The sequence below is a fragment of the Chaetodon auriga genome, chromosome 1 (genome assembly GCF_051107435.1).
Source record: "Chaetodon auriga isolate fChaAug3 chromosome 1, fChaAug3.hap1, whole genome shotgun sequence".
NCBI classification, from domain to species: domain Eukaryota; kingdom Metazoa; phylum Chordata; class Actinopteri; order Chaetodontiformes; family Chaetodontidae; genus Chaetodon; species Chaetodon auriga.
In genome coordinates, this window is record NC_135074.1 from 8,316,872 (window position 1) to 8,442,326 (window position 125,455).

At 42.2% G+C, this 125,455-nt stretch overlaps 1 protein-coding gene across 6 annotated transcripts; it reads right to left on the reverse strand.

The window, feature by feature from the left end:
• Positions 1 to 15,031: 15,031 nt before the first annotated feature.
• LOC143327462 (A-kinase anchor protein 13) lies at positions 15,032 to 120,644 on the reverse strand. Of its 6 annotated transcripts, none has more exons than XM_076741854.1 (40): positions 120,227 to 120,644; positions 102,597 to 102,640; positions 95,588 to 95,741; positions 92,878 to 93,041; positions 92,144 to 92,315; positions 84,272 to 84,455; positions 82,576 to 82,771; positions 80,143 to 82,312; positions 77,899 to 77,984; positions 65,003 to 65,057; positions 55,901 to 56,046; positions 53,035 to 53,399; positions 51,348 to 51,395; positions 48,814 to 48,991; positions 48,256 to 48,358; positions 47,281 to 47,406; positions 45,210 to 45,252; positions 44,988 to 45,099; positions 42,433 to 42,592; positions 40,356 to 40,423; positions 40,174 to 40,240; positions 38,995 to 39,145; positions 38,627 to 38,739; positions 38,111 to 38,257; positions 37,391 to 37,647; positions 36,561 to 36,686; positions 36,032 to 36,149; positions 32,463 to 32,711; positions 32,272 to 32,348; positions 30,624 to 30,805; positions 29,524 to 29,606; positions 29,213 to 29,401; positions 26,283 to 26,429; positions 24,605 to 24,678; positions 23,708 to 23,752; positions 22,275 to 22,325; positions 21,760 to 22,032; positions 20,593 to 20,772; positions 19,825 to 20,119; positions 15,032 to 17,988 (listed from the first exon to the last, which is right to left on the reverse strand). In XM_076741854.1, exons 2-40 carry the CDS (start codon positions 102,627 to 102,629, stop codon positions 17,936 to 17,938), a joined length of 7,440 nt encoding a protein of 2,479 aa, XP_076597969.1. In that variant the 5' UTR covers positions 102,630 to 102,640; positions 120,227 to 120,644; the 3' UTR covers positions 15,032 to 17,935. The 6 variants fall into 6 exon arrangements, with proteins under 6 accessions (XP_076597969.1, XP_076598056.1, XP_076598140.1 ...); XM_076741941.1 differs by lacking the exon at positions 120,227 to 120,644 and adding an exon at positions 114,819 to 114,952; XM_076742025.1 differs by lacking the exon at positions 51,348 to 51,395.
• Positions 120,645 to 125,455: the final 4,811 nt, after the last annotated feature.

Consider the following 125,455-nt stretch of genomic DNA (forward strand, 5'->3'; position numbering starts at 1 on the left):
ACAGGCATGCCAGACACAGACTTGTTGTGCTAAAGCGATGCAGTTTGTAGGGAAACAGCGGCAGCAGAACTGGCATATGGTTGAACTGGGCAGAGCATATGTCCCCAGTATTCATGCTCGAGTCTATCTCCACAAACATGACAGACCCAGGCCAACATCCCCGGGCAAAGAGTCTGCTCCTTGTGTCTTTCAGACAACTCCCAAGTGTTAAGCGTGTGCAATGCATCAGAGTGACAATACTGCAGAGCAAAAATGCTCGAAATTTAAAGCTTCCTGTGAATTACAGTGCATTACACCTAAAGTGTAACATGGAATGAAAGTCATGAGCACTGCATTGTGCACATGTCCTACATTACTCACTAGAGTAGCTGGTGTTACTGCAGGGCTGCTTTATTCTGCTGACAACATCTCCTGTGATCTAAATATACAGTTGGCCTATAGGGAATATATTTGAACTGCCTTTGAAATCTACAGGATACGTTGATCTTTAAAGGCAGAGTTAAAGAGCAATTTCTGGAAAGTGTTCACTCATGAGGGATGGGCCCATATCGCTCATCTGTTCTCCACCGATGACTGAGAGCGTTTAAAACCCTGTGAAGATATATTACAAAGCTGTAGTTACAGTATATTAGCTATAATATATTTATATTAGGAAGGTGTGCTTGTGTTTATGTCTTCACAACTAAGACTGAAGGAAAGGCTGGGCCCGTGATGGATTTTTCATTCTGCAACTTATCTGCATGCAAGATGTCTTTTATCAATTATAAAAGACCAAAAGAGCAGTAGCACAAAAATTTAAACATCTTGATAATTTTTAATTAGAGAGAAGAAAATCAAAATAGGAGACAGAAATATGTGATGTGATTAAACTTGATCTTAATGAGCCTCCAGAGGTCATTGGGAAGTTGTAGCAGCAATAGTCACAGAATATAGAATATCCAAAGAAATCATGTAAAAATTCTGTTAATTAATGAAACACTATCTCAACACTATGAGGTAAAAAGAAAAGAAAAGATTTTTTCTTTATAAGAAACATATATGAAGTTAGTCATCTCTGCATTCAAAGCATGCACTCAAGCTCAAACTGCATGTAATAGTCATATTAACTGCTATAGAAGGTCATACATACTGTTTGCACAGGGCTGCTAAGTCCTGCAGTAAAGCTGTCCAGTGAAGGCCAAAGACATTGGCTGTGTGTGTGTTTAGGAAGCTCAAACATGCAGAAATGTAAGGCCAATGCAGGTTAATTTAGTGTGTTGTTGGTTTTCATTTATATTGTATGTATGGCCACACTGCGTCCACTCTCACCCATTCATCACCGGACCTTCACACTGACTGCAAACTAGATAATCTAATGTTGAAAAAAAGATTCTGATGTTACGTAAAGCAAAGCAAAAACAGACTAGCTACCGCTGTTTTTGCAAATAGTCGGTGTATATCTGAGTGTGTGTGTGTGTGTGTGTGTGTGTGTGTGTGTGTGTGTGTGTGTTTGTACAGTATATACTGTAGACACTGACAATCTTAATAAATCACAATAATGTACTTTGTCTCCAAAAAGTTTGAGAAAAAGAAAATAAGCATACAGCTGAGTCAAGCTGTAGTCCCTCTTGTTTTATGGCAGTCAGATATATTGCAGACAGTATTTTCTCAAAAGAGGCCAGGATGTTTTTTCTCGTTAATTCTGTCATCATTTCTGACTTCATTTTTCTATTTATGACATGGAAAGACTCTCTTAATGAGGTGAGTTTTTGCCACATCTGTCCACATGTAACCCTGACTGTAATAAAGGGGGAGACACCAGTTTGCTTTGACATCTTGCTGCTCTCTGTTGTCTTCTGTGAGATCACTCTCTAGGCTCTTAATACAAGTGATAAGCAGATACAGCATATTCAGCTCTGATAATATTCTTTTTGCTCGATGAATAAATAAATTTGACTCATATTCTTGTTTAATTGGTTTACCAGAACAAAATTGTGTTCAGCAGCAGTGTTTTGAAGATTAAAAGAAAATCAATAATTAATGCACATTTACAAAAGTGTGTCTTGAGAGGAGATTTAAAAGTGGATGCTGATCTGGCTAACCTAATTTCTTGAGGCAGTTCATTGCACAGCTGCAGTTGTTGTCTCCTGAGGCTCAGTCGCCCCATACTCAGTCTAAACCTTGGAACCACATTTATGGTCCTGCCTGAGGAAGGCACAGTTTGCCAAGGCTCATGGAGAGGTAACAATCAGAAATAGACACAGGAGCCAGGACCCAGCATGCGTTATGTGTAAAATCTATTCTAAAACACGTCGGTGGCCGGTGTAAGAATGGCAATTGTAGTGCACAATGGTCCTTTAAAACTGAAGTTGTTTCCTAACAGTAGCACTTGTTCCTGTGAAACCAACAAAGCGACCAGGATGTAACACCACCTCCTCCCTGGCTGAAAGAGGAGAGCTGCCTCTCCTCTGTATGTTCGTTCCAGTCAGCAGGTTCACATGGATGCCATCCAACTTCCCCGCAGTCTGCAGGGGAACAGAAGGTCTCTGCAGTAATCTGTTGCCATTTCCTTTACAATCCAACAATTAACTTCACCCGGTGACAAAACAAAGATTTTTCTCAATGTAATCTAATTAGGAAGTGATTCGTTTTGCTAAAAACACCCGCACAGGCCCCCATGGGGATTCAAATGATATGTAACTGAAGTTTAATGGGTCTCAGTGGCAATAACACAAAGCAATGAATATTAATATTTTTAAAAGACAATGGCGCTCTGTGCAGGTTTCAAATCCTTCGCGTTGCCACAGTGTAACATACCAAAGGCTGAGAAAAGGCATCTGCTAGCAGCAGTGTGACCTGCTGAGCGGGAGCACAAGCACACAAGTTTATTCAGACTCCGTGTCACAGTTCAGCCAGACTCAATGCAAAAACAGATGGTGCACTTAGGAGTAGAGGCGACACAGAGAGACACAGCTAAGCCACTGCAGCAGCCCTGCTCTCAGATTCTTTTTTAGAAGCGACTGTAATTATTCAGGGAGAGTCAGCTGAGCTCCATGCTGTTTGTCAGCATTGCTGTGCTTCACGCTCATACTCTTCCACACATTCACGCTGGTAGATGCCCAGATCAACCCCTGGTGGCTGCTGTCAGCCAAAGAGCAGCCTGGAGAAACAGGCCATGATGTGCCTTGCTCAGGAGCTGGGATAATTAGTGAGGGGGAGGCAGAGTGCTTACTTCCCAAGATTAAAAAGTTTCTATCTGGGATTCACACCAGTTACCTAGCTACAAATCTCCCTCTCTGATCTCTAGATTAGTGATTCCCAACCAGGTGTACCAGCCCAGGGGGTGCATCTGCAGTTGCCATGGGGCATCTTATGATTGTAGAGTTGCTCAACTAATATGACAAAATAGAAATTACTGTTTGATTTTGAAAATAAATTTACATAATGAGTTAGCTGTGACACCTGTGGCCACTGAGAGTGCTTGAAAGGCAGTCAGCAAGCGAGATGAACAGAAGCCTGGACCGCTGGGATAAATGGGTGAAATACACTAGATAATAAACACTTCTTATTGTTACATACATATAATGGATGTTTGAATAGTTATCTCACAATAATGCAGAAATTGCTAAAATATACAGATAGCTAAAAAATAATGGAAAATGATAGCATAAGGTGATGGATAAATTGTTGAAATAGCTCACTAAACATGAGGGATAAATGGTTTAAAGGAGAGCTAAAAGCAACGCATGAACAGTTGAAATAGTTAAAAGAATAGAAGAAATGGTTGAAATACAGTGTATAGCTTAAAGTAATGGATAAATGTTTTAAAAGTGACCAAACTGGACTAAATATTGACAATTAAATTATATGAATCAACAGAAATCTATGTTTAAATCATTAATAGTGTTAAGTAACATCCATATATGACAAATTGAACAAAGGCATTCGGAAGGTGTTACGTGCCATTGATGAAGGGGTGAGAAAGGAGACAAACGAGGTTGGGAAGCACCGGTTGCTCTGTTCCGCCCAAAATGTACATAAACTCAGGACCACAACCAATTGAATATTGAACTGTGGTAGAAAGGTTGCCATGAAGTTTCGAAGGAATTTTGAAAAAAGACATTTTATTCCACATCACCACCACCTCCTGCCAGGCAGCACCACCTTCCATGAACTGAACTCAGTTAAACTCAGTTACTGACCCATTTCCCTAGCAATGAGCTCGTGGAAGTATATGACAAATGCAAGTTCATGTCTGCATGTGCCCAGAGGACTGTGGCTTCAAGGAACGCTCCAGCATCAAAACTCTAAGGTAAGCGTAATCGCATGCAAATTTCTTACTCTGCAGCGAGCTCAAAGACACAGAGAGAAGAAGAAAGGGAGAGACAGACTTCTGAGTGCTGAAATCCCTTTATTTTTCTATAATATACGACAGTGACTTCAGTCACAACTACAGGCTAATCGTGACTGCTTAAACAGTCGGTTAAATCAAACACTCAGCATGCATACTGATTACCAAGACAATAAGTTGCACCAATGGAATGCCTCCTTGTAGAGTAAGAAGCAGGCTTCAAAGAGAATCTATTAGCAGATGAAGTGGTAACGATTTTAGGACACAAGTCCATTAAAAGCCATTTTCTCTAAAGAGTGGAAGAGAAAGCTCATGGGTCTATGGAGTCCAGTTCTGCTCCTATCAGCTCCAGTGTGGAAAAACAAGAGCACTGGGCCACTGGGACATTCCTGCGAGCATTATCAGCCCTCCTTAACTATTCTAAACTGACATCAATTGCTGCGCCGGCTCGATCCCAGCGGACCTTGTTAGCTCCATTTAATGGCAAAATGAGCCAACTTCTAAGTCCTGCTCTGGTACTGGGAGCTGCGAGTCCTGGCTGCACTGTTGTATTAGGTGGTGAATGTAAAAAGATATCACACTAATTACTGAAGGGACACAGGTTTGGAAGGCTAAACATTCGTACATTTGTTAGCACATGGAGCCAGTTTGTCTTGGCAGTCATAGAAAGCCATTTCCATAAAGACGCTATAACTACTGCACTAAAAACAAATGGATGGCATCTGGCATCATTTGGGCATGTATTAGCCATGATCATGACCATGGTGCTTTTTTTACATGGGCTGTCTAAATGGCATGACCTCTGACCCCTGACCTCTCAATCAGCTTGGCAGTCAAGGAGCTGAGACTAATTGTGTTGGTGCATTTCTTATACAATGCTAGTGTATGCTATTGTTATTATTACTATTTACTGAAATATCACATACACTATTAGTAGTAGTAGTAGTAGTACAATATTATAGTATTCTAATATTCTTGTTACTTGTTAATATAGAATGTTGCACAACAGATATATTTCTATATAGACGGTTGCTATTTACTGTAGCATAATACACATAGTGTACGTATTTACATTTAAATATTTCATATTGTTTATTATTTACGGTTGATTTGTTTTACTTGTTCTTCAGTGGGAGTGACCGTTTCCCAGTATTCTGATTCTGATTTCTACACTGCACTGTAGAGGTCCAGCTTTTTGCATTATTCCTACAGTCTGTATTTTATAAGATGTTTGAATGAGATTATGGTGCTGTAACAAAACATCTCATCCCCAACAGTTAGCGTGTTGCAAAACTATTCTTGTAGTGGGTAAAAAAACAGGAAACCAGCCTGGACTTTCTGTGAACACTTCTTTGTAATCCTTTAAGAAAGCCGATGCAAATTTTAATGAACAGAAGCCGCTGTGGCCACAAGCCTTTCTGTGCCAGGAAGCCTTTCTAACACATGGTTAATGTTGTGAAACAGCCGTAATTCAGGGTTTAGGCCCAAAAACCTGCTTGGTTAGGTTTAGGAAAAGATTGTTGATGGTGTCTTACGGGACACAAAGCCCGGTCTCCTGAGGGAAAGCATTGCTCCTCATACTACCTCACCTTGCTGTGCTCTTCTAATATCGCTGTCGATGGGTTTACAATGGAGTTAGTTGGTGGCCTGTGGGTCCCATACAGATGCTAAAGGTTACCCTCTGCGTGACAAAGGGCCGGTATGTGGCGCTCTATATTAATTCTGTTTTTTACATTTATAAATTTTTAAAACGATTGAGTTAATATTATATTCAATCTATAAATACCGTCTTTGAGTCAGCACCAATAGGCAAAATGGTTCACTCCACCTGGGGTTTTCTGGCCCAGCTGTGACAATGATGGGCAGCGTGCCTTGTGCCAAAACAAGCTGGACATATGTTAACTAACGTGCATGTCTAGAGGGGTGCCAAGAAACTATAAAGTATCTTACAAGAGATGAATGCATGCCCGGCTCAGTGTGCCATGGGAAAACAACTATTTTGCAGGTAATGTGTCCGTCTGGGATTCCATTACGATCCTGATGATTTTCCTGTCAATATTTAACATATTGTCTTAATACAACAGCAGGCAGCCGGGATATGTTCCTGTTTCTAAATGTGCTGAACCACCATGAGTAACAGGTTCACATGTGATCTGTTTCACAATAGCTTTCAGGACCCTGAGCTCTACACAGCTATTACCATCCACCCCTGCTATTAAAGGGAGACAAAGTTGGAGATGGTTGAGAATATAATGAAGATCTAAGGTAGAGAACTCACTGCTGCCCTTTGAGAGGCTGGCTGACATTTCCTCCATCTTGCCAATCTGATCAGCATAAATGTCTACGAGGTGGGGGGGCTTGGGCGTTTTTGTCGGCTTTAGTTTGAAGGATGCAAGCCTCCCTGCAACCAGACCCTTTTTTTAAAGTTTGATCGGGCAGTTTGTCTTCACGAAGTATGTGTGTGAACTTTATGGGGGGAAAAGACTATTTATCCTAAACCTCTGATATTACAGTTATTTTGCACAGTGGGCATTTAAGGCAATCAGAGTATCAGCCTCTCTTAACTCTATCCTCCCTTAGCAACTGCTGCTGATGTGCCTTAAGCAAGACACACAACCACCAGATGCACCGGTGCAACGTTGCAATGATTGCTTTAACACTGACTGTCCTACTTTTATTGTTAACGCCTCTGAATATTTAATTTAATCACCACTGAATACTTCATGTTCTTTAAAAACCGTCAGTTCCATTCAGGCTCAGTTGCTTATCCTTGGTGTAATCTTGGTGTTCAGGTCTGAATTTCGTATCCTCAATTTTAGTCTAAATTTGATCAGGACAATAAGAGGAACACTTTTTTTCTTTTTTTACTTGAGCTGGGTTTTTACATTTCTCTTATGATGATTAGTAGTATTATATATTGGAAGCCTGAATTTTCCCTCTGTATTTGTGAAATATGTAGGTGCTGTATATTCAGTCGTGATTAAACTTCAACGTTAATGTTATTCAAGAGTGATTACGTTTCATATAAGATTCAAATCTTCATGGCCATCATTTTCTCAGTGTTTTCCCCATAAAGCATATAAATCCACATGTATTGTGACTGTTGTCTGCGTCTCGGTAAACTTGGATGGCAAAAAAGAGCAGTGAAGGTTTCATTTCCTCTCCTCCGTGTCTGGTGAAACCTGTGGAGAGTCGAGGTGACACAGGCAAACATGTTGATCACTGCTCAATAAGCGGCGCTGAGGTCATCAAGACCTTCCTTAAATGAGACAGGCTGAGCGTTACCCTGGCAACAGGCTACACCGCCGAGCAAACAGGAGATCCCCAGACAATCTGAACATGTATGCATCTGTGTGTCTGCACATTTTTCTGTTTACATGTGTGGCTGAGAGACTTGGTGTTTATATCTGAGTTCAGCCTACTTTATGAGTGCGCCTGCTAAATGTCTGGGGGTAGAGGTGGTCCCCATGAGTCTGTGACAGTGCTCTAGTTTACCATCTTAGATCTCCAACTGCTGAATCACTGCTAGATTTGTTCCCCCTTTTTTGATTACACAAGTTGAAAGTGACAGCAAACAGAGGGAGATTTCTTTAAGGTCTTAGCTGGATATGAGCAGCTATATGTAATCCACATTAAACCACCAGGGAAAAGTAAATGCATAATCACAAAGGCTCACGGGTCAGTATTAAACTGCATATTATCCACGAAAAGAAGCCGAATCAAAGCACCCTTTATTACTGATAATGGAAGTCTGTCCATCACACACTGTCCTTAAGTGAATCTGTGATTTAATGAGGTGTAATAACATGTACCATGGAGTCGACTTAATATGTGCATTTATAGGAGCTAGTGAAGACATGCTGAAGTCCTATTTGCTCAAGACTAATGCCGCCTGGACACGTTGGACACATTCATAGTAATTGTGGAGATTAGCAGTGACTTCATTTTTCAATCATATGTGCCACGTGTGTAATTTGTCACGTCAAAAAACAGCACATACAAGCTTTGATAGCGTAATATATTTCCATATAAATTGAACTCGCACTGTTTTCTGCTTGCTTTTCTGCCTGGTCTCTTCTTCAAATAGCTGATTTCTGTGTTTCTCCTGTCATGAAATATTGAGACTGTGGTGAATTTTGGAAAAGAAACTTTTACAAGTGCTTTTGACAAAATTCAAGTTGACTGTGTCCGAAAGTAACCTTTTCAAACACCATGAAAGCCCGATTCTGGATTTATTTGTACTGGGTTGTCAGTAATTTGAAACACACATGAATGCATGCATGTGTGGGATTTTTCACCCTCACCTCCATAACAGTTACAGCCCCAGTAGCTTCTGTTTTGTTGTTGTTATTAACTTGCTTGCCCTCCCATAATGGAGGAGAGAGTTCACATTGTTTCCTGTTACTGCTTTTCATCAGCTAAACACACAGTGTGACAACTGGAGAGAAAAGGAGTTTGGTCAGTGGACTCAATGGACTGAATACAATGAAGGAAAAAGTTAATGTGAACATTACAAGAACAAAGACCCCACAAGTTCTTCAAACAGGCTGTTGCAATGTCATGTTATGGGTGATGCAAGTGGTATGCTTGTTTGTGTTCAATAATTAAATTACTGCTAATACCAGTAAATAATACTAATACTAAAAATAATAAGCCCGCTGACGAAGGTCACATAGTTTTCCCACAGCATATCATTGTCTGTTACAGAGGCAGTGGCTAAAATGCCATGGGGAACGGCTTTCATTATGATGGAGGAGGGGAAGTGTTTTATTAACCATCTCCCTAAGTAATTCTGTCCCAGTGGGGTTTAAGAATCTCAAGACACGCACTAAACTGCACTGAACACAAAGGACAGCTGAGGCTGATGGGAAAGGATTGGAGAAATGAACATTCTGATATGACGATGGTGCCAGACGATCGTCAAAGCCAGAGGAGCGCGTGCTCTGAGCACCGTGGAGATCTATACCAAATATCACGCACACCCCTCCAAACAGTCTGCCCCACCCCGCGCCATGCTGCTAGCATAGCATAACACTGTAATTTCATTAGCTCAGATGTTGGTGCAGTCACTTTGATTGACATCTGCGAGCAGTGACCAAGTTTCCTTAAAACACTGATAACAGAATTATAGACTGAGAAGAAGCACATTCAAGCCTGTTGTAATGTGAGTCCTTGTATTCTGGTTTGTGTGAGTGCGGCCAGCTGGCGTTTGACTTCAGTGTGGTCTTTAGGTGTGGTGGCTTCCCGAACACTGCGTGAGCCTTCTCAGCACTGAAAAAGTGTGTGTGTGTGTGTGTGTGTGTGTGTGTGTGTGTATTTGTGTGTGCATTAAGGCAGGGTCATTGAGGAGTAATAGGATTGCTCGGCCCCGCTCCCTCTCTCGACACCCTGGCAAAGACAGGCCTCCTAAATCATCCTCACATCTCTGAGCAAGATGGAGGACCTGGCATCGTCTCTTCCCGCCCTCCATCCCCGCTGCAGCCATAAGCGATCTCCCCACTGTGGTACAGATACTGCTCACAGCCGTGATTTCCCTCAAACCTCCTGGAGGACTGGAATAATATCTACTCAGCATTCTGTAAATATCCACTGGGAGAATGTTCTCCAGTTCATCGCGGCTCTGCCACAGTTACTTTATATGGGATCGGCTGCTGATCCTCAACTACTGCTCTTTGTTCTTGAACTTTTCATCTTATGACTCCTAAAAAGGAAGCAATGTGTGAGACGAAGCAGCCTACTCAGCGACTATTATTCATTATTCATGTTCGGTACACTCTTATTCCAATTCAGGGTCATGAAGGAGTTGAAGCCACTGACACCCGATGTGTACACATGACACCGTTTTGCAGGTGAAAACTGAGAAAATGGGGCTTTATGTTCAGACTTTTTCAGGATATTAAGCTAGTCCATCAGAGTTTGTCCACTTTAAACTGGCAATAGAAAGTTTCTGCTTTAACGTGTCATTATGAAGTAAATGTTGATTGCACAGTGTAATGGCTAAAGAATAATGACACCATCTGTGTTTAGATTAGTTCCCTATAAGCCACTGTGCAATTTTGTCTGCGCTGGGTACGATCTCCTGGGAAAATGAAGGCTGACTCTGTTTCTGTCAGCTTTCATGTCTCCATTATAGACTAAATGAATGAATGAACTCACACTTTTTCTCCTCATATTTTCTTCTGCTGCCCCTCCACTTCGACACCTCCTGCTGTAGTTACTTGTTTGCATGATACATTATGATAAATTAGAGCAGGGGGAATGGGTGACCTTCACCATAAAAAACAGGCAAGAATGACAAAATCTTCTATGATTTGACATATAGATTCAAAGACTTTGGAGGCCTGATTTTTAAAATGACTAAATAAGCTGTGCGGCTCTACACAAGCTTCAACGCTGCTGCCACTTTTCTCAATCTCATCTGCTCCCCCCAAACATTTAAGGGTCATAAATTCACAGAAAAAGACTAAATTCACAATGCAAATTAATTTAGAGAACATAGATAACAACGCCGCAGACGCATTGCACAATACACAAGAAGCAGCGGGAGTGCAGGTGAGGCTGTGCTGACATCACAAAGCGCTGTCTGCTCCATTAGCCGTTATTATTATCATCATCATCTCGTTGTTACAATCGTCATCAGGCTATTCGCTTGTCTTATCTGCTTCACACAGATCTGCAACTGCAACTGCCTGATCATCCTCATCATCATCATCATCATCCCCTGATTGGTCTGAAATGGTCATATGGAAGAGGGAACAAATCTTTCAATTAAGTCTATGTACATCTCCATGAAGGAAGCATAGCCTATCACTTTAAATCTCACCTAAGATAAGCTATCTCTCATGCTGTCAGCCTCCCGTCTGATGGCAGGGCTCGGGCTTCCTGTCATTTTTTAATGAACGATGAAATTCTCCTCTGCGTCTTGATCTGAATGATCTGAATTCAAACTGAATTCGGTGTTTTGCCAGCTATAACTTGTGTGAATGGTGTTAAAAGAGCCACACAGTTCTGTGTCATTTCATGATGTGTATTTTTTTTTTTTTTTTTGCTGACCTCAACCAATAATAGTCCACAGAAAACTCTTCCACCACTTTTTTCACTTGCTACTACCACAGTGACAAAAATAGAGATGGATTTTCTTTTCCCTTTCCTTTTATTCCAGCAACAAAAACTGTTGGCATGTCATCAACCCGGCACAGTGTGTTTGCAGGTTTTCACATCTGTGTGTCTGTGCTCCCAAACAGGAGCTGGTGTCACAGCTCAGAGGCCCTGTCCCAGACCATGGAAATAATGACCAAGTGTTTATACGTGACTGTTCGACCTCAGATAAATAAGAAAAAGGTCCCTGGACACCATGAAGCAAGATCACAATAACTTGCCACAGGATGCCTCAAAATCGAAGCCTGATTATTGAAGTCCGACCCTCCGCAGTGAGAGCTGATGAAAAGGACAAACAGCTTGGACCAGGCCAGAGTGACGCTGGAGGGGACAAGTTGTTTCTGGTATATGCCACTGTACTCTAACACAGACCTGTACATAACTGCCAAATAACTTTCAGTATAAAGCAAACGTGAGTTAGTATCAATGTAGTGTCATCAGAACGATATTATCAGGAAAATACCATATATTTACTGTAATACAAGATTCTAAGATCCTAAAGAGTGGAAACTATCGACATTTACTAAAGTACTGCACTGACATACAATGTTGTACTATACTTGAGTATTTTTCCCTTCATGTATTTCATACTTGAACTATATTTCAGAGAGAAATACTCCACATTTTACCAGCTATTCTGTTATTATGAAGATTAAGATTTACCATAAAAAACATAATCATAATCTGTAAAAGATTCTCATTGTTTTAGATTAACACCCAACAGTATATAAAGCAGGCTTCTCCAAACTATTCCACAAAGGGCCGAGTGGCTGAAAGTTTTCTTTCCAACCAAGCAGCAGCACACCAGACTTGACTCATTTCATCAGCTGATCTCAGTCTTCAGAGAGCTGATTGGTCAGACTTCGTGCTCTTGATTGGTTGGAGGAAAAACCTGCAGCCACACGGCCCTTTGTGGAATAGTTTGGAGATGCCTGATATAAAGTAAAGAGAACTAGCCCCACCCCCTCCAGATGTACTATTTAAATGCTGCTCAACCTTAAAGGCACCAGTCAAAATAAAACAATGTAAGATACATTCAAGGGCCATTGTGCAGAATAAGCACTTTGACTTTGGAAACTTTAAGTATATTTAGTTAAAAAAAAAATCTGCATTTTCACTTAACGCTTGAGATAGTTCTTTTAGTTTCAGTTCAGTACTCATCAGCATGGTTTCCAGATGCAGCAGGCAGCTGTGTTCAGTGAAAAGAGTAATGTACTCCACTTCAGAGCCACATGTTTCCCTCAGAGGTTGGTGGGGACCAAAATCAAGTTAAAAGGAGAGTAAATACTGGACTTACATCCATCAAGTGGACAGACATACAGATTCCAAATGAATGATAATATATACTATATATATTACATCTACTCATTGTCGAAACAGGCAACTGCTAACACCAAAGCATAGAACTTAAAATCTGTAATGATACTGATCAGTGTTGTGTTTACTGCTTTCTACTGCACATTGTGACATTTCTCCTTTCATTAAAGGGAGCTGAGTACTTCTCCCTCTGCTGATTAATGTTAAGGAAAGTTATATGAATGGGTCCTAACCACCTTTTCACCTACAGTCCACAGTATGTCACACTGTGTACAAGTACACTGAGAACAATTTAAAACCTGCAGTCAGATTCCTCATGTATGTGTACACAAACAGCACTGAGCAAAGAGCTGATTCTGATTGATTAATGTCCACTCAATGTGCCTGACCTTCTCATGCGCTCTACCCTGTGAGTGGAACGAGCTGCAGAGAGACCACCCCTCTGAAAAATGGCAGGCTTTGCGATATAAATGAGTGTGTTGGATAACGCCTTGATGATCGGCTTTGGGACTGCTTCAGGATCAGCTCAGTTCAAAGCTGCCTTAAAACAATCAGTCAGTCAGTCATGATATGACAATAATTAGTACAACAATGTCAAATTTATCTTATCTACGACAGATAATGAATCATTCTGAGTGTATGAATTCTCAACTGTTTGTCATTACTCATTCAAGCTTTACAGACGTCTTTGCCAGCGTCTCTTTTCTTCATCTGAGATGTGACGAGATCTTTACGTTGGAATTATTGTGTAGTTCTCATTTTAGTTGCTTCCTCTCTGTCTTCAGTCTTCACTTTGTTTGCAACAGCGGTCCCCATGTCCCTGTCTATTCCCATCAACACGACAGCCAGAGGCGGATGAGACTATCTGGCTCTCTGCCCTTGTATCTCACCAACAAACTTAATGCTACACAACTTTGAGTCGGTGGGAATAATCTAAAAAGAGACAGGATAACTTCTGCTGTGTTTTGCTCCAGTAAACAAAATTTAACGCATCAAGCTGCTGACTTTCTGTTTGGTCTTATCAGCTGATGTTTTGTCTCTGGGGGTTTATATGTTGAATGAGCAGGATGGAGAAATAGTTAGAAAGGGGGCTGTAAAGAGATGCCATGGTTGAATCGATGAGTTAGAGCTGAGGAGAAACAAGGAGAGATGGCATGGTGATGAACCTGCCGTGACGTACGAGATTGTGCAGTTAAGAAAGAAAATGTTGAGAAATGCTCACAGTTGAGTTTTCCGGAGGCAAAACACTGCAGGGTTGAGCAGGCAGGACGCTGTCTGCAGCATGGAGAGATTAAAGCAGCTGGTTCTTTATTTATCAGGAGGTGGGAACGCTGCTGTGTGCAAGAACTGCTGTCAGTTCATCAAGATCCTTGTCAGCTTTTCCTCTGGCGGCGGTGCTCAAGCGGCAGTGCTACAACTAATGCAAACAGGAAATCAAACCATTAACAGAATTTAGTGATGGCAATTAAACGGCCTTTAAAACAAAAGCAGTGGGTTAATGAGGATAACGGGTTTTATTCTAATAGAAGGTGCTTTGTCGCTGTAGTTAAGACTAGAAGACAGGTCAGAGCAGAGGATAGAGGGAGGAACCCAAATAAAATTCCTCTGTTCAAGGTTGGATTACAACAAGTGGGCAACGGTCTGGGGCCCCCAGACCCAAATTCACTGTGGAGCAATTGCTTCACAGTAATTTTACTATCACTGTTCCTTAAGAGGGCCTTAATATGGGTGCTGCTCTGTTACTGGCTCTTGTCGTCCGATCTTGAAGATGTCGAATTCAAGTTTGAAGATCTTAACGTGTTAATTCAATGCTGTAAAACAATGAAACATGTACAGCTGCATCTATTAATTATTAATGAGTCTGCTGATCATTTTCTCAATTAATCTTTGGTCTATAAGATGTGCGGAAGCAGCTGAATCCAGGGAATGTCAGACATTGGCTGCTTGAAAAATGGCTTGAATGGATAATCAGTTATCAGCGTGGCTGCAGTTTATTTATCTGCACACTTTTACGACAGAAACATGAAAACTTCCAGGGAGGAGGAATACTTTTTACACACACTGTAGTTTGTGATAAATCAAATTATTACCCAGCGAACAGGGCGCCATGTAACATTCCAGCATTTGAATACTGTACACAATGTCTTAATCACAGTTTTGCTGTATTTAATATTTCTGCAGGAGAGAAACAGCAAGAAACAAACAACCAACACTCCAAATGTCCATTATGATTTTTTTTATTATGAGAGAAATGTGACTTTACATCACCACAAGGGTGAGAATTAAACATAAATAAAACATTCTTACAAAATGTTGCAATAAATCACTGACAAAACAATTTTTTACATTTGATTTGTTTCATACAGAAATCATATTTACACATTCGCCTTTGCCCTTTGTTTTTTTTTTTTACATTGTTGGGAATGAAACAGTTCTGTACCACTTTTATAGTACAAACATTTCCTTTGTTTCAAAGCAGAGGTATAAAAGCTCTCTTCTCTCTCCTGAGAAGACGCAGGGTTCTACTCTAGTGCATTTTATCATTAAGATTTAAGGCTACGCAGGGTTCACCTGATGGACACACCCGTCTCATGGACAGGCCCATCATCATCAGGGACGGGGTTCATTCTCCTGACTCGCGTCTGCTGATTGTCCCTTACAGAGAGAGGTTTGTGGTTCTGCCTGGTCGCTCCCTCCAACCATTAGACCATCTTTTTTCATATTAAAGCTGCTGCTGACTGGTTTCACTGAATAACCAATTACAATCTCTGACAACTTATTTGTTTCTGCAGTCAATTACAAATGCTGTGGGGAAAATATCACAGAGTGTGAGAGCCCACGCTCATCACATTATCTCTGTACGGCAATGGGCTGCTGAGAAAAATATGTCAATTTCTCACAGCAGGGAGAATATATGAAAACCAAAAAAAAGAAAAAGTCATACTTTCGGGTTGTTGTTGTTGAGTGAGAGAGAGAACTAATTTAGTCATAGGTGCAGTGCTCCCTAGTGGTCAAAACACACCTAAAGCGACAGATTGGGGGAAGGGGGAGCACATTCCTCTGTTTCTTTGACAGGATTACACCAAAACCATAAACAAAAGACATGAAGCAACTAATTGGCTGGCCCTGTAAGCCTCTTAGAAGACACACTATAATAAACCAGCCTGGACATGAAGTCAAATCCTCATCACAGACGGCAAGTTAACAAACAAGCACTTAAAGACGAGACAGAAGAGGCGGCAAGAAAGCAGTTCCGCGGCGCTGCTCTGCAATTCACATACATTTTTTTTTTTTTTTTTTTTTAACTTCTGTTTTCACCTCCTACCTGTCCAGCAGGTAGTTGTGTGGCCCACAGCCCGGGCTCAGCGGGGCTTAAACACAGGCTTAAAACTTAAGACAGGTCAGACAGGTAACGCTGAAAACATGACATAAAAGCTACCGGCCCGTCTCTCCTTTGAACATGAACAAAATGGAACCGCGGTATCTTTTACGTGTTTCATCTCACTTTGGATCGTTTTTGCTTTTCATGAGCATCAGTGCCCTTGATTAAAACGTTGCACTGAATACAAAGATCTCACTGATTGATATTTCCCACTGAAAAAAAAAAAATGCATTAGCGTATTTGGACCAAAGTGCTTACAACACTGATGAGTGTTGATTCATTTGAAATGATCAGACTCAGGTGGAACCCGCTGTGCAGGTTTAGTCATTAAACGTCCAAACAGGGACACATAACATCTCTTGGTTTTTTTTAATTAATGTCCTATCTCATTTTCTCTAACCAGCTGCTTTGTCCCTAAATTAACTGCCTCCATTTCCTAAAACCATCAGCAGTGTAAAGCTACTGAGTCTATTATCACGGCTGAAAGAGGGAGGTTGAAAGAGGAAGTTGAACTCTTTAGACAGAAACCATTAGTATACTACCTGCAGAGGTACATGCAATTAAAAAACGAAGGAAAGCCCCGCTCATCGTCACTCAGATGAAAGATAAGGGTTGAATAAAAGCCCATTGACAGGCAGATAAAGCGAGGATCAAGCTAATATCCATCCAAGGCTCTAAAACACACGAAAGGATATGAATTGAGCCATTAGACACAGAGAGATATGTCTCAATCCCTTCATTACTGTTGAGTCTGGAAGAATAGACAGACACGCACATCTGAAGAGCTTCACTCCAAAGTGGAGATAGCCATACTTCAAATACATTAAAAACCTGACTGATGGCATATAGTCCTTACACAGGATAACTGAAGGTGCTGTGCCGACTCCATTTTGTTCACATCTGCTTTTCAAGTAGTGAGTAAAGGAAAGTTAGGAGGCGTTTAGTCTTTCACTGTGGGTCCATATTGTACATTTTGGAATGAAACACTGGAGCAAACACTGCACAGATTTCCCTCTGTGCTTTCAGTCTTCTATTAATTATCAATGAGGATAATTAGGAGTGACGAGCTTCCAGTGCCGCATGCTGCTTGTTGACATTCATATCTGTTTCCAAGTGGAATTTGGGTACATCTGTGCCCTTGTATGTGTGGGTTCAGTCACGTAGAAAAGGCTTCTGGAAACGAACATAGCAGCCTGTTGGTGTGGAACTTAATGACAGGACGGACTGCTGAACAGGGGGCTGGTTGGGGCCACAGCAAACACGCAAACAGAAAGGCAGTGAAGCCTGTCACGTACTTGGCGGAGCTTGAGAGGCAATCTACAGTCAAATGCTTTCAATCTAGCACAAATGCATCATTCTTCAAAATGAAGACATGAATCCTCTGTCCTGTGACCGTGGTGTCTTTCGAAAAGGAGGGTTAAGGATCCCCAGAAACATTCTGCTATCCCACGTTGCCTGTTCTTTTGTCCATACCATAACAGAATCCCTAAAATATTGTATAAGAAAATAAATTTCCTGTCTTTTTCTTGCATGTAATGTTAAACAGCTCTACACTATGATACAGAAAATTAGCTAAAACTCTTTTCAAGGTCATTTTAAAGGTGCCAAAAAGCCTGGCAGTAAACTGCAGTGTTATGCATGTAGATGAACGTATTACTACTTGGCAGTAACATGTTCCTCCAGATGTCAAAACGGCTGTGATTGGTTGATGATGATGATGAGGAGGAGGAGGAGGAGAGCCACTTCTCTTAGCAGAAGAAGATTTCTCCATCCAGAGGAGGCTCTGGGAGGTGCTGGGGGTCTGGAGGGAGGAGAAGAGAGGAGTCAGTGTCACCGTCACCACAGAGGAAGCTCCCTATCAGAGGATTTCTCTTGCTGATCTGTTGTAACGTTTATTCTCCAGGGAGGTTTAGCGAGCAGCGTCAGCCTGCTTCACACTGATCAAACACAGGAGCTCAGTGCACCGAGCCATCACAGAGTTCCATTCAAGAAGTGACAGAAGCTGCTGCAGCGAGCAGCTTCCTGCGCTGTATGTTAGCTCACATCACAGTCACCCATTCACACATACAAATGCATTTCTACTCTTATGTGTATCAGTGCTTCTCATGTATGCATTCTATACTGTGTTAACTAAACCTAAACTAAACCTTTTCCACAACAAAAACAGAGAGCTTTCATTCTCATAAACGCAAACCCAGGATCGCAAAACCAACGTAAGGGTGTTTAAGCTCAGGCTAATAGAGTATGCATGGCCGCTGAATAATTCACTTATCTGGCTAATTTAATAATGCAAAGACAAAATCTAAGCTGCGTCCCAAAGTGACAACAGCACATGAATACTCAAACCGGCTCAAAAATGCTTGACTTTTGTGTACGATGCTGATGAGCACCCACAATGCACTGCACTGAACAAACAGCTGAGCTTGTGTCATTTCCTGTTAGTGTGTTTATTGCTTCATTACATCCATAAGCAGTTACATTATAAATATTAGTATATAGCACATGCACTAAGCATGTATTTGGGACACGGCGGTCGAGACGGAGCATGAACCGGGTGGTGCTAGGACCCAGCAGAGTCTACAGCACAGTACAGTGAGTGACCTGGGGGGAAAACGTACATCACAGTGGACTGTGGCAGCATTCACTACAAGATGAAGGAGACACAGAAGATGAAGAGGAAGTGTGATGCAAGCTGAGACTTGCAAGGTAAAATTTCCTTAAAATACATCACCAGACTGAACAGCCACGACAAGCTGAACAGACTACAATGAGTACTTACTGTATTATGAAAGGGCGGGTGATGAGGGTCAGTGTCAAACAGGAAGAAATATCTATATCTACTTTTCACACATTAACAGTGTCTCATGTTTCATACCGGTGGTTTACTGAAAGTGTAGGACTGATTTTAAAGGTTTTCTTATTGGCAGTTTAGCTGAAATATAATGGAAAAAACAGAAAACTTCTTAAGGGTTTCTTGCCCACTGTTGCAGGGATCTGTGCTTCGAGGTTAATCCACATGGAAAACAAAGATGTGTGTGAAGGAGGATGCTTGTGCTCATAAACTGCTCTACTATCATCTTTGAATTATTATGTAAATGTGCTACTCAGAATGTATTCTAGGTTGTTACAGTCTGAAGAATAGAATGAATGAATATATACAGTATTTCTCAGAAAAAAGCAGACACAGCTACTGTCTTCATATTATGTTGCCACTCATCGAAGTCACAGGCAGCACCTATTTGTTTTGGCTGGTTATTTGAAAAACGTCCACTGAGAACACCCCTGGTCATACCTGATCCCATCTCTACAGTAGGTTAGTCTACCCAGCATGCACTGCATGAAACACAGTGGGAAACTGTGGAATTTTGTGCTCAAACATGGGTTAAATTTGTCGTTCTGAAAACACTGGAGGACTTGGTGTATTAATTCTTCTAACAATCTTTTTCAGCCACATGTCTGTCCCGTGACGTCCTCCCTCCACACATGCACCCATCACTTCTCCTTCTTTGAAAACTAAATGTCAGGTGTCTAATCTGAAGTGTCCTTGACAAAAACACTCCAACTCCAACCTGCTGACTCACTGAATGATTAAGCTAAATGTGAATGCACCCGCTCCCTCCTGTGCACCGGTGTCTACCTGCTGACTGTGTGCTCCCTCCTTTGCCCTTCTTCTTCTTCTTCTCCTTCTCCTTCCCCTCTTTGTTCCTGTTCTTGGCCAGCTGCAGCAGGCTCTTTGAGATCTGGCTGGCGTCACCGCTCTTGAGGTTGGGGTTGGTGGAGGATGAGGTAAAGGGATTGAGGCCTTTCCCTTTGGGTTTAGACCTCTGGGGCTGCAGCCTCGGCAGGGAGGAGGAGAGCTCCAGCGGGTCCAGCTCCAGAGACTGGGAGCTGCCGGGGAACTGGGATTCATCTGACGTTGTGGAGGGAGTCCTCTGAAAGTAAAGGATGGAGATAAGAAGGATGCACAGCTGTTATCTACATCTGTGAATATGTATGAAAGGTGCATTTTTAATGTTTTTGCAAGCTTATGGTGAATAAAAGATGAGCATAAATGTTTCCAGAAAGAGCTTAATTGTGGAAAATGAAAAAAAGGTTTATCTCTATATACAGGTTTTGGCAGAAAAAAGCCTGGAAATACAGCTTTGGACTGCAATGCAGCACTGTTTGCTTGTTAATATGTTGCCAAGAGCATTTTTTGATTTCACTTTCAAGAGGACCCAGGTTCAATTAAGCCTCCAATGCAAACACCAACCCTGCTGAAGTGTCATTGAGCAAAACACAGACTCCGTCCCAGTTCATTAAGGGTTCCCCTGTAGCCGAGGGGCAACGGGAGGTAATTTTCCTGCAGGGAGCCACAGATCACCTTATCAGTGTTGTAAGGGTTTTTTAAAGAGGCCCTGCTCACCTCAGCCACACGGACCTCCTCCAACTTGTCAAGCTGCCGCTGCACAGCCTCCTTGTCCCGCTCCAGCTTCCTCTGGGCGTCTCTCAACCTCTCCAGGTCTTTCTGGTACTCCTCCTTCCTACGCTGCAGCTCCTGCTTCTCCTCCTCCAGCTCCTTGTGCTGCTTCAGGACCTCATCCTCCTGCAGTGGGTGGGAAGTGCATTGATGGACTTATTGACGTGCAGATTGATATTACACATATGCAGGTCTTCAGGTTCTTCGCTGAATGACTGAAAACTATTTGCTGTGAAATAATATACTATTATCTTACATAGGAAACTATATTTAAAAACCCTCTGAATAAAAGTAACAAGTGTCATGCATCATCATCATGCATTAAACCTGAAATGTCCCTCTCATGCTCATGGATGAATAAACTAGTTAATACTGGATAACACTGACTTCGTTGGTAGTAGGTTTGTCGATTTTTTCTAGGTAACACAAGCTTCCTGCTGTATGTCAGGAACAGAAGAGTAAGAAAAAGAAACCTGACAGTCTTGAGCTCACCATTGTGGTTGAAACTATTTTGTGTCTATAAAAGACGTTGATCACTGTGAACATTTTGAAAGCAGATAAAATGAAATTAACTGCTTTCTTTTGCCTCTTTTCCACTTCTTTGTTTTGAGTTTTCAGCTCATTTCAATTTCAAAACGTCAGTTGTCGGGGTGCCTAGAAGGCCTCTAACCCTTGCTGTTTAGCCTTTCACAAGTCATCAGTAAAGTCTGAAGTAAAGCACTGAGTCAGCTGGCTTAGTACGCTAGCTCCAAGCTAAACTTTAGCCATTAAGCTAAACCTTTCTTCCGCTCCTGCAATGTCTTTGCATCCTCCTCAGGTTTAATTTTACCCTACAGCTTTGATCTCAGTGAAGCTAAACTTTAAGAATGGCATTTTTAAGGTTTTTTAGTCAGTGGTGTGTTTTTGAAGGCAGTCACAATCACTGCTGGAAACCCTGAATGTCTCGCACAATACTACATTGTAATTTACCAGGTAAAATACAGTGCAAGGCAAATTACTACAGTATGAAAGCATCCCACTGTTAAAAAATTGGCAGGGGCTACACGAAGAATTACAGCTGCCCAGAAGCCTGTAATAATATAGAGAAGTGAGTAGAAAATGATGCATAGTTACCTGCACACGCATCAGCCCCTCCCTTTCAGTCAGCTGCTGTTCCCTCAGCTCCCACTCTTTCTCCCTTCTCCTCTTCTCCTCAGCATGAGCTGCCTGCTGTCTCTGCAGGGATGCTAGCTCCTGCCGCTGCTTCTCCAGGCTGCGCTGCTTCTCCTGTTCAATCAGTGAGCTGGGCCGTGAGGTCGGCCGCGATAAAGACGTGCAGGAGGAGGAGCGCTCGCTCAGGGCCTGCCGCTGGTCCTCGATGAAACTGTCCTGCTGAACCACCACCGCCTGGGAGCAGAGCAGCACGACGGATAGATTAGTTCTGACACATCACACCTGCTATTGTCTCGGAGATATTCTTTTGTCCATCTCAGCGGCTTAATGTTGACATTGCACCTTGAAAGCATCTCAAATCACATTTTTCCACTCATCGTTTCACACGAGTAGAAATGTTTTCAAACACAAAACAACAGCAAAAGCATCATATTAGTTCTGATGTGGAGCACATGTGAACTCAGTATGGCTCTTACCTGCAGAGTGCTGAGCAGGAGATGCAGATTGGACACACTGTGGAGGACCTGCTGTTGGAAAAGAGAGATCACTGAGCATCTTGTGAACTCAAACATCCTGATCTGTTCTTGCTCTGTTGCGTGGGGAAAACTGTCTGTTTGATGCCATCTTGCTTACTGCTCCACTTGACTTCCCTTATTAAAATTCAGCATGGATGCTAGCGGAGCTTCATTTTAAATGTTGACTTTTTCTTTCAATAAATGCTAGCGCTGGATTGCATGCAATATGCATTCACCAGTGGAATAAGCAAGTGTTAAAGCGACTTCAGTTTAGTGATGAGACCTTTTCTCCATTCAAACACTAATATAAAGAGACAAGGGCACTGAGCTTTCAACTGTAACCAGCATTTAATAAGATACAAAGGGCTCCAATTAATGTTCACTGCAGAAAACAGCATTTCTAACATAGAACATCTGCAGAAAAAGTATAAATACAGCATGATGTCCACAGTAATCTGTATAACAAATGATGAGTGGTGGGGGTTGAACAACCAGGCTGTACAATACCAGCAGCTCTTGCAGGTAAAAAAATGTTAGACTTGCACCTTGAATTTTCTTTTGATTATTTAAGTGGAACTATTACTGACCTGTTTAAATTAATGCAGAAGAATCTGATTTATAGAAAGTGTTACCAAGCACTTCATTCAGTGTACTGAATGAAGGTTGTTGAGAACTTGGAAACCTTTTCCGTATTAACTGCATTTTAATTTGTGGAGCTGAATGGATCCCACAAAGACCTCTCGTGAAATATCTTTACAACTTTTGGATAGAACACCATGACACTTGATAAATGTATCCACAGTGCCCAGAGGATGAATCCTACTGACTTTGGTGGTTCTGACTGTTCCTCCAGCCAATGGTAGCATGCTAACACGCTGAACTAAGATGGTTAATGGGGTAAAATGTTTACCACATTTTACCTGTCAAACATCAAAATGTTAGCGTCACTGTGACCAAGTTAGCAAGCTAAAGTTAGCATTTAGCTCAAACTACTGCTGCACAGCTTCACAGAGCTGCTACCACGACTGTAGACTTTCAGTCTGTTCACTAGCTGTTATATTAAAGTGGGATTTAAACTTGCATAATTCATTTTCACCTTATTTTTCATTTAAACTTCTTAAAGCTTACTCTTATAAGCATGATTTCAAGAAGTGACTACTTGCTTTTACATTCAACTGTGTTTTAAATAAGTGTGATTTAAATAATGCTAAGAACATCTAATACAACTAAAACAAACATCTATAGTACAACAACTACGATTACTGCTGTGGCTGTTACTGCTGTTCCAGCTTATACATTGATTGATACATTGACGGTGATGGTAACGCAGAGAGTTGACAGTTTCCATGTAAGCAGCGGCTCTAATTGAGTTGGAGACAGGAAGTCAGTGTTACCTCACTGTTCCTCTTCAGCAGCAGCAATACGTTGGCGTTTCCTCCCTGCATGGAAACAAAAACACACACTAAGTACTGTAAAGTCAGAACACTAATGCACTCACATACACTCCTCCTCTAGTGTGTCTCATTGTGTGTGTACAGTATGCGCCTCTGAGCAGGCATACACCACAGCATATATGGCTGTGTGAATGTGATTATAGTGTGGGCGTGCTGTAAAAATCTAATTGTATCTGGCCATGATTATGTAAACTGATTCAGTAATAGAGCAGTCTTGCAGCTGTATTTCAATGACTTAAACATCTCTAAAAATGCATTATTCATTTACAAAGATTACCATAAACTCAGGTAATAGAAAATGTATTTAGTTTTACGTCGGCATCGTATCTTTAATGATAATTCTGCAAACACTCCCTTCTCTTCCTGCTGAGCTCCTCTGTGTCCAGGATGAATCAACTACTGCTCGAATGGTCGGGTGTCAAGTTGGTTCACAGGCTACAATGGCTTTGTTAAACGGCTTACTGTAGCAGCTTGGCTCCACTAAAACATTCAAGAAACAATTATGTGCAGTCCAGCTGCTGGATATGTGCAGGATATAAGACTACAAAGGCTAGAATCCAGTGCAGGGCCACAATAGCAACACCTGAAGGCGGCCCATTCGTTTTTATCCACTATTGAATTCTTATACAACTGATGGTCGCCATTAGCAACGGAACCCGGCAGGAAGAGTCAAGAGGCTAATTCACTGGAGAGAGAGGCAGCTAAATTCATCTTAATGGTGTTGTTAATGTTGGAGGACAAATGCACCCCCACACATGGCCTCAGGTTCTCATTGAGGCGTGGGGGCGTAGCGGCTTCAGAGTCAAGAATACAGTAATTGGCTGCTGAGATTCTGACCTTCTTTAAAACACTGTCGGACTCTGTCCTGCGCAGATCTCCTGCCGCGTCCTCGCTCTCGTCTCTGTCTCCACCTGACACAAAGGGAAACCACAGGAGACAAGAATGAGCCAGGTAGCCAATAATACACATTCAGGTCCATTGTAAGAGAATATGAGAACAGAGGCACAACGATATGGAACATTTATCATCCTTTAGCGCTGTCACACAGAGAAAACATCTCTTCAAAATAACCTCAAAGCTTCTTTTTTTTTTATTTAAGACATGATAATAAGAGTTAGGTTAATAAAGGCCCTTTTCTGTTCTGCACTTCCTGATAAGGCTGAGAGTCTGTTAACAGGTGTCCACTTAAGTTCACAGGTGTTCAAGAAAATGTGCGCAATGAACAGTGATCAGCATCAAAAGTAATAAAACAGGCTCTATATGAATATCTCAAAGCATATGAGAGGCAGGAAGATTTTGGCTTATTTAATGTTTAAATTACTGCTTGAGGGCAACAAATGTTCAGTCACATAGTGACGATTAAAAGTCTGCAAATGTCCAAAACAATCCAAATATATTCAGTTTAAGATCACATTAGACAAAATCAGCAAAATTCCACATTGGAGAAGCTTATTTGATTAAAAAAAAAAGAAGAAGATGAATCCAGTATGAAAACAGTTGATGATTAAGTCAATTGACTGACTTATGGACAAATCTTTTCAGTTCTATTTAAATGTATGAATCTCGACCAGCTCTTTTTTTATTTTTATATTTTTTTTTATCCCTGCAACAACCGACAGCGCGTCATCAGCTGCTTCACATCCTCTTCAACTTCAGAGTCTGCAGGATTTCAAATGGTTGAATGAATCAGTGGAATAAAAAAAGATTTTTAGTGAGGAAAGTTTTGGACTGATTTTGTTGATAAATCTCAAAATCTAATATGGAAATTATGCATAACATGTTTGTATTCATGTCATATTTTGACGGCTTGAATCTTGTTTGCCTTTGCCTTTCTCCTCCTCTCACACAAATCTCTCCAGCCCTGCTGAGCCATCCTTTAACTGTTTAACCAAATCTAAACTACTCCCAGCATGTGACTCAGTTGAGTCCACACATCTCCAGCATTCGTTCATATAATGTTGCGATTGTTCAACACAATGCCTCTGACGTTATTGAACAAAATACACTTTAAAACATCACAGCGATAGAAACACTCCGTCGTGCCATTTCTCCACATCAGTTCTCCAGGTGCTGCCACTGATGTACCAGTCTGGACCTCCTGTGGCTCAGTATCTGCCACAGTGAGCACAGTCCCACTCTGAGCTTGCAAGCCATCAGTTCAGAGGCATGGCCCCAGACCGCGTCCCCCTCAGGAAGCATCAGCTCTTCTGTCCAAGTCCCCGTCTAAAATGTTCTATCGAAGTGCACTGAACAGGGGCATTGTGGGAAGTGCTGGGTGCGGCGCTTGCTCTTATGTGACCACTGAAAATCAGACTTGGTGTGAATAGTGAAACATTTTACTTTTTTCTTTCAGCAGTGTCACTGCACATTTGCAGTCCAGTCACTGAGTCGATGCAGTTATCCGCACCAGCAGGTCCAGGTTCAGCGCCTCTGACTGTTGCTGGCTTCAAATATGGCCACTCGGCCAGTGTGCACAAACTCTCCATAGAAAACGAGCATGCTGCAGCAGACTTACTCTTACTGCTGTGCATCTGATGACTGTCGAAGCCTCCGAAGGTCTCGGCTCGACGGGGCAAGCACACCGGCCCCGCGCCTCCTCCCTCCTGGACGTTAGCCATCGCCCCGCCTAGGCTGCCATTCACCAGCGCCTGTAACGTCTCCACTGTCACACACACACACACACACACACACACACACAGGCGAACATCAATGTGCAGGTCAGTAAGTGAATTATCCTGGCTAACTGTGTTACAGCTCAGCTCTGCACTCATGAATCGTAGCAGGCACTTCTGCTTTCAACCTGGTATTGGCTCCTGTTGCTAAGCAACTATTGACAACCGGTTTGAACCACAGAGCTCTTTTACTAAAAGTTTAAATATCTTTACCATCTGAAGTTATATAAACCGTGGAAAGACACAGAGCATTGGTATCCACATGTTTACAGAGCATGCGTCACTGTGACCTTTGCACAGAGAACAAGGAGAAACAAAGCCGTTGCTGGTGGACGTGAGAGCAAAACATGGTAACCTCAGCAGAAGAAACGACATTACCGCTGCCAATTCATATATCAAATAAGGACAATTATTGCCTCAGGCTTTGGAAGGGGGAGGTAAAAAATACACTGTAGTAGTATAGAAGGACCTTTCCTGTTCCTTTTAAAAGTGGAAACCATTACAGGAGCCCTCCTTCACACATTTTTCCTGCATGAGAGCAGCAAACAATTCTTAGCAGAATGTCACTTACACAACCTGTAACCTGCACAAAAATTCCTGGGATCTTGTGACTAACTATACCTTTTCGTGGAACACTCAGTAGGACAGCAGTACTTAGAAATCATTAAGAGCGAGCTGCATCTGCACATAGCGTCTACATATCTTCCAGCTCTGACCACGACAGTCACTCAGCTCTTTCTATTACTTAGAATTCAAATACACAGGCCACAAGACAGCTCTCGGTACATCAAACATACCAAAAAATAGTGCTTAATAATTACACAATATTGCGCTGCAAATGACGACAAGTGGTATTGATATTTTTTCTGCATCTTTTTTGAGTCAATTCTATTTTTTCTGCATTTTTTCTCAGACCAGTCACGGATGACTAAAAATCTTATTTTTTCTCTTCTTGTCAGTTATCTATTCTAGTAAATCTGTTCAATCTTTCCTAATCTGAAAATAAACTTAAACAAATCAAATTGGCCTGAAAATGGTTTCATGATTCAAAAAGACACAATGGCCTCAGAATACTGTGTGACGCACTCAGGCTTGAAATACTTGTTTTATGGACATTTGTGCAGCAGTTTTATTTTTCAGTCTACCCCAAAATTTCCAGAGCTGCTTGTTTAAAGCTAAAGTCAACTTACTGTGCAGAGAATGTGTTGAGCTTCTCTGTCTTCCTCCACATTTCATTCTGTCTCTGTCACAGTATACAGTATCTCTCTCAGTTCACACTGCTTTCTTCTCATTCACATTTGATGAGCAGGGCTGCTCGAGCAGCATACAGAGCCAGAATAAAATCCTAAAACACACTCTGACTCCTTTAATGTCTCCCATACACTCTCTTTACATCATCCCCAAAACACAATCACTCTCTCCCTCAAAGTTCTGCTCTCATGAGCTCAGTTTAGATCCAACTACTGAACCAATGACCTTCTAAGTATGTCAGAGGTGAGTTGTTAGGTGTGTCCTCATTGGATGGACAAAGAGGTTTGATTAAAATACAAATGCCAAAAATGGATTAATCATTTTCAAACTGACTGCATATTCCTAGATTTTAACTTCTATTTAGGGTGGAGGGGAACTGGTCATCTAGCCCTCCAGATGGAGCTTTTCCACATGCAAACTAAGAAATAGATGGAATAATAATAAGCCCTTTTCACAGGAGACATTCTGATTGTACGACCGTGAAATTCACAAGTGTAATAAATAAATAACAGCTCTCTTAAGAAGCGCTTTCATATGACGGTGACATCACGCACCAATCCTTGGGCGGATACCTACAGCGTCTCTGCTGTGGGGGAATACAGATACAGATTGAGTTTAATTGATGGAAATATGGCAGAGGATGGAGAGGAATTGATTCCAAGGGAGTCTGGATTTATAGTCTTTTTCTACAGAGGTCTAAGACATTTCCCTCCTTTGAGTTTGTTTGTTTTCGCTGCCATATTGGTTTTGGACAGTGAGAGCAGAGAGCACAGCTTATTGTTTAATTAGCAGATGAACCTAACATTTTAGCCTGCCCTTACCTATGACTGACAGTTTTATTGATCACCGATAGTACTGACTTGGAATGAAGTTGGTTCAGTGTAAAAGATAAATAAATAAAAAGCTTGGATGTAGTAAACTACTTCTGCCATGTTGCTGTAGCTCAGCTTGCTGCACTCCTCCGGGGGTAACTTCAGTGCAGTGAAGCTTCATTTAATATAGAGTGAGTGGTAGCTCACTACACTTTCCAAGTAGCGTACCCAACACTGCTTGCTACTGTGCATGTTGACTTACTGGCATTGCATTCAAGGACACTTAAAATGGGACTGAATCATTGTTAATGCCACAAGTTTCAAGTGAGCACCTCTCTTACAATGACAAGTCAAAATGGATCTTGTTTTTTTATTGTTGGTGGTTTAGCGTAATGCACATGTAATGGATAATAAATGGGGGGTACAGCATGTGTGACATTTGAAGGAGTTGACAGAAATCATATTACATGTTTGTTAATTGATGAAACCTCATGTGTTCATGTGACATACATATGACTATATGGAAGTTTCCATTTTCAGCTGTGATAATTCATCATCAACAAGTAGACGGAGAGTGAGATAAAGCACTGTTTCCCTCTCTCTCTTCCTCTATTCAATTTACTTCATTCTGCTTGACTGTTAAAAATTCCCAGTGTTCAATGCATCCACAGCACATTACATACACTCTAAACGCTCTTTGTTTATCTTACCTTCCTGCAGGGCATCCTTCATGACCGACGCCCCCCTGGGTGGCTCCAGGCTGCAGGCTGACCTGAAGAAAGGTTCGACCTGCCGGCAGACCTCCTCGCCTGGATTCAAGCCCTCCCACATCCCCCTGAAGAGCTGCACCTTCTCCTCCAGCAGAGACATGATCTCCGTGTCCTTCTGCTTCAACAGATCTGACCAGCAGAGACAGACAGACAGAAAGAGAGCCAGCCCGTGAGGAGAACACTTTGTGGTATATGTAGCCAACTTATCCCTGTTTTCATTCACACAAACACTCCAAATGTTTTTCTCTCACCTCTCATCTCCTTGGCTTTAGTCTCCAGTTGTCTCTTGTCATCTTCCGTCTCACTGGGAATCCCTTCATCCTCATCCTTCTCCCTGTCCAACCAAGCAAAAAGAAGAAAACAAACACGATGCGTTACAGCTAATAAATTACACACGATTAAACTACAAACCATCATCTGCAGCATTTCAAAATCGACATCACAAACAACACCTATCTCTAAACCTACAAGTCGGGATAAAGCAATTCAACTGATTAATCACTGAGTTTACTGGCAGAAATTTTGATACTTGAATAATTTATTTAAATCATTTATCAAGCAAAAACACCTCTACTTCACTGTTGTCTGACATTTTATAGACTAAACTTCTCTTTAAATAAGCATTAATGAAAATAATCAGCTATCTACAACCCATCAGTATGTATAACAGCACAGGACAACACTTCACTAGGCAGGGATTAGACAACCCTGAGAGAATGTATATGATGTTTTTGGTGGAAAATAGAGACAGAACATCAGTAGAAAACTGTTTTTGTTTATATCTCCTCCATTCCTGCCAATAGCCTGATCTCAATTTAGTATTTTGACAGAAGTCATACAGGGAGAGAAAGAGAGACAGACAGAGTACTAAATCTCTCTCTTGCCCGCTGGCTGCAGTCAAATAATCCTCCGCTTATAGTGAGCTGCCCTTGAAGGCAATCCAGCATTAGACTGTCCCTGAGTACATCCCATCCCCAGGTAGAGTAGTGCTAATCCTCCTGACAGCAAAGTGCTCTGTTGCAGCTTACCATTTATTACTATCTAGCGAACTGGGCTGGGTCTAACTCCTGGGTCACAACACAGACATGCCATAGCTGAACCCTCAGAGGCCATTCCTCAATGTAAAGCACTTTGAGGGTTTGGGTTGAAGTAGAGGTTTGGGTTGAAGTAAATGGGGCAGGCTAGAACAGGGGCTGAGTTTGGGATTATATGGTGACGTAAAGCTTGGAGTTAGAAATGTCAAAACTGTTCTTCTGGCTAAAAAAGGCTTTAAATCATGAAGTATTAGCATATTGCTCTAAATATTTTGGGTAAAAACACCTAAATTAACACAAAAATAAATCCCACTTACATGGATTGCATAGCTTCCTGGATAAGCTGCATCCAGGTGTTGCGCTCATCCTTGGAGCTGGCCAGGACCTCCATCATCTCTGGCTTCTCGATGCCTGCCGTGATGAGGAAGAGGCCGCGTTCTTCGTTAGCGACCTCCCTGACAATCAGCTTCTGGAGGGAGATGACCGTGGAGCGCTGGTCCTACAGGGAGAGGAGGACGGGAGGGGGGGGGGGGGGGATTGATGGAAGCAACAAGGGAGGAGAATGAAAAACAAGATGACAGTGGGAGGGTCGAGGGGGACAGGGGAGGAGGGGAGGCACATGTTGAGGATGGGGAAAGGATGGTAAAGGCAGGAGGGAGGGTGGGTCAAAGCGTGGGGGAGTGAATCGGAGTAGAACAGGAAGAGGAGGGGGATAATTATGAAAGGAGGGAAGAAGGGACAAGGAAAGAAGCAAGTGCAGTGAAGACAGAGGGACAGAGAGAAAGAGGGTCAGTTAGCAAAAAGAAGCATTATAGGAGGAGCGAGACGTGGAAAAAAGGAGAAAAATGCCAACAAAATGAGATTGAGATTCTGGTTAATGTCATCCACATAACAGTCAGCTGACTTGTAGAGCCTCAACAGACCTTAAATCTTAAAGGCTGCCAACACTGTAAAGCACAGTTTAGTGCGCTAACACCACAAACCGCTGTTTCATTTCTGCTCTATCCAGTAAAACTCTGAAATTATAACCACATCCCAACGTTTTTCCTGCAATCTCTTGTCTGAGGTTTCAAGGATAGGTTCTAGTCTGTCTTTCGACTGTGACTATGCTGTTTAAAACAAAAAAAAAAAAAAAAAAAAGATCAAGTAAAATCAAGTGGGTACTGTTCAAAGAGTCCTTTTGTAAAATATTCCATCTTTGTCTTAATGACCTTCCACTGCAGCTCAGCAATGGAGACACTGACTTTGGAAACAAAAACACGGAATTCACACTAAAAAGACTAACTCTGCATGATACCCATTGATTTGGCTCTAACTCCTGGAACCTCATACTAGCCACATGTAGCTTCACAGGAATACTTTCTATCTTCCGTCCAGGTGACCTCATTGCTACTGGCTGCCTGTGCTGTTGGTCATCCTCAGAGCTGAAGCTTCTTCTACCCAAAGCTCAAGCTGGTTCACATGGCTGTGATTAATTAGGCACCACATGTTATTCCTCTTTTCAGTGTCAACAGCCTCAACTCAAACATGCCAAGCTTTTTTTTTTTTTTTTTTTTTAATGATGGATGTGATTATTATGCCACAGGTCTGCCTCTGCTTTAACTCCCCCTACTGTGTGTGTGCGTGCAACCATATGTCCTGTAAACATGGAAAAAAAAAAAAAAACAACTCAAACCTATATGATTTATCACAGTTGGGTTAGGTGCCGAGGGCCAGAGCAGCTTTATGAGGTGCAGCTAGCTAGCTAGCTAGAGCCAGGCAATATTACACAATGGGAAAACTAAGCAGGTCAGCTAATGCTAACAACAAAAACAGTGGGATAGGAAAATATGACAACCACATATCTGACTGTGCTCATAGGATCTTTATTACTGGAGGGATGGAGGGAAATAGGAGGAAGGAGGAGAGGGAGGGGAGAGATAAAGAGACAGAAAGAGAGAGTGAGAGAGAGAGACAGAATCCTACCAGCATGGCGAAGACATATTTCTGGTCTTTCTCTTGGAGGAAGACGAAGACATCTGATAGCAGCAGAGCATGGACATCTGGAGAGCAGCCAGAAGAAAAGTAGTTGTGGTTGGATGAGTTAAAAGAAAAAAATATTTCCAAACAATGTTGACATATTTACAGAGGGGAAGAGAGAATTTGTGGCTCCTCACCCTTTAGTCTCCCCTGGCTGTTCTTCAGCTGCAGCACTCCGTCGTGGATCAACCTCCTCCTCAGCAGATCTTCCCTGGCGAAAATCTGACCACTCTTCATCATCATGATGGATTTGCTGTCCATGCGGCAGTGAAAGTCCTTCAGACGCCGTCTTTTCTCGTGTTCGTTCACCTTGCTGTCAACCACTGCGATCACCTCTTTCACGAGCCGAACAGAATCCGTCAGGTCGTCATAGTCTTCCTCGCCCTCTGTGTTCGACATGTGAAGAGAGGTTAGACTGGCAACAGAGAAGCAGCCTGGCATTAAGACAAGTGTCAGGTTGGATTCCAAGCAGACCATAAAACTTCATCCCAGATTACCTGATTACTGATGGGCTAGCAACTAAAAGTCAGTCAATTTGTTTCACTTTATAGAACGAAAAGCAAAGATTTGAAAGGTTTCATTTCTATTCCGGTTTTATTTCCATTTCCAACCAACAGGAGCACAAATGCAGACAAAAGCCATTATCGGTGTTGCAAGTCCATTTGGTAATTTAATGGCTCCAAACTAGCATACTTGACCCAGATGGGTAGAGTGGCGCAGCTGAGGAGGTGTTTATGCACAACAGAAGGTGCAATGAAATGTTGGTGCCCGTTCTGGCCTTTAACTGTGCCTGCATTTCCACCCTCTCTCTCTGAGAAACCTCTTAATGCAAACACCACTGCAGAGAGGAATGAAAAGCCTTTTCATGGTTTTAGTTGGTGGAGCAGGACGCACAAACATCTTGAAAATCACTTAAACTTCTTTCATATGTGTTGAGGACATAATCTTTTCTCCTACCTGTGTGATTTGAAATGCACACTGGCTGAGCAGACTGAGCTGTTCCAAGATTGCACATGTGGTCCACAACATTGCAAATACTTGTTTCGACACTCCTCCTTCTTGAGAGAGGTACAGCAGTTCCTTGTGTACTTTCCTCCAGCGAGATTACTGTATCTCAAACTATATACTGTTCTACCCATTTCACTTATGTTATCTATGGTTACCTAGCATATGGTACTGATTTCAGTTTCTGGCACCTTTAAGTGTGTTATGGTAGTCAGAGAGCAAGATGTCAGAATAGATGAAAAGAAAAAGGAAACTTATTCTAAAAACTCTAAACCTGACCTACAGTACTGTTGCTAATCAGCATATTGGAGCTGTGGCGTTCTTGCTCTGAGTTTCTCACTTACTGAATGTTACATATTGCTCTTCTTTCAAATCTACTTCACCTGGACTGTGGGGGTGTGGTCTGATCAAGTCGTATTGACTTGCAGTGGCAACATAAGCAAACAACCCCACATTCATCAGATTTTGATTCAAATGTTGATGAACTGTGACTGAAATACATCATATCTGTCAAACAGAGGCCCGCCCACTTCAAATTAGCAGGATGAGCACAAAGAAAACAGCAGACTGAATATCTCAAGTGAAATAATTCAACTTTTCAAACTTTGGCACAAACTGTGCGTTTATGCAGGACCCCACTGTTCAGCAGAAGAAGCTGATTGATAATAAGTATTTAGCATCTTTAGAGCATAAATCAACATTTTGAGAAATATGTTTATTCGTTTCTTGTCAAGATTACATTAATAGGTCAATCCACACTCTTGTGTCTGTGTGGTTAAATTAGGCTTTGTGCAGTAGGTGGTTAGTTGAGCAAAGAGGGGGAACCTGCTCGTCAGTCTCCATCCAAAGGTAACAAACACCTCTCATGTTTATTAATTAACACGTTATTTCTTGTTTTATCCATACAAAAAGAGCAAAAATGACAAGTTGTCATTTTCTGGGGGTTTCTGTGTGTTTCCCCTTAACTTCAGTCTGTGTGCTGAGCAATGCTAACTGTAGCTTCATATTTAGCTAACAAATGAGAAGAGTGAGACCACTCTCGTACCCCACTCTCTGCAAAAAAATGAAAGTGTGTTTCACAAAGTGCAGAACTATTCCTTTACATTTGTGTCCATGAAGTTTCAATTTCTGTAGCTGCTCTTTTCTCAGTCTGCTGAGCGCCTGTCACTGCTCATGCTAACTATGTGGCTCATCAGGTTATCCAGAATAAAGTGAATTTAAAGGCTTTTATTAATGGAACAGCAGACTAAAATCACCTGTGGCCTGTAGGTCTGCACACAGAGAAAAGCCCCACAGCCAGCAGGTCCCTGATATCCATCTTGTGTATTTGGCACGTTGGTGTTGGACTGAAAATGTAATATTTTTCCCTTAAGTGGAATGTTTTCCTCCTGTGGCTGTTGTATTTCAGTGTACCTGAGCACCAAAATACTACCTCCAACTTCTAAGTGTTATTTCCACTCAGTATATACTATCAAAGTTGGCAGGAGAGAGTCTTCTTAAAGCACCTTGGGGATTAAGTCAGAGCTCCCCCATCCCACATGGAACTATAAACAGGCTTTGGGGAAGGATTAGAGAGAATGTACACAGTGGGAGGCCAGCTGACGAGAGCTGCTTTAAATCAGATATAAATATGGTGTGAAATATTTCAGCTCCTCAAAGTATGATTGATCTATTATCCTAAAACACCCATTCAACATATGATTCCATTTTATCAAAATATGTGAAACCATGTGTGAGAAAATAAGAGGAACCGATGAGCTGCTATGAGACAAAGCTAGATTTTAGAACATTTGGGTAAATGTGTCGAATCTCGTGATCAAACTGATGTGACAAATATTAACACAGCTCAGGAGTTTTTCTTGTCATAGTAAAACAGAGTTGTTCAAATGTGGACACTATTTGATTTTGTTTTTCGAAAATGTATTTATGGATTTGACAAACACTTCACTGCTGTGCAAAAATATGCATCTCTACAGGTCTTAAAACTTCACTTTCTTAAAAGAGAAGCACCTTGTTGAAGTGTTTTCATGTGGTTTGAACTGCAAGTCAACTTGATTCTCTATTGATCTATAAGCCATCAACATTTTCTTGATACTAATGCAAAGATTGGCCTTATTCTGTCTTGTTTTCTGTCACTTGTTTATGGCAAATCTTTAGAACCAAGAATAATTAACACACCCCACTAGCAGAAAGTTTCAAGCTGAAGAGAAAACTCTAACTTTGGAGTGAAGGTAAGATTTTCCTTCAGTGCTGTCAAACCCATTGCTTTAAAAATCACTCTTTTGCTCTATGTTGAGGGTAAGAAGTACTGTGTTCTGATTACTGCTTTGTTGTGAATATTTTATGCAAGGTGATGACAGTGTGAAAAGCAGATAAACTGAGTGATTTAATAGAGATTCATTAAAGGCTTGAATGCCACCAGAAGAGACTTCAAAGTGCAAAACAAATACAGAATCAAAGAAGCAATTAGAAACTACCAAACCATCTCCCTACATATGCCTTGTATAATGCATCTGAGTATGTTTTAAATCAACATGGTATTACAGTATATTTTACTCTTCTACTTACCTATTGACTGTCTGCTGCTTCGTTAGCCTGGTACAACAGTCTGTTCTTCCACTTTGACCAGATCAATTCATACTATTATACACACACAGTAACAGCATGGGTGACCGTGAGAAGAGGGCGACATGAAGCTAACCTTTAGTGTGCTGCAGCATCCTCTGAATCAGGACCGGGTACTTTGTTATCCTCTGGGTTACCAGTAAGATGCATTCTGGGATACCAAGCCTCCGCACAATACTGCTACTCATCTTTTTCTGGAAGAGAAAACAGCAAGTACTTCAGTAAAATGTGCCCACACAACAGGTGGCTTGAAACGAGACAAGGTTTCAAAGAACCACTGGGAAACCTGAACGTTCATTTGATTTAAACAATATAGTAATAACACTCAAGAAGGTGTTTGCTGTGATTATGGATATGAGAGTTACACAGACACAGAAGACGATACACAGAAGCGCTTCAAAGACCAAACGAGAAAAAAGCAGTCTCTGGTGTAATATGGCTTTTATACAAATGTTTCCAATACATGCGTTCAAAAGACTAAAAAAACATGAAAGGAAGGCAGAACAAGGTGGCTGACACAATAATATACACTGTACAATCATGTGTGGAAAACCAGGCAACCAGACAGATGACAAACATATGAGGGGCTGAAATATGAGTCTTACTTTGATAAAGGCCTTGAAGCGTTTGTCTTTGCTCAGGAGGTCCTTGTAGAAGTTTACGGCTTCATTGTGGCGGCTGCAGAACTTTCCGTAAACCCTCTTCATGCTTTCACCATTCGATCCTGAGAACTAGAGCAGAATTTAACAGACATGAATACTCAAAACAGAAAAGAAAAAACAAAGCTTAGCTAAAAAGCTTACACTGTATGTACTCGGGCTCTAATTCTATTTGTAATTCATACTAAATTGTTATGTTGCATGCAATACAATTTAATTCAAAGAACATGTAACTTTCCATTAGTATGCAGTGTATGTATGCAGTATACTAAACATGAGCTGAGGATCAAACGGCTGACATTATTTTTCCCAGAGCTAAGGACTGCTGTCTTTTCAAGTGGTCCTGAAACTGGGAAACAAGAGTCGACAGTCATGCTTGCAGCTCTGTGAGGCTACAAGACACAGCTGTGCTTAGAGCTAAACGCTTCAACTGATATTGCTGACATGCTGATGTTAAGCAGCTCTGAGCTTTACCATGTTCACCATATCAATTTAGCATGTTAGCATGCAAACTTTCACTAATTAGCATTAAACACAAAGTAAATCTGAGGCTGATGAGAACAATCGCTTTGCAGGTCATGAACCAAAATACTGAACAAACTGAAATGCTGCTGATACTCCCTTCATATAAAATAGTGAATATTTGAAGCCTGCAGTCCTCCTACGCTACCAACACAAGCAAAATGTCCTCCAAAGAGACAAAAATGCAATTCATCTAGTGGTGTCACAGTTTTAGGACCTGCATCCTCATCACACCACCCCCTCCCTCCTCTAACCTGGCTGACCAGGATATCGCCTATCCTGTTGATGATGAAGCCTCCCTCCAAGCTACCACCCTCCAGCTGGCTCTCCCTCTTCCTCTCCAGGAGGCGGAGGAGGTGCTGTGTATGGAGCTCCAAGAGTTCATCTAAAGCTGGGAACAGCTTCTCCACTGTCTGCAGCTCAAGCTGCACCTCCTTCTGCAGGCCTTTGCTGTAGACTTCTGACATGATGCGCAACGTCCGGATGTGATGCATCTCCGTCTGCATCAGCTCTAAAGGTCATACAAGGAAATGAGACTTAGTGTGAGAATGGCATAAGCAGCAGTTTTTAGAAATTTTCCACAAATCTACGACATCCACGCAATTCCACCTCAGAGGTCTCCAAAGAGTTTCACAGAATTCATGACATCACTTTGTATGTCACTGCATACTTTACACATAGTACATGTAGAAATGTACTTTTCAGAATCATTTCAGTCAAATGTACTTAACACAAACAGGTTCTCATCAAAAGCTAGTGTCATCTCAAGGACTTTCAGAGCAAACAGAAAGAACTGCATGCTTCAGTGAGGTAAATCTTTAGCCTCCATAGACCATTGAGACCTGTAGATGTAACTTAGACCTAGATGAGACTGAAATGGAGAATCGTTTTTTTAACTCTCTAAACATTTCCCCTATTTTTCCATGAAATGCAGAAGACCCAATCTAAAAGCGTATTTCAGTGAATCAAAGTACCATAGATGACATCCTGTCTCTTCACCAGCTCTTTGTCCAGCTGCTGCAGGTACTGCTGCTCCACACCTAAACTCCACGAGTCAGCTTCCAGCTCCTTGGCCTCTGCCTCAAACTCCCCCATCAGCTGACCATCCATCATCTCCGTCCCTGCACCAACAACACAGCTTGCATTGACAGTCTGAAGCTCACATTATAGTTTCTGTAATATTTTATGAGTATGACACAGAGTTGAATTACTTTTTAAAAATTTCACTTCTTTGTTTTACTGAGATTTTGTACCTTTCAGTGAAGAGGCCACAATGCAATTTTGTGTTATGATTATTTTATTCATTCACTTTAGAAAGAAGTCAAAGTTTTTGATTAATATTTGTATACAGTTGATGTAATATCATATTTTGTACAGAAATTGTTAGATATTCACTCAGTTTTTCAATCAGAGGCTCCCAGCTGATTGACAGCTGGCTCAGGTGGTGAGATTAGTGGTGTGTATGTGTGTGTGTGTGTGTGTGTACTGACCTTCATCTGTGAGCGATTCCATGGACTCTGTGACCTGGTTGGTTCTATTGAGGGAGTCAGTAGACTGAGAGAGATACCGCAGGCCTTTAATGGGCATCTCATCAAACACCGGACTGATTGGAGAGATAATAAAAATGATATGAATAGATATTTTTACAGCCACTTACAACCAAAAACACCCGTTAAGCTGTTGAATCTCAAATGGTGCACTGACGCTAAAGTGGTCACATAAAAAGCTATCAAAAAAGACAAGACAGTAAAAAAAAGGTCAAACTGCAACAGAAACACATGTGCACGCACACACACACACACACACACACACACACACACACACACACACACACACACACACACACACACCAGCTCACCCAGCGATGTTGCTTATGGACAGACTTTTGGAGAGGTTGTTGCCATGGAAAGGCATGATGCTGGTGTGTCTCCGTGACGATGGGATCATCAGGGAAGAATGGTCCTCAGGGGACAAGATGGCCGACCAGGGGCGCTCCCTCGTGCCACCAGCTGAACCCCAGACATATTACAGCCGAAAAGCATCGTACTTATTACTGTGTGCTACATGGAAATGTAGGCAGGTCCTCACTAACACAAAAGGAGAACTACATTCTGTCATTTTCATTTTCAAAGCTGAGTCCAGGAAGTCACCTTCTGCTATTTCGCACCTTACAAATGGACTGAATTACAGAGGATCTGACAACTTCAATGTCTCATCCCACAGGCTGATTCTAAACTCATAACTTCAAATCTGTTCAGGGACTCTGTGATGTGTGTCTCTGATGCTGTATGGGCTTTTGTTCTGTCTGGCTGTGTTTGTTTTTCTTTCTGTTGAACTCTCTCTTGCAAAAGAGATCTTGATCTCAATGACACTACCTGATTAAATAAAGGTTATGTGTGTATATACAGTTCACTTAATGGGAGCCTGCAAACCTTCCAACAATCGGATCAGGACCATAGGAGCGTCCTTGAGGAACCCTGGGGAGGCTGGGGTTTTGTTTTGTTTTGAATCCCCAAATGTACTGTAGTCTCTTTTGTTTATCTCATATTCCTCTCTTTTTAACAACAAAATTCTTTTTTTATTCATACTGAAGTAAATACAAATTTAACTTCATTCATTTTCATTTAATTAAAAAAACTTGCACATGGCAAAACAGCTTTGGACCTGGGTGGGTTTTCAAAAATTTGACACGTCTAAGAGGCGAGAGAATTCAAGTCTTTAAGTCTAGAGGACATAGTTCTCCTTTAACTAATCTAAAAAGATTAAAAAAAAAAAATACTAAATCTGGAAAAACAAGTTTTCTTACCTAAATGAGGAAATGTTTCACTGTGAATTCTGCTCACAGATATCTTTCCTGCTCACTTTGAATCACTTTGGCACAAGATCTAGTAGCAACATATCCTCCTCTACTGAGGAATCTGAATTTTGATCAGCTGCCCTGATCTTAAAACAGCCCATAAAACCTAGACATAGAATTGAAGTACAGAAATGCAGTTATGCAGGCAGTGCAGACTTATTAGAAATCTGAGTGACTCACATTTGTTCCTCATGGTGACTGTGGGAAAAGAACTTGAATCTGGTACTGCAAACTGCTGTTTGGGCAACTAGCCAGAGAGACAGAGAATAAAAGCATAAATGAGGAGTTCAGAATCAATATTGGCTGCAGGACAGCAGAATACTACAGAATCAGTGGTGGAGTTACGCTGAGGGAACTTTTACCTTCATCTTCACCTTAGCACAAACGGGCAGGCCGTCCCTACAGCCCTTGTGGACGGAAGCATTACAGTCTGGAAAGAAAAAGCAACAGAACGCTCAGTGAATACTACAAGCAAAATGGGGGAGGTGGTGGGGTGTGAGGAAGGTGGGGGCTAGAAATTCTGACTGGTTTTCATAGCCGGCCAGGAAACTCCACCAGCCCACTAATGAAAGCCAGACTGGAGCAGAGCATGTGATGCAACCGAGGGGTAATACTGCTCATGGACGGAGGAGAAAAAAGAGATAGGCTGAGGAATGACACAAACACACACACACACACACACACACACACACACACAGACATAAACACTGGATTGCATGGGAAAATTTCAATTATGTAAACACTCCCAAATCACCATGGAACAAGGGTCATCATCCAAGATTGCTAAAATAAGATCTGTTCTGGGATCTGATCCCACCGAGTCAATCGAAGACATAATTCCTCTGTACCATCCTTTAAATCTCATGCTGTCGGATCATTTCGCAAGAGCTGACTTTGAAAAAGAGACCTGTCATGTTTACTGTACATACGATGCCAAAAAAAAAAAAAACAAGGCAAAACTGAAATGGTTGATCGAGAAGGGCCAGCGAGAGGAACAACCATCTCTGCTCCTGTCAAAAAAAAAAAAAACTGCTTCACACAACAAGGCTCCAACAAGTTTCCACCAGCTTTCATGAAGGCATGTCCCCAACAGAGAGAAGTGCTTTAAACAGACATGTTGCACAAGTGAAACCCGCAAGCCCACTATCAGACCGTGTCCCCATACAACATTTCCGTTCTTAGGATTACATCAACACACTTACACTCTCAGTCAGGGTGAGAAAACAGTCCTGAGGAACTCAACATATATATAAATATAGAAAGGCAGCAACACTTTCAGGATCAGGATCACTTCCACCTATCACCTGAAACATGTATACTTGTGTTAATGTAAAAAAAAAAAAAAGAAAAGAAAAAAGAGGTGTATCAAAGTAGATTATGTGATATCTCTACTCATGACTCGCTCAGTAAAACCAGCTTAAATTCCTGCAGTGTTTTTCTCCTCTTAAATGGTTTTATTGGGTAATTCACTGCTTTTTGTGGACGTCCAACTAATTCCAGCTAATCTCAGACAAAGGATCGCTGTATTCGTCTGCTGAATGGACACCAGCCAGACATCTGCAAGCACAAACCTCCCGAAAACACCGTCAGAACTATCGCTGGCTCCAACAATCCGAACCAGACCAGCTGAACACAACAAGAGCTGTTGTTGCCAGTCTATTTGAGGCAGATTGTGACCATTGAGAGGATCGCTGTGATCCATTGCAGAGCTGGTTTCTCCTTTTTAGGCCTTCTTGGGGTTGCGCCAAAGGCTTGTGCAATAAACTACATCCTCTTTAGGGTTGCTGCTGCTACTTCAGTGGAAAACAGTGCAAAAACCGGTTTGTTGTCTGTACTGACAGTCTGACTTGATCACACTAGAAGTGACCATTCAGACAGTTTCACTACTTCAAACTGATCATGAAGCAGCTTCAGTCAAATGTGAGTGATTCTGCTGGGCTGAACCTCGTTTTTGACACACATACACACACATGCTATGTAGAAATGACACACAAATATACATTATTAATGTTTTCTGATGATCTTAAATCAAACTCTTTAATTACATAGGTGGATATATCTATAAATCACATGGTCCAAAAGTACTGACGGAGGCTTTACGGAAAGCTGATGTGACCTCCCAAATAGCATGATTCATGCCTGATGATGTATGTGCACTGAGGAGCTTTTCTTATGACGCCTTTTTTTTTTCTCCTTACAGAATATTCAGTATAGCTTGCACCCAGCAGCGCAGAGAGCTTAACTTGTTTTCAAAGTAGAAATGAATTAACAAGACGAGAAATTCTTTTAATAATGAATCACAACACTTAATGTGCTTTGATTAGACTGAAAGCAACGGGAGTCCTGATCTGTGACAAGCAAGGAAAGAACAAAAACCAGAGTGAAAAACACTGCAAAAAATAAAAAAGAAGTAAGAAATGAACAGAGAAAGGTACTTACGTGTGCAATGGTAAGCATCCTTGCTGTTGAAAGCCTTATTGCACTGGGAGCACTGGGTTGCCTGGCTCGAGCTGACTGGTGTGAATACGTGACCATTAACTGCCTTCTTGTCCTTCTCTTTGCTGTCCTTCTCTTTCTCCTTTTTCTCTCTGTCCTTTTCCTGCACAGGTGGAATCGTCACAGTCAAGAACACACACCAGCCATACCAGGTCAGGAAGGTCACTTCGAGCTCAATAATCACTTCAACTGTCAGACCAGCCATATCAGATGTTGTCTGGTTACCTGTAGAGTAGAATAACGAACCAGACGCTGGCAAAGCGTCTCGGCATTTGGCCAGTTGTGTATGTTAAATTCCGATGTGAATCCAGCAGAGCGACATTATTACTCTGATGTACAACACAGCAGGGGTCTTTGCATATTAAGTGATGCATTATTTATGCTGACAACAAACTGTCTCGTTAAGAGACTGTTTTAAATGTAGTGGCTGTTTGTTTGAGGCAGTCTTGGCTGTTTTGGTTCATCTAAAGACAGTGGGATTTTGTTATTAAATCTCTGATATTTGGTATATTTTTACAGGAATACAGGCAGAGGTTTGGAGTGCTGGTGGAACATAACCACTGTGGTAAACAGCTTTCCATTACAGTAACCATTTCTACCAAAAGACAATCAATCTTCATATGTTACATATTGTGTTTTCTCAGCTACTATGAGGCTTCAAACTGTCTTATGATGATGAAGTAGGGAGGACTTCGGTGTGCTGAAACACACTTCTGCAGGATGCATGACAACTGACAGAGACACGTTGTCTGGGAATCAAATCCTTGACCTTTCCATAACAGGGCGGTCTTTCTGCTGCCTCTGTATTCATGGACAAGGCCATCCTCAGCTGTTGGTCATCTCTGTACACTGAGCTGAATCACAATCCCATAAAGTGATGCAGAGAAGAACAGAGCTCTTATTCTCCTGGATTTACATCACAGAGCCTCCACCCAAACCCAGAGGAAATGGGAAAATGGAGTTTCCAGCTCGTTTTAATGGCCGGCCCTGGGCCTCTTGGTTTGAGGGGACCACAAAGCTCTGACATACTACAGCTCATTTTGTTCAGTTGCTTCAAGATACCACAAGGTTGATTGGAGCACAGTGAGCCGCATGTTTTATGGCCATTACAACACTGCAACAGCATTCATTCTCACTTCCTGCAACAACAGCTATCTAACCAGAGGTGAAACACACAGACACACTTTTATGAAGCGGAGGCCTAATGAAGTATTCTTCACCACAGCAACCTTCTAAGAAGCATTTGCTGATATGTTTCCTGTTCCAAAAACTGTTCAACTTATTGGAAAAACACAGGAAGCAAAGACGATTCTCAGCACATTTCTTTTGGCTGCAAGCGTTCACAACAGGAGAAGTAATCTCTCCTGACACCTAAACCAGAGATTTAAGCAAAAAGACATTCTAGTGAAAGATATTGCAACAAGGCAATGACTTCACTGGAAAACTACATGGACCCAAAGGGGAACACCGGCCACTTTTAACACGATATTGTGACAGTCTCTTTCACTACAGTTTGACTGGGAAACGAGAGCATTCTGTTAGCCTACCTCCAGCCAGCCTTTCCATCTCAGTGAGAAGCCATGGCTCCCTGTGAATCTCCTGTATAACATCCCTGGCTGTGGCTGAGCGACTGAAGCTACTACTGGCACTGAGGCTCCATCACGAAAGCAGCAATGAGGAAGTGACTGGCTCGCTACAGGAGGTGTTATTACAGCAATGACCCTTCAGTCTGGTACAGACACTATGTAAAAACAGAGTAGATTCACTCCCAGAACATTCAGACTTTGGACACTGCACAGAAACTGTATGTGTACAGAATATCCAAAAGCTGACAATATAATAAATAATAATAAAAATAAATAAATCAGGATTTATTACTGGATAGGAAGAAAAAATGGGAGGACAATCTTTAAAAACCCTCATCCAGTTGAATTCAATGAAGAAATTAGAAGTGTTAACATGGCGTGTGACAGGTCTGTAGTTAATGAGGTTGTCACTGTATATCAAGATATATTATGGATGTAGGGGGACCTGACGTGGCTCTGTGTGAGATGACTTTGACCTCATATTAGACCCCAGACTCACATCTGTGATTAGAAAGTGCTGCAAGCTCAAAGCCAAGCCTACCGGGGAAACCTGACTAGGGGACGTGGTTAGAAGGAACACTGACTTCTGCCATGCAAGACACATATCCCCCTAACACATAAGCGACCGAGCTGCTCAGAGGGCAACAGGAGAAGATGCATGGGGCAGCCCCCAGTGTGACTGTGTGCTAACGTGCGAATGCTGAGTAGAGTGAGGCTGAAAGCCGGACGGGAATAAATGTTTAAGGAGGAGTCCATGAAAGCAGGCTGCATTTTTACCAAACACACAGCTCACATGGAGGCCCTGCTCTGAGAAACAGTAATGCAAGTCATACCTAGTGAAATATAGAAAATACAGCTTCAAGTCTTGCCACACTTTTATTACAGATGATTAAAAACTCAATGTTCTCTCACCCTGGTCTTTTTGTACATCTTGTTCTTGAGGTAGCTGAAGGTCCGGCTGACTTTTGTCACACTCTTTCCCTCAGTGTCGCTCCGCAGAGGGCCAGGCTCCTCCTCTGATATACTGGTACACACATACACACACGTTTAATTAACGAAACAACAGCTGCAATCACAAGGCTCACCTGTTCACACAATCTGAAAATGGTTCTGTATGTGCAGAGGTGTGCTGACCTGTACGCTAGTGACCCAGAGGTGCTGGAAAACGACCTCATACCTGGAAAGAAACAGGCAGGAAGTAAGCAGTAGGGCAAAGATTCAGGAGCTGGCAAAAACAGGACAGAAGTTTTTTTTTTTGTTTTTTTTTTTGTTTTTTTAATTCACTGTATTTGTCATCTCAGGTGGAAAATCTCCTTCCTCCGTCTATTTTAAGTGGCGAACAAACTATTATCCTGCTTTCCCTGCATGTACAGTTAGTGAATGACCTCACTGACCAGGCGATGTGTCTATGCACGACTGTCGGTTCCAGTCCTGGCTGCAAGAATCGGGCAGAAAATTCAATAATCCACTCTCCCCTGTCCTTCAACAGCTAATGTCCTTGAGCAAGGTATTTAACATTTAGCGTCTCTCATGGAGGCTGTGTAGAAGCCAAAAGCAAAAAGACTCTGGCACTGATGACAGTGGCCAGCGCTGAGGCCAAAAGCTGAAGCTGAAGTATTGCCTTTAGATCCATTGCCACTATTGGCTGCTAGATATTGGCTCCAAACAAATCTCTGGCGGCACAGACATCCAATCTCATGAAATAGGAAATTTCAAAATACAAAGTCTTTTTTTCCCCACAAGACATTATGGACTTAATACCAAATCACATTTCATTTATTATGAGTCTTGGCTATTCACACAAAGCCATGATGGTTGTAGCTAGCTTGTTCTACAAAAGCACCGCCCAGCCTCCTCAGTTATTCGAGTTTGGATTTCCTGGCTCCAGTAACTCCCAAAATGTTGGTATTTTTTCTATTAATCTTTGACTTTGTATTTTTCATTTGACTGCACATAATATAAATAAATAATAATAATTGAAAAATGGAATGAAAGCACACACTGCAGTCTTTGCCAAATAACCACTACAGAGTCTGTACTTATTTGGTATCAGTTAAATGTAGGCATGCATCTTTTTAACTCTGCTTCCTTCTAAACAGCCATTTCTACCCAATATTATGACGTACAGGTGAATATGCAAAGCACTGCTATCCTGCGCTATATCAGAAAGTCAAACCCAAAACGGGATAATGAGGGCAAAGTTTGGCAAGGAGACAGAGAACGCTAATGGAAAAAAAATCTCACAGATAAGAAAAGGGAAGGCTCAGTGTCTTTAACTAAAGGTGACAGGCTCACATTTATCTGGAGGGAAGAGAGGGCTTCCTCCGCTCACCTGCAGTGTTTATGGTTATTATTTTTCCTCTTTCTCTGGTGGTTGGGTTTCATTTTTGCGAAGCGACAAAACAAAGACTAATCTAAGTAAAGGTCAGCTAAATATTGGGCTGGGTGGGGGGGGGGGCGGGAGAAGAGAAGCCAAGGTCCTATTTAATGTCGTCAACAGGAATTATTAACGCAAAACTTGCTGCCTAGGTGAGAGGTGGTTTTCTAGACCAGTGATTTTGCTACAAGCTCATTCTAATTGCACATTCATGCTGTAAGCAGCTTAATATCTGCAGTAATTAGTGGTTTCCTCATGACAAGTTTGTTGCAGCTGAACTTTTGGTCTTCATCGCGCTTCAGCATCTAGCTGCGTTCAGGCTTAAATGCACATCTTTCTGTTACTGCAAAAGCTACAATATAACAGAGAGCACTCACCCAGGAAAAACTGAGAGGTCGCACTAAGGTCAAGGCTGCATGTTTACGCATCATTTCTGGGGATATTCAATATAACGCATTATGTGTGTTTGTTGTGGGATATCATGATTTAGTGCCAGTCGACCGCGTCTACAGTTATTTGAGTGATTCCAGAAAACTTGGCACCTCAATAAAGGGAACATAGAGATCTCATCGCATTTCAGGTTACAGGTGAGCACATGGGTACAAATATATAATACTACTTGGTTAATATCTGAGTGTCTAAAGATCATAACTGTGTTACTGCACAGCGCCACATGAACAGGACCCTTTTCAGCAGGATCCACATTGTGAGCAGTACTGACTCTGGGTTACAGGCCTTTGGGGAATATCCAGACTCTAACGGGAACAGCTACGGTTCTGACATCACAGCTAATTTCTACTGCAGCTAAGTTTACAGAACATTACTTACTCAAGTTATCCTCATCATCGCTAGATGAAGAGTCCCCATAAACGAACTGAGACTTAGATTTGGTGAGGATGGGGGAAAGGTTGAAAGAGAAGGAAATTCGCCTCTTACGTCTCAGGCGTCCCACTGCTGGGGGGGGGGGGGGGGCAGGAAGGAAAGAACCACAGCAGGGGTTGATCGCTTATTAAAATTAACCAACTTTAGAATAACAGTGAGGATGGAGGAGAAACTTTAACACCTGACAAATCATCTGGTGAAGAAATCAAGAAATCTTTTAACGGCCCTGCACACTCACATCAGTGCTTCCACTTATTCTGACCAATCAGACGCCTGCTCAGGCTGACGTTGGTGGAGCTGTGCTGGAATTACGTCAGGCAACCAGACTTAATGAACCCATAAGAATGACAGAGGTGTAACTTTTCCCACCCTAACAGGTGCAACAAAGTTAATGTAGGCTCAAACAGATGTGCATGAAGCAGAGTCTGTGCACGCCCACACAGGCAAATAAGCATCAGGCAAATAAGTATCTTACTGAGCACATGACTGTGTAGGGCCTTTAAAGAACTGAAAAAAGGGTGCTTAAGTATTTAACTACCTTTCTAGTGTATTTGTCATTGTTGGGGGTGATTCAAGGAAAACACAGTGAAATCTATGTTTTGTGTTATCTTTCATATAAGGTTAAAATTCTCTTTACACTCAAATGACTGTGCTCCTTCTGCACAGCAGACTGTCTGAGTATGAAAAAGGAGCAGTGAAGTACACTTAGAAATACATTTAAAGTTTTAGATATTTGCCTATTTATTCACTCATGTTGCTCATGTTGTAATTTTCATATGTCACGACTTTACAGCAGAAGAACAGGAAGGAAATCTATTAAATGGCCAGAGAGGCTCACTGTTACGAGTAAGGGCCATAATCTGCATTGAAATTGTACATGGATGGTAAAACAGAGAGGCAGCCTCACAACTTGTCACTCACCATCAATGTCTCTCTGGCTAATGGCGAGCATGGATACAGACTTTGTGAGGGGCAGGGTCATGGGAGGACAGCTGTTTCGCAGAGGCCGATACCGCCTTGATTTCTGGAGTGTGAGAAACAAGGTTTGAGTCAAACATAGTGGATGACAATGTGAAAAAAAGGACACTAAACCAGGCAGAGATAATATGGAACAAAACATTACCAGGCACTAAACTGGAAACAGGAACTACAAACTTAAAAGGGAAACTACACAAATGAGTTGTGATGTTGTGTTCACAATTTGTTTTAATTCAATGAGAGCAGAGAGAGGCCGCCTGAGGAAAGAGATGTTTATTAATTCTTACTAATCCTCAAACTGACAAGTCTCAAAGTTCCCCTGACTGTTTATAAGTCTTGTTTATGCACAAGCAAATCCATTTTTCCTCTCAAGTGAATTAGGCTGAGGATGTTTTTGAGGATCCCTCAGGGCTGATTGCGTGACAGCATAAAGATATGACATCTAGAGGACAAACGTGATGGTGTGTGCGTGTCCGTGCGTGTGTGTGCGTGTTAGCTGACCGGGTCACGTAGTCTGCAATGTTCCCCCAGCTCCTCCTGCTCCTCTGTCAGAGAAACCAGGGAGCCCCTGTCATCGCTGTCATGCCGGGGCATCCTTAAAGGCTCCAGGATTCGGGGCCCCTGCGTGGTGGGACCCCTCAGCTCTTCCTGGCCCCCACTGAGCCCCTCCAGGCTGTAGCTGTATGGACAAACAGAAGTCAGAGGTGACCTCAAAGAAGGAGGAATGACTGTGTACACATTCACTCCACTAGCTCTTCTTCTCTGGACTGTTCATCACAGCTTTCTGGTCACACACAGCTACTGGTGCAACAAGCTCAAACACATACAGACATGCACACATGCACCTGTTGACACGCATGAACACGCACGCACGCACACACACACACACACACACACACACACACACACACACACACACACACACACACACACACACACACACACACACACACACACACACACACAGCTGGTCCTGCACAGTGTTTAGCCAGCTGAGTTATCACTGGGCTCCGGAGCAGATTTACAGCTGAAGCATCGGCAAATGACTTCCAACATCAGCATCAGCATAGAGAGGGTCTGCAGCTGTGATTTACAAACCCAATTACATCGATCTATGACTGGAAATAAGAGGCCTTGAAAAATCCAATACAATGATTATGGAGAGGAAAACTACAGCTACATTTCAGGATGAGCTATGCTACGCGGCTGCAGCTCTATTCGCTTCAGGACAGAGTCGGCGATGGTTATAGCTCCCGCACTAAATCTCTGTTATCTCCAGCCCTTGGCTTTGCATGGCACTCCATTATCCAGCACATCATCAGTCCAACACATTCAAACATCACTAACCTGAACTGGACCAAAAGAATCATGACTTGGTGATTATCAGTGACCAGCGTGGAGCAGCACTCACCTATCCTCAGGGCTGTGAATGTAGATGACTATATCTGTCATATTAAGGCCTGCTTTCTGCCAGTATTATTGCACACTATCCTACAGAGCCACGAGGTCCTCGGCACTGAAACATGAATAACACCAGCAGCTGTCGCAGTTCTCTGCTGTAGGAAGCTACTGACTGACAGACTGGGCAGGGCATTCACACACTCACGAAAACACATGCACACAGGCATGTATGCCCTCTAAACCCAAATGCAAAATCAAACAGCATGTAAATACACCCTATTCAAAGTAGGTCAGAAAAAAACATTGTGCGTGCACACACACACACACACACACACACACACACACCCACACACACACACACACACACACACACACACACACACACACACACACACACACAAGCACTGTACCTGGGGGAACTGACTACTTCCACACCATGACTATGGGGAGCGTCAGGAGGGCACCAGCTGATGCTAACAGAGTGTGAGGTGGAGGGGTTAGTCAAGGGAAGAATGGAGATGGAGATAAAGAGGAGTGATGGTAAGCAAGTATGGCAGAGTAACAGTGAAGCAGAAAGAGGAGGATGTGAAAAGGACGTAGTTGCGGGGATGTTGGGAGAGAGTGACAATGTTCTGACATAAGTGGACTATTGGCTCCAACTGTGTACATTTCCCATTGTCAAACACTAACAATGTAAATGGGTGCGAGTTCATTTCCTGCTCCAGTGTTGTGGTAATATCAAGAACAGACATAGAAATAAGTATCAAGCCTAACCCGCAAATGCAATCTTGTCAGAATAGCCTGGGTGCTATTAACAGTGATGAAACTACTGCTGCGGCAGCTACTACTTTGGTGTGAAAATGTGGCCCAGCGGTTCGAGTGCTGGCCTCTGACCATTAGAGTCACGTCTTACTTACAGCCTCACAGATAGAGCTGGGCTGATATTATTGGCCAGTATTAGCTAACCACAGATGCAGCTGTATGTCAGAAGAAGTTGCAGCACAACAATGTCAAAGATATAGTGCGTTGTCAGACATTTAGAAACAGTTTTGTCCACCAGAGAGCACTGACAACTTTACTGTTCAACTATAAAATTTTCCATCAGCGTCTAAATTCTTTAACCAAATCTAGAAAATCTAAAACAATTCTGCGGAACACAAGCTCAACTTCCATCCTGCTTTTACTGCTGTGGCACACCGTCTTCTCCAGGACTGAATTCAAAACTCCTCTGATGCCTTGAAAGTCCTCAAAAATTCCCTACAGGAGTTTATTACAAATATATATATATGAGTATCTATAGTCTGTTCTCAGTATCTAGCCAACTCAGTCCTCTGAGCCTCCAGAGCTAAACTCACCTCTTTCCATGTAGCTGCTTGTTATTACCACCGCGATACAAAACACCAGCCTGTCTCAACCATCTATTTGTCACAGTGTTTCTCACACATTCTGATGAGTGAAAAGGGAGCAACATTTTTCAGCGCAGTTGTCTGCAGAGACGGAGCACAATGCAGGAGTAGTTCAGCAAGCATGTGTTAAAAAGCGGGAGATGGGCACGGGCTACACCTACATGAATTTGCCACAAGACGTCACCAAGCAACAAGTCAATTTTAGCAATACATGAAGTGAATTAGTACCTTCTCCTGTGAAAACTCGGCTTCCCATCACCAGGGCTACGGATGGAACTGGAGGTGATGGATGAAACAGACAGGAAGTAATGGATGATGGGTGAGATGAGTTGGGACATGAGGGGATGGCAGCTCAATAAGAACATAATGAATGAATGAAGGAATGAACTATGTCATTCTCTGATGGAATCATCTTTTTTAGTAGGGCTGGTATCTATTGTGTGTGTATGAACTCTGAGGCACATCCTAGCATGTTGCAGGAGTGATAACAATGGCATTTATCCAGGTTAATGATAATGAAGGGACGGCTCCAGATGCTGGGAAATATGCATGTTGGCATTCTTGCAGAGTGAGATGAGAATAGTGATGTACTCTCATACTGCACAGCCATTAAATATGAAGATGGAGCTGGGGGATGGTTAGCTTATCTTAGCTTAGCACAAAGACCAGAAACAACTGGTCTAGCTCTGTCTGTAGGCAAGAAAATCCACCTACCAGCACATCTAAAGGTCACTAAAAAAAAAAAAAATGTCCTTTTTACTCTTTCAGTAAAGACGTAACACACAAGTGTCCTAACATGTATAAAGGGTGAGAGCTGTTTCTAATCTTTATGCTAAGATAAGGTAACCGCTAGCTGGAACTTCATATTAACATACAGACACCATCTTCTCATCTAACTTTCGGCAAGAAAGCAAGTAATCAGACTTCCCAAAACGTTGAACTATTCATTTAAAATGCGACTAAACAGTCAAAGGAGGCAAATTACATAGCGGTGGTGATGGCATGTGTTTGTCTCACTAACGAAGGGCTATTGCGTTTATTTTCCCATCCCTCTACATGTACAAGATCCTCCTACAGCCACAGAAATTTCACATTCTTTATGCCTCACACAGCGAGCACCTTTAGCAGCAGGAGAAACCTTTCGCTAAATGTTTTGTCTTAATTACTTTGCATACTTCTTATGTGCTCCAGGTGCTTCGTGTTTATTTAAAAAAAATGCACCTCCGGTCAAAAAAGTTATTCTTCTTTCAATCATTAGTTACACTGTGAAGTAAGACGACAGATGAGGGCTCATGCTAATGGTTCTTTCTGCCCAACATTGTACCATAAAAACAGCAGCTAATAAAAGTCTAAAGCACTTCTTGTTATGTTTTCACTCCAGCATCATGGCACAGGCCTGTCAGTCTGTGACAGGCGGCTGTTGTAGCACAGAAGACAAAACAGATCACGGTCATGTCCTTCCTGTGCTCTGTGTAAGTGTTGTTTGTGTGTGTGTGAGTGTGAAGTCATACATGTTAACTGATGAATGCTGTGATGTTGGTGTAAGTGTGAATGAGAGTGTGCACCTGTAAGTGTGCGTACATGTGTTGTCTCTGAGTGTTTGCATGCGTACATCTGTGTGTGTACAATTGTGGGAGCTCCCTACCCACACCAAACAAATGGCAACACAGCTGCTCACAGCAGGAGGAGGAAACTCTCAACATGGCACAGAAGGAGCGACATCAGCAAGCTGTAAAATCCTGACATCTACACACATCACGTCCACTGACATCCACTGACTGACACCAGACCAACACCAGCAGCCGAATCAAGGACAAAGGAGTGACATTCCCAGACGACAACTCCATCTACGATGTCATTAGGAATCCTTCATGTTAAAGAAGCTGACGTGATCTTGTCGCCTTCCCCGTCTCACCTCCTCTGATTCATCTCTGCGTCTCCTCCGTTGTTCTTTCCAGGACCCCAGCTGTGGCGGCGAAGAGGCGAAAGGGAGCGGATGCTGTTCCGGAGGAGACAAGAGCGGCGCGGCACCTCTGTCACTCTGTCTTTAGCTTCTTCTTCAGCTTCTCCCGCTCCTCCTCCTCCTCCTCCACCACTGTCTGGTGCTGCTGTAACAGAAGCCCCAGTCTGGATGCCCTCCTCTGGGCTCCAGCTGCATTCCAGGCCCTGGCTGCCCTCTGGACTGGAGCTGGACGGACCGACGCTGGCGGTGTCGTCTGTGGAGGAGCAGGAGACGGAAACCTCACTGGCGCTGTCTCCTCCTGTCACTGGTTCATCATTCTGCAGACATCCAAGAAATATATTATTATTATTATTATTAGTCAAAAGCCTCACTACCCAGCTTCATGTGCCTACAGGCAACTGTCAAAGAAAAGAAATATAAACTAAAAGTAATATGATTTATCATGAGCCACAAGAGCAGTTTCATTAATTCAAAAATGAGTGAGCTCAATGCCAAACTCTAATGAAATGTTGACTGATTTATTATTTCCCGGACCAGACAAGTGTAAAAATAGCCTTTTTCACTTCCATTCCACATTTAATCAAGGAGCACTCCAGTGGAAAGTGAACTACAGTCCAGTGCCTTCTGCTCACAGAGCCACACAGGAAGTGGAGCCTTCCAGTTTCAGTAACAGGGGAACACTTAAAATCCATAGGCTAAAGTCACTATCTCATCAGCAACATAGCAGAATAAGAAGAACATAATGGGCCAGAAGAGAATGGATTAGAACAGGACAAAACAGAAATCACAAATTATTGTTAATTACTTCACCCATCACGTTATATATCCATCAGCATTTTTTCACTGAAGCATACAATGAATTAGGAGAACGCGAGACAGCCATTTAACCCACAGGAATGGGATATAATGAGGACCAAATGGCAAGGCTTAGGGATAATGAGCCAGAGCCACTTTATAGAAACACTGACATTAAAACAAACACCAATAAATGATGGCAACCTTGTGAAAACAAACCTTTCCCAGGAAAATGTTTCTAAGTTACAGGTTTTTCAAGGTTTATTCATCATTTTTACAGGACTGTCTTAGCCATTCAAAACCAAGACACTGGCATACAGTGCGCGCATGTATACACACACGCAAAATGCGTCTAACTTTGCTGGGACTCCTTCTGTTGTCCTTGACCAGTCTCACCTTTAATACAGTACAAAAACAACCAGCATGGGTAAATACTCTTTGGACTGTCTCTGGTGGGAAAGGGCTTCTGCATGCACACACACAGGTATGGGAGAGTCCATTTTGAGCTAATTTGTAGGTGTGAGCTTTAACTGGGCCTATTGTGCTGCCAGCTGCAGTGTGAGAGCCGAGCATAGAGCGGCTTCTGTTGGAGAGCTGGGAATGAAAGATCTGCTTTATGCTGCGGACATGACTTCCTCTGGGAGTGAGGGCATGCATGGGTTTATGTGTGTATGTGTGTGTGTCTGTGTGTGTGTGTGTGTGTGTGTTTGTGTGTCTGTGTGTCTGTGTGTTCAGAGTGCATGTGACTGCAGTATATGTTTGTGAGTTGCATGACATTAGCATTAGAGCTAAGAGGGTTCAGCTGAATTTTAAACTTCTGCTTATTTTCTCATACATTCAATCAGTGAGCATGTAAAGTTAAGTGTCCTGCTCAAGGGCACATGGCACAGCCTCAGTGGACATGTTACTAGGATCAACGCCTTGACCTGAGAGTTCTGAAACAGTTTTCTGCCCATTCTTCTGCATTTTGTAGAAAATGTACAGTACGGTATTGTATTGAACAAAAGAAAGAGAATTTCCCTTCAGAGAGCAGTAAAGACATTAATCCTCTCTTACTGAAGCTGAATTTAGCTGCTGTGGTCTTTGTGTGTGAATCAAAGCCTTTGGACATCATGGCACATTCTGCCCGTCCCTGTCTATCTACAGCGTCCTAACCCTCAGCATCATACTGTCTGCTCCCTGGCAGCTGATATTCTCCGCGCTGACTTTTTCCATTGTTGTTTACAACAAAAAGGACATTCGGTTCACATTACCATGAGCATGTTTCAAGTGCTCAACTCTGCAGAAACTGAGAGATACAAGTATTTCAACTTTAACCAAAGGGCGCCTGGCTTCAAACAGACTTTCAACATCAGCAGAGTGACAGCAGAGACCACAGCTTGCACTTCCCCAGCAGCAGTGCAGTGTAGAGCTGCCAGCTTAAAAAGATGCTTAGTAGATGTTTGGCATCTCAGCCTCAGGCTGCTGATAAATAAAAAGCCAGGCGCAGGCTGACAAAACAGCTACTTCATATATACTGTATAATCCCTATAGGACTAGCTGAGGGGGCAAACACACATATATTCTTGCTGTTTGGCGTGAGTTAACAGGATGATTGAACTGTAGCCAGTAGAGGATTTGGGGGAAGTTGCTGAGCCCTATAGTCATTGGCAAATCAAAATTAATAGATTTTCTATTATTTTCCTATTTATTTCTTGATTGATTGATTGTTTGCTTCAGTAACAAGCTGGTTAACACTCATACAGGGACACAAGTAAGAGCTATGTGTGTGTGTGTGTGTGGGGGGGGGTGGGTGGGGGGGGGGGGGGGTTCATTTGTTAGATTTGATGTTTCATTTTGATTTTTGATTTTTTTTTTTTCCTTAGTTCACTTCTGCCCCTTAAATTTTCCCACCTGGAACATTGCCTTGAACCATTGCTCTGCTACCCACAGATAAACACAGAAACACTCCCATGGCACTGTTCATGAACAACACTGGATTTCAAAAGGTGGACTGTGTGACAAAGACAGCAGTGAGACTCACCTTTCTGAAGATGCTGTCAAATCCCAGCTCTGTGTTCAGGAAGCTTTCCGTGTCGCTGCCAGAGTCTCTGAGAGCTGTGGAGGGACAGCTGGTGGCACTGCTGGTTCTACTGGGCAAACTGGGAGACACTGAAGACTGTGAGGATCCTGAAAGACATGACAAAACTGTGTTAATGTGCTAATACTGAAATACAGCAGGTTACACACGCAGGGAAATAGAGCAATATTAAGCAGTGAACTGTTTAACTTGAGCCATCGATTTTGACATTTTAATTAGAAAAACATTCTGGTGAATAAAGTTTGATTCCTTGTAACTTCATATTGTCTCAACGGGAACATTCTGTCATTGAACTGAAAAGCACAAAGTTCCCAAAATAATGTTTTTATTCCCTCCTCTGAAACATAAGTAGGTCTGTTAGACATGAGTGAAACGACTTCTGGGAATCTGAGAAGGTGTGAAAAGCCTGGTGGATCAATGGCTGCCTGTCCTGACTAAAGCCGTCTGTGCTAAACTGCAAAGGCAAACAACTACTGTTTGTGTGTTTAGAGGGTCTCAGGGCTGAACTGTTAAAATCCCACTCAGACAAAAAATGACAACTAAAAATATTATTGATGTGGTGCAAAACAGCTTTCATGACAGAGCAGCATCACATATACCATTAGCCACCCTGAGGTCAACTGAACGCTGACGTTCACAGAGGCTTACAAAGACTTTCTGCAGCATTTTGTATTAGCTTTAGTGATTTTGACTTCAGTTAACAGTTGTTTGATCTGTAGCCGAGAGACGATCATGCAGCCGGCTTCAAGCCCAGTGTCTGCAAGCATCGGCCACATAAGTCACCACCTCCCCACCTGAATCATAGCCAGCAATGAATCACATTAAATATCTTCAAGACACAAAAGCAACTTTAAACCATTGTGCTCACTGTAAATCCTCAGCCTAAGACCCCAGTTCAGTACTTCTCATCAAATCCCAGAGCGCTTTAGCAACAGCAGCACTAAACAGCAACCCACCGTAAGCCATTTTGGGGTTTAAACACACTATTTTAGATGCTTTTTCAGGCCTCCTCATTGAATAACAAGTAACCCACACTGTACAACATTTCTTATGCAACAGCACAGTGGTGCTGCTGTTTTTTGTACATGTAAGGACATGTACAGATAAGGACAAACTAAAAGAGGAAGACTGCACCCAACTACAGCACTGATGTTTAACAGTCGGCTTACTTTAGCCACATGCCAAGTACAACTGGATGAGATCATTCCCAGTTTGTTATTTTGCATCATTTCTCATGTCTATTTCTGTAAAAAGCGGAAGTTGTTCTTCATCCCTCAGGAACATTTTCATGCACTCATATGAGCAAGAGGAAGTTCCTTGCCTGCGTGTATGTGTGTGACCTGGATTCTGTGTGAAAAGATCTACAATGAATAATTAACGGTGTTACAGAATAAAGGTTTGCACCAAATGCAGTTGATCTCTGGTGATAGCAAGTGAGCACTGTGGGCTGAGCATTCAGCTGCAGTCAGCTGCTCCGAGGATGATGGGGGCTATCAGGGGGTTGGGAGATGTGACAAAGGGTTACAGTGCAAGTGGTCAGTGACAGAGCTCTTCAGTTTAGCAAGAAACTGTTACTCTGCAATAGCAAACGAGCCAATGAGGGGGCACAGTCGCAGACTTCCTGCAGCTGACTGACTGCCGACTACCAACCACTCACACATGTCTTCAATTGCATGAAAATGTACTGTACGTGGGTTGATCCAGCCAGATCCTCCTCAGAACTACTCATTAACCCTGACTGAGACTGCTGAGCCCAAACGGTCAGGAAGGACCAAGGTCTTCAGGATCACAATATTGACGGGTACTGTAGCACAGCGCTCACCCACACATCACATCTAAATCAGAAGCTCTAAAGTACAAATTCTTCTGCTCTTCATTCTTTTAGTCCCCCAAAAAGTAATTGTAGCACCTCTCATTGGGCAGATGGCCAATCAGATTTCAGGGGTGACCAGCGCCAACCCAAGCCACTCCCTAGATATGCTACTGTTTCACAGATTTGAGAACTGCCGCTATGCACTAACAATAATTTCTAATTACACAGCTTGAGAAAGCAAAGAAACTAACCAATATTCAATTCTGAATCTGAAGTTTGTAATCAGAGGTGTCAGTGGTTGAAATCTTATTTTAGTAAGATTTAAGTAATGCCTCCATATTTGCATCCAACGCTATGAATCCAGCAGCAGAGGGAGGCCACAATATGACAGGCACAGGATTATTTCTGTTTCCTTCTCTCTGGAAAAAGTGTCTCTGCAGTCACGAGCCGGATTGCTGGAATTACGCTTTTACCATGAACCACATAAACACTGAGCAAACCTCTGAGCAGTAAAGACACACAGGGCCTTGTACAGGGGAATGTCACAATAACAGTTACCACAAAACATCATCAAAAGCAGGTTTCCTTTACAACATGTTGGACAAGATAACACCTCCAAACATGAAAACTGCACTGACCTTTGACCCCCAGTGCTGCAGCAGAGTTTAGCCTTGACCAATGTGGCTTTGGAAGTTAACGCCAAAACATTTTACTCTTTTGTTCTCCGTATTTCTACAGTCACAAGCCCACCATGAGTGGGACTGAATGTGAAATGTGTGTGAGTCTGTGGGTGTTTGTGTGTGTGTGTGTGTTAGGGGAGTGGTAAGTGGTGGTGACAGAAGTGGATGCTGGGAGTTTTTCTTGAACTCCACCCCCTGACACCTGTCCACCAAAACTAGCAGAGGACTGTGAGCTTTGACAGCTGTCTTCCTCCCTCTCTTTCAAACAGACCCTGACACACACACGTACACACACACACACACACACACACACACACACACACACAGAACAGGTGGAAAGTCCTCTGACGAGTCAGTTGGTGGTTGAGGTTGCTGGTTGAATGTGAATCAGCTCACATACCTGTAGACTAACATACAACATTATGTTTTATCATCATTTGACTTTTATTTAGAGAGATTAAAGGCGTCAACACAGACCGAAGCTTCAGTTTTTAGAACACTACCAATGGTAAAAAGATGAAAAGCCATATCACCCATCTTTGTACTGTCATGGAAAACCCCACAGGCCCCCTTACAGCTCAGTAAAAGCTACCATGTTATCACTCTACTCCCTCAGGTCAATCAAATATTGCATACAGTACCTGTTTGGGTTCCAATGCAGTTAAAATGCAGTCCAGTGTATGACAAAAATCAAAGCAAAAGGAAGCCAGGCTGAACTCATGCAGAGAATTGTGTGTTGTTAGATGAGGAGTGTAGCAGAGGAAAAATTGCAATGTAGATATGATCCAAACAAATCATCCAGTCTGAAGCAGTGAATGTGGTAAGAAATTACAGACAAGATAAAGTATCCTTCGGGCCTCCCTGTCTCAAAACACTCATCTCTGCACATTTTCATACAGTCTAGATAAGTCGCCACTGAGGCTACCGTAAGTGTTTTCCCTAACTGCAGATTTTATCTGCACTTACATATAAAACCTTATTTATTTTTCCTCATACCCTTACATTTCCTTGTCGTGTATTTTCTAAGGACATGGCTTGTTAAATCTGTGCCACTGGGCTGACTTTTCGCAGAGAGAAGAGTTTTGTGTGCCAGTCAGTCTCTCTACAACGCTGAGAAGCCCTGGGGGCTGATCACACACACGCACTTTGAGGTCTGAACAACATAAACTGTGTCGCACCAAATTCGTTTCTACTTGAAGTCCTCAAAGCAGAGCAGCCTGTTGTGTTTTTCTGGGGTTGTAACAAGTTAAACAGAATCAGCTCATAATCAGCTATTGTATATCTAGTCTGAGCATCTGTCTTCCTTGCTCATGTTTTACAGAGTACACTCCTTAACCTGCATTGCAATAACCGCCATTTGCTCCTATATGTTTGTTTTCTCTTTTCACTGTATTATTTTTGCCGTGAACCTAAGGCACACCCAGCATGTCTCCTCCTAAATAAATAAATGCTACTGAATCGAGCTGAGCTAAACAGGTCACGGATTCCCCCGTGATAAATGTTATATCATGGAACATTACAAACAACACTTTAAAGCAGCTGCACAACTGTCAACATGGGCTAGAAAACCACAGGCAGCCAGGGAAGCTACCAAACTGTGGCTTTCGAAAAACACTTTATATTATGGGATTCAGATCCAGGTCCATCAAGCACCGCTGAAATTACACAGTGTGCTCTGAACATGTGCGGAAGCTTCAGCTGTTTTTTGTGTTCATCACCAAACTGAGGTTGTGCACAGTACTTGTAAATAAAGCGCTCTTCTGTCCCCTTTGAGCTTCTTGAACACAGACTTTGTACAACATATCACTTCATTTTCTGTGTAGAATGACTCGCTGGTGATATTAACATATACAGAAAATCTGCAAGCACAAATGGCTCAGACAATATGATTAATACTTTAACCCTTAAACACTGTAACCCCAGCAGAGCAAAGTATCACTGAGGTCTTGGCCCTGACATTGGCCTGGATGGTTTTGCAAGTCAATTTTCCTGAGTCAACCCACTTACACTGACCTCTGACACTGACAAGATGGTCAACCCCCAACTCCCTACCATAGTGTGGTACTAATCACAAGCATCATGAAGAGCTTAACTGTATTCTAGTCTTGAAATAAGAATTATTTGGAGTCATCTGAGCTTTGAGCCAGGTCTGAAATCTTGTTCACTGATATACCATTACATGATGGCAAGATCAGACATTTAATAGAATGGTAGAAGGTAAATTGAACACGTCTTGGGGCTGATATCAAACACAAGTCTTTTATTCTATTGTCGTGGTGTGTGTGTGTGTGTGTGTGTGAGTGGTGGATTAGAGATTTACCAACCAAAAAAATAACCTGAGAAAGAGAAAGAAGCTGAAGGAGCTGGATGAGTTTAGTGAGGGAGAGAGATATTTCCTTTTTCTTAAAATTAGTTTTTTTTTTTTTGTTTTTTTTTTTTGGTCCCTTGCTTTTGTTTTTGATAGTGCAGCTGAAGAGAGACAGGAAGCGGGGGGAGATGACATACAGCAAAGGGCTCTGGGTGGGAACTGAACACAGGCCCCTGTGGTAACAGGTAAGCTATCTGAGCGCCCCGAGAGAGATATTTCCACCAACAAGGAAGTGATGTTGACTTGTCCCAGCTGCTACAAAGGAAATCCCACCCTCACAGACCCCTACATTTTATTTCCAATTCATACTTTTTCCCCTGTCTTCATCATTCTGCTTCCATCTTTGTTTCCATTCTTTCCCTCTGTATTTCTTCATCTCATCCACTAAAACCCTTTTCTCTCATTCTGTATCTGACAGAGTGATGCTTCATCTCTTTCCACCACAGATAAAAGGCAGTCTGTTCTCAGCCTGATCCAGCTCATCGATCTGTTGGTCTTTTTTATTGAGACTAGTCTCTCAGCAGACAGACTCCTCTTACGGAGGTCAAAGAATCCTCTTTTCCTATCTCGCTACAGGTTTGGCAACTGAAATTTGGTTCCAAATTAGAACCAAATCCAAAATGCCAATGATCAACGACCCACAAAAAAGCTGAATTTCGGTTCTCCTTGTCTTCTAAAAGCATTAGCCCATTATAATTGCAAACACAGACTACATATCTGCAAGGCCATGTGCCACAACCTGTCGATGTCAAGCATCAATACAAGAGCATGTTGATTTGTTTAAGTACAAGCATGCGTATGTGCATTAGGGCTGCAACTAACGACTGTTTTGATAGTTGTTTAATCTGTTATTACTTCAATTACTTTAGCATTAATTGCGTAAAAAGAAAAAACCTTAATTGTATTATTTCCTGCATTTAGAAATAAAAAACAACTTATTTCTCTTCTTAATGGAGCCATGCACTGAGAATCACAGGAAAGCGTAACAAATATATATATGATCGAATATTGAAGTTTCTGTTGTGAAATAAATACAGTATTCACTTCAGACTGTCTGTAATGATGTGACATATTCCAATAAGTCTATAAAGTTAATTTTACCCCACCCCAGCGCCTCTTTGACCTTACTGCAGCTAACTTTTGTTTGCTAAATCTGCCATCCCCAACAGATTTGTGTCCATTTTAATTGACAAACACGCAACTACAGGTTAATTTAAAAAACAAGTGTTAACAGACAGAAATACTTTCAGTCAGTTTTCTCTCTGTTTTATCATGGGAGTCAGTGTTATCAAGCATTAGCTTTAAAATAGCTTTTAATAGCTTTCGGGGGCCCGAAAAAGGAACAAAACAGATGGAAGGCATTTCTGTGTGTTATGTTTGTTTTTAAATTAGAACCTGTGATCGTGCTTTTCTCCACTGTATCATTCGTCTCTGTCTCCGCCATTTTTTAAATGCGAAGTTGACAGCATCACTTCCTGTAATTCATTATGTGAGCCGCACAAGGCGTGTAATTGGCTGGCTGACTGCCCCATCTTAGGAGACACTGCCAGCGCGTATGCCATGCAGATATTCCAACTAATCGATGCTGAAATTCCATACCAATCATCTTTATAATCAATCCTAATCTATTTAATTGATTAGTTGTTGCAGCCCTAATGTGCACTGTAGCATTTTCCCTATATTGCAATTGACTGCGTGGCAGGAGCCAGCAAGGAGCGGATGGTTGAGCATGGAGGGTGAGTGAGCGGCAGCAACTCGCAGAGCTCAGAGGGAAGCGAGTAGTGAGAAAACCAAGATGAGAAATGTGACACGAGACATTTTACAGATTCAATTCAGTTTACAAGATACTAACGCTGCAGATACTAGAGTCTGTTGAGACTGCAGACCAGTGAAAAGCTGGGTGTGTGCACTGTAAGTAACTCAGTAACTATCGCTGTAGTAGCTGATATTATGTAATTAGCCTTTCTATCTAAGTAGCCTAGCTATCTGCCGACAAGGAAAACTAAAATGTTCTGGTTGACGACTTGCTTGAATGTGTGTGTGGGCCCGTCAGGCTATTACGTGTCAGTTAAAAGAACCATGAGGACTGATTTTGAATTTTTAGGCATTGCTTCAGGGTATTTATGGCCAAACAAAAAGTACATTAAAAGGTCAAATACAATAACCCAAGAAGGTTACAGTGATGTAGATTCATGTGTGTGAACACAAATTTGTTTATTTTTGTGAAAAGTCAGGAGACTGCTATCTTCTTGGTTTACTGTTATTCATTTTAGTGTGAGCCTTTCAATAATCTTGCTATTATCGTTTTCCTCTTTAGCTAACACATTTTGAGTTGCTTTGCGGGGAGAAAGCTGTTCTGTGATACCATGAACAAACTAAAAACATGCAGGAATTAAGCTAGGGAATTAAATCTTCAAACACAGGCAAGGATACAAAAAGCAGTACACAAAATGTAACATATCATGATCAGCTATCATGATTTTTGAATGATTTCTCCTACAATCATTTCCCATACACCAACTGAAGTATAGCCACAGCTGCAATGCTACTCAGCAATGCTGAGGCTGCTTTTAGCCACACTAGCAGTGTGGGTCTCAGGAAAACAGTACATCTAACCCAGAAATTACCCGTTAAAGATCAGCATGTAGACATTTTCATTATAAGCACATTAGCATACCTACATTAGCATCTAGCTCAAAGCATTGCTTTACAGATTTAAAGAGCTGCTAGCTTGGTTGTAGAGGCTTTGTTAAAACTACAAACTCTACAAAACAGAAATAGAAACAAGTTAAATCAAACTGTGGTGAAGACAAAATGTTTGTGAAACATACAAAACAAGCCAAGATAATGTCTTGACATGTTTAACTAAGAGCCTGCTGTTGGCTTACCTATAACTATAGCATCTGCTGCTAACAGCACATCTCTTACCAGCTCGTTTCTACAGCCAATCCTGCTGTTTCTCTGAGACACCCCTGACACACCCCTGTTAATTACCTCTGCTACATGTACAGGGTCACTTCCAAAAACACTGCGGGGTCAACTGGAATACAAAAAGGGTCAACTGGAACACCACCAACTGTTACCACCCTGTGTAGCTGGCAGAAATATGAATCACATCATCTCATCTTTGTGTGTATGCTGCTACAAAAAAACTGTTGAAATAAAAAACCAGGTCCTGCTGATCACAACCAAAGCAAATCACCAAAACACCACACACAAACTTGAGCTCATTTACTTACACACAAGGTTACTTAGTATGTTTTAGCCAGCTGCCCTCTGTCTTAGTGTAAAGCCTGCCTGATACGGTGCCTCATGTCAGGCCTTGGGTGGATGTTCTGCTTTATGCTTCTAAAGAGGAACTCTTCAGTACAAGTCTTTCAAAACCATAGCTAGTAGTCTCTGAGCATCTCCAACAAGTGTGAATACAAACACTTTTCAGTCACGTTCGATTTCCATCACAGCTCTCAGGCAGTCCAGCCACGGTGACAAACTTAACAGCAGATGTACAACTCTAGATGACATGTTGGCTCATAAGAAGGCCTCAAAGGCCTCATTAACTACCATTCACATCATGAGGACAATATGTTTATGTTTCAGAGCATGATAGTTTCAGAAATTTTCATCTTGGTCAAAACCCCAAATTTACTGCAATGTTGAATACTTGAAATTCCTTGGAGTGCAAATGACCAAATAACAAAATAAAATACTATCAGAGAACATCAGAGGCTTTATTGCAGTATCTAGCTGCAAAATCTCATACTGGTGGAAGTCTTGGCATTTCAGACGGGCTAAATGATGTCTGATGGTTTCAATTTCCTGTCACACAGAGTTATTTTTACAGTACTGAATCCAACAAGAAAGAGCAGTTGTCCAAATGCTGAGGCTCGAACAATGCATGTGCCTTTGCTTTGTGTGAGTGACACTCCACCAGACTGTGTGAAAAGTCACCAGGCCAAGCATCACTTACACTAACAAAGGGTAAAAGATAGGGTGTTCCAACATTGATGCATTCATGACCAACTTCAACATATGATTTAAAGCAATAACTGTGGTTTAAAGCACTATACATTAATCCTCTCAGATTAAAAAATAGAACACACAAACCTGCACCAACAAGCCACTGGAATTCACACCCCTTCCTCACCAGACAGGTTAGAACATTAGCATTAAGCAGTCACTCTTACCTGAGTGGAGAGTGTTGCAGGGCTGATGGAACGACGCCTCTCTGTCTCGGTGGATCTACAGAGGAACAGGAAGACACTGAATCAGCCTCAGCAGCATGTGATCATCACCCACAAAGAAATAATGATGCAGACCAGCGTGGCAGCTAGGAAGTGTTACTCTGTACACAGGATGGGAGGGAACGATAAGACACCCTTTATAACAGCAGACGTAAGAGCATTCATTGGATTCAGCAGCTTCGCTCCAGCTCCATCTCCGAGAGAAACTGTTTGGAAAGATCTAACTTTGGTCTGTTTTCAGCCTTTTAGAACTCACAGTCACACTGACACCAACTCAACTCAAACACACACACGCACACTGTCAGAGATCTGTGGTTGGCTGTAAACACACAACGCTGGGGCTCTGCTTCCTCTGTGGTCTGAACGTCTGAACAACAGCTGTGTGTGTGCACGCATGTGTTTGTGTGTGCGTGTGCGCGTGTGACTTAGAGAGTTGGTTTTAGCTACAAAAGCCACAGCCCAACCCCCGCCCCCCGCAACACAAAAGCTTCAACAGTTTGGCTGAAGCCTTGCAGATTTGACTGACGGCTCTGAATGTGAAGCTCGCAGAGACTCAGAGAAGCTCATTGTGTTTTAATGAACTCTGTCAATGACTTGAAGATGAAGATGATGAGCTCTGATTGTGAATGTGGACCTCATACAAACAGAGTAAAGTAAAAACATTTTCTCTGTTAACAAAGCCAGATTGCCAAGACCAAACTACTCTGCAAAGACCCTCATTACAAAAGTGTTGTTGGCAGAGAAAGTGGCTTTTTTAGGGGTCAAGTGATTTCTGAACTGAGACACAGTGACTGCAATGTAATGTTAAAAGCATATTTTTTTATGGTATGTCCTCCTTCAATGGTTTGTTCATTCTTTTCTTCCTACTGTAGCTTGTTTCCTCCCCTCATTAATTCTTCCCATTTAACTCTTAACCCCAGTAAACCCAGGTTAAGCCTGGCTCAGATCTACAGGCTTTCGCATGGCCTTTTAAACTTGGCTGTGTAAGACTTGTACAAAGGAACTTCCAGACGTAGAACCAACAGGTCCCTAATCCAAAGGTTACAACAAAACAAAGATGCTGTTCCCACATGGGCCATGAAGTCAGCTCTGAGTTTCAGTCACATCACACTGACACGCTGTGTTCTCTTCCTGGCCTCTGCAGTGTATATGTATATGGATCCTGTAGCCTTCATGTGAACAGTCCACAGCATTGGTGTAAAAGACAAAAAAAATGTGAAAAATGCCAAAAGCTTAGGGTCTTCAAATTGTTTTTTCAGACCAGCAAACCCAAAGATATCCTCACATTTGAGAGGTTCGAACCATCAAATGTTTGGCATTTCTGCATGATAAATATTTTTACGTTTAATAAGATGTTTATGAAATCAAACCCTGTTTTTATTCTATTTATGGCCCACATTTTTTCAGCTATAGCCTTTCAATGTGTCCACATTCTGAAATTTCCTCGCTATACAGCAGCTGTCATTGAAGGCGGCGGACTCCGCCATTCAAAACACAGGATTACAAATTGCTGATCTACACTCTATAAGACAATGTCCCAAAAACAGAGACTCTCAGTAACCACATGTACTGTGGTTACTGCGAAAATGGAGAACAGAGACAGAAACACAGAGACAAGTCAGGAGGTTAAAAACAAATCAAAGACATAAGACAGAGGAGGATGAGTGAGTCCCAACCAACCAGCAAGGTTGAACCTCCCAGAATGCTTTGGGGTGAGTGGGCTGAGCTCAACTTCTAAACAACTAAGGCTCAACTGTCCCACAGCACACTACTGACAAGGCTGAGACCCAGAGAAACACTGAGCTCTGTTGTCCAAGCCTGGGAGTGGTGTGTGTGTGTGTGTGTGTGTGTGTGTGTGTGTGTGTGTGTGTGTGTGTGTGTGTGTGTGTGTACACTTTTGCATGCCTACAAACAGTGACAGGCGCTTACATACCAACTGGCACTGTGTATATGTACTTCCATCAGCCAACAGGGATGCATGCATGTACACATAGAACAAACACTTCCACACACTCGTTTTTTCACTTTCATGTCTCACATGCACGCATGCGCGCACGCACGCACACACAGATGCATGCACATACAGGACACACGGGCTTTTTATTTTCTCACAGCTGTGTTCAGATATCAAACAGAGCCCGCTGAGAGAGAACAAACACGCTGACGAGGAAAGATTAGTTGGTCACAGAGGGCGCCGGCACACACAGACACACACACGCGCACAAACACACACATAAATGCATGCACAGGTTCTGCTCAGAAGTTAAATGATTGCCAGTGGTGCAACAAATTACAAAAGGCTACATGGCTTGACCTTACAGCAGAGCAGTGACAGAAGAACTTCAAATAGAAACAAAGGATCCTGCATGAAATACAGATTAAGGCCAAACGAAAGGAGACAGCAGCTTTAAGTGTTTAATAGACTGTTTACACACCCTGAGCCACCAGCACCGCTTCAGTGTGCTTTGGCACTGATTATGAACTGAAGTATTGGGAATGATGGGATAGGAAGTGGATACTTTGATACTAGGGAGTGAGCTTATGTGGGAGGACTTGCTTTTCATGCATGTTACATATCTAATGGTGTGGCAGTGTGTTGCACTTTGCATTATTTGCTGAAATGGTGACCACATGGCTGAAAAAGGAGAGAATACAGCTCAGCCTGGACAAAACAGAAACTTCTTCAATATCAATCACAGGATCAACTTATTTTTCATCTCAAATCTCCTCATTCAACTCAATGATGCCAGTTGCATAGCAACCCTGAAGCTGCCTCAACAGTCAGTGATTGGCTTAAGGACATCTGAACTTGTGTCTCTGGACAAAAACCTGTCACTGCCTTGAACACTGAAAAGACAGCAAATGAGATTCTTTCCTCTTATGTTCTAATCACTTTTGTGACTTTTTCATCCTGCGAAACATCCACAGAGACCAACAGTAACCTAACCTTCAATGTTTTTTAAAATGTTAAATAGGCACTGGTTATTTGGATAAAGGGAAAAAGTTGGGTTGGACATGTAGTAAGATCAGCAATGGTAAGGAGGCCAGTGTGTTTCGTCCAAAACAAAGGTGACGACCAGTTAGCAGGCGCTCATTGAGCCAGTCCGTCATCCAAACATTCGACAAGTGTTGCAGCCAGTTAGCAGACTGCAAAGCAGTCAGTCAGTCAAAGAGGGAAGAACTGATCCCCCCTCAGAAAGCTGGCAGCCTGGAGCCTGAACAGTCCAGTGCATATTTGTAGCGTCGGGGGAATCTACACAGTACCCAGTAAAAACACATCTGGTTTAAAAATAAAAAGGCGGGCTGCTGTGTGTGTGTGTGTGTGTGTGTGTGTGTGTGTGTGTGTGTGTGTGTGTGTGTGTGTGTGTGTGTGTGTGTGTGTGTGTGCTGGGGCAGGCAAGACTGCTGCCTTTTTTCTAAACAGGCAGGCAGCCAGAGAGGTTCCGCAGCACTGAAGGATGCCATGGCTGACTGAATGACTGTTTCCAGCCAGGTATGTACACACAGTTTGATCTCTGGCAGCAGACCCGAGGGCAAGGCTATTCTCTGTTGCACCTTGGAGGTGCACTGAATTCAACTTTGCTGAACACTTCAACAGGATAAAAGCAAACACATCACCTGTCAGACCATGACCCAACTGCTACACAGGATTTGTTCTGGATTTTATTTTATACTTTAAGATCAATTATGAAGCGCTTCTTTTACTGCAATCGTTCTATCCCCCCCTCCACAGAGAGGCCACGGTCAGCTGCAGAATAGAGCACGGGTGGAGCTGACGGGGACAGTGTTTTGCTGAAGAACATTTCAGCACGGTGGACGCCTGAATCTGGGTCATCTGGTTGAAGGATTGTCTTTTTAATAAGTTGGACACAGCTGGATTGTTTTATTCAGAATGATTTCCTTTGAGAGCTGTGGAATGATCTTCAGACAGCAGATCATCAATATATCACCAAAGGAGGGAAGAGATTACAGCGCTTTGACTACAGTGGGAATAACTATCCCTGTGACCATAAAATGATCAAGAATGCTAGAAATGGATTTAAGGAGGAAAGAAGGGCCCAAAAAGGAAAAGATTTGGAGATGCCTCATTTCCTGGCATGTCGTTTGTGCTTGAATGGTTTACACTGTACTATTAGTCCTATGTTCGTTAGTATAAAGGATTATTCACAGTTACTGTTCTTGGTAAGTGGAGTGATGATGTGTTTTGTGACTCCAGGCCAGGAGAGATGTTGGGATGTGAAATGCTGGTTGGAATGAAGTCATTTGGCCAAGTGCCTGTTTCCATCTGAGGCCAGAGGAAACCGTTAGCCCACCGCTGCCTTTTTCCCACACCATCATATCGCGCTCACTTTCTTTCCCTCTCTCCCTCTCTCTCTTTCACGCACACATGCGCGCACACACATGAACTGACACACACACACAAAGACACACACACGCGATCATCCTTGCTATTTCAACCTTCGGTTGAAAAGAGGAGCTGATATCAGGAACAAGTTTAGAAAGTGACAATAGACTGAAGAGAGGTGTTACATATACCAGAGCAGCCCACTTCATAGATACAGGATTTTCCTCTCAGTGCCTCCCAGTCTGCTCTGCTTCTGGGTGTCACAGGCAGCAGACAGTATGACGGTCAACATGACTCTGAGGGACACGCCAAATATCTACTGTGATGTAGTTCATTTACTTTATGCGGAATAATTCAAAGTCCAGTCAGCGGTTATTAGTTTAGATTAAAGCTAATACTCATCATGCAACAGGAAATCGTTCAGTTTTGAGTCACTCGCTTAGTTTGAATTAAAAAGTTCAGTCTTGTTTAGTCGATGGTTATTAGCTAATAGCTTGGTCTAGATTCTACAACTTTTATCCCTTTTATAATTAGTAAAGTCTAATCAATTTTATTTATACAGCCCAATATCATAAATCATAAATCAGCCTCAAAGGATTTTCAAATCTATACAGCATACAACATCCTCTATCTTTAGACCCTCAATTCAGAAAAGGAAAACTTCCCAAAAAAAAAAAAAGGACAGACAGATTTGAATTAAAGTTGTGTGTACAGAATATAGCCACATAGGAAAATTACAGTATGAACAATCAGAACGCCAAATTATGATAGCCTGTAAACATGTATGAAGAAGAAAAAGATCCAATTTATTTCACTAATCTCATTACTTGAGTCTCATGACACTTGACTTCCCTGTGTCTGCTACAAGGAACACAAGAGTCTATTGCCATGCCAACAGCTCTGTGAGGCTGCACTCAGGCACAGTGGCACTTTGAGCTAAATGCTAGCACCAGCGTGCTAACATGTGCACTAAGGCAATGTTAACATGCTGATGTTTAACAGGTGAAATTAGGTGCTAATAATTGCCAATAAGCACCCACGGATGATGGTTTGGCATGGCAAAAAAAAGTGACAGCCAATTCATTAAGCAGGAGGGACAGAAGGAGCAGGAGCAGAGCGACAACACACCAAAAAATGATCAGGACAAAGAATAAAATCAGTTTTGTAATCACACATATAACACTCCCACTGAGCTGTATGGGTAGTACAACTACAGATATTTTGCTGGAGGCATCTGTTAATTAGAAACATCTGATTCAACCTTCCACTGTACTCATGAGCTGAACTACCTGCAAGGTAAAAACCTTGGTTGGAGCAGATCCATCACTGTGCACAGGAAGGGAACGTCTTGTGATTAATACCACAACACATTCACTAACAATCAACAAGACTAACTGCTGTGCTGCAGCCAAAAGAAAAACCCAAGTCACAGTGGAAAAATGGCATAAAGGGTTCTTATATGTAGTGCAATTTGGACTTTAAATAGCACTTTTGGGTGCTATAAAGATCTCATGTAGAAAGATTCCATAGAACACCCAGTTCAAATGGTTTGACACAGGACCGTTATGGTACAGTAATAAGACCTTTGAGAGAGAGCAAAATGTCCCAAATAAGAACATCAGTGGACTTTACATTCTGTTTTAGCTTTATGGCTTTTCAGACAAGTGCCCACTAGCCTGACCAAGTAATCCCGGAAAGACCTTTAACTATCCGAGCCTCATTAAGTTCCATACACAGTTATTCCACAGAGATGGATAGAGCACAGGCATCTGTCTTGGTGTCATATACAGCATACCCATGCAGCGTACACCCAGAGACCGCACTCCACCCCAGAATAATCAGCACTCTGTGTCTGGAGGGCCACTATCAACAACCATGCAATCATCTCCCAGGGTGCAACACAGCAAAACCCATCACAGCATCCCTGGCAGACGACTACAGGTTTGCCCCAACATGTTGAAGCACTTGGTGACAGTTATGATTATGTTTTACTTAAGAAATAACTTTTTCTGGGCAGCTTTTAAGAGCAAGTGTGATCAGGCCATTAAAAACTGAGTCGGAGGAGCTAAATTACTTCACAAAACTCTCTTTAATGGACTTAATTTGCTGTAATAATGTCATTAATTATCTTCAACTTCCTTTTAATGCTTTACTTTTATGATTTCAGTCCTGCTTTCATATTTCTTACCTTGTTTTTATTGCTTCTGCCATTGTTTTTCATCAGTTTGAAGCACTTAACGACTAGGTTTCACAGCCTCTGTTCAAATGACTGTTATTACTGTAGCAGTAGCAGCATTATCATACCAAGCAACTTTGTTTGAGAGTGCGCATAGGTAGCCTACCTTAATCAAAACCACGTCTACAGCTCTCTCTCCTTTGGCACAGAGGCTGTACCTCCTCTTGTGTCGTTCATACATTTTCCCTTAAATATCCAGAGCAGATTTACTGAACAGAACGTTAAAATCCAGCAGAAACACTGTTGAGGAGAGCTGAAACTGTCTGCTCAGCTTCACATCTGGCCACAGAAGCAGCCTTCACCCAGACTCCAGCTCTACTCCCTCCCTCCTTCTCGTCTTCCCTCCCTCCCTTTTCCTCTGTCGCCTCTCAACTTCTCTCCTGACTCTGCCTGACTCATGCCTTTGCTCTCTCTCTCTATTGCCTCTCTCTCTTTTTCAGTGAGGCTGTGAATGGCTCTCTCTCAGCCTGTAAATCAGCCGGCCGAAGTGGTACATTGTTAGAGTGTGACAGATGACAGTAGGGCATTATGACTTCAGTTAATGTTATCCAATCATCAGAATTTATGCTGCTGAGATTCAACACCCCCTGCTGGAGGAGGACTGACGCCACCTGTGAGGGACCTTCAGGGAGTGATTGCCATGGATCTGGCTGGTGGCCATGTTGAAAAAAAGCTGGGAGTGATGTTATGGCAGTGCAAAAAATGGTATCATTTCCATATTATTCCACAAGGGGAGAAGTTAGAGTTGGCCAGCTACTCCCTGTACAGATGGCACTTGAGATATTTTTCCCACATGTAATGTGATGAATATCTCACAATATGGCGCATGTCTCAAATAAAAAAAATCTGCAAAAGGCGCATTGATGGTGACTGCTATGAACAGCGTCCAGCTGTTACGCATTGCATCACATCAAACTCTTCACACGTTCCACAAGAAACTGAAGTAACTGATTGTTTTCCCTTTTAATTACAATTTGCTTAGAATCATTTAATTACGCAAGAGAATATGGAAAAACAACAAAATGACAAAATAATATTGTTGTGATTTCACTGAACGTAGTATTGCGTATGCTTGTGTATGTGAGAATAAAACTAAAACCACCATTAAACTGATTTGACACAATTCTGCTGGAAATGTGTAAACCTCCCAGTACTTATTATTTCTTACTGCGTATTGCAATTTGATTAATTTGCTGTCTATATTTTGAAGTATCTACTCCCCAAACAAGTCAAGTCAAATCAACCAACCAGCGATATTTTTCACACATCCATACAGGAAGGGCCTTGAAATAACCAACAACTGGCACAAACAAACAGAACTTTGTCGCTATGATAAATTATGACAAGCATTACATATAAAATCACAAAGGTCGGCACCACCTCCAAAATCAAACTCACAGTACACTCCTGGGGTTAAGAGACAGGCTGCACTCTGTGGTAAAGTACCTCCTGGATGGTGTTTGGATCCATGTAAATGTGTGGTAGTCCCTACAGCCTGTGGGTAGTCCTTCACATGAGAATCCAGCTTTGACATCAGGTCCTGGCCTTTGCTGGCCAACAGCACAGGGGTATTAATGCAGGTAGCCACAAACAAATCAAACTCTCCCCTAATCCAAACTCTGACCCACACAGAGCTCCAGATGTTTCTGTGTTCAGGGAGACATTGTAAACAATCCGTTGAACCAAACGGACCACAGAGTTTGCACAGAATGTATAAACTTGAATATAAATTGCTGTTTGGTGGATTTGAAAACTGAGTATCTCCATATTGCTCTGCTGTAGTCCATAGTGTATAGACTAAAAAGTAAGTGGAGCCCAACAACTTCCCAGGTGGTGTTACTCTGTAATCTGTCTACATTATGAAGAGGTAAAAAGGTGGTGGAGGTCAAGCTTCATTGGCATTCTAGCTTCATTGGCTGATGGCTCAGCTGATCTCAGACCAGTGGCGCCCTCTATTTAAGCTGTCATAGCCTGCTCAGCCTGGTTTAAAACCCACCTCCACCCCAGCTGCACCTTTATGCCATGCCTGACTTTATCAGTGTCATTTCTGTTGTCACTGATGCCCGCTCTGTTCTGCTCCCTGGGGGGTCTTTGCTGCTGCTCTCCCTGCTTATTGCCATTCCATGTAGGCACATGGAAGAGCAGAGAGGTGCTCGCTCTGCTTCAGGCTTTTCATGTAAGTGTGTGAAAGGGCAGGGAGGTCCCAGAGCAGAGCCAACCGCCAAATGTAATGTAATGTACGCTCTATTAATAGATATACTTTGACTGAAGTGGTCCTGACTGAACTTACATTCATTTCCTGGAGACGTACCCGAACCATAACCATATCCACTACCTGCCTAACCCTAACCTTAACCCCAGTCTCCACCTTAAAATTGAATGCTTTCCATTATGGGGACCTACATTTTGTCTCCGCAAGTAAGGCGAGTTCCAACAATATGAGTAACACACAGCCACACACACACACACACACACACACAAACACACACACACACATAAAGCTGCTCTTTCATATGGCCTTACCCACAGACGGAAGAATAAACATTTTTCACACTCTTTCACACTGCAGCCATTAATCAGATTAGCAGATTTTTCTCATCAGTAACTGATAGTGCTTGAGAATTACTCTTGACCAGGGATGATGTCCACTTCACTTAATATTTTGATATTAATTCTCCATATTTGCATCTCATTTATCTTCACTAGGAGGAGCTAAAGAAATGAACAGTGCAAGTGAGCAAGCAAGAACACAAATAATCTCTTATTGAGATTAAATAGTACACTCCACTTCCTCTTTGTTTTGTTTGTTTGTTTGTTTTTTTTATTTCCATATAAACAGAGCAAATGACACCCACAGGTTCTGTTGATGCAGCAGATATGTCAAGCCTGGCCTCTCTGGTGACATACAGTACAGCCATTATTACAATATATATTATTTCTTATCATATTATATTACTCATGCTGCCTGTTTTGGCCCTTGGCTTTGAAGTTCACTCACTTGATCAGCTGTTAACCTTCAAAAATGAATATGGCAGGTAAAATGGCATCTCCAAAGATGCCGCTGCATTCACAGCCTTGTTACAGAACAAGTCTGTGAATACAGCAACTCCCTGCATAAACAAAAGCAACAATGGTGACCAAATGTGTCTATTGAACAGGCCTTGACAGCAGCACATCTAACATAGCAGTTACTTTCTTCTCTTCCAGTCGGTACTGCCAGGTGGTGGAGTAGGTTTTCAGATGCTTTACTTAAACCACAGTAAAAATCCGCCATTAGGAGTACAAATCTTGCATTGAAAATGTTCCTTCAGTAAAATATGTACGGTACGTACAAAAACATCCCTGTGACTGTTACACCGTTAAATACTGTTATCATGTCGTTATGTTATGACTCATGCACAAACATTAAAGCAGGATTATACTTTTGTAGTTGGTTGAGGACTGTGACTAATGATTCTTTTCATTACACATTAATCAGATGATTATTTTCTCCATTCATCACCTGATTGTTTGTTAAAAAAAAAAAAAAAAAAAAAATCAGTAAAATACATTACAGAATACATTCAGAATTGCCACAATTGATTTTCTCAAAAATCAATTAATTGCTTTAGCTGTACAAAGTGACGAGCTGAAAATATTAGTACCCAAACTTTGCAGGGTTACATTCCACCACCGGGCCTTGCAAAGACCTCACGGCATGTACGTGTTTATATGAATCCCAATTGCAGAAATAAATAAATAAAAAATCTTGGTCTGATTTAATTCTATCTCTCATGGTGCACTGAGGACAGGCCTCACAGCTGCTGATAAAGAAAAACCAAAAAACAGAGAGCACCATTAACACTACGGGTCAAAGTGCCAACTACAAGTGCCTACAGTGTACTCCAATATATCCAAAAGAATAGCAGTCCTGATACAGATGTCTCATATGCTGAATCAACCAGGACTAATTTATCCTTTAAGTCTTGTCAAACACTAACACATATGACTTTCACTGCCTCATTAACCTTACATCTCCTTTTACTGTATAGTACATTGTGATTCTGTTATCCAGTCAGAGGTATTCTCCCTCTGTTGTCTGGTTTTATGACCTCCACATAATTCACATTGCTCATATTTTATGTTTTTTATGAAGGTTTCTTTAATTTCATACACACATTATTCACTTATTATGATAAAAGCGTTTTATAAATGATGATGGTTGATGATGATTGCTCTAATGAAAATGACTCTTATCTTAAAATTACATTTCAGACACTTGCGGCTCTCCAGTATGTGAACATGCAATGTACTCCTACAGTACTCCAGTTTACTCCCCCAGCATGACTCCAAATTGCCTGTTCATCATAGAAATTACAGGAGATTTCAACGGGATCAAATGGCAGGTCATTAAATTCTCTCTCCGCTGGAAAAGGAAAAACCTTCAATGATGCGTTTGAGGCTACATCGCTCTCTGCTGGCGACCCCAGCGTCCTGCAGGCTGCGCACATCCTTTTGCAGTCAAACATCTGGCACTCAGAACAACCCACTGACCTAAACCGCAACCCAGGAATAAGCAGAGCCACTCCAGTCTATGGCTGCTGAGGAATCTGTCAGTCAGCAACATTTCAGAGTAAAGCCTTGTCTGCTCAAGATCGCATCCATGTGCTCAGCTGAGACAGTACATGAACTGCATAACATGACTCCCACGGGATGAGGGAGGGAGATCTAGTTGCATTTCATGGTAAAGTAAATGTGGAGGTCATGCTTAAGGACACTCCAAGAGGTGACGGATTTACAAAAGACAGAGAAATTGAAAGATTTTAATGAGAGGGAAAAGTGTTCCAGACAGCTTTTATTCCTTAACTCCCTGCAAATCTCGAGTTGGCATATCAAGCTGCTCGTAAGCAAATTCTGCCATTCCTCCAACCCCTGAAGGTTGTTGCCATACTTTACTAGATATACTTTGTAATTCACGGTTACTCCTGCAAAAGTGTTCCATTTTTAATATAATGCTAAATGCTGTCACTGTTTAAGCAAGGGAAAAACTTTTCTCTGGGTACATTTAACATAAAAAAGTATTTAATAACAGACTTTCTTTCTACACTACAAAATGTTTAGGAGAAACTCTGGAAAAACCAGGAACAAAAATGAATTTTATTAAACATTTAATGGCACGCTTTTCAATTCTGTTGTTTAGATGAAGTGCAAGCTTAACTTTAAATCTACAGATGAATGAACTTGTCTTGTATTATGCTGTGTCATATATGTTCACTGTACCTGCCTGATAAAACCCAGTGTCATGTACGGCACATATGAGAAGACTGTAAATCGCACCTTTCTTAAAAAATAAAATCTAAATAAATGGTTGGCTATAATGTGTCCGATCAACATTATAACAATTATAACATAACCGCCTATTCGACGTGTTTGCTACATTTCTCTCTGGTACAGCAGGTGGCAGTGTGTAGAACATTAACTCATCATTGACTCAAACATTACCTGTCAACAACACAAGAAGAAGAAGAAGAAGGAGGATGTATGTGAGAGGGATGGAGTTCCTGCTAAAAAGGCTAAAAGTTTTAGCAAGTATCTCAGCAAATGGGAGGAGGTTTAACTGCACATAATGAAGCACAATGTCAGTCAAATTCATGCTTTTTAGAAAATATGTGCACATGGATTTTACTGTCACACAGAAGGAAAGGCGACATGAGCCGCCATGACAAACCTGCAAAGCATAAGAGCGACCATAAGCACAGAAACATGCTCCATCATTGACTGAATTCATACCATCTCTGCAGCCCATTTTCATAATCACGCTCTTCTACCAATTGTCTGTCTTGCCAGTAGCTTCTCTCAAAATCACATAATGTGTCAGTGATGTGCACATATCTTTCTTTTTAAACTAAGTGCTGAATTTATCTGCCCTTCAGTGTTTTCATTAAAATGCAGGGATGTTAACAGCTTTTCATTTTCATCCAGGTATCTGACTCTGACCACCTGACTGTAGTCACTTACTCTAGGAACTAGTTAACCCAAATCTTTGTTACTTTGATATTTTAAAGCAACTGGTTGTCTAGTACTGATTTTATGATTCACTGTGTGCAGCCTTGTATAAAAGGTAAGTGTTACACATGGTGGGACAGCACACCGTGGGGTGCCGGAAACTTTCCTGTGTTTTCAAATCCGAAGGTCGACAGGTAAGAATTTGTCTTAGACTCGTTTTGACCAAACCTACAACAAAGCAGAGCTTGATAGAGTTTGAGACTTTGAGCTTACCATGAAGAAGTCTGTTCCCTCTGTTGGGCCATTTTCTTCCTCCCCTGCACCAGTTCCACTTTCTTCAGACGTGATAACTTCCACCTCTGGAGAAATGCACACAACACAAATCAGCTCGGTGACAAATCCTTCAATACAGGATACAATAACAAGGGTTTGGAGTGAAAGGAAATGAGACTCACCTCAGATAAACTGAGGAGTTGACTGTGTGTAACAGTGATGTCACAATTTTTGTCTATAGTTTTCATGTACTATCAAAGCTTTCCTGCAAGGAAGATTCCCCATAAGGACAATCACCATTTGAATGTAACTAAATTTGACTCTTTGCTAAACTGCTCCTCTGAATACAACTGTCCAATCATAGCTTAGTAACTGCAACTAACTGCACCGGCAGGCCTGTTGATGAGGAGTGCAAGAGGCTCTAAGAAGAGAGATACTCTGTGTCACACTCCAGCAACCAAACATGCATCAAATACCATTACATTTACTCACGGCTTAATCCTCATATGCTCAAATCCTAACCATCCAAAAACTCAAGGGTTATATTTGAACAAATAACATTTTAATTAGCCTACATTTTGTTATTTTTGCATTTTATTTTAATAGCATGCTATAGGGTGAACTAGTGACGCATCATGTGGACAGAAAGCATGGAGGACCGGTTGGTCGAGCTGTGGCAACAGCTTACAAGCCTCTCTGATGTTTTCCCCTCCTCCTATCACCACCTATATGTTCAAGAGAAACACTGGCAGAAAAAGCCAATATTACACTCATGTGTGTTTGTGTGCTTCACAGACCTCTTCTAGCAAACAAACTTCTACATGTCAATACCCAGAATGATCCGTAGGGGCCAACGGGCTGTTTTTTTCTATTTCACACGAACAGTGTGAGCACTCAGGTTGTGGCTTCACAAGCGAACCATACAGTTTGAGCACATAAATCGTGAGCTTTGGCTTTGCATCGTAAATGATTTACTCGTCCAGTAGGCCCAGGAGTTGGAATTTAACAACAACATTTCTAAAGCCGTACTGTATGGCCAGCTTATCTAAGGCAGGGCTTAGCAAAGGGGCAATTAATCATTTGTTTATTATAAAAACAGAGACCAAATGGTCCATTGATGGTACCGTATAATTACATTATAGAATGTATCTTGGAAGGCTTTGGTAAATGAACATGAATTGATGAATGCTAAAGGGAGTGTAAAAGTCTCAGAAATCAATCACCATGAAAAAGAATTTCTGGCTTTCTTGTGCTTGTAAACATCTATTAGAATCCAACCTGAATCTCCACGTGTATCTTTCGAAACCATGAAACAACAGAAAGCTTGTCTCTGATCATGATACCTGATGCTCGGCCACTGTCAGACTGTAAATATATCCCCTTGTTCATAATGACACCCCACTCTCTGTATGACGCACAGCACCAACCTTGCCCTTGACCCTTCTTTATTGGACTTGGGTCCAATACAATTATTCCTGATGAGTGAAAATTGTCGACAGAGGAGTGCTGGAAGTTCACTGACAGAAGAGAGACTCTCACTTCCTGCTTCATGCTTACATCAGCTAGCTTGTGTATGTTTTTTCATAGAGAGCCCAGCACTCTCGCTGTGTATCTAAGACTCGGTCACATGCACTGGTAATGTGACCGTGCCTGCTGACATTCAGCATACTGTAAGCCATGCATGCGTGCAGGAGACAGAGACAAACACAGAACATATGAATATAAAAGGAAGTGTTGTCAGACTGTACATGGCCTAAGGTATCAAGGATGTCTACTGGCTCAGTGTGTCCTGTTATGCAACATATCACAGTGTATCCCAGTGTGTCCCTGCATGAGCTGACATGGCAAAACTGTTGCGCTAACATTTTAGAGAAAAGTATTTTAAAATAACCCATTTTTAAAGTAAAAAAAATGAAAGTCGAAATAATTACTAAATCCTCATTAGAGCCATACCATTGCGCAGAAAAAGCAAAAAGACTGAGTACAGGATGTCTTCACAACAGCAATATATCACTACAGAATGTCACCCCAAAAGCTAAAACCTCTCTGAACACAGTTATGGTGAGCTACGTTGCATTTAGCTTTGTGGAGCTATTGCTATTAATCACCAGAGGAGGACTGAATCTGATTTAGCATATTTGTTTAGGAATAAGACTATGACAAACATATTGCCCTGTGATGTAGTGAGTGTGTGGAACTAGAATAAACCTGATCTGGAACTGAAATAAATCAGTGTTGGCCCACCTTGAATTGCACTTCGTGAGGCTCCATCCACTGTGTCGAGACTCTTTGGATTGGCAGTCATCTCAGTCTCAACATGAGGTTTGTTTGATTGAGATGGTCGTTCTACTTCCAAGGCATTGACATCAGCACTGTCTGAAACTGGAGTGACACCGTGTGATGAAGACGCATCTGTCTGATTTTCTGAGTGCCTTAATCCGTTATCAGGTGACCTTTCATCTGCTGTCATCTCCGCATTATCCTGCTTGGGTTGCCGTAGCCCCAAATGCACATCGCTCTTTTCATCTGAGTCCACTGCAGATTTATCACTGGTCTCTGTTGATCGATGGTCTCCTGCAACTGGGTCAGTCACTTCACTTTCTTCTACAACAGATGGACTGGGATTTAATAAGACTGTACTGATGTCCTCTGATGTCAAATGTTCAATCCCTGCATTCAGTTCAGAGTTGTTGGCCTCTCCGGTTACACTTTGATCAAATTTCACCAGTGGAGGATCCCCACTCTCTGACGACACTGGACCTAAGGACAGATACTCTTTGGAAAGTTCTGGGGCGACTTTCTCTCCTGTCCCCTCAGTATTCAAAGCCTCCATTGTCTGGAGGCTGGGTGACAGTTGTAATTCAGGCTCGGTGCCAGTCTGGCTGCAGTCTGTTGCTGTCAGTGCACTGACAGTGCTGAGCTCCAAGGGGAGCCCTGTGTCCACGGTTTGTGAACGTTCTTGGTTTTCACCAGGTTTTGAATCACTTGATTCCTCCCTCTTGAATCTGGTTGAGGACAGTTCTGCTACCTTGGCTTCAAGAGAGTCCTGATCCTCCACACTAGCATCATCCTGAGTGGGGTGGAATATCTCTGTTGTAGAGCTTCCAACTGATCTGAAGCTGCCATCATCATCATCACTGGAGATGCCATGGGTCATCCCTGAATCAAGATCAGCAGTTCTATTACTGGAGCTGGACATCATTTCAGGTGACGGGTCTGTCCGTATATCTTCCATGGTGTTACTGGGTTCCTCAAAATTAGACAAACTAGTAGTGTCAATACTGCATCCAGAAGGTTCAGCTACGTCTTCACCATCTAACTCTGTACCACTGGCTGTTCTAGTACAATTCCCAGAATGACAACCAGTTTCTGGAGCCAAGTCCCGCTCCTGCTCTGTAGCGTAATCCCTAACAGCTGTTTCCTGGTTTTGTTCCAGGCTGTTTATGTCTGGCGGAGGTTCCCCCTCGTGGAGGCCTTCTATCAAGAGACGTGGAACAGCAGAGTCAGACTCCTTGATTACATCACCGCAGTCTATCAGTGATGGGTTGTGGAGGTCCCCTGGGATTGATAAAGGGTCTGTTAACCCGTCACTCTCTGCCCTCTCTTCATCTAAAGAGATACCAAGACAGAGCTCCTGGCTAAGTTTCACCTCCTCTTTCCCGACATTCCCTCTGTCCTGACAGTACCCCTTCATTTGAGAATCAGAGGTGTCAGATCCCTCAGAGCCCTCTGATGACGGGGACTGGCCCATGACTGAGTCTTTGGTGTCTCCACTGGGCGTTATTAGATCTGTTGACTCTGTTGACTCTGAGTTGGTCTCCTCCTCCCTCCTTCTAGATGTGCTGGCCTCTGCTTCCTGCTCTGATATTTCCTTTCCCTTCGTGGCCTCCTGTCCTTCCCGGATCGCAGCGTCTCCTCTATCAGTTTCCTCTGCCTGTTTACTGCAGCCTGCTGGTGGTAGGATTCCCACAGTGAGACTCTCCCCTTCTGCCTCACTCTGTGCTCCTTCACTCCTGTCACACACACTCAAACTCTGGGTGGAAACAACACGCTGCTCCCTTCCCTCCTCCTCCGTTTGGCAGTAATCTCTCTCGGTGTTTGAACTGAGACACACCCAGTCCTCTGGTTGGCCGAGGCCATGCTCCTGGGGACGTACCTCTGATGTTGGAGTACTCACAGACAAACTCCAGTCTTTCTCTGTATTCCCAGACTCACCATGTTCACAATCAACACTACTGCTGCTTTCCGCTGAGCAGTTTTCTATCCAGTTCGCTCCTGTTGTTGTATCCAGGCACTGTGATGCTAGAGCAGGCTGCTGTAGTGGCTCCAGACAGGTTATCGCCGATTCTACACCATCACAACATTCAGCAGCTGTATGCAGAGAATCAAACTGCAGCTCCAGTACAGAAACTCTCTGCAGAATATAGAAAAGGGGGAGAATAAATGTTAGCTTTTCCCTCAGAGAAACCAACAGAGGTGCTACGTAGGTCTTATCAATCGTCAGCTCTGTGATTGCATAAGGTGTTCCACCGGTTATACAAATTAGGCTTGAAGGTTAAAAAAATGAGGGCAGTGAAAAGACAAACAATCTAACAATGTTCAGCAGCAGCACAGGCCCCGGGTGAAGCCAACGTGAGTAGAGATGGTGTGCTAAAAGGGCAGGGTGGCGTGACTCACCTTGGCATGGAGATGGCATATCAAGTGCAGCAGCTGCTCCACGCTCCTCTGAAGGGTCGGAGGGTCGTGGCCAGGGTGGATGCTCAGCGTCAGAGTGTGTGTGTTCAGCCTGGGGAAGTGGCAAACCACCCGGGCATCTGTAGAGACCAGCTGGACAATCTCAGTCCCTTTGTCCGTCTCTGTGTCCGTCTCAGCCCTGCCGTGAAATAAACACTGAGATCATCCCGAAATGCCTGTATTGTGATTGGCTAACGCAGCACCGAACTGCTTTCTAGAAAAGGTTTTAAAAGTGACATCATCGTATCCACACTCCCCCTTTTCTTACGGTAATCCACGCATATTGCTCTCTTCTTTTCTCCAGAGTGGGAAAGGCCACTGGTCAAATGCTGTGGTTGTTTTTCTATTCTAGTAGTTTAGTAGGTAATCAAGCAAACTAGTGAATCTGTAAAGTAATAAAGTAGCTAGTAAATGTTAAAAAGATCCAGACACTGTGGCCAGTCATCCAAAAATCTTCCCTTCCTTCCCAGTAGTAAAATGATGACCACTCCTGTTCGATAAGCTTTCTGAGAAAGCTTCACTCCCCCTGCTGCATTTGCTGTAAGTGTTGAGGGTGAAAGTATGTGCAGTGTTTTTGTTCATAAAGATAGTTCTGCAAAGGGGAGACACCTCCCAGTCAGCCAGATCTGTTTGCGTAATCCTGGGTGGGTTGCTTTAGCTGCGGGGCCCAGTGGTTGATGTCACCAGCCAGGCTGCAAGTGACTTCACTTTTCATGAGGGAAAGGTAATTACCAAGACATAAAGAGGGAGCTGTAAGTTGTAAAGCAACTTCAGTGCATGGTTGGTAATGAGCGAGCTCACTAAGTGGTAGTTGTCTTTCAGCTTGTGGCATCTTCATTTTGAGTTAAATGAAAACTATTCTGAAGCAGATAAGTGGAGTGCTTAAAATAAAAAGGGTCCATTTCCACTTCAAGCCGTGTCTCACTCCATTTACCAAAAAGCTGTTTTTTCCCTGCAGTTTAATGTCTTAATATAAAGGGATGAGAACAATCTGACCTCACCAGTAACTCAGGCATTATTAAGAATAATACCTGACAACCGCAAGCAAAACACATACATCCTCTGCCATTAAACTGTGGAGAGGAAGCACTGCAGTGTGTGTGGATTAAAGTGAAATGACACACAGTGAAATGTTGGAGAGAGGTAACAGGTCAGTAGACACAGAAGTTGTAACCGAGACTTGTGTGAAGCGAATAGTTTTCCTGTATCTCTGGAGTCTCTTGGAACAATATTGGCAGCCCACAACTTTTCAATTTGTCCTCAGCTATCCGGCTGCAGCTGAAACTGCTAAACTAGGCAGTGGGCTTTGTGGTGATGTTCTTTGGATTCTTCTATTGTTCCGTGAAGACAAGAGACAAACAAGGCTGCCCTTACAGGCCTGGACAAACTACACCATCTGTCCTCTGATATATTGACATGAGACGATTTGTACAGAGAATAGAACAATGTCCACTGAAACTCAGCGCTAGCGTTACTGTCACACAATGCGGACATATTTCTTTCAATATTTTTTCCTTTTCTCTTATTTTTTATTGTTGAATTGTGCTGAAGCCAAAAAGCACCGCACAGAAAAACTGTATTATTACTCTACAATTAAAACAACCTTTGACTGACATTCAAAGACGTGCTTTGTGCTTACTTTATGAGGAGCTCGTGGAGGCGTTCGTGTCCTCGCGAGGATGCAATGGTGGAGGGGATGTGGCCTGCTCTGTTGGCCATTTGCAGCGCTTCCCTTGCTCCAGGCTGCTGCAGCAAGAAGCTCGTAACCCGAAAAAGACCTCGACGTGCTGAGAAATGCAGCAGAGTCTCCTGAGGATTCAGGTCTGAGGAAGAGAAAGAGGATGAGAAATACAGAAATAAACACAAGAGTACAAGAAAAATCCAAAAAACAAACAAAAAAGAAAGAAACAGCAAAAGACAGAAGAATGCAGCAGTCCAGGCAACCAATTTGTGGTGCTGTAGCCGACATACCATCACTTGCTGCAGCTTGGCAACACCACAGTGCCATCTAATTAAACCAGTTCAGGGTCCACAGTGACCCAGTAAACAACAGGCCTTTACACATTTTACAGACTGATAAAACTATGGCTGTCTCTATCATGTACTTGTAAGCCGTACAGTCATTTCTGTATTAAAACCCACACCCCAATTGACAGTATTTTTTAAAGTAGCCCTTTCTGGACACAGATCATTGCACATGACAGAATATGTCAAACTGTTGTGTTTCTGTAACACACTGCTCGTGTGGTCAGTGTGGAAATGTCCCTGAAGCAGCATTTGAGATGATTAAACTAACATAGCAACAACAGTGATGATGCAGGAGACTAAATCAAACTATGCCATTTAATTTGAGCAGAGGTGAACGCACCCATTTTTAATTCAACTGCATTATTAGACCCATGTATCAATCGCACTCCTAATAACACCATCAAACAGTGAGACCCTCCCCTTTACACACAAAGACAATAATGGAGATTCATGGACACACACATACACATCTCCATCTTTCTGCCAAAGTGACATATACTCAGAGTATTAAAGCCAGGACCAGTGTCTGTTGGTTATTCCAGAGATCTTGTGGAATCTGTGCGGTTAAACTTCCTCTGCATCCAGTAGGAAAGATTATTAAAGTATTTCTGTCGACAGTTTCCCAATCTTTTCTGTTACTATTAATCTTTTTACTGTTTGGTTGCTGGCAAATGTATTGTAAATTTAAAAGGGCATTCTGAGATAAGGGGTAAGCTTGTTTAAAAGGGAGGGAAAGTGAGTCAAGGAGTTCAATAAATGGTCAGTTTACAATAAAAGCTGGAACATACAGATCGTCAGAGAGAACTAAAAACCTCAGAAAGTTAGAATATTAGACAACTGTATGTTAGGGGGTTTAATGGTGTGATGTTTGAAAAACATCCACTTCAGCACCCAGATGTCTTGTAATGCAGAGTCAGTGCATTGCACACAGAATGCTCAGGCTTATAAAACCAGCTGGTCTGTGGTTATTTATAACAGCAGAAACTACAGGAATGAGAGAGATAAAACGTCTACAGTGCTGCTGCTGAGTCCAGATTTCTCTGGACAGAGTGCTTGTTAGATTGATTGCGTTTTACTCTTTAGCTTTCATTTTTCTCTGCCTGTGAGTAGAGGATTTTCTTCATCCAGCGTCCATACACAAAACCAGACACTCATTCGAGCAAACGGGAAACATTCATGGTTTTTCAGCTAGACACAGACAAACACTTCTATACTGCAGCTCATCTGCGATTGTGCAAGGTTTTAAGAGTAAGATCACATCAGTTTGGAGAGAGCTGAAACCTGCAACATGAGATGAGAGAAACGGGCACAAAACATAGCTCACTGTTATCAGCACGACAATAACCATTAGGCAACATTTACAATGCTGGTTGTGTCTGCTGATGAGAGGTTTCACTCCATTTACTGTGCGCCAGTCTGAACCAGCCTACCCTGATGAATTTCAAGATAATTGGTCATATTTCATGCTCCACTTGGCCGAGCTGGGCTAGACTGGAATGTGAGGTGCCAAACAGCAGCAAAAAATGCTTTGCTGCTCATGGTGGTTCCTAAAAACTGGCTGCCGTAACTTTCATGACATTTCTGCGCAATGGCATGTGGGAGGGTCAGCTGGAACATACATGTAGTTACGGCTATTTGTTGCTGTACAGGAATGACCAACAGGAAGTGGCTTAACAGGATGTTGGGTGAGCTTCACTGCTCCTGAGCAGAGATCCCAGTGAGCTGGTCACTCTTTAGCTTCACTCACTCTGCAGCAGTCAGGTGTTTTTTCTTACTTCAAACGTGCAAGTATAATAAACTTGGGGCTGCAGCAATTATTTTCAGTATCAATTAATTAATAAAGGAATCTATTATTCTTTGATTGTTCAATTAATTATTTGGCCTTTAAAATGTCGGGGGAAAAAAGAGTTTCCTAAGCCCAAAGTGAGGTTTAAATTAATTTAACTAATTTAAAATGTCATTTAAAAATAGCAAATCAAGAGTAAAGCAGGAAATCCTCAAATTGGCAATGTCAGTTGGCCGATCCCTCTGGTCCAGACTGAAATATGTCAAAATTCATCAAATGGATTGCCATAAAATTTTGTACATGCAGCTGTGGCAACCAGAGGATGAATTCTACCTGTTGAACATCAGCATGTTATCAGCAGGTCATTGTTAGTGCGAAGCACAGCTTTACAGCCTCATAGAGCTGCTAGCGTGGCTGTAAGTCTTGTTGATGAATAATGTAAACAATTAATATGTCCACCACTGCACTTGCCTGTCATCTGCTGGAGAAGCAACACTGAAGCTGGCAACACCAACAGACTTAATAAACTGATTAAGAAGGCTGTCTCCGTAATCGGCTGTGAAGCAGACATCTTTGAAATTGTGGTGGCGAGGAGGCCGCTGAACAAACTGTTATCCATTACGGATAATCACCCTCTCCACCACCTCCTGGACAGGCAGTGGAGCACTTTCTCTTACAGACTGGTTGAGCCTCGCCGTCACAAGGGTCAATACAGGAAATCTTTCTGCCCAAAGCAGTAATTCTCTACAACACCGCACCACCGTCGAACAGAGAACTCTCAGGACTCTCTGCGCTTCTCAACTGAACTCCACTCAGCTGTTCTCCTTCAATAACTTTGCTCAAGGTGAAGTTGCACATCTTTACACTGCTACTCTACCTCATTGCATTAAAAAAAAATAAAAGTCAATAACTTTGTACACCTGTCTAATGTACAACCCTCATTTAATGTGCAAAGCCAAAATTAGAGGACTTGCTCACCTTTTTTGACATGAAAACACCACAAAGACAATATATTTAATGTTTTACTTCATCAGCTTCCATTGATTCTTGTAAATATCTGCTTATTCTGAATTTGATGTGGCAACATGTTTCAAACAAGTTGGGACAGGAGCAACTAAAGACTGGGAAAGAAGTGGAATGCTCCAAAAACACCTGTTTGAAACAATCCACGGGTAAACAGGTTGATTGGTAACAGGTGATAGTATCATGGTTGGGTATGAAAGGGGCATCTTGGAAAGGCTCAGTCGCTCACAAGTAAGGATGGAGTGAGGTTCATCACTTTGTGTGCACATGATTGGATAAAGGAGATTACTACATGGACTCAGGAACAACCGTTGGTGGTAAACAGTTTGTTTACAAATGTTTCTGTTTTTATTTAGTCCCAATTTCTTTGGAATCAGGGCTGTTCTGTATGTATATAGTATGTTTTCCTATATTTATATTTTAGATTTGATTATACTGTGTCTATAATGTATTCTAGTATATTCTTTAGATTGTGTACTAGATATTTCATAAATATACATCTTATATTCATGGAGTATGCTAAGGTTTTTTCTTAGGTTCTGTATTGAGCTTTTTCAATCTATTTTCTTATTTGTTGTATTTATTTTTCCATTGATATATACTTCTCTCTTCTAGTATTGATATGTGCATTCACTGTGTATTTACTACTCCCGCACAGAGCCTGGATAATATGCTGCTGTAACACAAGAATTTCCCACTTTCAGATCAATAAAGCCATTCAACCAATCATCCATCCATCTATCCATCCAAAAATCAACATTTTTTGTACTGTATGTCCAACTTGCTGACAGACAGAGCTCAGGGGATTTTATCCTGTAGTTGTTAAGGCAGCAGCTAAGGCTGCTAAGTCACTTACTGAAGTGGTCCATTGAGAAACCATAGGCTACAGGTAATTTGACCCTTAATGCTGCTAACTGCTCAGCACCGGTAAATTAGCTGGGTGTTCCAACTTTCACTGACATGCACAGTTCTTTCAGGTGAAGTGAATTTCCATGAGGACAATAAATGTCTTGCTATGGTGAGATCATTGACTGTTGTGTGTCCACAGTGAGAAGGATGGCTGAGATAAACCACCGTCACTTCCACCTATAGTCCGCCGCTATCCATCATCCGACAGATCTGATAAATGGGGGGTAGAGTAGCAGTTCTCCTCCCTTCCTGCAGTTCATCGCAGCTGAGCGTCTTGTATTGAAGCGGTGACATATTGTGAAGCAGAGCTTATTAGAGCACACATCACTCACTGCAGCAGGAAGACGCCTTCAACATCAACAGCATGACAACTGACTGCAATGCAAAAGAGCCTGTGTGTGTGTGTGTGTGTGTGTGTGTGTGTGTGTGTGTGTGTGCGTGTATGTGTGTGCGTGTATGTGTGTGCGTGTGTGTGTGCGTGCGTGTCCAAAAAACAGCCCTTATCTTATCAGCAGGGAGGTCATTACTGAAAATTTGATTTGATGACTTTTCTTTTCAGACTCCAACCCAATAATGAATGAAACATTTTAAGGGGTGTGTGGACTTTCAATCGCCAGAATACACTTACTGAGTCTTTGTCTTTGTCAGAGATCCTGCTGGTTCTGCTGGTTTTGTCTAATATCCCGGTCTAAGTTAAACCATAAGCCATTATCTTAACAACAGCCAGAGGCAGAGGCCGCGCTCTAACTACTCCCAAAAGTCTTGTTTATGCTGCTGCACAAAGAGCAATTACCTTGCAGAGTTTATCATCTACATCAGCTTGTTTGGCTTCCTTTAACTCATTAAAGCCATCAGAGTCAATGGCTGGAGAAAATTGGCACTTAAATTTTAATAAAGAAGAAAAAAGTAGGTTTGTTTGCACTGATACAGCTATTTGTCACAACCCAAATGCCTGTTTGGCTCGGCTGCAGCACAGAGACACTCTGCTCTGTTTGATCACAGTATTAATAGTCACATGAAAGTCCGCATGAGATTTGATCTCATGTTCACGCTCTTTCTGTTAATACAAGCTACCAACCAAAGTAAAAACTACTACCAACCATACTGACAACAGCCTTCTATTTGTAATTGCAGAGATATGTATATGGCCGACTGTCAAACGGTGCTTAATACAAGACTACAGGAAAATCTATCATTCAGTCAATTTGCTAAACATGTGATGTTGATTACAGCATCACAAGTCTCTGATACCTGAAAAGTTGTTTTGGCTACTTCTCTGACTAAAGCTCGGTTATGATTTATTCTGTATTGGATTTCAAGTCACATCAGCATGTTAGCCATGTAAGCGTGCTAGCATGATAGCATTAGTATGTAATACAAAGCGGAGCTGAATAAGCTCATAGAGCTGCAAGAATGGTGTACACTCAGTCTTGCTGATGAACAATGTAAACTATTAATATGTGCACTGTACTTTGGTCATTCAATTATTGTGAAAAAGCATGCATACTGTGGCTTGCAAGAATATTCCTACCTCTTGAACTTTTCCACACTTTGTCAAGTTACGGCCACAAGCATAAAAATATTTTTTTGAAATTTTATGTGAAAGACCAACACAAAGTAGCACACAATTGTGACGTACAAAGAAAATTATACATGATTTTAAATTATTTCTACAAAAGTGCGGTGTGCAAAAGTATTCAGCCCCCTTTTCTCTGAATGCAACCAGTTGCCTTCATAAATTGCCTGATGATTTCTGAATGATGAAATGTTGACCTAATGACTAAACAGAGTCCACCTGTGTGTAATCTAATCTCAGTACAAATACAGCTGTTCTGTGACGGCCTCAGAGGTTTGTTAAGAGAATATTGGGGAGTAAACAGCATCATGAAGTCCAAGGAACACACCAGACAGGTCAGGGATAAAGTTGTGGAGAAGTTTAAAGCAGGGTTAGGCTATAAAAAGGTTTCCCAACCTTTGAACATCTCACGGAGCACTGTTCAATCCATCATCCAGAAATGGAAAGAGTATGGCAAACCTACCAAGATACGGCCATCCACCTAAACTTACAGGCCGAACAAGGAGGAAAGTGATCAGAGATGCAGCCAAGAGGCCCATGGTGACTCTGGACGAACTGCAGAGATCCACAGCTCAGGTGGGGGAATCTGTCCACATGACAACTATTGGGCGTGCTCTGCACAAAGCTGGCCTTTATGGAAGAGTGGCAAGAAGAAAGCCATTGTTAAAAGAAAACCATAAGAAGTCCTATTTGCAGTTTACCAGAAGCCATGTGGGGGACACAGCAAACATGTGGAAGAAGCTGCTCTGGTCAGATGAGACCAAAATTGAACTTTCTGGCCTAAATGCAAAACGCCATGTGTGGCGGAAAACTAACACTGCCACTGACATGGTGGTGGCAGCATCATGCTCTGGGGATGCTGCTCTTCAGCAGGGACAGGGAAGATGGTCGGAGTTGATGGGAAGATGGATGGAACCAAATACAGGGCAATCTTGGAAGAAAAATTGTTGGAGTCTGCAAAAGACTTGAGACTGGGGCAGAGGTTCACCTTCCAGCAGGACAAGGACCCTAAACATAAAGCCAGGGCTACAATGGAGTGGTTTAAAACAAAACATATTCATGTGTTTGAGAATCTGTGGCAAGATCTGAAAACTGCCGTTCACAAACGCTCTCCATCTAATCTGACTCAGCTTGAGCTGTTTTGCAAAGAAGAATGGGCAAAAATTTCAGTCTCTAGATGTGCAAAGCTGGTAGAGACATACCCCAAAAGACTTGCAGCTGTAATTGCAGCTAAAGGTGGTTCCACAGTAATGTAGTAATGTCACTGCACAAAAGAAGTGTGGGTGAGAGGCTTGTGCTTGTGAAAGCATGGCTAAATATGACTGGTATCCTCCTAGGCTGGGCTGTAATGTTAGCTAGCACTATCAGTTAGTCATAAAGTCATCTCAACAAGCTTTCTGTATCAGAGCAGCGTTAAGCAAGAAGGCGCATTCTTCTTTCTTTCTGTACAATTAGTGGCTTGAAATTCTACTTCCGGATCATCGTGTGTTTCCGATTTTATCAAATGATGCATTTCATCTGATTACAATGAAGAAATGTTGGATTTTATTGGTTTTCATCATAAGCCCCCAAGTCATTCCTGCAATGTTTACTTAGCTAACTTCCTTCGCACAGCACTTTCACTTTCAGACCGTAGAGGTCGAACAGAAGCAGTGCCTTAATGTCATGTTTCTCCCAAAGCGCATGTCATGACCAATTTCAGACCCGTGCTTTGAGACTGAGTAACTTCCACATGCAAACAGACTACCGTCATCTGTCAGAAGGCATGGCTGCCGAGCATAATTAACCAAAATGTCAGTGTAAAATGTGTTCAGTTCCACTCTGCCACCACAGTAGTGACGGGGGTCTGAGAGCGCATCACATAAATCAGCTGCCCGATTTGTTTATAAAGGTATAAATTAAGCTGGAGTCGCTTCTACTAATTAGCAGTAGGACACACACACTGAAAAGCATACACGTGCATGCAACATGATGCTGAGAGACCACTCTTCATAGTTTCATCGACAGATACTGCATGAGACACAGACAAACACACTAACAGGTGCCTTGTGTGGTGTGTCATTATGTGTTGAATAACTATAATTTGTCTGTATGTTTCTGCATCAGAGACATTCTGTCTGACTCTTGGACATTTTACTGTGTGAGGAAATGACTACACTGCAAACCAGTCCACTGCCCTCCAGTCTCACCAGTGCTGTTGGCGAGTTTTCTCCCCAGTAAGCTCCATCCTGGAGGCAGCGCAAGGTGGCGGAGTGCCAGCGCCAGGCTCTCATCCAGACGTTCACACTCCTGCAGGGGAATCTGAAACTCATCCAGCAGCAGCGCCCCATCGAGGCCGTCAGCTCGGCCCGCGGTGCTCACCTGTGTGGAGGGCGATTAAAAAGATGAGTCAAGTTTTTACAGAGGAGGAGCTGAGGCTTAGTCTACTGGAAGCACTCGCTTTAAGACGCTCAGCATAAGAGCATTAACCAAATGCCTGAAACGAAAGATGTAAATGTAGGAATACACATCCACATGCATCTATCATTATTAAGCTCAATTTGGGGCTGAGCTGTGTTGACAAAAGCAAATCATATTCAGATTAAAAAATACAAAAAAAACGTTCCATTAGAGGCTTGAAGTTTGAGTTACATTATCTTGTCTTCCTCCTTGGCGGAGCAAAATCTAGATTCATATTTCTATGGGATGATAAATTGTGCTGAAAGAATTCATTAAATGACTACCAGGGACTGTGAGACATGAAGCCTCGTCAGGGAAACAACAATAACATGGCAATCTTTTGTCTTACTGTCACTTTGCCCACACTGCTGTATCCCTTGTAACCAATGGTAACCACTTTTTCTTCTCTTCTGTGACAAGCCTCAGGTTTTGTGGTTAATTTACCGCTTACTCAGACATGGAAATGCCAGGTTTCGTAACTCACCAGGAACTGGGCCATGTCAAAAGCCAAATCCTGGACAAAGCTGAATCGATGCTCAGCCAACGGAGCCACACAACCCAGACATGGCTTTAGGTCCTCGGCGGCCTCTGGGACACCCCGGCTGACTGAACACAAGGTGACTAACACCACCTCGCAACAGTCATGAGCTACAAGACGATACGAAGAGGGACAGAGAGAGAGAGAGGGTGAAGACAGGACAAAACCGGAGGAGGAGGAGGTGACAGAGGACAGAGAATACACTTAAGATACTGCTGCTTTAAGGCATTTTTCACAATACAATGACAAATAAATAAGATATATTCTAAAGTACCAGTCTGTCTGCATATATGACTAAAGCCCTGATATGTTCAAAATCTGCCTTTTATGAAGCTGAGTGTGTTTTGGGCTTAAGCAATTTGCTATGTCCCTGAGCTGTATGAACATTAGCAATTGTTAACTAGCTGTCACTAGCAAGGAGACGCTAGTGAGATTGCAGCCATAGAAACAATAAAGTAAGTCACAGCAAGGAGAACAACAGTAATGGTAATGTCTATAGTGCCTAAAACACGTGTGATATTAAATGTATAGTTGAAGTAGTAGTGAAAAAAATCGTCATTAGGAAGCAAAAAAGAAGCAAAGGAGATTACTGGGACACATCCATTAACGTTCTTAGTAACAGCATGTCCTACAATAATAATTCAAGTTTGTTCATTAATTTTAGTTCATTGTATGGTCAAGTCACTAGCTGCACCTTGTGACAAATGGATATTAATTCAACAAACAACAATATGTAAACATTTCTCCCTCAAGGGGAGCCTTGACATTCCGCATCGACCACCTCCCCAAGAAAAACCAGGCTCAAGAAATTCTGTGAGCAGTTTGCTGCTGACATAACGAGTTTGAGACGTTCTTTCAAAGAGTAAATGTGTTTGCTTAGATTCAGCTCATTCAATCTGAGGCAGGTCGATCAGGCAGAGGTAATGAAATAATCACACAGCTGCTACACAAAGCAGAGGATTAACTAAATATTACCTGCAATATTTTTGTCATTTGACATCACAAAAGTGTACAATAAGAACCAATCAGAACAAATAACGAGCTACAAATTCATTAAAAAATCTTTGCAAATGAGTTTTCAGTTGTCATAACAAAGAATGAACTAAAAGGGTGGAGGTCCACATACATGGCCGATGTCAAAACACGACTAAAGAGAATAAAGGCTCTGTGTGGCTGTCTTGTAAATTCATGCTGTGCTGACATCTCTGCTTCTAATTTACAGGACACTGCACAACCTTCTGCATCAATTTACTTCCTCCCCACATGCCAAGCGGTACACTGTGGATGCAGGACTCCTTGTCATTCTACTCTGACCCTTGATAGCGCCCTCTGCATCTGGAACAAGACGCCATATCAGACCCATTTAATCAGCACACTGTCTTTCATTTACTCTGCGCCAGTGTTGTTTGTCTCTACAAACGCAGTCAGTTGGTCACTTGGCAGCTATGCCTGAATGTTAAGGTTCACGTGCCTTGCTCAAGGGCACCTCGATCCAAGCCAAAGCACTGAATCACTGTCTCTGCAGCCATTTTCCCAGGCTACCTGGGAATTCTATCCCGCGACCTTCTGCTTGGTCACAGGATCTGTCCTTTGGAGTTGTGTGTGTTCTGATTGGTGGGAGCGGAGAAGTGGAACTAATCTGTTAGAAGAGAGTAACACCTCCTCTGACCCCCCGTCAGACGGCTGTAATTCAGCCGAGCTCTTAACAAGATAACACAGTTTCACATGTTCTGCCTTCTTTTCTCCTGCCTGGAATGCAGACGCTTGAGGAAAGTTCAATCACATCTTCTGTGTTTGTCCCCTCAGCTCCAACCTTTACATGTCTTTCCCCAACATTTCACTCTCATCCATGTTCACAACAGGGTTTCCTCAGGTTTTACCACCTATTTTCTGTGTACAGTGACCTCTGACCCTTGCGTTCCGTGCTCTCTGCTGTTACTCATCTGCCTCACAGGAAATCTCTTTGGCTTCAGCGCTGGCTAAATGCATTCAATTTTGCAAACAGAATAAGTGGGATGTTCTCCAAGAGGGATGATGAATGAGCCCGGCTCTAGGAAAAGTAAAATGAGGTGATTTCTCTCCCCAAATCACAACATTAGTTTAAAAACGAGGACAGTGGTAGTGGATGATTAATCATTTATTACTTTCTTCCACAGCTATAAGAAGTCCTGACTGGCCCACGCTTGCTGTGTGATATGAGGGCAGAATAACACCATCCTTAATGAAACACTCTGACATTCTGGCATGCTTTAGCGCCTCTTCATGTTAATTTGGGCAACAGCACATGGTGGCTGTAGAGGATTAACCAATACATCCTTTATCAGACTGTTGTCAGTGATTAATGATAAGATTTTTATTTTGTATTTTAATCCTTTTAGAGGATTTTGACTGTATTTTGACCTAAAACATAAAAGTCTGCATTGATGGCACCTTCAAATAACCTTCATTTCAGTTTGTTTTTGTTTACCAACACTAATCTGGGTAATCTCAAGGGTATGTGTGACAAGGACTGTGCTAACAGTTAGCACAGACAAGCATGACAGCAGAACTAAAAATAGATTCAATATGTATTAAATACTGTAGGTGGAGCTGCCTTCCCACAGGTCCATTAGAGGGACAAGAAAAGCTGCAAGGCATTGTGGGTGGGTTGGCTTACCGGGACACAGTGCGTGCAAGGTGTCATGATTGCTCCTTAAGGTGCTGGTCAGGTGCCTCTGTGTGCTGCCAGCAAACAGCAGGAAATAGTCCACACCCTCCTCATGCGCAGCCAGCTCTTCATCTGTGAGCTGCACCGAGATAACACACTGCCCCTGCAGCCAGGAAGATGGACGGACAAAAAAAGAAAGAAAAAACAACATATTTAGAGAAGGAGTGATCGTAGTCTGCTGCGCTGTTGTGTTGGACCACATTTCTCAAAATATCTAACGTATAACAGACATAGCTAATATCTCTGCATTTATTCATTTACCAATATACAGTATATATTCCATAATATAACCAGGTTAGCTGATGACAAGCTGAACCTCTGCAGTTACAGGTACCTGGTCATGTAAAAGAAGCTCATTTTCTACCAAGACACATTTCCTGTTCAAGCATTTGTCGCTTAAGTGCATCTTTGCTGATCCAAATCAAGCAGATGGGTCTAAAGAAATGCATAAATGCACTGAGAATCCTTATTGATTACAATTATCAAGCCACATTTGGAGCTAGTCAAGGATGCATGTGTCCGCTTACAGAGTAGAGTGTGCACAAAAACGCTCATGAACACAAATGCATTCCGGACATAATTCATCACAGCCTAGATAATGTGTCTGTTCCACACTAACTCACTCGCTAACAAAAAGTGCTAATTCTAATCTAGCTACTCTTCTCTAGCTGAGTGCAAATGTGTCTCCTGTAGATAAAATCAAGAGTGATCAGGAGAGTGAAATCCAATTACCGTTGGTCACTTTAGATGCATTTAAGACAAGTGCTGATGCCAAATGTGAGCTACAATCCTAGTTACCGACTGAATATCTAGATACTAAATCTTAACATGGCCACAGCGGAACATTCTGCGTGCAGGGTGTCAGTCTTCTCAGTACCACACTGTTTAAAACAATTCCACTAATGCCTCAAAGTTAATATGGTAACGATTTATTGATGCTAAAATGCTACACGTCACATCATCAACACACAAACAGAGAAGCAGCAGGCAGCGCTGAAACATGGAGGACTAGCTTGACTTTGTGCCAACTCAGTGAGCGATCTCTGTCAGGCTGCGACTGCTGAGGAGGAGGAGGAGGATGACGAAAGCCATTTTACAAAACGAGGAGGCAACGTGATTAACAGCAACGCTTCCGTATGACTGCTTTCTCTCAAACAATGCAGCTTATTCCCGCGCAGTGTTTCTCCACCGTGTGGAAGCCGGTTCTGAAAGGCATCGTGCAGCAACGTTAGCAGCTCTGTGTCGTGTCTGCTGAACACATCGCTTTGTCCTCATTCTATTTTATACAATTTTCTTTGTGTCACTTACAGGACAAAAAAGTTCTAATGTTTCCTTCTTTCCATGTCTTCGACCTACATGAATCAACAACTGATGATGACGCTAGTTGATTTTTGCCTTGGAAAAGCAACTTTAGCTTCAGTCTTTTAGCACATACATGTCTACATGCATGTAGACATCAAATGCATATTCAAGACCCCTTTTGTGGGATTCTCGTTGTAAAATGAGTCAGGTGAAAGTATTAAAGAATCAGCTACAGTCAGTTTCAGCCAGCAGGCGGCCGTCTGCTGGAAATGAGAGGCTGCTTTTGTCTGCCTCTGAAATCAAGGACACACTGTTTCAGAATGAACTAAGAATATTGAAGGTGAATGTGCCACCATTTTCACTGCAAACTGCATATGTGCAGCACAAGAACATGATCAGAAATCAGAAACAGGGTTATAACCGAGTAGGTTCTCAGATATGAGGAAATCACCTTGGTATTGTGGTGCATAACAGTCACAATATATAAAGTAGGAGAAAACCTGAACGCAAACTGTGTACTATTAGTAACAAAGGAGACTGGGTTTACCAAACGACCTATTATAGGTGATTTTGGAAACATTTTATTTATATTTATAATACTATGTGACTACACAGTTATGCATAGTTCATTGTGCAGTCTGCTCTTTTCCTAAAGTGACAATTGGCTGTGTTGTGGCTGGAGGCTGAGGGGAATGGTGTGGTGTCATCTGAGGACAGACTGAGGAGGAGGAGATGCTACAAAAAATAGGGATATTGTTCAGAATTAGCTGTTTTCCAGTGGGGGACTGCAGCTTGTTGACACCGAGGAGGGATAATGGGACACTTCATCCCATATAATCTGAGCAGTGTTGCAATCCTTTCACCAGTCCGGTCCAACATGAACAGCCTGACGTGGTGGTCGGTGAAGGCTGGTGTCGAGGAGGGCTTAACAGTCAGGGTTAAAGGTGATTCCTCCTTCTCTTATAAAGCAGTAGCCTCGGGCCCTTGTTCCATACAGGGGGGATCAGCAGGTTGACAGCAGCGAGGCTAAGCAGCAGCCTTGGGACTGGCAAGTCTCTGTTTGGCAAGCCACCGCTGCTATTGAGCAATTTGAGGGGGAAAATGTGTTCAAAGGCGACCACATAGCCCAGAGGCCACAGGAAGAGAAACAGCCTGCAGTAACCTTCTGAGGGCCAGGACTAAATGCACTGACTTGCAGCATGAAGGATGCAGGCTTTGCTATGCACAGAGAGTCTCCGCTTTAACAAGCAGAGCAAAGGCACTGGCGTAAATGAGTTGTAGATGGGTGGAAGCCAGCAGGCATGACATTCTCTCCATTAAATACTCATCTTTTATCCCAGCCCAGATCGGAAATTAGGGTTTGGTGACACAGAATGGATTGGTACGTCAGTGGATTAGTGAGTTTCCAATCCATGCGAAAATGAAAATGTATTAGTGTGAAATAAGTTCCACGTCCTCACTGGGAACAAACGAAAAGCAAAAGGAGCAATGGATTTCCCTCCGCTGCTGAGGGCCGCTCCGGCTCAGTATGGACCTGCTGAATTTGGCACATTAGATGCTCAAACACTTTTTGACAAATGACATCATAAGCTACTGATTTTCATGCCTGACCTGAAGTCATAAAATCACGTCTACATAACACATTACATTACAACACTCTGCTGTTTTTACCTCCTCAGTTATGAGTCCTTGCCATCAATGTGCGAGCGATGAATTCAAACATATTTGAATAAAAAGAGTGAGACTGAAGAGGGGAATAGAATAGAAACTGAATGAGACCATTGTGAGTCCTTTTTGGAAGCAAATGTATTGGCAGGGGGTGGAGGTGGAGAAACAGAGATGCGAAACATCTGCTGAAGACGGCAGGAAACGCAGCTGCACACAGCCCCTTTTCCAAAACATGCAAACAAGCACACGCAAAAACTGAAACCAGAACGAAGGACAAGCAGTCTTTCTAATCTATTAATGATAACTAAAACGCAAAATCAGAACATTTTAAGTGACTCTCATGTGCCCTCCTTAATTCAGAAAAACAAAGCAGCAGTTTTACAGCTGTGTGGCGTGCACAAATGGATGTCTTTCAGCCACACCATATGACTGTGCTCTCTGCTGGTAATAAGTACTTAACAAAGTGACCTGCTGGGGTATTGACCTGCTAATCATGGAGTTTCAACAGGGAACAGGCAATATCAAAAGAACAGCTGGAGGCTATGAGCCCAGCCCCCTCTTTAAATGCATGTGCCTGTGTGAGTGAAGCCTCTTCCTCACATCCTGCAACTGCACTGGGTTCAGTGATCCATTTGAGGCAGTGGTTGATTTTGGGCCTTCGCACACGCTGTTAGGAACTCTCACCGAAACTGCTTTTAATGATGAATGAGACTTATTCTGCAGTTTAAATGAACATTTTACCCCCTGGCTGGATGTCTGACTATAGGCAGCCCAATGTGGAAGTTAGCTCCACTTTAGCACCCAGGCTACTTCATTAATTATTGCAAATGCAATATACATAGCTTTCTACTTTTTACTCAGTCCGGTTGCATGGAAACTGCTATATTAACAATCAAAAGCAGACTATGGACAACACTCAAATTTGATGCTCTAGAAAGAGCTGACCTGATAAAATGTTAAAGGTTTATGGCCTCACTTGCCTGACAGTGAGTCATCCCTGCTGGCATTCACACATAGTGTGAAATTTTTACTGCCAAGTGTAGCAAACTCTTTTCGTGGTTTACCGAGAAATGCTGCTGCTTTTGTTCCCACTAGACAATTTGTGGAAATCTTACCAGCTTGGCAAGTTCATGCAGACACATTAAACCCACTCCTGTTCATACATGATATTGGCATGTAAACTTACCAGAGCATTTACTAAATAAAGCCCACAGATCCTTCCATTTACAAAGGCCACTGACATCTAGAGCTGCCATGTGGCAGTGCAGCTGCAGACTGTCACATAACGCAGAGGTCAAAGGTTCCATCACCACAGCTGCGTCTGTGCCCACAGTCATGTGCCCTGTGTTAGACAGCAGACCCCTACCTGCTCATTTAATTGCAAGCCATTGTGGAAAAGACTGTGTGCTCAGTGCCAAGAATGTAAATAGCATGTTTACTCACAGCAGCAGTCGCTCTGTTATTGAAAGATGACTCCTTTTTTAAAGAGCTTCCACAAGCCAACAAGCCATCCTCTGCCCAAGAAATCATAACCCCCCCACCAACGCTCAGTCTCTCTAAATGCTCTCTGACACAAACTCAGTTTCTCAGTCACTTCCTTATTAAAAATCATTCTTTAGGCAAAGTGATATTTTAAGAACAACAAGGCCTTGACCTCCAGTCTCATCACTACTGGTTGATTCTACACTGGGTGATCTAGAAATAGACTTACAAACTGGGGCTGTCATTTCCAGTCACTGTGGATGGCAGAGTCCCCTCAGTGAGTAATTTTAAAAGGTACAATAATGGGCCGACTACTTAACCCCCATAAGCTATCTCACTGAGAATTGCTTTTTTAAGTGTCTAAAATCTGATGTCTAATGAGGCCTGACTGCCCGCCTGGTTCCACTGAAGAGTCTGACTGTAAATCACAGATAAGGTTGTCTAGCTGGTTAATGTGTGAGCCATCCAGCCTTCAGACACACACACACACACACACACACACACACACACACACACACACACACACACACACACACACAGGCATGTCTCTGTCTTATCTCATTTCCTGTGTGCCTTCCTCACCTGCTAGTGATAGGGGGCCAGTGCAAACCACTCAGACACTCTCTTAGGAAAGTTTCCCACTTGCACACATACATACACACACATACAAACACACCTCATTAAATATGTATCAAAGAATGCAGGTTGACAAAACCAGACTGAGTTAGAAATGAGCTATAAATGGTCGTCTTAATGACTATGATGTATTCCTGGAAATAAATGGCTTCATCTATCCGACTGAAATGGGAAATCAGACATATTGGGGCTTTATTAAAAAATGAGGGTAGGAGGGATCATGAGATCAACTGTTTGTAAGAGGCACCGGGTGCAGAAAGCTGCACCGTATGATAACCTGTGATGACAACCAAGACTATGACCTACAAAAGCAATGCTTTCAGTCTTTAAGTCGACCCTCGCTCATAGTAACAAGCTGTGGGTAGTGACAGAGAATAAGCTGCTGAGATACAGGTGGTCTGCACCATGGTTCTGCATGATACGGTGGGTAATTCAGTAATCTGAGAGGACTTCAGCAACAAGCTGCACCTCTTGCACCTGAACCACCTCATCTGGCAGAGTTTGGGGATCCCCACAGTACTTGGTAAAAGTTGACAGGAGAAGATAAGATGCTTGCATCCCAGATTCAGGTAAGTGGTTACAGCATGGAGGGATTGATAAACGGCAGATGGTAAAGAGAAAAATAATTTAACTTTAAATTATAATCAGATGCATATCTGACCATAAACCTAATGCTCATGAACAGAAGAGGCTTGGAAATTTGATTGAAACACAATGTTTCTCTTGTTGGTCAGTTATTCAGGAAATAAACTGCCTAAAAACCTTGTTACAGACATTTTACAAGACATCCTACCTCTTTGTCAGACATCATTCAGACCAATAGACCCTGTTCACTGACAAAAAGACTTTGCAGTACAGCATGTACCTTCTCTTTCTCACACACACACACACACACACACACACACACACACACACACACACACACACACACACACACACACACACACACAAGCAAAACATCTCAGCTCATCCTCTTTGCACAGGGCACCAAGCTTTTTGCTGTAATTACCTGTGCACTTATTGATCTGAACAAATTGCACATGTACAGATAATTTAGGCCTCAAGTTGTCCTTTTCTGTGTAATTGTTTAAGTTGCAAGGCCTCTCAGTGGATCAGTACTTGTTCTGTGATCAGACTATGAGGGTTGTTATTTTCCTTTCACTCAAAATTGGAGCCATGACAAAGCCAGAGGAGCTTTGATAGAGTATGTTTCTTTTTTTTTCAGCTTGATGGGGAAGACAATCACATGAATAGGTGGAGCGAGACACTGAAACTCTCACGGATGGGGGTTTTAACCGAACTGGAACCACCATGATAAAAACATGGGAGAACAATTTCAAATTGTAGTATCAGCTGATGTCTTGTTTCTGTCTCATGCTAGTCATTTCCTAACAAATAATCTGGGTCTATATTTATCATCGACAGACAGTCGGTTCTTATTTTGTTTAACTGATAATTTGTAAAACGTGACCACGAGATGCACAATAGAGGACATTGAGCACAGTGCAAACCATTAACCAGCTGAATTGCGTGCAATCTACTGCTGTGTTCTCCACTATCTGGCCCTGCAGACACGTGTTGTTTTAAGTTACTCTACTTAATCAGACCTGTTTTCAGGTGGATGTGCAGCTGAGCTCTTAACGGACTACATGAGGCCATCTAACTCCATGTACAGTACTAAAAAGAATGAAGCCATCCCACCCCTAACGGTGCAACACATGAACTTTCAGGCACAGCTCATACTGACACAGTCCTCAGACGGGGTCTTATGAGGCTGAGTGAAAACAGCTACGCGGCGTACACTGTGTACACTGGAAAAAGAGTTTCTATGTATGTATGTATGTGTTCTAGTATGGAGAGTGCTACTTACATACAACGGCGCTTGCTGGGGAATGAGTTTCATGTCCCTGGACACTGTAAAGAGAAGACGAAATTAGAGGTCTGTTGCAATGTGTTACACTGTATATCATGATAACAAGATTATGTGTTAAACCAGTATTAATACATTTTTTTAGCCACTTAGAGCAGTGCAACAAGGTGTGAACACAACATTAACATATCAGACCTCGATAAAGTTGACATGGCTAATGTGTTTACTGCCCATTTAGCAGAAGACATCAGCATTTCTGGCCTTCGAACAAATATAAGTCTGATATTCAGCCATCCTTTTCGCTCTGTTTTGCTATCCACACACTCCTGAGGGAAATATCTGGCTCATTAGCTACTAAATGCTCCATGATGTTCATCAGCTAGTCACTAACCAAGTCTCTTGTGTGGTTCTGGGCAGGTAGCACACAGTGGGTGGGCTATATCAGAGCTTTTTTACTGAAAACATCTGCCTGCTGCAGTTGGACATGAGGTGCACTTACTTTTTATCAAACTAAATAACTGTCCACAGGTAATCAAATGAATGAAAAATAAAGTTTTAGTGGACTTAACAACAGCATTTATGAGCAGATAGCAGCATCTCCGTGTTTCACAAAAATTTGTAAACTTCATAAATTAATAAAAAAATAAGCACACAATGTCAGAGCACCCAGCAGCATCTGTTTGTTTCTGGTCCCAATGAACGTTTATGTAACATTTATGTATTATTCACAAGAACACAAGAAAATATTTGAAAATAAAAATGTGCATTGTCTCTGTGTCTGCAAACTTTATTTTTTTGTATAACCGGCCTTGAGAGCGCAGGCATCGGCCAATCCCAGTGATCTCAAAATGCCAGATATCTGCCACGACTACAAACAACAGACGAAGTTAGCTACCGGCTGGAGAACAGAGTGTAGCATCCCAAAATGTTGAAGCTGCATTACTCTAAAGAGTTTAACATACATACTGGACTTCACTAGAGGAAGGCTCTTTTCATAACTAATAATGATAATGCTACGATTTGTAGGTACATCTTAGTGCTTCGGATAATGCTAGTCAACTGCTGCTAGCTCACAGTTATTCACCAAACATGGAGACGAGTACTGACCCCTGATGAGGTGTCAGGTTTGGTCCAACTTAAAAAATGTCAGCGTTGTTCTCAGTGAAATGACAGGTTAGAAGTATTGTGCTGCAATAAAACCCTGTGAACAAGCAGCTCTAGATAACACAACACTGGACATCAGGGCTTTTTTTTTTTCTTTTTTTCACACAATGCATGTGTACGAGCTCTCACAGCATCAGAACATTGTTGCTGACAAGGTGACAGTTAAGCTTGACCCTGGCAGCAGTCCCAACACTCTGTTGGAGGTTAATAGTGCACGAGTACAGAATAGACACACACTGAATGACACGCAGGAATACACACACACTTATCATCCAACCACAACAGCCAGGTCCCTGTTTGTGCGTGTTCATTAGAAGACCCTGCCTCCTCCAATCATCCATTAGTTCTTTGCCAAGCAGAAGAAAAAAGTGGGGTCAGCACCAAAACACTTTTTTCCTCTTCTACACGAGTTTCTGCTGGAAAGATCAGTTATCAGGATTTACCGGCTCATGTTCACATTTGATTCCCTGCTCCCAGTCTGGGACGCAGCCCTCAAAGCCGTTTTCTGGGCATAAGGTCAGAAACTGCGGGTGTGTAACTACTCCAAACAAATGTACAACAGCTATAGACTTGAGGACAAATGGATTGGAAACCTTTTTGTTGAACTTTCCTGAAGAGATATTGGCCTGCTTGCATTCATCAATGAGTCAAGGGACTGGTCGGCTTGGAGAGCCTGTATTCTCCTCAGTTATTTGGAGAGACAATTTTCTTTTGTCTGCTGTTTCCTGGCACTAAAACAAGTCCTTGCTGTTGGCCTCAGTGGTCAGCAGTGCATTAATCACATGAACCCCACAGCGGGGGAGGCGGCGACAAAAGGCCAGGACCTAATGAGTTCAGCAGAAAACACCAAAAGAGTCAATGTTGGACTTGACAGAGCGCTGAAGCGCGGCGAGGCCAATTCACTTTCTACAGCCCAATCCAAACATTTTTCTTCTTTTCTGCTAAATAAATAGGCTCGAGCTAGAATTAGGCGGATCAGGTAAGGGGATAATCAGTAGCTCTAATAATACTCTGGAGTCTAATCCTCTTGCCTTAAGTGCACTGGGCCAGGGACCAGCTTCTTCGCCACATGCACAACTTTGACTGACAAGACTCTCACATTATGTCCCCTACAGGCTCACTGGTTCTTTTATATTTTTGGTATTTTGGACATTCGTCATCTGCCAATGCTCTCTTCATAATCACTCCACAGTACATGAGCAGGCATGGGTTGGGATCTTGCGCAATGGTACTTCAAGACGCCAGACTGACATCACTGTTGACTGCTGAAGGTGTTGGGCCTCTGACATTTCATTCACGTGACACCTGATTGAGCACTAGTGAGCCTAACTCATTGCACAATAAGAAAATATTTGGTAGGAAGTGGGTGCGTTGCTACATTCAGTCTTCGCTGTTGAGGACAGAGTTGACAGCCTTTATTCATGCAAGGAAGGTTTCTGTGGCCTTTATCAGTTCTACCCTGCTTTACATTCTCCACACATTCACACCTGGCAGCTGAATAACAACAACTCAGTCTGCCATGGTCACTTCTTTGCAGTTGTTAATACTCTGATTTTCCCAACCAGCCTGGATAAATTTTGCACCCATACGTGAAACTATACTAAAACTTCAAATCTTCTGTCTCTGATAAAAAAAAAAGCTTTTCTCTGATATTTTCTCCATTAAAAATTATTGTTTCAGCTTTATCTATTAGAGTTTTGAAAAACTGCTGAGCTGTGTGTGGGTCAGACCAGGCTGTTGCAGGAGTGTCCTCAAAAAAAGTGTGATATCAGAATACTTTGATAATCTGACACCGCTTAAATTGAGGTGGGCAGCACAGCAAACATTTCTGTGTTGCATGGCTTTGTTTCAGAAATGTTTACAAAAATCAATGCTGAGTCACTCCAAACAACAGAATAAGTGGTGTGACTGTTCATCTGGTCAAAGAGTGAGCCAGTATTAAACAGTACATGAAGGGTTTAATTATTCTTTAACAGTGCAGCTTGCCAACAGCCAGTGTCATTTTTAAACAGAGAAACAATGCTTACATTTAAAATTTTAGCCATTTAATAGATATTTAGAATTCCAATGAGTGTGCAGGTGGAACCTACAGCCAAACACATGAGCTCTTATGACCTTTAACAATTGCCTATTTCAAAGCAAGCCACCAGCTCTAACCACTGCGTCACCATGTGGGTGTCCACCTCATTCCCTCAACGTTCAGAATTTTTTCAGCTATGATGCAGGGATGGAGGTCAAAGGTAAAAGAAACTGATTCAGTATACTGCATTATTGCAAGGTGTAATTTCTCCACTGGTTGCTTTGGACTCATGGAGGGACCCATAACATTACAGCACACTTCCAAAACTTCCACTTTAGTGTGACTGTCAAGCTAAGATAGTTAGCCAGTCTAGCCAGAAATGTTAATGCTTTGTGGACAATTCACAAAGTGGTTTATATAAACACAAAACAATTTTACAAACCAACTTTCCTGAATAAACAAGAAACAAGTCTTATATCTATCTTTTGCTTTATAGTGCAATTCAAAAACTGCAGGTACTACTGATGCATTGGTTGTTAGTATATGACTAATCAAATTTTCAATATTAGGGATTAGGAGGCAGAAAGAAAATAAAAAGAAAACACACAGAAAGACAGCCTTACCAAGCTGATGTGGCTAGCAAATTAGTTAAGGCTAACGTAGGGCGCCCCGGTATCCCTCCTGGTAGAGGGCGTGCCCTGCGTACAAAGGCTGCATGTCATCCAAACCTTTTTGATGGGACAGTATACTGACTGTTATACAGGGGGTTGATGAGAGAGGTGGGATTCAACGCTAAATCAAACCAAAGTAAAACAATGAGGCAAAAGAGGCTACAAGCTGTGTGAAGTCTCTGTGTTCATTACTACAAGAGACTCTTTCATAAGACAGTCACTTGATTCTATGATAACATCAAAAATAGCCCTTAATTTGGGTTTGATATCTGTTTCCTAGACTGCCTTGAATCTATTTTCTCAAGCCCATCGTCGGCATGTGGGTGTGACAGTTCATCTGGTCAAACAGTTCCTCTTGGGCAGTAATAATCATTAAGAAAGTACACAGGGGACTTCCAGAACAGCTACATGTACACGTCATTTCTAACAATTGCTGTTATGGAAACTACAGAAGTGACAAGACTCAATACACTTATTGCTGTTTCACAAAAAGCTGCAGTATTTTCTCAGAGGTACACAAGTTCCGGGCAATGCACTGCAACAAAGGTATCTTAGTGCTGTAGATAATACCTGAATGTCACGTGGCAGTGTACATGTCAGGTATATCCGTTAACGGTGAAACTGAAGACGTTAGAAACCCTTCTACCAGTTATTTTGTCAAAACATAAACATCCTACATTTACACTCTTGTTTTTCACAAAGCCAAAGTTCAATTAAACAGAGGCCAATATTAGGGTAACCTTTAACAGAGGAATGAGTCTGAGTCAAACTTTTTATTAAAAACCCATCATCATCAGACAGTGACTGTCCCAACATCTGCACCAAATCATCCCATCAAACTTGCATTTCTTAGATTCTGATTTGCTTCTTCAAGCAAAATGGGTAAATACAAACCTGCAAATCATCCATGCATTTCAAGGAAAGACCATGTATCCAAACCCAATGAAGTTTCCTTCTCTGGTAACATAAGGACCTTGAGAAAGGACATCCCCTAAGCTCACCCTACGGCCACCCGACACCTGCTTACAGAGATTACACAACCCATTAACTCCACCTAAAACACTGGGTGCAACCAGCCCTTAGCTGAGCTCCTTAGAGTCTCCATTATGGCAGAAACTGCCTTTGAACCGCTGCTAAAAACAGAATTTTCTTCCTCAGCAGCAGGAAGGCCACAAAGAAGCAGGACACCAGCCACATTCAAGTGCACAGTTGTCACAAATGGACCAATAAATCAAGAAACAAAAGGGCCCCTCAATGCTGGAATAGGAGGGATGACACGCAGAGTCAGGGTTGCGAATGGACCTGATATGGCTTCCACAGGTCCCATCAGAATAAGCCATAATAGCCACGAGACTGTAGCATGAATGGGAGGATGAATAGGATTAGCTTCACAACTCATTAATCAGACTACACCCTTCCCAATCATCAGCTGAGGATTCCGCAACATGACCACATGCACAGGACAGACCATGACTACCGTGTGTTACCTTATTCAATACACTTTCCCTGCAGCTTTGTTTGTAAATGTGTCTGTGACAAGGTTTCTCAGACCCTTGTGCTTGGTGGGACTCAACAGCATGCCAGCATACATGATCGGATGATTCTCCCCTGGGCAGAGGTGCATCCAATGAAGGTAAATGTCACAGTCAATTTCACACTGGTTTGGGTCTGATATACAGTAAGCCACAGAACAGCATCACTGAGTCTAGTTATATGGATGAGGTGCCTTTTTGACATACCTGATTGCACTGTGGAGTTTTTTAGTCAACAAACAAAAGTTCTATTTACAGAAGGGGTGGGTATACCTGTTTCATTACCGTCACCAGTGTCACATTCTGCCACATCATGGATTTTGCAATACTGTCATTATCGTGATAAAAGTTCTAGCGTATGTAAAAATAGTGTGCTTATCTCTGGCTGCCATAACATGCAGGTAGAGGGCTACATGCACACTCCTCGAACCGAGTTACATCCACTAATTACTATTTTCCTCACTATAAGGCCGACTGCAGTAACACAAAGATGTGGAAGGTAACATTATGAGCAAAGCATGCCAGTGTTTCTGTTGCTAGCGGCAGGAACCAACACAATCTACTCCCACCAACTGAGGAAGTGTAGACCCACTGGATTGACTTGATGGAAATGTCCCCACAACAACAACAACAACAACAACAGGAAAACTCTAACAGTTATAACGTTATGTGTGTGCTAATTATTTTATTTCAGACTGCTTTGAGGGCCAGTGCAAAGCAGGAGTCACCTCAAACCTGAAGCTGAAGGATGGATTGATACCGACGTCAAACTTGGAAACTGTAAGTTTTAACATTTCTATGTTGCCTAACTGTCTATTTTCCTTGTTAGCGTGTTGAATTTGGCGTTAGCACGCTCAACGGCTAATGTGGCAAGTAGCATCTATTGTAGACCCACACACTGGAGCAATGTTGGCATATTCAATATTGGGGGAGAGTCAAGAGAAACTGTGTGAATGTCAAGCCTCACTTGAATCCAATTAAATAACCAGAGCAGTAGCTTGAATGCTGTTTTTTCACATGGCTTTTGGTGTAGTCTCACATAGCCAGAGCTAACGTTATCTCCACACTTCAAACAGCAACACAAGCTCAACTGATTGTGTTGTTTCACAAAAGCCGCCTCTGCTGCGTGCTGCATGTACTTTTGCATGTATTTGTTTTTCTGCCAAATAAATGCTGTTGACACGCCTAATCCTACCTCTTGTCAGACTCCAAGAATGAATCACATTACATTTACTAATTAACCTACATTATGGGTCAGGTTACTCCTTCCGAAATGCATGAAGGCCTGTACCTCAAAATAAATCAAAGAGATCAGAGAGAATTCACTATAGATCTGATCACATTACAACCTGCACGGGAACAATGAATTGGTGATAGGAACAATACACATTGGGTAGATCAGAGGTGATTAGAGGCCCATGATGGCACCAATATAATCTTTTCTCTCTGTTTAACTCCCCCAGAGACTTCCTCTAGTGACATCTGAGTCCTCCTGTCCAAAGGCCACATGTGCTTAAATTGTTAAAACAAATGCACATGGTAGGTGAAGGTCAGGGTTCTTCAGCTGCTTGTTTGAGTATTTCAAAACCAAAATGCTTCAGGAAATAAACAGCATGGTTTCATGGATGACGCAAAGGTGCTAACCAAACTCTACCCACAACAGTGACCTAAGTGCTCATTGACAGCATAAAATTTAAAGAGCCATTTAAAGAGTCATTATCACACTGAAGTTTGGTTGATGGCTGCCTGCTAATCGTATCAACAAAACGGCATCAATACTGGGAAATAAACTGACCAACACTGCATCTCATTGTTCTTAATGGACTTGTCCAAAAATGTACGTGACTCACTGTTAACATGCTTTAAATATTATGGAACTTTAATAGACTTATTTGCATCTACTTGTATCATGACGTGTCTTTTTAACTCACTAGTCATTGTAAATGCCCAACTGTTGAACATTTTCCACAAAACCGACTATCACACCTCTCCTGCAGAGGCAGAGACCTGGAGCTTAGACCTGTAATAACTAACTCCTGGGTATGAATTTTAACATTTGCTGCTGAAAAAAAGCACAGTGCTCGTCAAATCTTTCCATAATAAAGCCCAAAAAAGCACAAAGTGGAAGCCAGCAGCTGCTCAGAATCCAGTGCGGCAACTTGAAATAAAACAGGACACATCATTTGAACTCAATATGGCAATGCACAACTTTACAGCAGTGTTTTCCCTCCTTAGAGCTTCATACTGCAGTCTTTCTGGGTCAAAAACCTCTCATTGGCCATTAATTAACTAGAAGAATGTCAATGCAGATTTGTGTTATGGGGACAACGGTTACCTGGGGCAGCTCTTCATGAAGCTTTTTGAATTTGGCTGCGCAAAGAAAGCTGCAGCTAAGCGCATGGAGACACCTGTAAAGAGAGACAGAAGCCCAATATAGACCTGAAGTGTCATCCAACACCGGGGCTCCATGATGACAACAGAGACAGCACTTAGGTCTCAGATAGGGGCAGGACTGAGTTTACCTCACCTATATTGGTGTACCCCTTCTAGTATGAACTAGACAAGGACAACCTGGCCAGGATACTTTACACTTTCTGCCCATTTTGGTCTATTTTTCCATTGATACATGCAAATGACAAACATACAAAACATCACTGAGAGGCACCTCTGTCTTGACATAAAATCCACATGAAATTCTACTCATTATCTAATAAGCAATGACACTGAGATCCTTTGACAAACACTGGCAGGTTTAGGGGTTCAATGCCCACTTCGGTCACCCTTGCTTTGGTTGTACGGCCTCATGGTACAGTAAGGAGCTTTGGATAAAAACCTCCACCAAATGTCAGATAAGCGTGCCAGGAAGAGCTTTCATGCTGGTTTTAAGCCTGGTGAGAGACACAGTTCATGTTGAACTGTCCAACAGTTCTTCATCTTAACTCCTCTTCACTTCCTTTTATTATTTTATTACCAACCTGTTTTTACCATGTCACACACTTTATTGGGTTTGGAAGTGATGGAGCACTTGATGGATATTAAATCGAATTTCACATTTTAAATCTGCAGTACAAATAAAGACTTTATGACACTGAAGACGTTTTTGGCTGAAAGGCTAGCTTGCCTTTTCTATCCAAATAAAAGTTTCATTCCAAACATGAAAAATGTCTGACTCATAACACAAGACTCTTGATGACCATATCAGTCAAATTCCTGAAGAATTCACCACCTAGTTTCCTCAATGAATGTATAACGTTTGCAATCCCAACCTTCAAATGCAGCACACTGAGGGAGGATTGAGACTCCGTGTGGCTCAGCTGGGTTTGATGTTTAACTCTGACGTTTGTTTAACCTCTCATGCTTTCTCCCCTGGTTAACCACTAGTTACTGGCTTACCACTACAACATGTGGTACACTGACTGCATTCTTCTGCAGCGCAAAACCCCACAGAGAGCAAAGTGCGCCTGCTGTTTGTTGAATCCTTGTGTAATTCTTTTTACGGTTCACTATCAGTTCTGCTCCTCTGGGGCACGGCTAAATTAGTCAGGGCAACGTCACCTCCTCAACAACGCCACCACAGTAACTCGGACACACCATGTTGACTACCGTTTAGATAGTCACGGCTGTTTGATTTAATCAAACGTAGCTATTGTGTCTATGGACAGATATGAGGCCATCGTGGTGACGTGACCTCACTCTGCCACACAAAAGCTGCCTCTATGCAGAAACTGCACACAAATGCTGGCTGACAACACAAGGCCGGGGGATGAAAGGTCTCCTCAGTGTTTGGTGACAGTTATTACCCTCTCCACTGAAACCAAATACCTGTGGGCCCAGATAGTATTATCTTATTGTGAGGCACACTGGGGGCTGGCCTGTAATCAGGGCCTGGGCCTTGATCAACGCTCCTCCCCAGGTCTGATGCCACCCCCTCCCCCTCTGTTTCCACACCATGGGATGCTCTCCTGACATTTTTAAAATTTGTTGTTTTACAGGGGGTTATGTGCAAACTATTTCTTGGTCGGGATCAGTTACTGGGATGCAGAAAACACGGGAGGAATCGTGGAATTTGATAATGAAAACAGAATATTGTAGAAACTGTCCAAAAACTGTCATAACGAGTGTTTTTTCAAAGCGTCTAAACCAAATGAACGCACACACACACACACACACACACACACACACACACACACAAATACTTGTACTTGTATCCTTGTTTTGTCAATGACAAGATTTAAAAAAAAAAAAAAAAAAAAAAAAAAAAAAAAAAACTACTGTCATTTTCTGCTTAAGCACTGTAAGCAAAGAGGAGCTTCGCCTGAATGTGAGAGTAGCCTCCATCAAACCCACTTACCCCAAGTATTAGAGCTGCATGCAGCGGCTGTCAACTGTGCAACGTAGTGTTACATCAGCTTCATCGATATTCAATTAAATTTTGATTTTTCTATTAAATTGCTGACATTCTTTTCATCCATCACATGAATAGAGACTGAAAAATGAAAACAGAAAACAAAGAATTTTGGAGAAAATAAAATGGAATCTGGAGAGACTGAAACAGATTTCACTGGGCCTTCACTTTACACTTAGCATGCAGGCGCGTGAGCAGTATCACTCTTCTTCTCTAACTATTGGCAAGAAGAGGAATAAGCGTATGTCCCAAAACACTGAAGTTTTCACTTTTAAGCAAATATGAGTGTGTGTGTTTTAGGCATGGTGACCCCTTCACAAAGAACAGGCTTGTGCTAATATTTGGAGGGACGTTTGAAGGGTGTCTTGGCTTTTTGATTAAATGTGCTGCACTGAAAAATTCAATATGGCCCAGAATCCTGCAGAAGGACAAACATGCCATTTACTTTTACCTTGTGTAAATGTTCAACATTAGAAAATCAACAGGGCAATTTCTGCTACTTGAATTCAGCTGCACTTGGCAATTCAATTTCTCACAGGATGCTGATGGGTGATGGCTAGGTGAGCAATGTGGATTTCAACTTATTTACAGAAGCAGACACTGGGAGAAAATCTCTCAAAATGATCAATATGGCATTTAACTGTCAACGTACTGCACTTACTCATTCAACCATGGAGTGTGAAATAACAAAGTGACATTGAAAAGAAGACAAAATAGGAGCCATGGAGCAAATAAAACTCAAAGGTAGACAGAGAGACATCAGAGTTTTAGGAAAGGAAAGCGGCTGTTAGTCGCATTTGGGAGGTAAGAGGTTTAGCCTGGAGAATCCTGAACAATGCAAACCTCAGTCTCACAGCAGGCCCGATCAGATTAACGTTACCCGTGCTGCAGGAACGGCTGAAGTGTGTTGTGAGGTTACATCATTTCAATTAACAAACCAACTGTAATTGAAACGTGGGGCATGGGGCGACGATGCAACATGTACAGTATAAGTATTGACATCCAGAGCGTTGAGAGCGGCCACATGCTGGCTTTGTTTTTAGCACCATATCTCACAGCATGAACGTCACCCCTGCTCCCTTCTATGTGAGGCTAAGACATGCAAGTTTGGTCAATCAGAAACTCTAAATTGCCCACAAATATGCACGTTTGTGTGTCCAAAGCATTACAACCACATGACTCATGCCAACCCACTTTCAAAAATGGCCAGTTTTGAAGAAGTGTGACGCTAAAAGCACCGCGGCGGTTTCGGGAACTTAACTCCCAGTAACGTGTTGAATTGCTCACTTCCCCCACTGGTTCCCTGTTCATGTAAAAGGCATCTAAGCCCACAAGAATGTCTATTTCTCCAACAGGAAATGAATGAATGGGTGGATTTCTAATTGAGATAAATACTTGTGATCTAAATATGTGCTGAAGTCGTCCACCTCTGCAGCTAAAACACTGAATGCGAGATCCTGTCTTATCACGTATGCACTGCTGGCACGCGATCCAGATTTTTTAAAGGGACGCTACACAAGATACACATGCAGATCAGCCATGCACGGCCTGAGAAAACTGGAGTATGAAGTCTTTTGTGGCTGTGATGGAGCTTTCTTAACAATCATATCATCAGGATTATCACAATTTGGGCTTGAGAATAACATTTTGAATGTACTGTACAATGTACTGTATCATCATACACATTGTGAGTTACTGTCACTGTGTCTGGTACCACCTGTTACACGTGACCAATTACAGCGTTTTAATGCACAACCATGTGACCAAAAATGAGAAAGTCAAGGTGGAGGAGCAAGCAGAAACACAGAGACCACCTTAAAAGAACTGAGTAAAGTAGAACAGACTCCGTATTATAGAGAACGTGTCTCAATGACAAAGCTTTATCCGAAAAAAGTGGATCGTTTCTTTTTAGCTTTTGACGGATTTTTTTTTGTGTTCAACTTAAAAAACCATTTGAAAATGAAATGAGCCTCCATATTCTATCCTTTCAAGGAGATATCAGCTTTTCATAATAATGATAGCAGGAGTTTTATGTACGGTATTCGGCTAAATTCAAAGCTTTAACAAATAACTGTCTTTCAAGGAAACGTCTGTGCAGACATAAAATATGTAATTTCCCATAAACAGAGCCCAACTTAACAGTACACTCACTGGTCACACATCTTGTCAAAGGCATTGCGCTTGATCGCTGAGGCAGACATTGCTAGGCACAGGAGGTACATCACAGTCAAACCTTGCCCTGGGGAATACTATCAAAACAAAGACATTGGTACAACATTCAGAATCAAAGTGCAACTTCATAATGTTTTTTCTACAACATAAAAACTGCTTGTTGAATTTGTCTTCCAACTCTTGTCACCTCAAACCACGGGGCAACTTTTAAAGCTCGGCTAACTAAGCGGCACAGCAAGGCATTGATGGAAACCTTACCCCCAGTCTGTGTGATGACGACGGCTGCAAGCAGACTCTATCAGGTGCACATTAAATTCATTTTAAGTCCATCAGAGCGAGCAGGTGTGTTTATACTTGGCAGGTATCCTCAGCAGCAGGCATGCAGGCTCTCACCACACTGATTACTCTGAGCTAAATATGGCTTTGTGCTAACACACACAGTAGGCAGATCAAAGCCCTGATGTCAGAGGCGAGAGGCGGAGCCTGAGGGCCACAGGTCAGGTGTCTGCTGCAACTGCAATGGTGCACCTACAACTCTCCTGGGTCTGTCTTCTAAACAGACAGTGCCCCCTATTAAACGTGATGTGGAGCATGTGCAGATACACACTACTCCTATCTCGTTATCAATCAATCAGACAAAATAATCAGCTGTAGTGAGAGAGTTAGAGGAAGGGTCAAGGTCAATGTTGATGTAAAAATCCATGAAACAGCATTGAAACAGCTGCTCAACCTCAACCCTTTAATTACAGGGAAACTCTGGGATACATTACATGTTGGTAATGATATTCACATTTCTCTTAAGACAAGAAGAGCATGCATTGATTTAAGGCCAGTGGTAGAAAAGCATTCAGATCACTTACTTTAGTAAAAGCAGCAATGCCAAACTCTAAGAACACTCTGTTACAAGTTGAAGTCCTCCACTCAAATTGTCATTTTGGTAAGTGCAAAATAATTGGCCATAAAGCTGCAACAATTAGCTGAGCACTGAATTGGTCCATTGACAGAAAAATAATCTGCAGCGATTTTGATAATTGATTAATTAAGTCATTTTTCAAGCATGAAACTTAAAAAAAGATTGTTCAGGGTATTCAGACGTGAGAATTTAGTGCTTTTCTTCCTCTTACGTAGCAGTAAATTGAATATTTCTGGGGTTTTCATGGCTAGTTGGGCAAATCAAGACATGTGACAAACTCATCTCAGACTGTACGACAATGTGATGAGCATGTTTTACTATTTTAATGGATTCAACGATTAAATCTATTAATGGAGGAAATAATAGGCAGAGTAATCAATAACAAAAGTAATTGTTAGTCGCAGCCTTTATTAGCAGCCCAACATAATTACAGTATCAAAAGAGAAAGGACTCATTATGAGGAATGGTCCCTGTCAGGGCATTAACATGTAAGCAGTACTTAAATTGCAGCTGGTCAAGGTAGTGCTCAGTTAACAGCTTTCTATAGTGCTTTTTTTAATCTATCTTAATGCATCTAAACGTAGCGGAGCCAAACATACATCATTTCCCTCAGAAATCTAGCAGTATAAAGAAATACTCAAGTAAAGTAGAAGTGTCTCGTGGCTCTTGAGTACTTGCACCTAGTTACTTTTACACCTCTTCCAACTGACTTCTTTTCTTCGGTTGTATGTGTCAGGTTATAAATGTACTGTATTGCGGCGCCTCTATGTCTTTGAGGTTTAGATGCTGACTACGAACCGCAATGTCCCGGGTTTGAATTTGGCTGGGGACCTTTGCGGCATCTCTCTCGCTACCCAATTTCCTTCTCTCTACTATCGCTATCTAATAAAGGCATAACATTTTTAATACGTACTGTGCACCAGACAGACTGCATTTCTTATCAGCATGGAGGAGTCTTGGTGTTTGGGGAGTCTGAAAATGTCTTCCACATGACAGTAAAATTTGTCAAACAACCTGCTGGATATCTCAAATTTTGCTTTAAATGTGTGTTTGAGGAAAATGGCTTATATGCGTGACTCAAACGCAATCAATACAAAAGTCCTAAAACTGCAGAGATTCAGCTGAGATACATGGAGTGAAGACTCCTGCAGTGCGGCTATCTCAACACACGTTTGTGGACCATAAAGAAAAGAAACAAACTTCAGGTTTGTTTCACTGCTCAGCACAGAAACCCCTGAGTGAGCCGACAAAGGCTCAGTGGCCTTCTATATACCTGGTATTACACGTACCTTGTGCATGACAAGATTACGTTCACAGTTAGGAAACATTCCCTGTATACATATCATATGACATAATCTGACTTCAGTATGTATACAGGAAAAGACTTCCTCCAGATAGCTTTGAGCCCAACAGTAAATACCCCAGCTGCTTTGTACCCCATCCATCCTGACAATCCAGTTTTTGCAAGCATCTATTTGCATGGTTGGATTCGAGTCCCCTGCCTTCTGTTCATTTTGCATTTGGTTCCTGCTGGTCAGCATACAAAGGTTTATTTCTATCCATTTATACATATATCCTTTATTTCTAGCATTTACACACCGCAATAAAAGGCAAGTCCACAGACCACTTGATGAGCACATCATCATCATCATTAGACCTTACACTTTATGTATTAGTACAATCTGAACAACCAGAAGGCAGATGTAAACAATAATGTGTCATGGTCAGTGCACAGCACAATAATGTACACACACATACCTTTTTGGTATCAACCAAAAAATGTGTCAGAAATTTGATTTAAATCAACATTTTGACAATTTTACTCGGGTTAAGTTCTTGCATGGCATCATATTGGTATTGGTGCCACAACTCAGGAAGTGTATCTGTATTATTGTCCTAAAATTTCACATCACACCCTCCCTCCCGTTGGTAGCAGGATGGCCTTTCGATCCACCATCATATCTACCTGCTGCACATTTGGACATTAGAGATTTGGAAGCAACTGACACACAAGTCCAGACTGGCAAAGTTTTTAACATTTCTTTGTAGAAAGATGTGCTGGCACCACAGGCATAGTAACAATTAACGACAGAGTCTGGCCGATAAGTCCCTGGAGGGAAGAGACACTACTCCAGGGCACAACACTTGCACAAGCTGCAGACATGGCTGCTGTTTTGGAACGGTGAGTGTGGCTGCTGTTTGGCCTGCTGAGAGGATTCCAGCGATTCCAGTCTTAACAAAAAACAAAGTCAAGGCTTTATTGTGAATATCAGCAGGGAATTCAGCCCTCCCAGGCACACAAAACCCATCCCCGAGACAGCACTGCATCATGATCTCGTACCTGTAAGACTTCCCCTAATGCTTCCATTCTATACTAAATACAGGGTAATTACAAGGCTGACACTGTGCATATCCTCCATCATCATTAAATTAGGGGGTTTGTGAAGATGAGAAATTGGCTGGGTTCAGCTTGGAGCCAGCAGAATCCTCATGGTAATTTACAGTACTCTAAATGGGAGACCGACTCCTCTTTCATTTGTCTCTTGTACTGGAGCTAAATACATATTTCTGGCTGGGACGGCCGCACAAGTGAACCCAAAGTTTGTTGGAAGAGACAAACAGTGTAGACAAATGAGCATTTGTTTAATGGAAGCGTCGTGTGTCCCCTCTCCCCTGACAGTCCAAACTGCAATTGAGAATTTCTTACTTTCATCTTTCCTTGCAGATTGAGTGTCATTCCAGATATCCAGTGATTAAAAAATTATACCTACACTACACCGCACTGTGCTTTTTTTTTTTTTTTTTTTCATTTAATGCTGAGGTCTTGAACAGTAAACATTTGTGACCTTTTAACCTTAAGTGTCCAAATTAGACAAGCAGACAAGTATACTGCATTATGGCAGTAAAGGGCAGAGTCAAAATGTGGCAAAGGATGGTTAATGAACTGGGTGATTGGTGGTTCAAATCCATGGATGTCTACAAACGACCAACAGGCGAAAAAGCAGAGGCCCCCGGTGGACCTGCTCTGTCGCTGCCACCAGTAGACCACTGCAGCTGTATTGGGGAGTTCCCAGTTTGGGACTGTGTGTTTGTGTGAAGCTCAAACAAATTTCCTTTAGGACATAAAAGTTAAAAATTAACAAAGTATCTGAAGTGTTACTGTAAATCAGACACACCCTTGGGAAGCTTGAGGAAGGAGTCAGAAACACAGTGTTTCCTCAGATCAGATCTGAGGATGGTGAACGCCGGCATTCAAAGGCAGTGACTCTGATTTACAGGCCAATGCCACAATGAAAAGCATCCGCATGGAGACGCAGTCAGATATTCAGTTGACCCTGAATGTAAGAAGTCTCTGCAATGACAGCGAGAGAAACAGTCACGAAACGAGCCCAAACCAGTGCGCACGATGGTCCCGCAACGATGTTGGAGGAGTGTTAACAACCGTGTAAAGTCTTTGTAGTCCACAATCTCTGACTAAAAATAAACATTTCTGTGAGGTAGGAGGTAATAAAACAGGCTCCAGATCCTCAAATCCTGCCAGCTGCTCCTTCACATTCTGCTAGTTTTCTGCTACTTCTCTCAGATTACTGGTTAAAACAGAGGATCATTTAAGACGAGACATTCGTGTGGGATCCAAGGAGCAGGTGAAGGTAAACCAGGTAAAGCAGCGTCCCCGTTTAAACTAGCTGCTGAGCATCTTCACCAGAGCAGACTGCACAACTTCTGACTGAGTGGGATATGGTCCAAGCAATCCTGAAGAAGATGTGACTTCTGAGCTATGGGTGTGTTACAACATGGGAAACCAGAGGGCGGCCATGTTTATGCGCCTGGCCCTTTGAACGCGTTTAAGTGGGTGAGGTCAAGTGAGTGTAAATGAATTAGTAGGCCACTGTTTTCTTCACATGTGTGCAGATCCTCCCACTAGCATGATAAATAAAGCTTGTGCAGTTGAACTTCCTTGATGAAAAAAAGAAAGAGCCCCATGGAGATCTGAAGTGTGACTGTGCTGCCAAGCAGTGACTTTATCATGACTTTAATGAGCTTACTGGAAGGTTTCCAATATGGACAGTTAAGGCAGAGCAATTTATCAGTATTTATCATTTATCCATCACTATAGTTATACAAAGGGATTTTAAACCAAACGTGGAGCTGTACTGATTAATTATGCAATGCAATTAAGTCAGGTCTCTGGCAGAATCACTTGAGAATTAAAGCTTAAAATTTTTACCTTAGTTTGACTTTATCAGCATGAAAAGTGGCTCAAGATCACATGACTTGCCCAAACGTGAATGTGTGCAAGCATATATGAGTATTAAGGGGTTATTTCTCCGTACATGTCTTTACTTTTCCATATCGCCTTTAATCAAGCTAACTGCCTTTTCTGAATGTGCTAACGTTGAAAGCTAACGTTGAATACTAATATCCCTTAATGGCCTTCACGTAGCGTTAACGGTCTGGCTTGTACTCATGTTAGCATACTGTTGTGAATCTCCTGTATTACTATTGTTTCGTATCATTTCACATTACTGTGGGTCTGCCGTGTAGCTGAGTTCACAGAAACGTGAGAAGTTCCCACATTGGCCCCGCAGGCTGTGAATGAGGATGTCATGGCTACCAAGCAACAAGTTAAAGCCCAGCGTCCAGCAGCCATTGAGCTACTTCTCTCCATGTAAAAACGCCACCGAGAGAAGCGAAGACACGCCGCGGTGTGTTCGCACCAGCCTACAATTTACACATAAATGACTGCTCCTACCTCAAGCTGATGAAGCGCAGTGTGAGGAAGCAGCAGCGGCTTTTGGACGCATAATAATCCTCCCAATGGATGGGCTGCCAGTGTCTGGAGCTGGGCCGAGATCTTCAGAAGTTAGCGGTGTGAAGTGGATGAGAGTCCGTCAGTCCGTTCACCAACAACAGGACGCACTTTCTTCCAGTTGTTAGTGTTTCCCAGGACAACTCCGGGAGAGGAGGAGTCTGCGGGAGGGCGTTTCAAGCCTTATTTGCATTGGGTTTGTTAAAGGAGTTCAAAGTCTCACTACAACAAGTACGTTTCCAGGAAGGAAGGAAAACAACCGAAGTTATTTTTACAGTTTTTTTAAAGGAGACTTGCAGTAAATTATTATACTTGTGACTGTTCAAGATAAGGAGCAAGTGTTGCGTTCGCTCCTCGGGGCAATATGAAGCTAGCAAAAACGTATCATCACCATCATCCTCATCATCCTGTGTGGGTTTTTCATAATAAAAGGAGAACCTGTAAACGATCTTCATCCTCAGGAAGCTGACTAATGCAAGGCGCTGGGTGACATTATATTCTTGAACTAAGAAAAGGAGGGCAAATTATTAGAAGGAAAATATTTTCAAACTTTCTTTGTTCAGACTTCTTCACATTTTTCCTCGTTTTTGTTTTCATTTGTATTCTGTATGTTAATTCATTTTCCAGCGGTGTAAAGCACTAAGGTTGCTGTAGGTCGACACAAAAATAAATTTGGTTGTTGTGGACAAGTTCATTGCTGTTTTGCCTCATAGCTTATTAATTTATTCATTCATTCTTGTTTGTTTGTTGTGGAGCCCAGAGTAGCCTAGCTAGCAAACTAGACCTCCCAACCAGCTGTAGCTAATTGGTGTCAAACTTTGCTTTTATTTTGAAGGCAAACGTCAAAGCCAATAGCTAATTACCAATTTCTGCACAAATAACAGAGGTTTTACCATGTGTCCAGAAATAAGTGAAGATTGGAAGTATTAAGTGTCACTGAACAATATGTTCACTTTCACTTTTATTGAACTGTTATTACCTTGATGTACTGCTCAGACTTATTCACACCAGCTGTACTTTCTCCACTAATGTAACTGCTGACTGCCATATTGTAAGATCAGTTATACATCCTATGAGAATGTTAGGTATGTAGCGATACAATATAAGGATTAAAATGCATTAACTTGTAAGGTCAGTAAATCCACTATTCAGTACAGATACAGTGACTGAATATCATGAAATACCACCATGATTGCTTGCCATACAGTATGACAAGGTCACTGATTACAGCAGACACACTCTATGAATCTGTAGGAACAGGCTGTCTTTTCTTTCTTTCTTTCTTTCTTTCTTTTTCAGGTTATTAAAGCAGCAAGTCAATGTTTTGGGCCAAGAGGTCAAACTCTAACCAACTATCATTACAGTGTGAGTCACATATACTTGAATTGTCCCGTGGCATGAGCATCCTGTGTTGGTGATGCTCTATAGGGAGGTTCCACTGCTGTCTCGTCGTGACTGCATGTTGTACCTATCACCTTTTCGGCACAGGAGATAAAAACTCTTGTGGTTTGAACTGCCCTCTACTGGCTCAGAAGGCCTTCTGCAATGAAATCAGGGACCCTCACTACAGATCCAGAGATGTGGTTTGAAGTAAAGGTACCCAAAGTCTCGTGAGGCATTTGTCGCTTAGAATTGAAGCGGTGATAGAGGATATTTTTGTTAAGTAGTAATGACCTGATGAAAGGTGTAATGCATCTCGAAAGGAAGAAGTGGATGTTTGCCTTGTACAAATCCTCATCTGACAGCTACAGTTTACACTCCTCACTATTCCTCACACAGAGCCATAAAATATTTGAAAAGCAGACTCAAACAGAGAGCTGTTTTACCTCTCAACAAAACAACCCGTGCAGTGTGCTTGACTGAAACGGTATCCATATATTCACAAATGATTCCCTACCTGTGATAAGCATGTCTAGCCTTGAAATGCCTCTATTCCTCAGCAGCTGATTAGTGTGAAATGTGCTATGCGCAAAGTAGACAGAAATAAATTGTACAAAGACCTCTCATCTTTGTACAATTCTGTGTTTGTTGTGCGCACACACTTACAAAGGAAGCAGTGTTTAGAATAACCTTACTTTCCATCAGGTTTTTATGCATAAGGGTACGTGTGAGTGCAAAGCAGGGGGGATTCATTCCCTTGCTTTAGTTGTTTGTGCTTTCCATTGTTTTCCTTCAGAAATCAATAAAATTCATTACAGCTTGTAAAAAAAAAAAAAAAAACATCGCATATGGATGGATGGATCACAGACAAGACCGGAACGTGTTTAAAGTAACTTCATTGCCCCACCGCTTTTGGCATTTTTTGAGAGACATGAGTTGAACAGAGCTTTTATTATGTGGCTACAAAAATAAAAACATCCAGTGGTTTTCAGCCGAGCTTGGCGAGCATGTGAGCCCACACATCCAGGATGAGCCCACTGTCAGAATGGCCCCTGGGGAGGGAGAGAGGGAGCACTGATGACTACACATCTTAAAAGATTTTGACTAATGTATTTTGATCATTTTATGAGCCAGTCATTGATGGCTGGAGCAGACTGACCTATCAGAGTCAATCTTTCTAATGTTGGATCCCAACTCAGAGCTGAGGTTTGAGTCTGTCTCGCTCCACTCTCAGCATTGCTTATCTGCTGTTATGGATCATAACTGTTGATAAACTGCTGATGAATCGTACTAGTGTCTGCTAGCTTTTCCAAATAAATGCCTGCTGCCAGAAAGAGGAAAGTACAATAAATACCCTGAATTCTGCCATGGTGTGTCTTCAGCTGCAGCAGACAGAACATAGAGACTTACTTTAAGCCTGATGGATAGAGGAGAGTTGAGAGTATAAAATAAATATTAGATTTTTTTATAGCAGAATGGAATTTCTGCAGAGCTGATGAACGGTGGCTGTTGCTTTTTCATTTTTCTGCAAACAGAAAAACTGATGATTTTGAAAAGAATAAAAGCTGTTACGTCACTGGCTGACTAAATTACACATAAACGTATTGGAACCTAGAAATGACACAATATTTAGTGCTTTTCATGAGTTGATCTTTTGTTTTTTCACTGGGACATACTCACATCGTATTGCAGCCAAAGCTACAAATATGTACTATACAGAAAACTGTATTACTGTATTTAAAGCTCAACTTTCTGCAAAACAAGCTGGTATCTGGCACCTCATCAAACACATGCACACAATGTTACAAATACACCAGGTTTTCCATCACCGTATGTGAAATTGAACCACAGAAAGGTTGTTTCAGAGGCCCAGCAGGCAGCCGGTCCTTCCTCCCATCATGAGCATCTGAGCTCGGAGCTTTGTGTCTCTCCTCCACCTGTAACCAGCTGAGGGTTAGATAAATGGCAGGCGGTATTGAAAAGAGTCCCCATTCACCGCCATGCTGAGCTGCACTTAGACACATTATTGCAGTCTGAAGGAGGACTGGAGGGACGTGGGGCGAATGCTGAAGCAGGGCGGTCTGCAGACTGCCAGAACATGAGTGAGATGGGGAAACAAGCATGACACAAAGAAGTACATAGCTGTCTTTGTGCTGCAATAAAAGGAGGTTTTGTAAGTTGGAGGACTTGGATGGAAGAGGATGGAAAAGATAGGACTGAAAAACCCCAGCCAGAGTAAACACTTGGATAGAGAGACAAAAACACACTAGTTGCAAGAGGAGGGAGGAGAGAGAGAGACAGAGAAGGAGCGAGAGGCATATCATTTGGATGAAGTGCTTTCAGAGTACTGCATACACTGTCTCACAATCCAGTGGAAAGCTTCTTACACTCCACAGCACTGTCCATATTTCGTCTCACTCAGTCTGGGCCACGAGGATTTTGTTGTTTTTCCTTCAGTTAAAGCTGCACTGGGAAACTTCTGCATTCCCAAATGGCAGTGAGTGAGAAAAGCCTTGAAACTGTTTGAACTTCAATACCCAAATCATGTAACATTTATAAATAAACTGCAAGCTCAGTTGCCAACATACAACATTCTGGCCAGTCTGCAATAACTTGGCTGCTGTTTAAGTTTGGATTCATTTGGACTCGTGTCCAACAGTGACCCTTCTCTGACCCTTTAGCTTCTAAATGTACGACTGTGTTTAGCAGCTGATCACTCACTTAGTCAGTCTGTCATTTAATGCTTGGCACGGAAGTGTATTGTGGGTTATCAGGTTTTTTGCTGAGAACGGCTGCCTGCTGTGGCTGGACACGAGGCTGATGAAATTCAAAAGGGTTAACCAAAACAGTAAAGCTGCAGGCAGCTAAAAGACAGCAAAACACAGAGAAACTGGAAATTTGGATGATAATTAATTCTGTTAATAATCAATAATATGTGTAATATTCATTATTATTAGTAGTAATTAATAAATAACCTCATCTCATGTTACACATAGCGATGTGATCCATCTTTGGCATAAAAATATTGGTTAGAGCAGCTTTACGTTAAGTGAAACCATCTATTTTGGAAATGTATCAAAGCCATAGCTAAAAATTTCTGCATGTAAATATTTGACTCGTATCTTCAAAAAACGATCTGATCTGTCTGACTGTTTTGCTTTAAAGTTTCTGATCATTGTTATTTTAGCAAACTTGACACACGTTCACTATAAAAAGTTCCGACATCATAAAGATCAAAAAGATCGCTGAAAGCTTCCTCTGGGTTGAAGCTGTCTGTTTTCTTGGCAACCCAGTTCACTCAACTGCCACCCACAGTTTGTTTTAGCAGAGCTTTTTACATGCTAACCCTACAGATACAACAATTCTCAGGGTATTTGATACAAATTTTCTGTACCTGTCAGCTTTAAATTGACTGGATGTGTTATCCTCCAGTAGTTCCTTCTTTTTTTTTCATCCCAGCTTGTAAAAATGTCTCAGAGCATCAAATGTATCTCAGAATTATCTTGGTACTGTGTGGTATAATTGCACAGCTAACAGCATCCCAGTCATGCTGCTGTCATTCAGCTGGTTGGATTGGGGAACATCCAGCATTGCCATCACACAACCAATGTGTGTACTTCTGTTAAAGTATACTTTTTGTTTAATTGCTAGCAAATCCCATGAAAACACCAAAACCAACAATGAACTGATCCTACTAACAAGCTGTTCCTGTGCAGCCAAAGCCTGATACATCTTATTCCTCCGTGCCTTAGAGCCCCATTGCTGTCCAAAAATGTTTAAAAATACAGTAGT

Excerpts from the sequence above, each read along its gene's own strand:
- LOC143327462 (XM_076741854.1), bottom strand. The coding sequence starts at position 102,629 with ATGAAACTCATTCCCCAGCAAGCGCCGTTGTAT. Across the intron at positions 53,400-55,900 it reads TTGACAGCATCTTCAGAAAG|AATGATGAACCAGTGACAGG; the intron begins GTGAGTCTCACT and ends GGATGTCTGCAG. Across the intron at positions 38,258-38,626 it reads GGAATCGCTCACAGATGAAG|GGACGGAGATGATGGATGGT; the intron begins GTCAGTACACAC and ends TTGTTGGTGCAG.